Raw genomic sequence first — 143,645 nt, 5'->3', positions numbered from 1 at the left:
CTTTCTTTGCATCATAGCAACGCAACTGGCTGATTTTTGAAACAAGCACTTCTACACATTAAGAGCTCAGCAAAATTAATGAAGAAAAAAGTGAGATTGAAAATATTACTATTTTGGAAGACAGAATGAACACAATTTGACCTAGGCCTATCTGCTGCCTATTAGAATCATCCGAGGGGCTTAAAACACAGACATACACACACGCACACACAGAACTTTGGCCTCCCATACACACAACCTCAGCCCTATTCCAGAAATTAACCACTCGGCTCCATGTTCCAGAAACTGATCTGGAAGAGGACCCTGATATCAGTGGCTTCTAAAATCTTCCCAGGTGATTTTAACATGCAGCCATGATTGAGAACCACGGATCTGGACCATGATGAACAACAGCTGCTAAAACTACTAATAGGGAGCTTGACAGTGAAAAGATCAGGCTGACAACACTACACACTGAGCATCATTAACAGGGGGACAACTAGACACGAGGGTCCCTCTGATGTGACACAATGGAAAGTATGCAGTGCTGCCTGAAAAGAACTCTTGTCAACATAGTTAACTTGGAATTCAGTCAAACTTCTAGATACCAGTTTATAGAAAATACAGGAAACAAAGGCACGCTTTAAGGATGCATAGTAAAATCAGCAAAATTTGTAGGTGGAGCTCAGCTGGCTTACTATTCACAATGGTCCCCAGGTAAGCAAGCTAAGGATCACCTGAGAGACTGTTAGAAATGCAGCACCTTAGCTGCCACCCCAGACCTGCAGAATCTGAGTCTGTAGTTAAGGACTTTATATGCATGTTTGAGCAGCACTGTTCTCTGGGCCTAGTGACAAATATGTTTCAAAGGACTTTCTACTTTTATATTTCCATAATAAATTTTTAAAAATTGAATGGAAAACAAAGAAGGAGGAGGAGCCTGTAGAGTAAAGAGATTTAAGAGATATTTCAAACGAATGCAAAAGGCAGACATTTTTTATATTCTGATTCCAACACGATGACTATGAAAATATATAGACAAATGCTCGTCAACTTACAATGAGGTTATGTTACTGGAAAGGGGTCTGGATCCAGACCCCAAGAGAGGGTTCTTGGATCTTGCACAAGAAAGCATTCGGGGCGAGTCCACAGAGTAAAGTGAAAGCCAAGTTTATTAAGAAAGTAAAGGAATAAAAGAATGACTACTCTATAGACAGAACAACCCTAAGGGCTGCTGGTTGCCCATTTTATGGTTATTTCTTAATTATATGCTAAACAAGGGGTAGATTATTCATGCCTCCCGTTTTTAGACTATAGAGGGTGAACAAAGAGGTGAGCATTCTCAGAGGTCTCCTGAGATCTAAGGAACAGGTAGGTGAGAGGCTGCCAGGCTCAGAGCAGCAAGGAAGATATGCCTCTGACAGAGAAAGTCTAGACATCTGAGATTGTGGCCTATCTCAACCAGATGGGGCTAGGCAGAACAGCAAAGCTATGACGGCTAATTGTACATGTCCACTCAACTGGGCTAAGAGATGCTCAGAGAGTTGGTAAGATAATATTTCTGGGTGTTTCTATAAGGTTGTCTCTGGAAGATATTAGCATTTCAATCAGAAGACTGAGTGAGGAAAATCACCCCCACCAATTTGGGCCAGCATCATCCAATCAATCAAGGGCCCAGATAGAACAAAAGGATGGAGGAAGGATGAATTCGCTCTTTTTGCCTGAGCTGAAACATCCATCTTCTTCTGACTTCAGACATCAGTGCTCCTGTTTCTCAGGCTTTGGGACTTACACCATTTAGTCTCCTGATTATCGGGCCTTAGTACTTGGACTGAATTACACCACCAGCTTCCCTGGTTCTCTAGTCTGCAGATGGTGGATCTTGGAACTTCTCAGCCTCCATAACTGCGTGAGCCAATTCCTATAATAGATCTCCTGTTATATGTGTATATGTATCCTATTTGTTCTGTTTCTCTGGAGAACCCTGACTAATACACAAGCCATTGGATGGTATACAGAGCTGGGAACTGCTCTTCCCCTCTGTGGGAGGAGTTCATGGTGCTGTGGGTAGCTACAGCAGGACAAAAATGGGAGCTTTTAGTGTGCCTCTCAGGAAGAGGGGCAAATGCATGGAACCTCTGTGAGGTGGTGCTACAGCCAGAGAAATAGTATTGGGTTTGTGTCAACCTATTGTAGCCCATACTGAATGGCCTGGAAAATACTGATTACATGTTAGAGGCCTATCCCTCCCATCTCCCGCCACCCCTTCCGCCACCCCTGCTGCCTAGAATAGAAGCATCTCAATGATCATGTTCTTTGGGGTTTTTTCAGTGTCTAAAAATGCCTGACTCATTGGAGGTTCTCTATGGTTGAATGGTGTGTTTTCAGTTGGATGAGTGGATGGGTGAATAATGAACAATGTTGTTAATAACTTGGACTGTTTGGATAATAGAGTTCACCAAACCTCCTGAGCCAAGGGTCTCCCTATGTAAGGAAAGAAGGGAGGAAAAAAAGGAGACATGAATAGAATGTGTCATTCACTTATTGAACAACAATTTGTTCTGTGCCACTAAGAAACAATGCTAGGCACTAGAGGAATAATGGTAATCAAATCCAGAGTGATCCTTGCTCTCATGAAGTTGACAGCCTGGTGGCCTACTGTGTGTCAGTCTGAAGTCACATAATTGCATAATAACCAGGACCAGGGGCTGGCCCCCCACAGAACTCTACCTATCTCTGTTCCTTGTCTCTGCTCCTCTCTGTTCATTTTCTTGCACGTGGCAAATGGACATTGGAAGCCCCTAAGTTTTACATGTTAGAGCTGCAGTAACTGGAGAGAGATCTGGTTACATCTCTTGACCCCAATTCCAAAAATGCAGGACTAGCAGCTGATCACCTCAGCTGGGATCTAGAGCCTACTCCTTAGATACCCATTGCCTATGAAGAGACAGAGGAATAGTGTTACAGTGGAACATTGCAATTCCTGTGGGAACTTCTAGGATGGCAAAGGAAGAGGCATAGTTACCAGTTATTTCTTTTTCAGGGAGGTATGGACACAAGGGGAATCTTGGACAGACAAAATAACAAGTGCCCTCTGCAGAGATGGAGAGAAAGATGTGGTGGGGTAGGCTGCAGTGGCACACTGTGTCAGCTGGGGAAGAAAGGCTGAGAGGCACTGTGCCCTGAGGCTTCCCGAGGGCCATGGGCAGGCAGGGCCTGGTGCTTCCAGGCAAGTGTGTTGAGAAGTTCAACAGACAGATCTGGGTTTGAATCCTACCTGGCTCTTTATTTGCTAAGAAGTTGCTTCACCTTTGAACTTCACTTTCTCCATCTGGGAAATAGGAATGGTCATACTTACCCCCACAGGATTAATGTGAGCATTCAAAGGAAGAATATTCTCAAAGCACTGATCAAGTGACAGGCAAAGAGTAAGCACCCAATATATGACAGCTGTTGTTCTGATTTGGGACAAAGTCATCTCTACAGGGATGTTTATATCCCAAAATGATTACCTCTCCTTGTTGATAATTACGCTGGCCCAGATGACTGCATTTATGAACATTCTAGAAGGTGGATCAACCTTGATGATGATGTTCTTGATAAAGACCCTAGGTTGGAAAGATCATGTGGTGAGTTAGTTTGGGCATTGAGGAAATAAATTCTTACATTTTTGCCCACATGAATGTCTTTGAGGTGCCCCCAGCCAAATGGAGACTTTTCAGGAAATTAACTAAGATCCATAGTACATGTTATCTAATGTTTTTCTCACAACAGCTATGGTTTACTGAGCATTTGTTATGTAGAAGACACTGGATCAAGTAGACAACTTTGGAACCTCCACCCTGTCCACAGTGATGCCCCTCCTCTGAGAACTGCTCAGCCTCCCCCCACCTCCTGCATAGGGGTGGTGGGCTCCTGTCAGTCATGATTGTGATATATCAACCATACCCCAGCCAAGGTGGGCTTTCCAGGTCCATTGAGTCACCAATTGAAACTAAGTCCATCTTCATCCTAGGAAGTTGGCACTGAGACTTCGAGAAGCTTCATGTGTGACTGGAACTGAAGCACAATAACTCAGGGACTGTGGGACAGACATATTGTGTCACATGAAGGGAGGAAAAATTGATAAACAGAGTAAAACAAAACCAGTGGATAAAGAAAGGTGAGGAGATTGAAAGAGGGCACCAAGAAATGTAATTTCAGTACATCATTGCATGAAACTGGGAAGAGCCTTATGAATCAACTCTCCCTTGGATCTGGAAAGCATGTTGTTCATTATCTGCCAGCACCTATATATGAGAAATGAGTAGAACCTGCTCATTCATCAGTTGAATTGCTGTGCTACTTTCTCCAGGGTTTCTCTACAAGCCTAGTACTTACTCCCTAAACAGTGTTAGACAAAAGTGGGTGTGCATACCATCTGAATTGACTCCCTCCCCACCACCTGCCACTGCAGAGTTCTTATAGTCCAAGCATGCTCCAAACTCTGAGAAGAGCTATAGTATGATAGTTATATTGATTTTCATATCAGCCTTCTGATATGAATCTTTTAATCTTTTTCTTTTCCTTTTTTTCTTTTCTTTTCTTTTTTTTTTTTTTTTTTTTGAGACGAAGTTTTGCTCTGTCACCCAGGCTCCGATCTCGGCTCACTACAACCTCTGTCTCCCAGGTTCCAGCGATTCTCCTGTGTCAGCCTCCTGAGTAGCTGGGATTACAGGTGCCCAGCACCATGCCTAGCTAATTTTTTGTCTTTTTGGTAGAGATGGGGTTTCGCCATTTTGGCCAGGCTGGTCTTGAACTCCTGACCTCAAGTGATCTGCCCAGGTTGACCTACCGAAGTGCTGGGATTACAGGAGTGAGCCACCACACCCGGCCATTTTCTATTTAAAGGATAAAAACCTATCCCTTTTTGTAAGAAACACAAAAACACTTCACTCACATATAACATGTCATAACCTTGCAGTGGGATAATGTCTAGAGACAACCAAGGATTCCATCCACTGTAGCCCCACGCTATTTATCACATTTCCATCTACCCATTGTCTCTCCAAGTTAATTTTCCAGTTAATGATTGACATTGTACAGATTGTTAAAATTGATTCTAAGCAATGTCCACTCTGGAAAGGAAATATGTTATATATGGAGAAAGAGATGAATCACTTCGCAAATTCACAACTCATCGAATATCAGAGAAATGAAAATGCTGAGACTTTGGAGTTGCAAAAGCCTGGATTTTGAGCTTCAAAATGTGCAAAATATATTCCATGTTCTGATTATCTATTGTGGCATGAAACATTACACCAAAATTCAGTAGCTTAAAACAGTCATTTAAATTTGCACACAATTTCGTGGTTTGGGAATTGAGAAGGGGCTCAGCTGAGTGATTCTTGCCTCAGGTCTTTCATGAAGTGTCACTCAGATGTTGACTGGAACAGGAACAAGCCAAAGGCTCGTGTGGGCTGAGCATCCAAGAGGCTTCCTCATAGGCTGGCAATGGATGCTGCCTTTTGGCTAAGAGTTCAGCTGGAGCTCTTGACTAAAGTACTCATCTATGGCCTCTGGACATTGCTTGGGCTTCTCACAGCATGGTGGCTGGTTCCTGGAGGAAGCGCATGGAGAGTGAGTGTTTGGAGACCAAAGCAGAAGCTGCAAAGCTTCTTCTGATCTAGCTTCAAAAGTCACAAGGCGGTATTGTCATCATATGCTGTTGGTTTTAAGTAAGTCACCAAGGCCAGCCCAGACCCAAGGGGAGGGAATTATATCCCATCTCTCTTTAGGAGAAAGGCCAAAAAATTTACTGCTATTTCCAATCCTGCAAGTGCCAAAAACAAATGATTTAGAAGAATTGGTGAACCGTGTAGCTACCTTCTGGAAATGAGGTAGAGGAATAGAGTTACACCGGGAAGGAAGAGACTTTAGACACTCAAGTCGTGAGGAAAACCTTCTCTTTTCTCACATCAGCCTCGTCAAATTTTAGAGGAGGCAGATAAGACATGCCAGACTCCCAGTATAGTTTAGGGTATCTGAGACCATGGGAAACCTTGCATTACTTCTCGAAAACCCAGATGACTCACTAGCGTTAAGTAGAAATGCCTAGATGCTGCGCCTAGGCCGATAGGCTTCAGACAGCCTCAGAGCTCTCCTTGTTCCAGCAATGCACAGTTCCAAATGAAACAGACCTGGTGGTGGTAATGAAGTGGGTATTGCAGTCATCTGTAAAGACTATCACCTCGAGACTAGATGGGAATGAGAATGTCTTGGCAGGCTCCTGTGTGGACAGATGTCTGTTGAGGACAGGATAGGAACTTAGATGGAACCTTAGAAAAAATTGAGGGTGTGTGTTGGGGAAGAGACCCAACAGATTTAGTTGGGTTAAATTTGGTTTATGTTCCCTAATGAAATGGGACTCAAAATAGAAATGAAACTCAGTTTTAGAAATATAGTTGTGAACTGATTCATCTCTCTCTTCACATATAGCACAACATTTCGCTTTCAGAGTGGACATTGCTTAGAATAAATTTTAATAATCTGTAAAATATCAATTACCAAAAGAAAATAAACCACACAAGAAATGCATTTTTATCACAGGGAGCAGAGGGAATATAATCTTGTTTTGCATTCAAAAGTCTGTTCTTCACAACAAAATTCAGTTTTAGAAATATACAGTCTTTCACACTTGAATTTGCAAACTGATTCATCTCTCTCTCCATATATAACACAATGTTTCCTTGACAGAGTGGACATTGCTTATAATCAATTTTAACAATCTGTACAATATCAATTATAATAGAAAATATGCCACACAACAAATGCATTTATATTACAGGGAGCAGAGGGAATATTATCTTGTTTTGTATTCAAAAGTCTGTTCACAACAATTTCTGAGGCTCTGATAGACCTGAGTTTTAGAATCCCAGAAAGATGGTCTGAATAAGATTTATTCTGAAAAAGCAAGACTGGCAGTGTTTTAAGCTTTTCTAAATCTTAACTTCTAAATCCAAGTGTCTAGCTTTATTGTCTGGATTAAATATTTCAAGTCAAAATGTCCTGACTTTTGGGTGCTTTTATTGAGTGTTTATATCCTATAATAAAATGAAGCTAGGTAACGAGTGGGTCATCTTCAAAAAGATGTATTATCATTCTGATAATTTGAAGAACATACAATTATATAAAAGTACAAATCAAAAACTAAGTAATTTATATGAAACGACTTCAATTAACCATGTAACCAAAAAAGACCTATAAAGAATTCAAATAAGCCAAGTACAGTAGCTCAGGCCTGTAATCCCAGCACTTTGGGAGGCCAACGCTAGCCAATCACTTGAGCCCAGGACTTTGAGACCAGCCTGGCCAACATAGTGAAACCCTGTCTCTACAAAAAAATGCAAAAATTAGCCAGGTATGGTGGTGAGTGCCAGTAGTTCCAACTACTAGGGAGGCTGAGGGGGGAGGATCACTTGAGCACGGGAGGATCTCTTACGGCAGAGGCTGCAGTAAACCATGATCACACCACTGTACTCTAGCCTGAGTGTCAGAGTGAGACCCTAGCTCAAAAAAAAAGATTCAAATAAACTCAAAATGAAAATTCGTGAGAAACAGATTGCTGATTTATTTAGAAATATATTTTTCATAGTGTGTGTTCATATGTCTATTATTCTAAAAATAATTTATACATCTAGAATATAATGGTAAATCTCTAATCTATTCATTCAAATTAATATCTATTATTGATTTGAGGTAAGAGAATAATGAGAGTATTTAGCTATAACTGAATAAATAAGGTTAATTCATTTTAAATCATTTTAGTTGTGATTTTGGCTTTCATTTAAACTCTCGCTTTATTTTAAACTTAGGATAAATTGGAAATAATTCTCAGTATCTGTGACTTAAGTTTTAAGCATATAGTAAGCACATTCTAGAAAATTCCCTGCATTTTTAACAACTGAACTTATTTGCTTGAGATAAAGTGGTGACTTCCTCAGTCAAATGGCACCAAACAGAACTCCAAGCAATGGATATTAATAGAATATCATCTTGCACCAGCTTTCTCTAGCTCTTTCTTTCCTTTTGTAACTACTTCCAAATCTATCTTTTATTTAAGGGAAATTATTTTAAAAAAGACTCAATAGACCATGAACATCAATCATTTCCCTCTACCTATTTGCAGAAAAGGTGAGATAAGAAGCAATTACTGTGCATTTACCTTGTTCTAGCCAGAAGAACGTTAGCAGGCAGGCAAAGCTGCTAAGTAGGTAATTTCACAGCTTTCAAGTGTGCCTCTAAAGTAAAAAATCAAAGGCAGTAATTCCATCTTTAATGTGTGTAAGAACAAAAGGAATTAAATAGACCAGTAACTATATGCCTTTTAAAATTATGTTTATCCTCAGCCTAGGATTCTGGAAATGTATCTTCAGCCATCTTGGCATTATGCCTCCATTCTGCTTGGTCTACTCAAACTGGGTTTTAGTCATGTGGATTCTTGGGCAATTTCAGAGGAAGAATAAAGATTTTCCTTTCTATGAAAAAGTCAATTCAGTAAGCTAGCACACAGTACAAGCTCATGATTCCTTGAATATTGAATACATATTTTCTGGTTTATAGAAAATCTTTATGTCCTGCTTGTGATATAAAGTGAGATTTCTTTGCTCCCACGAAGATGTTGCCTTGGCACATACTGTTCTCACTTAGAAAGGTCTGCACTTCACTATCCTTGCAGGACATTGCTTGGCACTAGTAACTAAATTGTTACCAACAGTGGAAAATAAAGCTTTGTAAAATAATCAGAGATAGCTAGATAAGCAAAAAAGTTAGCTTATTTAAACTGTATTGAAAAAAATTAAGCAAAATCAATTCTTTCTTTAAGAAATCTCAGTGACATGTTACATATTAATCCAGCATTTAAAAATTGTGAACCTTAAAACATGGAACTTCGTAATTCAGTGCAATTCAGCCCTTAAGCGTTTGGTACGTGTTTTCTTCATGTATGTGTATGTGTGTGGACCATACGTTTAAGTGCAAACATGCATCCTTATACTGGAAGCTTCATTTTAAGAAAACTTAACATAAAAATACTAACTTATAAAACATGATATTAGAGGCAATTATCCACATTCACAGGTCTGCTTTTAGTTTTGAAATGATTTGATGAGTTTAAGGGGGATGCTCTTTGAGTATATTTAAATTGTTCTGTTAAAATGTTTTGATTGACATTTACTTTCTCTGTGAGCTGTACCTGGCAAATAGCAACCTCAGTTATAGTTATGAGTTAGTAGCTGCCCTGTTTATGTCAGCATAATTCATTTATTTTAGAAATTTTACCAACCTACTTATTGCTATGGTCTGAATGTTTGCGTCCCCCTAAAATTCATATGTTGAAACCTAATCTCCAAGGTGATGCCATTAAGAAGTAGGGCCTTTGGGAGGTGCCTAGGTTATGAGGACAGAGACCTCATGAATGGAATTAGTGCCCTTAGGGCCATTATAAATGAGGCCCAAGGGAGTTTGCTTGCCCCTTCTACCACGTGAGGACTGAGCAAAAAGGCATGGACTGATATGGTTTGGCTCTATGTTCCCACCCAAATCTCATCTTGAATCGTAATCCCCATGTGTCAAGGAAGGGAAGTGATCTGATCATGGGAAACAGTTTCCCCCATGCTATTCTCATGATAGTGAGTGAGTTCTCACCATATCTGATGGTTTTACAAATGTTTGGCATTTCTTCTGCTTGCAGTTCTCTCTCCTGCCACCATGTGAAGAAGGTCCTTGCTACCCTTTTGCCTTCTGCCGTAATTGTAAGTTTCCTGAGGCCTCCCCAGCCGTGTGAGACTGTGAATCAATTAAACCTCTTTCCTTTATAAATTACCCAGGCTTGGGCAGTATTTTTATAGCACTGTGAGAACAGACTAATACACCGTCTATGAAGAAACAGGCCCTCACCAGACACCAAATCTGCCTGAGCCTTGACCTCAGACTTCTCAGCATCCAGAACAGTGAGAAATAAATTTCTGTTGCTTATAAACACCTCAGTTTACGGCATTTTGTTCCAGCCACTGAATGGACTAAGATACTTATCCACTAGACTCCAGAAAAGTAATTTAATGTATTTTGGCAAATCCACACACTACGACTGATTTTCAGTTTTTTCTTCAGTCTTTTTTGGTACAGAAGCAGATGGATTTTTCCTCATAAGTTCCAGTTATGCTTTCAAATAGCTGTAGTGTGGAACCATACCTCCCAAAATACTGTGTCTTCTGGGCAAAATCTGTATGGAAGAGGGCCAGCCATTGGAAAACCATTTCACCTAGAATAAAATCCAAACTCCTTAACAGGACTTAACGGGAGTGAGTCATCTGCCACCTGCCACCCCCCTCCTCAAGCCATGTCCCTGCCCTCTACTTTTCAGCCAAGCCCTAGGGGCCTCCTTCGGCTTGGGGTACACAAAGACACTGAGCACTTTCTCTCTTCAAACCCATGAAAATGCTGGTTCCTTTGCCCCAGAACCTCCCTTCCATCTCTTTGCATGCCTAGTTTTCTCTCAATTTTTATGTTTCCCTTACCATTCATCTAAAGTAAAGCTCTCCCCAGCTACTCTCTATTATAGTCTGATAATAGCTGTGTCCCCACCCAAATCTCGAATCGTAGTTCCCATAATTCCCATGTGTCGTGGGAAGGACCCGGGGGGAGAGAACTGAATCACGGGAGCGTTTTTTCTCATACTGTTCTCATGGTAGTGAATACGTCTCACGAGATCTGATGGTTTTATAAATGGAAACCCCTTTCACTTGGTTCTCATTCTCTCTTGCCTGCCGTAGTGTAAGATGTGCCTTTAGCCTTCCTCCCTGATTGTGAGGCCTCCCCAGCCATGTGGAACTGTGAGTCTATTAAAACTTTTTCCTCTATAAACTATCCAGACTTGGGTATGTCTTTTAATTAGCAACCTGAGAACAATCTAATTCATAGTCCCTGCTTAATTTCCTTCACATCCCAATCATAGGCTATAATTACTGAGATATTTATCACTTTTTCTTTTTTGTTTGTAGTCTGTCTCCTCCCACTACAATGCGAATTCCTTGAGGTCAAAGGCCTTTGTCCCATCTTGTTCAGCACTGTATCTCTGTCCTACTGCAGCATTTTATAGATTAGAACTAAAAAAATTATTTGCTGAATCAGTGGATAAATGGAAAAGGCTGTTGCCAGTGATTCTGAAAACCTGGGTTCTAGGCTGATTCTACCATTGATCAGCTTTGTGACGTTAGATAAATTTCAACCTCTCTGAACCCCAGTGCTTTCATCTGTAAACTAAAGGGGAGCACTAGATGTGTTGAGTTTTGATGCTTGATTCTTCCTTCTTGGTTTCCTTACAATACCAGAACAACCAGTATTGAGGGCAGCCTTAGAAGAAAGCATGCACAGGTCTTGAGGTAGAACAATAGGATGAGGATGTATAATAACAGAATTTTAATCAGCTTCAGTGCATCCTCATCTCAGATGCATGAGTCCTGGCTTTCACCTACAATACCTAATAGCCACCTTCCTACTATGTGAGAGCTGCTTCTCCACCTCTACTGCCATCCTCTTCCATATCTTCCCCAATATTAGAATGACAAAACTGTCACTTCAGGATGTGGGGGCAGCATGGAAAGAAATACAGATTTAGAAAGACCCCTTGTTGGAATGTCCAGTATTTGTGAAGGTGTCATGATGCAGAAGACGTTGATACGGACTGGCAGAGAGCAGTGGGGAGAACATTTCAAGATAAGGAGTGGAGTGCAGTGAGTGGAATAGTGGCCACGCCATTTCAGAGATGCATCCAAGTTGCCCTGCTAAATGCTCTATTCACTTGTTCACTGCCCAACGTCAGCCTCGGGAATCTTTTCATAGCTTTCTTCACAGGGCTGTGCTATGGAGGCAGGAGGGCTGTCCTTAATTACGTGTTATTTATTTCAAGAAAATCCTGGCCTTTTGACATGAAGCAGGACTGGGTGGGATCCACGTGACAACATGTTGGCAAAGAAGAGATATAAATCATGAAACTAAGAAAAAATGAGCCACAAGAAAATCTGAGCAGTAGTGCTTGGCGAAGAGTGGGAGACTGCGGCAGAAAGTTGCTGATGGAAAGGGAAGTTGAGCTGGTATTTGCAGCATAGAAGTTAAAGATAGACTGAGAAAAGACCTTGAAACTCATAGAACTAAGATGATTAGTTCATTAATTCAGAAATTAAAATTCAAGACTTTGAGAGAGGAAGGAGAGCTAGAGTGTAGACTACTGAAGTTTTGGACGTGAAAAGAAAGAAGGAAATAGCAAAAGGGAAAACTAGCCAAGGATAAAGAATTTTAAAAATTTGCTGTGGAGTGTTTGTTGGTTTCTTCTGAGTGTGGGTGCATGGCTAAGAAGGTTAGGACAGTGGAGACCTGGGCCGGTTTCTAAGTAGAAGGAAGCCTTCCAAAGGACAGAGGCAGCTGAGGAGACCAGCTGGAGAGCAGAGGGATTGTACAGCATGCTTATCTACATGATAAATTTGTGATCGTTTATTTCCATCTATTAGTTTTATTACTGTATTAGGGGATATAATTGACACTTTAAAATATATGTGTATTTTATATAATGTATTATATACAATATATTATATATATATATATATGAAATATTGAGACCAGCCTAGCCAACATGGCAAAACTCCATCTCTACTAAAAATACAAAAAATTAGCTGGGTGTGGTGGTGGGCACCTGTAATCCCAGCTACTTGGGAGGCTGAGGCAGGAGAATCACTTGAACCTGGGAGAGGGAGGTTGCAGTGAGCTGAGATTGCACCATTGCACTACAGCCTGGGTGACAAGAGCGAGACACTGTCTCAAAAAAAAAAAAAAGTGTACAGAGTTAAGTGTACAACTGGAAACATTTTTCGGTTTTGTTTTCATTTTTGTTTTTGAGATGAGTCTCCCTCTGTCACCCCCAGGCTGGAATGCAGTGGCGTGACCTCAGCTCACTACAACCTCCACTTCCTGATTTCAAGTGATTCTCATGCCTCAGCCTCCCAAGTAGCTGGGACTACAGGAGTGTGCCACCACGCCCAGCTAATTTTTGTATTTTTAGTAGAAACGGGGTTTTGCCATGTTGGCCAGGCTGATCTTGAACTCCTGGCCTCAGGTGATACGTCTGCTTCGGCTTCCCAAAGTGCTAGGATTACAGGAGTGAGCCACCATGCCCAGCCTCAACTGGCTAAGTTTTAACATACACATACACCTATGAAACTATCATCATAATCATGATAATGAACTTATTCACATCCTCATGCCCTTTGGAAATCCCTTTCTCCTGCCTGGTCCCGTACCACTCATCTGCTTTTTGTCACAATGAGTTAGTTTGCATTTTCCAGAAGTTTATATAAATAGAAGCATACAGCAGGTATATTGTTTGTTTGGTGTCTTTCACGCAGCATAATTATTTTGAAATTCATCTATGCTTTTGTATGTACGCATTCCTTTTTTTTATTGCAAAGTAGTTGAATTCTTTTCCTGTGGCCACTGTAACAAATTACCACGAACTGGGTGGCTTAGACAGCAGAAATTATTCTTGCACAAGTCTAGTGGCTAAAAGTCCAGAATCCAGATGTCAGCAAAGCTGGTTCCTTCTTCTGGAAGCTCTAAGGGATAATCTGTTCCCGGCCTCTCTCCTGGTTTCTGGTGGCTGCCAGCAATCTTTGGTGTTTCTTGGCTTGTAGCTGCATCATTAGATTCTGCATCATAGAAATGGACAGTAGAAAAGGAAACAGAGAGACTCACGGATTAAGGTGAAGAGGATGAGGGAGTAAGAAAGAAAGACGAAATGGAATAAGTTGGAAGGGGTTAAAAGGAAGTGAGGTGAACTTTCCACTTCCGCCATTCAGTCAGCATTTTTTAAGTTGTTCTTTTGGCAGTTTACTCCAACTTGAATTTAAAATGTACGAGAAAAAAACCCTTTCTGTTCCAGCAAAGGGATTGCCCAACCTACTGTGTTAGTCTAACTCTGACTCCATGACTGAGCACCAGATGGCGCACTGCCCAGAGCCAAGGGACCTCCCTGGCGGCTATAAAGAGTTCAGTGCGCAGCCTCAGCCACTCTTAGGTGACTTTCCACAATTGCAAATGAAACTGAGCCCAGCCTACTCAACCTTCCCTTCCTCTTCTAGATCACTGAGGAAGTCTACTGTCCCAATCATATGCCCTTTTTCGGAGCAAACTTCTCAAAAAGGCTGTAGGTAGCTGGTATTTCCACTGCCTCATGTCCCATTTTCTCCTCAACCCACTCCAGTCAGGCTTGTGTCCCCATCTTCTCTCCTCAGGTCAGCAGTAGCCTCCGTGGTACCAAATTCAATGCCACTCTTCTGTCCTCTTGCCTATCTGTTGGCCTCATGATGCCAACAAGAAAGCCACACTTTCTTGGACTTCCTTCTACTTCACTGACCCCTCCTCCTCAGATGCCTTGGCTGGCTCCACCCAGCCTTCTCTTCTCCACCTGCTCTCTCCCCGGAGGCGATCTCCTTGGCCCTTCTCTATCTTCAGAGGTGTGACTTCCAATACTAGGTCATAAAAGACATTGTAGTTTCCCTCTTGCTTCCATACTCCAGAGAAAGTTAGCTGCCATGTCCTGGGGACATTCAAGCAGTCCTACAGAGAAGCAGACATGCCAAAGAAGTGAGATGTATTGCCAACTTTCAGAGAGGAACTGAGGCCTCTGCCAACAGCCATGTGAGTGAGCCATCTTGGAAAGAGATCCACTAGCCCCAGTCAAGCCCTCCGCTGACGCAGCCTTTGTTAGTGACTTGATTGCAACGTCCTGAGAAATGCTGATTCACCACCCAGCTAAGCTGCTCCCAGATTCCTGACCGTCAGAAACTGTGTGAGATAATAAATATTTGTTGCTTTAAGTCCCTAAACTTCGGGGTGAGTTGGTATACAACAATTGGTAACTAATACACCCATACTGGCCTCATCTTTCAATACTTCCTCACCATGCTCCCAAACACCAGTGTACCTAAAACACACCCAACTTGTTCCTGACTAACACCCTGTCTCATTGTTCCCTCTGACTAAGACCCTCTCACACTGGATCTTCTGGTTCCTGTCATTCAGGACTTAGTCTTTCCTGGCATTCTCTGTCCCTAAAACAATTCAGGGAACAAAGTAGGTGCTCTATAAATGTTTACTGAATAGAACTATGAATAAAATACTTTAAACAGTATTTATTGGAACCATAATCCTTGAGAAGATTTTGTCGGTTTCTGAGGTTAAAGTCGAAATTTTTTTTCTGCTAGGTATGCTTAGCTGCCCTGTTGACTTAGAATGTTGCAACTGTATTCAAAGGTTCAAAGGACAAATATATTGAAACAAAGCTGCTGAGTGAAGAGGGAAGGTGAGTAAAGATTGGAGAAATATAGGAGGCAAGGCAGAGCAAAGTCAACACAGACTAAATTTGTGCTGACTCACAGCTGCCTCATTTAAGCAGCTCTAATTGGCAGAATGTTGCTAAAACATGTTTGTTCTTCAAGAATATCCCAGAAAACTGGCAAGTTGATATACCTAATGGCTCAAATATTGACCCAGTTCCCCCAGTGCAGAGAAATTAAGATCCACTTCAATTACATACACACACACAGACATATATATAAACTCACTATGAAAATGGTGGATGGTGTAAATATTAAATACCAAATGTTAATTACTTCTTAACAAAAATCTTCATACTTTTATGTCACAGACTACCCAGGAATGATATTCATAATATTTAACATCTGGCATGGTAAATATATAAATCTGTATATATACCCAAAATTAAAAATAAATTTCCCTTTATTTTCTAACTACACTAAACTATATATAGCATAAAATGGATAACACTTTAGAGCAAATCAGTAATAAATTATCGTCATAATTTCCAGTCATTTATAAACTGTCCATGTCTTCAGGGCTACTTAAGTTGACAGTGGGTCTTTCTCTATGAAAGCTGTCAGCTCCTGTTGGTGCAGACTTTTCCTGCAGCTGTGACTCTCGTGACTCTCAGTGTTTTCCTAGATCCCTGTGCTGCTTTCTGCTCTTGTCTCCCAGGGGAAGTAGAGCCCCAGAGTGCTTCATCATCCCTTATGATGGCTTAACCCTTCCCCAGTTTGTAAATAGGTGATATGGTTTGGCTGTATCCCCACCCAAATCTCAGCTTGAATTGTAGTTCTCATAATCCCCATGTGTCATGGGAGGGACCATGTGGAGATAATTGAATCATGGGGGCAGTTTCCCCCATTCTGTTCTCATGATAGTGAGTGAGTTCTCGCAAGACCTGATGGTTTTATAAGGGGCTTCCCCATTCTCTGGGCATTCATTCTCTCCCCTGCCGCCCTGTAAAGAGGTGCCTTCCACCATGATTGTAAGTTTCCTGAGGTATCTCCAGCCACGTGAAACTGTGACTCAATTAAACCTCTTTCCTTTATAAATTACCCAGTCTTGGGTATTTCTCTATAGCAGCATGAGGACAGACTAATACAATAGTTATTTCATTAAACTCTCTTCAGCCACTCTTTTTGTTTGGTTGGTTGTTTTTTGTGTTTTTTTTTCTTGGGGTTTTTTTTTGAGATGGAGTCTGGCTCTGTCACCCATGCTGGAGTGCAATGGCACAATCTAGGTTCATTGCAACCTCTGTCTCCTGGGCTCAAGCGATTCTCTTGCCTCGGCCTCCAGAATAACTGGGACTAGAGGTGTGTGGCACCATGCTGGGTAATTTTTGTATTTTTAGTAGAGACAGGGTTTTGCCATGTTGGCCAGGCTGATCTCAAACTCCTAACCTCAACTTATCCACCTGCCTCAGCCTCCCAAGCTGCTGGGATTATAGGCATGAGCTACTGCACCCGGCCTCTTCAGCCACTCTTTTTGAGAGGTCATTTTGCCACCTGCAGGAACCTTCTTTAATATAAATTTACATATTGACTCGTAATACTTTATATGCAAATCTTTTTCCTTGGGGTTAATTATGCACCCCTCAAAGGCTAGGATTATTATACCTTATTCATCTTGTATTCCCAGCAGCAACCATTATGAGGTAAATCTTATAAAGTTCACTTCAGGATAATAATAATAAATTATAAAATATCTGTTGTAAACTGGGGAAGGCTGGGTATGATCAGGTTGAAAACTCTATTGCAGAGTGAGAGTACAAGAATCTACCGCTGGGATGTTTACCTGCTGAAGAGGAAGCAGGTAAATGTGTAAAGGGAACTGGGAACCTCTTAGGAAGATATCTTGGAATATCTTGGTTGGGTTGAATTGACCTAACCCTTAGTAGATGTAAAGGACATGAGCCATGAGTCCCACGTGTCTGTCTGCCCTAACACACCCAGTTGTGGCAAAGCTGACATTATGGAAATGTACAATCGGGACCTGTGCCCTGGGTCTAACCTCCTAGATCTTAGATTTTCTGGGGAAGCGTAAGTTATGGGCTTAGTACATGGCTGAAGCTAGAAATTGTTCCATCCTCATCTCTCCTGGACAGTGGCATGCCAGAGAAAAATGATTATATATCCACCTACATTTTGAGATCCCAGGCCTGAGGGATAGCAGGGAGGGAGACCTCCTCTTTCTTCCTGTGAAGGGCTAGAGAATGAAGATACTGGGACTCACATGGACAAATTGTGGCCAGTGTTTCAACCAAACCGCCTCAGATCATGAAGTCCATGGGACAACAGGAACTCCATGTGGCAGATAGCAGCAGAGACTGATAGAATTTTCTACTGATCTCAGGGCTACTTGACTCCTTGAATAGAATAAGCCCCTGTATTGTTGGATTTGATGTGGGTATTAATTAATTAGGAGGCCAGTAGGTTGAGATTTCCCCAGTGCTTTGAGTCTTACGTAAGCAAGCTAAAGCTCAACTCGGCATGAAGGTCATGTCCTAGGAAAACAAGAAACTTAAAATTAACCTATCAGAAACTGCCAACTAAATTCTAACTAGTGACTTTTCACCTTAACCAAGCAAATATTTTCTTTGTTTTGCTTCCATAAACACCTTTCCAAAATTTTCCACTCACACCCCCCTCAGTGAAGCCCAAATTTCTTGTGGTTTGGCACTGCCTGATTCATGAATGTCTGTCTGCTCAAAATAAACTCTTTAAAATTTTAATGTGCCTAAATTTATCTTTTAACATAGGAAAGAGACTCCCAGAGGGAAAGAATGTTCTTGCTATTCTAAGATGGATGCTTAAGTGACTGAAAATGAATATTTAAAAGCTGTGATTTTATTTTATGGATGCCAGTTTGGCAAAGCAAGGTATATACTTCCACAGCTCCCTCTTTTCTCAGGACAAAATCCAAACTTCTTGTCATGGCCTTCAAAGTCCTTAGGCCTGCAGGCCTTGTTCCCGGATCCTACCTCATCATCACTCCTGCTACCTTGCGCTTTAATGCTTCACTCAGACTGAGCGTCTTCTCTTTCTTTGAATACACCGTGCTCAGTCTCTTTCTTTTACACTATTAACCGTGCTGAGCCTCCATCAGGATTCCACCCTTGCTGCCCATCTATAGCTCTACCTCACATTAAATGTGTCCTTAGTATAATAAAAAAATCAGTTTCATACTCACATCAATGCCCTCTTTGTGTGGTTGGATGACAGTTTGAGTCGTGCATTCAGTTGCTTTGGATATATTGTGTCAACTCGATAATCAGAAAGAGACTCTTTATATGGGAACAAAGTAGGCCGGGCGCGGTGGCTCAAGCCTGTAATCCCAGCACTTTGGGAGGCCGAGACGGGCGGATCACGAGGTCAGGAGATCGAGACCATCCTGGCTAACACGGTGAAACCCCGTCTCTACTAAAAAATACAAAAATCTAGCAGGGCGAGGTGGCGGGCGCCTGTAGTCCCAGCTGCTCAGGAGGCTGAGGCAGGAGAATGGCGTAAACCCGGGAGGCGGAGCTTGCAGTGAGCTGAGATCCGGCCACTGCAGTCCAGCCTGGGCAACAGAGCAAGACTCCGTCTCAAAAAAAAAAAGTATTTTTTCTAGTGACCTAGATGAGATGGTGTGAGGCAGTGTAGAAAGATTTATAAGATCAGTGTTTACTTTGTTAAAGGTTCACCCTCGTGACTCAACAGCTTAATTTGAGGTCCTAATGTGGCTTATATACTACATGGTCATTTCAGTGGCTCCCTCCCATTGAAAGGAATAGAGTCAAGTTAAAAACAGCCACTCCCACACATTTCAGGGCCGCAGGACTGCCTACTAGATTCTGAGAAAAATGGCAAGTCATCCTCTTATCACAAGGTAACTGGTTAATATGTTCTTTTTCAAGGTTGGCAATAAAAGTTTAACCAAAAATTTCAGCAGATTTTGCTCTCTTTACAAGTCAGTGGAAACTGGCTTTTTGAAGACACTCACTTTTCGTGACTTGGATGTAAGGACTAAGGCAGATGAGAAATCTCTGCTGGGAGCATAGCTGGGAGGGTACGTCTGTGAAGGGCAGGCTGACGGCCCTCTGGAAGGCTTCTCTTACTGGGTTGCCACATAAAATACAGGGCACCCAGGTAAATGTGAATTCCAGGCAAAGGATCAGTCATTTTTAGTATAAGTGTGTCCCAAACACTGTAGGAAACATGTTTATACTAAAAAAGTATTGCTTGTTTATCTAAAATTCACATTTATTTTGCTGTTCTGTATCTTATCCGCCAAATCTGGCCGCCCTATTTTTGTGTTCTTTCCTCTCTGCATTGCTCAAATCACCCTTCCTGGCCTCTGGGCCTTTGCACATGGTATTTGTCCTGACTGGAATACTCTACTTTCAGCTCCCACTGTGTTTTCTCTCTTGTGTCTTTCCCTACATTAATTTGACAAGATGTATTCAATATCAGATTTCCCCTTAGACCTTGAGCTCCTGAGGGCAGAGCCTTCATCTTGTTTGAGTCCAGTCCTCATTGTCTGGGACAAAACATGGACATCGTAGGAGCTCCGGAAATAAGATAGTTTTAAAATGTACATGGAAAAATTCTAGCAAATCCAAAAGTAGAGGGAATAATATAACAAGCTTGAAGGTACCCATGACCTGGATGCATCAGTTTCCAGCAACATTTCTTCATCTCTACCAGGTAGTGGATTACATTATGTTGGCTCCCAAGAAAGAGAGGTCCGTGTCCAAATCCTTGGGTCCTGTAAATGTGACCTTAGTTGGAAAAAGCCTCTTTGCAGATGAAGTTAAGGAACTTGAGATGAGATCATCCTAGAATATCCAGATAGGCCCTGAATCCAATGACAAGCGTCCCTGCAACATAGAGAACGGAAGACACAGACACGCAGAGGGTGAGGTGCTGGAAGCCCCAGGCAGAAAGCAGAGTGATGTGGCCACGATCCGTGAAAGTCCAGAAATGCCAAGAGCCCCCAGAAGCTGTAGGAGGCAGGGAAGGATTGTTCCCTAGAGCTTCCAGGGGAATGTGGCCCTCACACCCTGACTTCAGACTTCTGGCCTTCAGAATTGTAAGAAAATGCATTTCTGTTGTTTCAAGCCACCCAGTTTGTAGGAATCTGTGACAGGAGCCACAAGAAAATGATGCAAACTCCCGCATACTCCCTCCACTACCATGGGATTCTATTCAAGCAAATCCCAGACAGTATATCATTTCATCTGTAAATACTAGTATTCATCTCTAGAAAGGAAGAACTTCTCTTCTAAACATAATGACACTGTGATGTTTAATATGATAATCTCTTATCATATTAAAATTCTATAATTCCCTAATTTCCCCAGAGCTTCAGCATTCTAGTTCATGAAAGTGTCCCATAAAAATTTCTTAGCAGTTTGTTTAATTTGGTCAGCATCCAAGCAAGGTCCTTACAAAGAGTTTGAGGGATATTAGTCTTTTTTTTTTAGAAATTGATGAATGAATAGAGACAGGTATAGTATGTGGGGGTTTGTGAGTTCTCAAAGCCCAGTCTCATATACCTGGGTTCTGGAGGTCCATAGAGTTGTGCATGGGTCTGTGCAGATGTTGGTGAAGAAGTACTGGGGACTCCGCAGGCCAAGCCCCACACCATGAGCTCACAGTACAGGGGAGCAGACACAGTGGCCCTCAGGTGTTACTAGAGGCTCCCTGGGGCTATGTGGAAGGCAGAGGACAGCCCAGCACTCCTGGGAAGCAATGAGGTGGTGTTAAGTGTGTCCACTGGGAAGAAGCTTGCCAGGCAGGGCTAGCACATGCACCCAGGCAGGAAGGCAAGAGGCCCCACCATGCTCAGAGGGTTGATTGGGCTGGAGATCAAGGAGTGAGGATGGGTGTGAGGATGTATTCTGTATGCAGTCAGGACTCACTGAAGAATTCTGTGATTTTTTTTTCTAATTTGCATTTTAGAACAACTACTCTGATTGTAAGTGAAGAGACTAGAGCAAAGTGAAGCTGCAGGTAGAAAGCCTGTGTGTCTGTCTGCTCCCTCAACCACGTCTGCCAACTGTGGGGAAGCTCACTCTAACAGGAGGAGAGCTCAAATTGCAGAAGTCCAGGTGTCCTGAGAGAGATTCACATTATAGGACCAGTATGTGGGCGGAGCTAGAAAGCACTCCTAATCGAAGCATTCTGGCACAGTGCCACACCAGGGAAAAATGATTTCACATATAGTTATTTGTATGTAATTCACGTATACCATCTGTATCTTGGTAGCCCAGGCCTGAGTGGCACTGAAGGAACTGAGGGAAGGCCTGGGGGCCCACGGAGCCTTAAGGAGCAGAGTGAGGATGAGCCAGGAGCACATCCACTGTAAGGGACAACAGGGTGGCCTGAGAGCAGAGGGTGGGTCTGTTTGCTCTTCACTATTTCCTCACCTCCTAGAAAACTGAGGAATCCGCAGCAGACAGAATCGTTATTTTACAAATGCATAAGAAAGAATGCTTTCATCAGAAATAAAATGACTGTCCAGGAAAAGAAGAAAATGTCTTTATGCCATTCCCCAGAATGGTAACTCTTCTCCTGCGCATACCTGAAAATGTCGGAAGCGCATTTCTACGTTGACATTTTAATAGATTGTATGAGAAATTGTTTGTTACAGGACAATTCTTGGAAAAGTCAAACAAACCACATAATTTATAGTTTCCTTTTTTACTGAATTTTTAATTCCAAGAAAATGGTTGGCTATGAGGAGATTGGAAATCTGAATTCACATCAGATCCTAATGAAAAGAAATCAATTTTAACTAAGTCGGCGAATAGGAGTTGTATTATTTAATTAACATATAATTGGAACGAGTTCATTAGCTTCACAACAGGCACAGTCAACACTTAGGTAAAGCACTTTATTGTTGCAAAACTTTAGAATATTGGTTTTGTATGTTCTTGGACTCCATGGCTGCTTTACTAAAACCTGAAAATCTTCCTTGATTCTTCTAAAGATTTTGCATTCATGGGAGGCTGCCTTGGGCTGCCAGGCTGTAGAAACTTCTTCACCGTGGGCAGGTTGCTGATTCTGGTTTTCAGGGCCTGTAATTCATAAAGCACAGCCTCAGAGTGAAGCCAAGGCCTGCCACCACCATTAACACGACCCAGGGAATCTGAGCCCCTCCTGCCAAAGACCAAGCGAGTCCCCTGATAAGAAGATATGAAGATAAGAGCAAGATATGTCCCCTGATATGAAGATAAGAGCAAGAACATGTAGCTCACTTTATTTTCCCCAAAGATGTCTTTAAGTTTTAATCAGTTCAGTCATCCCTATCTTGCTCCTTACATATTAATCCTGTAGATTAGTGACTCTCATATAAGACAAGAAAAAATAATGTGCCTGTGAGATATCAACACAGATCAGTCTCTAAGCAGAAGTAAAAATATGGGGAAATTAGTTGGGAAAGAGAATAGTTATAGAAAATATTAAAGACAAACCATGCGGCCACCTTTTCTCAGTGAGCGATACAGTGTGGGGGGCAGAGTGCTGGAGAGCTGTGCAGAGGAACACAATGTCTGACAGCAGGAGCTGGAGCCCAGGGAGAAAACCAGATGGAAAGGGCCCTGCTCAGACTGACTTAATGCGGGAAGACAAGGGCACATATGGGATAAAGGATGTCACAGAGAATTCAGAAACAGAAACCACATTGAAATAGAGGGATGGGGAGAGGTGCTGGGTCCTGGGTCCTTCCCATGATAAAAGGCAAAATACTCTTTGTGGGGTAGCATGCACCACAAATTTCCTTTCCATAACAAAAGTGTTTTCATTCCTCAACATTGGAGCCTGGAAGCTGATTTTGGAGACCCTGGGGCACTGAAGGCCTGGAGAAGGCTGGGGTCAAAACATGGTCAGTCCCAGGACCCAGATACAAGATCCCAAGATGGGAGATGTGGGGCTGCCTCTCTGGGCTGTGAAATGGGTCACCTTCAGCAGAGGGAAGCTGGAGATAAGGCTGGAGTCAAGTTCTTCCACGTAGTAGAGAAGTTCCACCAGGTGAATGTCAGCCCGGCTCAGCTTGTTGCCAACAAGGTAGTCTTGTCCATGGCTCTTTAAGACCTGGAGCATTGGAGGAATCAGATCAGGAACACATGCCCACCCAGGCTGGGACCCCTGCTTCTTTCAGAGCCTCTCCAGCCTGACTTTCCCCACCTCTGTTGCCTTACTGCATGGGTGCAGAAATCCAGAGCTTTCTCCACATTATCTGAATGAATGAGAGAGTAAGAAGTGTAACTCTGCTCACTCCTTGGCTGGAGCCCAGGCTCCCATTTTCTCTTCTCATCCACATCACTGTGGCATCTACACCACCCACCCAGCTTGCTGCTTCCACATGGGCCAGGGGCATAGCACCCGCCACCACATGTTCTGTCTGCCCCAGGCCCTACAATGTGGAGCCCTCACATTCAGGACATGGCTCTACATTCTGCTCTCTCCCTCTTCAATCTCCCTTGGGCAGAGACTCCACCTTCATGACAACACTCTTCCCCCAGAAGGAGACTATTTCAGAGTCCTCATTTCTCCTTGTCTGCTCTCCTCATTCCCCGCTATATCTCCCTGGGATCTGTAGTAAACCTGGGTGAACCTGAATTCATCATCTTTCTTACAGCATTGACTCTCACTCCTGACTGGCACTATGTTATAATCTGCAAGCTGAAGCGTTTACAAGTGAACTGCACTGATGTCTACAACTTACTATAAAATGCATTTCGCAAAATCTTCCTCTGCATCCCGCAATCACTCTCCTTTTAAAAATACCCATCTCTGAAACACTACAATATTCTCTGGTTGGGCAATTGGTCTCCTGTTTTCCTGCACATGGTACCAGAATGTTTTCTGATGGATCACTTTCATCATGTTCGTCTTCAATCAAAGTCCATGGGGTTCCATAGACTCAACAGCAACCTCTAGTGTGGTCAAGAGCCTTCCACAGCCCACATTCTACTTATGAACACGAGATTTTGTTGAACAGATAATTCCATGTTGTGGTTCAGTAAATTAAAATTTTACTGGAAAATTATAGCTTGGGTATAAGTGATACAATTGTTTCTCCAAGCCTATTTTCATAAAATGCCTTGAGAGTCAGAGCGCTGCACTGGTGTTCAGGAAGTCGCACTGAAAGTGAAGGTCAGTGTCCCAGGAAAGCCCAGCCACTATTTTTCTCCTGGCCTCTAAACTCAGTTCCCCAAACACTGAACAGTTTCACTTACTTTTTCAAAGGCAGGGAAATAGCGATTTTTTGTCTTCTCTTTGATCAAAGCAGTGTTGGCATCTTTATCCTCAGGTTGACAAAAGGGCAGAAGAAGGATCATTTCACCCAAATCTGCTATACCTTCTGTATACATATCAATCCTGAAAGACAAAAACAACGAAATGGTCAAATACCTTTCCTTAGATTTTATAGGTTTATAAAAATCTAAGAGAGTAGAGTAACAGGTGATGGCAAAATAATTCACCTCCAGTGAGTGCCTTTTATAGTCTAGTCATTATGCTCTGATTTTACAGGTATATTAACATTTATTTATTAAAACAACCTATCGAGGTAGATAGATCTCTAAATTTTGTTACACACATGACCTAATACAGGAAAAAAATCATTGGCGGTCACAGTCATGAGAGAAATTGGTGGAATCACTGCCAGTACCCACTGGTGCTGTGCTAGGATTGGTCATCTGAATTGTAGTTTGTTCTGTGCACGGACTTAGTGTGTGGCAAATGGTCAAAGATCTGCTTCGTAAGTAATCTTAAGAGAGTCCCTGGTACAGCCCTCTCATCCTTATTTCCTCGTTCTCTCTCATCATTTTACACCTCCCAGGGCTAATTCTATGTCCCATATTTGCAGTTCTTCCAATTACACTCATGAAACATGTTTCCACAGCCCTCTCCATGTGCTGTTGCCCAACTTTAGCCATGTGTGCCTTTCCTGAGACCCCACCTAAGAATCCCTTTCCTTGGTGAAATTCTCTATACTTTTTAAAACAAGAGCTTTATTCATGCATATTCACATACTATAATTGTCACATGTTATATTATACTATTGAGTGGCTTCTAGTGCATTCACAGAATTCTGCAAAAATAATCACAGTCTAATTCCAGAAGTATTTTTATCACACTGATAAGGACATCTGTACCATTAGCAGTATTCTTCATTTTTCCCCAAGTCCCACTCCTTTAGCCCCAGGCAACCACTAATCTACTTTCTACCTCTTTGGATTTGAGTATCTGGACATTTAGTATGAAAAGAATCCTATAATATGTGGCCTTCTGTGTCTTGTTTCTTTTATGTAACATGTCTTATGGTTTAATCATCTTGTAGCATGCATTGGTACTTCATTCCTTTTCATGACCAAATATCTTTCCATTGCATGGCTAAGGCGCATTTTTCTCCTCCATTTATTGATTGTTGATATTTGGGTTATTTTCACTTTTTGAATACTATGAACATTGTTATTTGCATTATTCATTTATGTGAAAGATATAGTGTGGATGTATTTTTGATTGTTTGGGGGTATACCTGTTAGAGTGTCATTGGAGTTTTTGAGGAGCTGCCAGCAGTTTCATTCAGGATTTATTTGGAATCATGCAGTCTGATCACAGCAGTAAGGAGACCCCTTGGCTTTGCTGGTATTGAATCAGTCTGGCTGTTTTTTCCTTCTATCCATGTGTCAAGGTAACCCCAGCATCCTTGGTGCCAGCCTCTACTAGCCCTGCTCAAGTATTCCAGTTGCTATAATTGGTTGGTAATTTAGGTTCCTGGTCATCATTCTCGGAATTACTGGGACCTAAGATTTGGCTTCTTTGCAGCTTTCCCTCTCCAGTCCTTCCTCTACAGACTCTCAAATATTCTATGCCTGTCCAAAGCTATTGGCCGGAGTCCAGACTCTGAAGGCCTGAGCACCTGGAATCATGCTTCCCCATCCTCCTGAGTTCATGGTTCATCAGTGTTTGGAAACCTCTGTCAGGGTGCTGGATCCATAGGCTGCATTGTCTTTTACAATCACACTTGCCTGAACCCTCCCCATGTTCACTGTTCCCTCATCTCCATGGGACTCTGCAATACTGGACCTCAGTGTACACATCCAAGGCCCAGCCTGCTGCTGGTCTCGATGCCCTGCCACGGTCCCACCCACTCAAGGAAGGACCTAAATCACTCTGTGTTCTCTGTGGATGGAAGAACAGAAAATATACCGTACAGGGCTCTCTCCTTTATGTCTTTCCCGTAGAGGTTGTATTTGCTGGCAATGTAGTTGAGAATGGCTCTGGTCTGCACCAGCTTCATCCCGTCAATCTCAACCATTGGCACTTGCTGGAACATCAAATATCCATCTTTAGAAGGAAGAAAAAAAAGGAAAGTGAAATGTCTATGAACTCCACCCTTTCCAGATGAAAAATAACGGCTGTGGAAGTGACTAAATTTGTAAAATGAAGAAGAAATTATTGCCTGGTAAGATTTCACTTGAAACAACTTATTATTATTATTATTATTATTATTTTTATTTTTATTTTTTGGCAGAGTATCATTCTGTCACCCAGGCTGGAGTGGAGTGGCATGATCTTGGCTCACTGTAACCTCTGCCTCCCAGGTTCAAGTGATTTTCCTACCTCAGCCTCCTGATAGCTGGGATTACAGGCATTCACCACTGCACATGGCTAATTTTTGTATTTTCAGAAGAGATGGGGTCTCACCATGTTGGCCATACTGGTCTCAAATTCCTGAACTGAAATGATCCACCTGCCTCAGCCTCCCAAAATGGGGGATTACAGGCGTGAGCCACTGCACCCAGCCCAAACAACATTTTAAAAAAGCTTTGTGTAGTTCTTCTTTTTCTTAAGAAGCTTCCTTTTACTTTTTACCCATTTGTTTCATGTGTATTTTTATTGCCCCTCCAGATACATAGTGGGACTCTGGTATTTTTTGGGTTGATTTACCTTCATGGATATTTTAGGAAGAGATTGGGACAAGTTACAATAGGACTGGCAACAAGATGTCATTTAAAACAGGAAGTTCCCAGAGTAAGTCTCATGGTGTTTGTGACATTTAAGGCAGGTTCTGAGAGGTTTTTATGTAACGGTCCCTTTCTCTGGTCTTCAAAGTCTGCAATAGTGCTGCAGTGTTATCTTGTCATGCCCTCCCATGAGAGAAAAAACTCAAGACATTGGCCACATCTATTTCTCTTCCTTTCGTCTAATGCATGTTCTTGCGTGTGCTTGGATGGGGCGGGCTGTATGGGATCCTGTGCTGATGACCACAGCTCATTCACGGTTCCCTAAGTATGAAAACAAAAAAGGGCTTTCTCAGGGTGCAGGAGATCATTCCTCTAACAAATACTCTGAGAGGTCTGGTCCTTTTAGCCTGGAGAGAGTTGCCAGACTTGATCAAGGAGCCACATCCCTTCCATCTTAACCACTTTCTCCCTCTGCACCATGTCCAAATACCACCCCTCACACACATAGGCATTACTGGCTGCTCAAGCCTCCCTCTGTACTTCCTACTAGATACACTCATCAGAGGCACTTAGAGATTGATCTTACCATTTCTTAACTTGTCCAAATCTTCTGCAGATTCTAGAAATTTCTCTTCAAACTGGAAGCAGACACAGTAAATGGGTTCTTGTTAGTTCATTCTATTATAGACTTGTGACCTTGAATGGCCCCTATCTGGTGCATAATTTGGAGAATATAAGACTTCTGAGTTTGGCAGGGTACCCAGAGGGGACTGGTCATGGCCATTTGGAAATTTAGACCTAATTCGCTGAGAGTAGTGCATGGGTCACAGCACGTAGCTGCTCAATCTTCTAGGTCACTTCACCTGCACCGTGATCTCATGGATGTCTATGATTAGGTCATGTTTTGAGAGGGCACGTCACTGGAGAAAAGGCACTGAGCAGTTCTCCGAGTTATGGTGTTGTCATATCTTAGGAAAGCCTGTGTCTCCAAGCGAGATCAGACCACAACCTTGTGTGTCCCCAGCATGGGGCGTGCCATGGGATAATGGCCATCAAATATTCTGCCACCAAGGAGTCTCTGCTGTAATTTGTATCGCCCCACTTCTCAGGAACCCTGCTAAGGGTGAAATAGGTCACCGCTGTTACACAGCTTTAACACTTGCAACTGTAATTTTCTCTTCTGAAGTTCATGAGACACAATAGGGTAAAATTCTCAATTTAACAAAGGAATGAGAGTCCCACACTAATATTATTTTTAATGAAAACTTCTAGTTTCTGATGTAGTTTTGTGGCACTGGGGAATGCTTGTGTATTCTAGAAGCCTGCCCCCCGATTTTAACCACGTGTTTATTTCTCTGCATCCTCACAGACATGTAGGCCGCCCCAGGGCAGGGACTGTGTCTGTCTTCTTCACTGTCTCCATGACCTAGTACAGAACCTGGAATTAGTAAGTGCTCAACCAAATAATTGCTGTGAATTTAGTCAATCTTCAATACGTAGTCTGTTACAATCCACTCCCTTCCGTCTTCATTTGTAGTTTGCGTTTTACCTCTAATTACAACCATTTAAAAATATTATACATTTTTATTTTTTATTGTCAAAATTATGAACATGAATAAATATAAACAGGAAAGCATAATGATTCTCCTTATACTTATCACCTAGAATCAATAATTAGCAATCAAAACCAATATGGTTTCATCTATAAGCCCACCTACTTCTCCTCTTGTAATAATTCCAAAGAAATCCCAGATCCGTATGATTAATCCTTAAATACTTCAATGTGTTTTCCTAAAACACATTAAGTATTCTAAAGATAGCCATAGTACATCATCACACATGAAATATTAACAATAATTCTTCCATGTCATCAAATATTCAATCAATATTCATGTTTCTAATTGTTGTGTAAATGCCATAAATTATTTTTTACACTTTGTTTAAATTCTAATCCACTTAAGTTCTACACTTTGTGATTAGTTTCTTAAATGTATTTTAATATGTATGCTTTTAGATGAGAAGAAATTTTAAGAATTACTAGGTCAAATCTGTTCATCTTTTTCTTAATTACAGTCCATTTTTATTTAAGGCACAATGCTTCAGTTAGTAATCATCTCATAGTTTCTGTGGGAAAAGTATGTGATAACACAATTTTAAATCCAACTTATGATGACCTAACTCAGAACCTACCTCTACTCCAGCTGCAGCCAGGAGCCACCGGGTGGACTCCATTCTGCCCCGTGCATTGTAGTAGTAGAGCTTGGGTTTCTCTGCCATGATAGCAGTCTTCTGGAGGTTTCTCTAAGTCTGAATGAATGAATGAATAATTGAAGCCATAGAATAAAAAAATGTACTTTAGCATATATGGTTGAAAACTACCAAAAATACTGAGGTAGAACCTGCCTTCTTCAAGACTGGGTTGGAGGAGTTCCTGGAATGTTTTCTTGGTTCAGATGGTTACCCAGCAGTGACCACCCTCAGATTCCAGCAAACCAGTCTCAAGTCTTCATTGGCTAACTGTGACTTTTCTTGGCAGCCTAAGAGGTGAGAGTATGTGGTAATAATACATGTATAGGAGTTAATGGGAAGAGGAAGAATTAAAGGACTAATATTTATTGAAAATTTCCTAATGATCCTTCCTCAATGCTAGTACCTTTCAATTTTTTTTTTTTTTTTTTTTTTTTTTTTTTTTTTGAGACATTCTCTCTCTGTCACCCAGCCTGGAGTGCAGTGGCGTGATCTCAGCTCACTGCAACCTCTGCCTCCTGGGTTCAAGCAATTCTCTGCCTCAGCCTCCCAAGGAACTGGGATTACAGGCAGCTGCCACCATGCCCAGCTGATTTTTTTTTTTTTTAAATAAAATAATATTTTATTTTTAGTAGAGATGGCATTTCACCATTTTGGTCAGGCTGGTCTTGAACTCCTGACCTTGTGATCCACCTGCCTCAGCCTCCCAAAGTGCTGGGATTACAGACTTGAGCTATCACGCCCGGCCCCTTTCAATATTTTAAATCTTTAACCCTCCTTATAGTCCCATGAAATGGTTGTTATCTCCATTTTTTAGTTAATGAAATGGAACACAATGAGAAATACAATGTTCACAGTCACACTCCAGTTGGTGATAGACATGAATATCTACACCAAGGACTAAAATGAAGGCACGCCTGGAGGCCAGCTGGGTGAAGGCTCTGGGAATCCATGAACTGGCTGTGAAACCAGAGGATGTCACTGATAGGGAGGACTGTCAGGGAGCTAAGTCACTGTTCAGCTCTTTGGCTATGAGACTGCATTTGATCAAAACCAGAAATTAGGCCTCAGACTTGTTTGACTGTAGCTAGAAGATCCAAATTATTTCAACAGACAAAGAATGCTAATCCCTTGTTTCTTTTGGAATTCTGTATTCTAATTCTGTGGGGGGCATTTTGTTTTATAACCTGGAAGAAGAGATGTTGCTGCATTAACTTTCTAGGATATGGAAGGAGCTAGCATTTGTTCAATGTCAGTCACACACTGGTCATTCTTCTAAACTTCTCTTCATTTTATCCTACAAAAATCACCTAAGGTGAATGCTGTTGTTACTCTCATTTTACATTTGAGGATACTAAGGTTTTTAAAGTGACTTGCCAGAGTATATTATCACACATGAAATATTAACAATAATTCTTCCATGTCATCAAATATTCAATCGATATTTGATGGATCCATCAAATTCCTTACTTTGCAAAGGTTAAACTATTGACTCCCATATTTTAAAATGTAGACATTTAAAAGATTTTGATGCCTAATTTTAGTCATACCTACTTTTTTAGAAATACATTAGTTGAGTCTGGTGGCAGTGGCTCATGCCTGTATGAATTCTTTGAAATCATACTGAATCAACTCACCTGTTTTGTAATTAGATATTTTGACATTGTACTTTCTATGATAACTCCAGGAGTAAATTCAGGTAACTTGGGAAATGGAAATAGCATAATTCAGCAGAATGAAAGGGAGAGTGAAGTTCACAGGAAAGCATGAGGTGTGCTTGTTTAACTGTTATGGACTAGAGTTCACAGTGTCGTAATTTCAATCCCCACACTAAACTCTCTTAGCCATTGATTGAGGATCATATTTCAAAAGGAAATGAAATTTTATCTTCATAATATTTTATCACAACACTCCTGCTGATAACTAACATACCACTTTCTCAATGTGAGGTTTCCAAGGGTCAGGCTAAGACTGGGACATAGGTTACCATTGAGCTATGTTGGGTCAACAGAAAATGAGAACCAGAGAACTCAAGGATTTGCCACGGGTCACACACACATGCTGCTCATTCACGGTCACTATTTAGGGAGTGTGTCTACCTTCTGCAACAACCCTGGGAAATGGCTCCTATTGTCCGAATTAAAGATGGGCACACTGAGTCTCAGAGCTAAAGCACCTGTCCCATGCTACACACTTGGTGAGTGCTGGGTCAGCCTGAACTTCTGATTGCAGGTCCAGAGCTTTTCCACTCCACCCCATAACCTGGCTCTCAGCTCCTGTCTGAAAAGTTGTTTTATATTTTCCTATTCAATGTATATTAGCCAACTAAATGTTGGAAGGAGAGGGCGAGAGGAGAACATCTAATTCCTGAGTTCCTCCTGTGAGCAACTTTTCAGGGGCTTGCTTGGAAGAAAAAATTAATAAAAGTGTGCCTTTCTCTTATTTTGACAACCTAAAAACCAGAGTGAGTTGAGGACTAGTATAACTGTATTTACATCAATTAAAAATGGGCTTGTTTTGAAAGGAATATAAGCTCTCATAATTCCAGGAGTAAATTAAAGGAGTTCCATCTCTGAGTTGGTCCCAATGATACTGTTTCTTATCAAAGAGAAGGGAGAATGAGATAAATCATGACTCCTCCCATTATGAGATTCATAAATGCAGTAGGTTGTTTAATCTCTGAGCCTCAATTTTCTCTCCTTAGAATAGAGGTAGTTATTTCTACTTTTGCGGCTTGTTGAGAAAGTTAAATGAGATAATGTACAAAAATTCATAGTAGGAACTCAGCAATGGGTTTTTGCTCTGGTCCCAGTGCTTGGAAGATGGGTGAGTCTCTGGACACATTGAGTAGCCCATGGATCCTCTTTCTTTGATCTATCTATCCATCAATTATTTTACCTATCAACAATCTATGTATATGTATCTATTTATAATCTCTGTCTACCCATCCATGTATGTATTGTTTTGTTCTATGTATCTATCTATCTGTAATCTGTCCCTTCATCATCTATTATCTATCTTGTATCCATTTTTCTGGTTCTCTATATTTTGTCCATAGAACTCTAGTAGGAATAAGATTTCATATGAATCCAGACTTATATGAAATCTGTTGTATGATGGCTCTCTGTTTCTCTGTCTCTCTCTTTGCTTTTTAGCTCCTGTACAGAGGTTAATGATATTCATTAATCAGTCCATGTGGATTAACAGGAAGTTTTCAGTGAACGTCCAAGCAGTGGGGCACATCAGTAACACAGCCTTGCTTAGCCCCATGAGGTCATGTAGTCCCATGGTTCTCAACCAGGGGGATTTGGCTCCTCTGCTCCAGAGGACATTGAGCAAAGTCTAGAGATATTTTGGGTTGTCACATCTGCAGGGAGGGAGAGAGGGCTACAGATCAGATAGGTAGAGGGCAGGGATGCCTAGAAACATCCTAAAGTGGGCAGGTCAGAGCTCCATACAAAGAATTACACCGTTCAAAGGGCAGCAACAGTCAGAGCCTCTTTCTTAACTATCCTCTAGATTGGCCAGAAGTTGGTAGGACTCCAGAAACAGAATATGACTTGTCGTCGAGCTAATTAGTGGCAAAGACTCAACTAGAATCTAGTTCCCGTGACATTCAAACTAATTTCCTCTAATTATAATAAACCTTAGTTTTAAATTTTCACACCAATATAGTATTACAGTGTCACAATTTACAATTGTGTGTTGATTATTTATACAGAGAAAGAAATTTTTGCATACATTGCCACTTCTTCCAGCACTGATTATTCTCAGATTGTTTAAAATGCTACCATTTCTTTTTTTCTCCTCATGTCATTGTTTCCCATACCATCAAATTCTGAGGCCCTGGTTTTCTAAATTCTTCATTTTTATACTTCTGTAAAGATGTATCCAACAGAAAAGAAATAAACAATTCTTGAACTGTCACCCAAACACACCAACATGGCACGATATGAGTAAAAACAGACTTTTCCTTGTGCTAAGGACTCACATGAGCATATTTTTCTAGGAGGCTAGAGAGGAGGGTCTGAGGCAATGTAGAGAGATTTATAAGATCAGTACTTACTTTGTTAAATGCTGTTACTGTCGTGGCTCAACAACTGAATTCCAGGTCCTAATGTATTTATAAGCTTGTTGTTCCTTTCAATAGTTCCCTCCCACTGAAAGAAGGGTCAAGTTATGGAAAAGCAACTCCCACACATTTCATGGCCAAGGGGCCACCTACTGGATTCTAAGATGTGAGGCAAGTGATCTGCTTATCAGAAGAAACTGGTTAATATGTTCCATTTCAAGGTTGGCAATTAAAATTTAAACAATACATTCCACCTAGATTTTGCTCTTTTTGCAAGTCAGCAGAAACTGGCTTTTAAAGACACTTGTTTTCATGAGTTGGATGCAAAGACTATGGCAACTGAAAAACCTCTATTGTGAGCATAGCTGGGGGGTTTGTCTGTGAAGGGCAAGCTGATGCCACCCTTTACTTACTGGGTTGACAAATAAAATATAGGACATCCATGTCAATGTGAATTTCAGGCAAACAATCAATAATTTTGTAGTTATAGCTATTTCCAAACATGGTATGAAACCTGATTATACGGAAATATTCTTTATTGCTTATCTGAAATTCACATTTAGGTGAGTGTCCTGTATTTTGTCTGCCAAATCCGGGAACCTTATTTGCATGTGCTTTTCTCTTTACGCCACTCGAATTGCCCATAACGTAACAAATCTAAAAGTATCCATCACCTGGATTCATCAATTGCAAATAATCTTTCTTCATCTGTAACACGCAGGGCGTTATGTTGGCCCCCAAGAAAGATAGGCCCATATAGAAATCCCTAGACCCTGTGAACTTGATCTAATTTGGAAAAAGGCTCTTTGCAGATGTAATGAAGTAAAAGAATTTGAGATGATATCGTGTTGGTATATCTGGAAAGGCCCCGAATCCACTGACAATTGTCCTCACCACAGACAGAAGAAAAGACACCAGACACAGAGGGTGATGTGCTGGAAGAGAGAGGCAGAAATTAGAGTGATGTGGTCATGACCCATGAAAGTCAAGAAAGACCAAGAGCCTCCAGAAGCTAGAAGACGCAGGAAAGGATTCCTGAAAATCACTTCTAATCCAAGCACATTGGCACAATGACACACCAGAGAAAAATGATGTTGCATATAGTTACTTATGTGTAATTCACATATACTATCTGTATCTTGGCAGCCCAGGCCTGAGTGGCACTGAGGGAACTGAGGGAAGGCTCATGCCTGGGGCCCCACGGAGCCTTGAGGAACAGAGTGAGGATGAGCCAGGAACACACGCCTGTAAGGGACAACAGGGTGGCCTGAGAGCAGAGGGTGGGTCTGTTTGCTCTTTAGAATTTCCTCACCTCCTAGAAAACTGAGGGATCCACAGCAGACAGAATGGTTGTTTAAAAATGCATAAGAAAAAGTGTTTTCATGAGAAATAAAATGTATGTCACGGAAAAAAAGAAAATTTCATTTTGCCATTCCCCAGAATAGTAATTGTTTTCTTGTGCAGAATGTCAGAAGTGAATTTCTACACCTGACCTTTTTATAGGTCATTTGACAAATGTTACAGGACAATTCTTGAACAAGTCAAACAACTCACATAGTCTACATTTTACTTTTTTACTAAATTTTTAATTCCAAGAAAATTTATGGGGAGAATGGAAATCTGATTTCATATCAGATACTAATGAAAATAAAGCAATTTTAACTAAATCTGGTCATGGATGTTTTACTATGTAATAGCATATAATTTTTAAAAAGTTTATTAACTTCACAACAGCCACCACCAACATTTAGATAAAGCAATTTATTGTTGCAAAATTTTAGAATATTCTTATTGCATGTTCTTGGCATCCATACCTGCTTTATCAAACGTTGAAAATCTTCTTTGCTGCTTCTAAGCCTTTTGCATCTATGGGAAACTTCCTCAGGCTGCCAGGCTGCAAAAACTTCTTCACTGTGGGGAGTTTGCTGATTCTGGTTTTCAGGGCCCGCAATGCACAAAGCACAGTCTTAGACTGAAGCCAAGGGCTGACACCACCATTAACACAACCCAGGAAATCTGAGTCCCTCCTACACAAAGACCGACTGAGTTCCCTCTATCAGCACCAGTATGGAGGCAGAAACAGCCACTAAGTGAGAGATGAAGATAAGAGGAAGAACATGCAGCTCATTAGCATTTTCCCAAACAATGTCTTTAAGACTTTATTCAGTTCAGTCTTCCTACCCTCTTTCTTACACTTGAATCTTGTATATTCATGACTCTTGTAGGAGACGAGAAAGAACAAAGTTCCTGTGAGATATCAGCACAGATCAGACTCTAAGCAGAAGAAGTGAAGATATGGGAAAATTGAGTTAGAAATGAAAATAAAAAATATGAAAGCAAACCATGGGGCCAGTTTTCCCATAGAGCGATATAGCGTTGGGGGGCAGCGTGTTGGGAGAGCTGTGCACAAGGAACACAATGATCTGGCAGCAGGAGCCAGAGCCCAATGAAGGAACCAGATGGAAAGGGCCCTGCTCAGACACGCTTGGTGTGGGAAGACAAGGGCATATTGGGATAAAGGGCATCACAGAGAACTCAGCAGCAAAAACCACAGTGAAATACAGGGATGAGGAGAGATGCTGGGCTCTGGGTCCTTGGCATTACATAAAGTGAAATGTTCTTCTTGGGGTAGCATGCCCATCAAATTTCCTTGGCATCACAAGGAGGCATTTCCATGCCTCAGAATCAGGACCTGGAAGCTCATTTTGGAGACATGGGAGGTCCTGAAGGCCTGGAGAAGGCTGGGATCAGAATGTGGCCAGTCCAGGTGCCCAGATACTAGATACCAAGGTGGGAGATGAGGAGCTGCCTCTTGAGGACTGGGAAATGGGTCACCTTCAGCAGAGGGAAGCTGGAGATAAGGCTGGAGTCAAACTCTTCCACATGGTAGAGAAGTGCCACCAGGTGAATATCAGCCCGGCACAGCTTGTTGCCAATGAGGTAGTCTTGTCCATGGCTCTTCAACACCTGAAGAATTGGAGGAATCAGGTCAGGAACACATGTGCAGTGAAGCTGGGGCCTCTGCTTCATCCCTGAATATGTCCAGCCTGGCTCTCCCTCTCCCACCTCTGCTTCCTTACTGGGCAGGTGCGAAGATCCAGATCTTTCTCCATGTTCCCTGATTCAGTGAGAGAGTAAGAAGCGTGGCTCCGCTCACTTCTTGGTTGGAGTCCAGGCTCCCATTTTCTCTTCTTATTCCACATCAGCTGTGGCATCCACAGCACCCACCCAGCTTGCATCTTCCACATGGGCCAGGGGCTTATGCCCTCTTGCAGCATGTTCTGTCTGCCCCAGGCCCTACAGCGTGCAGCCCTGGTGTTCAGTGGCTTTACACTCTATCTCTCTCCAGTCCCTCTTGGGTAGCGACTCCACCTTCATGACAGCACGCTTCTCCCAGGAGTAGACTCTTTCAGAATCCTCATTTCTCCTCATCTGCTCTCCTCATCTCCTGCTCTGGGATGTGAAATAAGCCTGGGTGAACTTTAATTCATCCTCTTTCTTGCAATGTTGGTTCTTACTGCTTTCCCTATGCTATCATCTGCATGCCACTGTGTCCCGGAGTGAACTGTGAAGATGTCTGCAACTTACTTTGAAATGCAAAAAAAAAAAAAAAAAATTGTTTGACTGAGGCAAACAGGGGTGTAGTGACTGACATGTGATACAGCAAAGATAAAATGTTAACTTTGCTATTTAGATCCTTGGTGTATGTAAGTTCATAAAACATTTCTTTGGACTACACTGGATGTATACATTTTTTAATAATAAAATTTTTGAGTGATATGTGATATTTATTAAAATATCTCAGCAGATTAACATCATAAATAATAAAAGGAGAAATCATATGGCACCATTGATTTAAGATAATATTTTGGCAAATATATTTTCAGACTATGTATACATACAAAAGTATGGATAATTACTCAGTGCACAAAGAAAACAACTTCAATGCTATATTGTAATATACATTGTTCAAATGCACATGTCATGGGCTCTTTGGTAGAACTGGTGGAATTCTTATTCACAGTCTATTTTTATACCATGCCTTGAGAGTCAGGAGCTCCATTAACATCAGGGAAGGCTTTTGGACGTGAAGGTCAGTGCCCCACCAATTCCCAGGCACTATTTTTCTGTTGCCTTATTTTATGGACTGAATGTTTATGTTTCCCAAAAATTCACACATTGAGATCCTGACTCCCATGTCTTTAGAAGAGATCCCTAAAAATATATATTCTTTCAAGCCATTAGTAGGTGGGGCTTTCAGGAGATGATCAAGTCATGGGGGTGGAGCTTTCATGAATGACATTAGTCCTCTTATAAAAGGGACCTTAGAGAACTACCTTGGCATGTTTGCCATGTGAGGACACAGCCAGAGATTGGATGTCTATGAATCAAGGAACAGGCGCTCCCCAGTTGTGAAATCTGCTGGCACATTGATCTTGTACTTCCCAGCCTACAGAGCTGTGAGACAGAAACATCTGTTCTTTACCTAGTCTATGGTATTTTGTTATAGCAGCCAAATTGCTAAGAAACCCTCTAAACTCTTAGCGCCCTTATAGACTAAACAGCTTCTATCATGACCTTTACAACAGTTAGTCAAATACACCAGCATTTGGTCAATAACTGCCAACTTCCCTAATTTTTGCCTCTATTTTCAATTTATGACCAACCACAGAAAGCAAAATATGAATCTCCAACCAATCACATAGAAATCCATGCTTCTAGTTAGCCAGCTTACAGCATCCCTAAGCCAGCAACCTGCAATCAGGGCATAACTTTTTCTACCATAAATCTCTCAGACTTTCCTGCCTACCTCTGAATCTCTGACAAATGCGACTGTTGGTGGCTGACTTCCTTTCTATAGCAAGCTCTGTATAAACACCCTTTGCTTATTCTCATTTGGATTGTCTTGGCTTCCACAGTTTTTCTGGAAGTTCCAACAAGGCATGGTCTATGTTACCCGTTGCCAAGGACCCCGGCCGTCAACCAGGTGCAGTATCCACAAAGGCTCCTCATGCCTTGTGGCAAGTCAGCACCTGGACTGAAATCTCTTCTCTTTGCAGTGAGCTCTTTGACTTTTTATTCTCAGGTTGGCCCTTGGTTTTGGTATTGGTTCTCATCTGCTTAGCCTCCTTTGTAGAATCAGGACTTTCTTTTGATTTCTTTTGTAGTCTTTCGTGTTACTGTTTTTTGTCGTGCAATCTAAAGGTGTTGTCATAAAAGAAGCAGCATAAGAGCAGAGGCCCAGAAGCCTGTTTTTCAAGATAGCCTCACAGTACATTAAGTTTGAGGTTCTCACTGGACCGCTTTCCATTCGTACAAACTTTGCTGTGGGTCACCCCTAAAACTGAATGAAGTTCTTCTCTCTTGATTTTTGGTTCTTGTTGTTTTACAAACTTGGCAGTGATCCAGACAGAAACATCACAGTTTCCACTTGGGGCAGAGTAGTGACTGTGACTTTAGGTTTACTTTATCCTTGTTAGGTGGCAGTCCATACTGCTCACTGAATAATTCTCTATTGTAGTTTTGAGGCTCAAATCATGTAGCCACTGAAAAGCTGAAGAAATGCCTAGGGCGAGATCAGGGGAAGTGGCATGGAGCTTCCATGCCTTCCCTGGACAGTCCACCCTCCAAGAAGTTCCATGTGTTCAGCTATCCAGAAGCTCCCAGGTACAGTTTCAAAGACAGGAAAATAATGGCTTGTTGTTCCCCCTTTGATCAGGTCAAGCTTTGTTTCTTTTTCCTCAGGTGTATGCGATGAGTAATGAAGAAGCTTTTCACTCAAACCTGCCCTACCTTCTATATACATATCCGACCCTGTAAGACGAAAATAACCAATAACCAAGGCTAAGTGCCTTCTGCCTTAGATTTTATGGTTTAAACACTTGAGACAATGGAGCATTAGGTGATAGCAAAGTAATTCAGCTCCATTGGGTGCCTTTCAAATGCCAGTCATTAGGCTATGATTTTTATAAATATATTTACATTTATTTCTCAGAACACTCTACTGTGGTAGATCTATATCTAAAATGTTTGTAATACACGTGACCAAATACAGGTACAAGAAACATCGGTGACCTGTCCAGTGTCACAGTCACGAGAAATTAGTGGAATCACTGCACATAACTACTGATGCTACAAATAAGGTTTGCTCACTCTGCTGTGGTTTGTTCTATACATAAGTTTAGCATGATTCATATGGCTGAAGACCTGCAATTTGACAGCCTCCCCAGCACAGCCACCTCGAACGTGTCCGTTTTCCTCTCTCCTCATACTACACATTCCAGGCTCATTTTTATGCCCAACACTAGAAGTTCTTAAAATAGAAAAAAATAAAATAAATAAATGAAAAACTAGGAAATAAGGTGTGTCTAAAAACTATATTATTTCAAGGAAATTAAAAAAAAAGAAATTCTCTCAATTATTTTCCATAAAACGTTGTTCCATTACCTTCTCCACATGATGTTGGCCAATTCGAGTCATGACTGTGTTTCAAGACCTCACCTAATATTCCCATGGTAACATGAGAAAATTGTTTACATGGTAAAATTGGTAAACATGGTAAAATTATTCATATAAAGCCAGTGCATCCTATAGGATATCTTCTTTCTTCTCATTTCAAACTGTGTTTCCTACAAAACTTTTATTTGTTTGGTTGGTTGGTTTTTGTTTTTGTTTTTGTTTTTTGAGACAGAGTCTCGCTCTGTCACCAGGCTAGAGTGCAGTGGGGCGATCTCAGTTCATTGCAACCTCTGCTTCCTAGGTCCAAGTGATTCTCCTGCCTCAGCCTCCCGAGTAGCTAGGATTATAGGTGCACGCCACCACACCCGGCTAATTTTTGTATTTTTAGTAGAGACTGGGTTTCACCACGATGGCCAGGATGGTCTTGATCTCTTGACCTCATGACCCACGTGCCTCGACCTCCCAAAGTGCTGGGATTACAGGCATGAGCCACTGTGCCTTGCCCTGTATTTTATTTTTCTTTGAGACAGAGTCTTGCTCTGTCGCCCAGGCTGGAGTGCAGTGGTACGATCTTGACTCACTGCAACCTCTGCCTCCCAGATTCAAGCTATTCTCCTGCCTCAGCCTCCCGAGTAGCTGGGATTACAGACACCTGCCACTACACCCAGCTAATTTTGGTATTCTGAGAAGAGATGGGGTTTCCCCATGTTGGCCAGGCTGGTCTTGAACTCCCGACCTCAGGTGATCTGCCTGCCTCGGCCTCCCAAAGTGCTGGGATTACAGGCATGAGTCACCATACCTGGCAAATACTTTTAAAATAACGGCTTTATTGACATGTATTCACATATCATAATTGCCACCCCTTTATAGAATATTATTGAATAATTTTTAGTACATTTACAGAATTCTGCATATACCATCACTGTCTAATTCCAGAACATTTTTATCACCTGGGAAGGCAGTAGCACATGCTTTGGCAGCCATTCCCCATTGTCCCCTTTCTCCAGCCCCTGTCAACAACTGATTTCCTTTCTGGACTCAAATGGTCTGGATGGTTCATACAAAAGCATTCATGTCACATGTGGCCTTTGGTGTCTGGTTTCTTTTACAGCACATGTTTTCAAGGCTTACCAACGTTGGAGCATGCATCAGTACTTCATCTCTTTTCATAGCCCAAGAATATTCCATTGTCTGCTACAGCACATCTTGTTCCTCCATTCTTCCATGGGTGGACATTTGGGTTGTTTGCACCTTTTGCATATGATGAATAATTCTCCTATGAACATTTCCATGCATGGATTAGTGAGGATGTGTTTTCCTTTCTCCTGGATGTAGACCTGGTAATGGAATTGCTAGGTCATTGGTAACTCTATATTGGACTTTCCAAGGAACTGCCAACAAGGGAGGAGACCCCTCCTCCCAGCTTTGCTGGTGCAAAATCAGTCTGGCTGCTTAGGTCTGTATCAAATGCTTCACTTTAGGTAAGTCTAGTATCTTGGGCACCAGCCTCTCTAACCTTAGTCAAGTTGACCAGTTCATATAATTGGCTGGAAACTTAGGTTCCTGGTCATTATTCTTGGAATTAGTGGAACCTGAGATTCAGCTCTTTTGCAGTCTTCCCTCCCAATTCCTTCATCTACAGACTCTCAAATGTTCTATGACTTGGCCTAAGCTGTTTGTTGGAGTCCAGCCTCTGAAGGCCTGAGCACCTGGAATCACGATTCCCCATCCTGCTAAGTTCACGGTTCGTCAGTGTGTGGAAACCTCTATAAGGGTACTGGATCCATGAACTGCGTCCTCTTCTAGAATCACCCTCACCTGAACCCTCCCCATGTTCACTGTTTCCTCATCTCCATGGGACTCTGCAATACTGGACCCAGCATACTCGCCCAAGGCCCAGCCTGCTGCTAGTCATGATGCTCCTTCCACGGTCCCACCCACTCATGGAAGGACTTAAATCGCTCCTGTGTTCTCTGCTGATGGAAGAACAGAAAATACACTATATGGGGCTCTCTCCTTTGTGTCTGTCTGATAGATGCTGTATTTGCTGGCAATGTAGTTGAGAATGGCTCTGGTCTGCACCAGCTTCATCCCGTCAATCTCAACCATTGGCACTTGTTGGAAAAACATACTCCTATCTTTACTAAATAGAAAAAAAAAAAGGCAGAGTGAAATTTCTAGGAATCCCACCCTTTCAGGATGAAAAAGTGTTGTGGAAATGACTAAATGTATAAAATGAAAAAAAAATATTGCCTAGCAACTGTTCAAATGAAATAGGAATTTGTTTTTAGCTTCTGGAAATGCTTTTTCTTATCAAGCTTTCTTTTGCTTTTTATCCTGTTATTTCATTTATGTTTTTATTCCCCATCCAGCTACAAAATAGTTCCCTTGTATTGCCTGTGTTGATTTATCTTCATGATATCTTAGGAAGAAGTTGGGAGAGACTGCAACAGGGCCACCAGCCAGATGCCATTTAACAGGGGAATTTCTCAAAGTAAGTCTCATGCCGTTGAAGACATTAAGTACAGTTCTGAGAGAAGTTTCTACATTGGCCCTTTGCGTGGTCTTCAATACCCCCATTAGACAGTGTGTGCAGGGCAGGCTCTGTGTTTCTTACCCCCTGGCTGCTACCCTGGCTCATGTCCCTCCTCACCCTCTGACCGGGACTTCCAACCAATTCAACACTGTCTCGTTATCTAAGCATACAACATTGCAAAGATATCACCTTGTCAAACTTATAAGGGAAACACATTCAAAGTGGACCTATTTCAACTCCTTTTGTCTAAAGCATGTCCTTGCGTGTCTTTGGATGGGGTAGGCTGTATGGGATCCTGAGCTGATGACCACAGCTCACTCTTGGTGCCAAAAGCAGGAAAGCAAGAAAAGGGCATCCGCAGGGTGCTGGAGATGGTTCTCCAGCAAATACAAATAGAAGTCTGGCCCTTTTTAGCCTGGAAAGCATTGCCAGACCTACTCTAGGAGCCCATCCTTTCCATTTTACGATTTTCTCCCTCTCCACCATCACCAACTACACCACTATACACGTAAGCATTGCCAGCTCTTCAAACCTCCCTGTGTACCTTCTACTAGATACCCTCCTCAGAGGCACATAGAGACTTGATTTTACTATTTCTTAATTTTTCCAAATCTTTTGCAGATTCCAGAAATTTCTCTTCAAACTAGAAGCAGAAACAGTAAATGGGCTCTTGTTAATTCATTCCATAGCACTGTAGACTTTTAACCTTGATGGCTTCTGTCTGGTACATAATTGGGAAAATGTAAGATTTCTGAGCTTGGTAGAGCACACAGAGGAGGCTGGTGGTGGCCGTTTTGAAATCCACACTAGATCATCAAGAAAAGGGCATGGATCACAGCACATAGTTGCTCAATCTTCTAGTTCACTTTACTTCCACCTTGATCACTCCCATGCCCCTGATTAAGTCATGATTTGAGAGGGGATGTCACTGGAGTTAAAGGATCATGCAGTTCTTCTAATTATGGTGTTGTCATATCTTAGGAAAGCGTGTGTCTGTGAGTGAGATCAGACCACAGCCTTTGTGTCCCCAGCATGGGTATGCCATGGGCCAATGGCCACCAAAGATTCTGCCACCAAGGGCCCTCTGCTGTAATTTACATCAGCTCAGTTTGTAGGAGTCCTGCTAAGGGTGAAATAGGTCATAGCTGTTGCACAATTATAACTCTTGCTATTACAATTTCTCCTCCTGGAGTATATGTGACACAATAGAATAGAATTCTCAGTTTTAGGAAGGAATTAAAGTCCCCACAGCAACATTATTATTTTTAATGAAAATCTCTGGCTTGCGACATGCCTGTGTGGGTTTAATATCACTGTTGTCATGTCCTGGCTTCTTGACTTTGGACACATTGTTGAATCTCTCTGTGTCTTAGTATCTAACCTATGAAGTGGGTATACTTATGGTACCTGTGTTATAGGTTGGTATGAAGATTAAATTACAAAGTCATGCAAAGCACTCAGAAAAGTAGCAAGTGTATAATAAGTGCTTATTAAATACACACTATTAAGATTCTCAGAGATGGCTGGTATTTCATATCATCATGAAAAAATTAAATCAATCTAATATTGATGAAAATATACTCTATTGTTGATCTAGATCCAGTGATTTAAACTTTGAAATAAATCACACCTTGTCCTGAGAGCAGTCACGTTGGTTGGAATGGCAGCCAGCAATAAGGCTGTCTCAATCTTATCAGCAGCTCTGTCTGAGTGGATGCAGGTATTTAATACAAATATGAAAACCAGTTATTGCATAACAATGCAGTTGACTTAATGGGCAGAATCTATAAAAATAAAAGTCAAAGTAGACACTTATCAAGATTTCCTGTATTTCACTGTTGATATGATCTGGTTCCAATCTTGACTCTGCCTCAAAATAGCTGTGTGATCTGGGAATCATCACTTAACATCTTTAAGCCTTAAACAGAATATTGTAATGTTTTCAAAATGCAAGATACAGGGCCTGACCCACATCCATCAAGTAATAAATGGTAGTGGTGTTTGCAGTGGTTACTTACAGTTTAATGGAGTTCTTTATGGTGATAGGTCAGGAATGTGGGGGTTTCTAGCTTGCTCCATGGAACAGAATTTGTTGTGGATCTATGATCACACAGGACCAGGATCTAAAGATCATGAGGGGTGTGTGCCAGCAATTAATAAAGCGTCCTGTTCAGGAAAAATCTAAGGAACGGCAGATGGTCCTGCCAGGAAGGTGGCCGAGGTGGGGTGGGATTGGCAAGTGGGATGTGCTTGTGAGGCTGAGGACTGGGTTGTGATCATCAACCTTAGGGCACTGAGACCCCAGAAACCTGAGCAAGGGCTGCAGTCAGCCCTGCCCCCGCCTTCAGTCAGGCTGGATGGAGACCAGGGAGCCTGGGTTCCTCCCAGCCTTGCCCCTCCCTCCCTCCTGCTGAACTCTTCCTGCCGGGGCTTTGAACACATCCCAGAGCTACAGAGCTGATGTCTGGGTGACAGTGAAACAGGGTGTTCATTTGTACAAAGAAAACAACCTGGAATGATAGTGTTCGGATCTTGGGGCTTATTTCTTCATAGGATTGAGAAAGGGTGAGGCTTAAGTCCCAAGCCTTCGTGAAGCAATGGAGAAAGTGCCGTTCCGAGGTTCAGGTCCACAACGGCGCTGTGAGGCTGAAGGGGCGCCCTAGAAGTTCCCTTCACAGGACGCCACCTCACCTGAAACCCTCCTTTTCAGCTGCCACCTGAGGGACAAGATCTCCTGAGTTTGTCCATGACTTACCCCCGAGGAAAACCCTCAGGCAGTTACTGAGGGACTCTGGTCTGGACTGGGAAGTGTTTTTCTCAGTGACACGTCTAGAGGGCAGCGCTTAGTGGAGTCCCACAGACACCTCCCAGCGTTTCCTGCTCAAACCCTGGAAGGATGACCTGGTAACACTGGGGATTGCTTGGGTGTTCTCCTGGAAGCTCCTGATTTTAATCACCTGTTTATTGTCTCCATTCTTATAGATATGTAGGCTACTCGAGAGCAGGAACTGAGTCTGTCTTGTTCACTGTCTACCCTCAGAACCTCACACAGCACCTGGCACTTAGTAGGTGCACAATAAAACAATCATGGAATTAATATACTCAGTCTTTAACGGGTTATTTATTATAACCCACTGTCTTCCACCTCTCATGTGTGGTACGCATTTTAACTTTACGTTCACTTTCTGATATACATTTTATCCCCTTATATAAATTTGTAACGTATACAATAACACAAAAGTATCACTACCTTCCTTGTATTCCTATCATAGAATCAGTAACTACCAATGTTAGTGAAAACAGTCAAACTGTAAAGTATTTGAAGATTTATTCTGAGCCAAATATGAGTGTCCAGTGCCTGTTGGGTCAGCCTGAACTCCTTCTGATTGCAGGTTCAGAGCTTTTCCACTCCACCCTGTAAGCTGGCTCTGCTTCTGTCTGAGAAATTGTTTCATGTTTTCCCATTCAGACTCCATTAACCAACTAAATTTGGAAGGGAAGGGTGAGAGGGGGCCATCTGAATCTTGAGTTCCTTTCTGTTAGCAACTTTTCAGGAGCTTGATTGGAGAAAATAATAATAATAAACGTGTTTCTTTCTCTACTTTGATAACCTAAAAACTTGAGTGAGTTGAGGACTAGTATAACTGTATTTTCCTCAACTAGAAAATGGGCTTGTTTTGAAAGGAATACAAATTGTGTAATTCCAGTAGTAAATTAGAGTTAATTTACTCTTGGTCCCTGGGTGGTCCTAATTACTGTTTCTTGTCAGAGAGAAGGGAGACTGAGATAAATCACAACTTCTGCCATTATGAGGTTCATAGACTCAGTGGGCTCTCTAAATTCTGAGCTCAAGTTTCTCCTTTCAAAATAGGGAGAGTTTTATCTATTTTTGAGGGCTGTTGAGAAAGTTAAATGAGATATTGTATATGAAATTTATAATAGGAACTGAATAATGAGAATGACCTCCTGCCCCACTTCTTGGGATGTGGATAAGTCTCTGGGAACACACTGAGTAGCACATGGATCTCCTCTCTCTCTTTTAACTCTTTCTCTCTTAACCCATCAAGCTCTGGTAAAAATAAGATTTTACGTAGATCAAGATTTCCTTTTGAATAAGGCATATAATGAGTCTCTTTTTTTAAAACTCCTGTAGAGAAGTTAATGATAGTCACTGATCCAGTCAACCTGAGTTAACAAAGTTTTCAGTGAAGGTTCAGGGAGGCCTGACCTGTCATTAACACAGCCTTGCTTAACTCCTAGATTGCAGCGGACCCTTGGTTCCCAGGTTGTTTTATAACCTGGAAAAAGAGATGTTTTATAACCCGGAAAAAGGCTGCCATGCCCTGCACCTGGTGGGCCTCTCTCCTCCGGCCAGGCCCAGCTCCCACCCACTCCCTGCTCTGAGCACTGTGAACTTATCCTGCTCCCAGGCCCACTTTGCATAAACTCCAGCGGTGTGAGAGCGAGCCCCACTGCTTCTCTCTCCAGCTATTCATAGCTCTTGGGCAGGGTGTCACTCTCAATACTAGATGAAAATGGTTGCTTCTCTACAGCATCCTGTTCCTTACCTGAAAATGCAGACATTTTGCTAATCTTTCTTCTATTACTTGTTTTCGGCATATTTTCTTCTTTTAAAAAGTTTCATTCAAACTGCCTAACATTCATTGAGCTGTTTCAGTGTCTCAAGCAATGATGACGGCTTATAGTAAAAAAAAAAAAAAATTGGTTGGATTTGGTCTCTGCCCTAAAGTGGTTTAGATCTAGTCAGAATAACAGGCCTCTGGCCAACTGACAGAGCAGAATGTGCTTAGCAGTGATTTCCCCTTAAAGGATTCCTAGCATTTTCAACCCAGGAATCATGATTCTGTTAACCAAGCAAATCAGAGAAAGGGGAGAAGGCTGCCAGGCTGAGAAAACTGAGGACTCTTGCCCTTCTGCCAAGTTGGGCTCCATCTTTCCAGGGTAGCATCTCAATCTGCAGGTTCAGTAGATTATGTACCTCCCAAATGTCTGCCTTCCTACCTTTCAAATTAGTATCAATCCTCATTCTTGTACAAACATTGCCTTGCAACATGCATTTCTTGTAATTTCAGTATCTTCTCACATGGGTGATGTATTAGTCCGTTCTCATGCTGCTATAGGGACCTACCTGAGACTGGTAATCAATAAAGAGAAGAGGTTTAATCAGCTCATGGTTCTGTAGGCTGTACAGGCTTCTGCTTCTGGGGAGGCTTCAGGAAAGTGACTATCATGGCGGAAGGTGAAGGAGAAACAAGCACATCTTCACATGGCTGACAGGAGAGAGACAATGGGGGGTGGCTGCTACATGCTTTCAAACAACCAGATCTCGTGAGAACGCTATCACAAGACAGCACTAGGGGAATGGTGCTAAACCATTGAAAACCACCCTCATTATACAATCAGCTCCCACCAGGCCCCACCTCCAACACTGGGGATCATAATTCAACATGAGATTTGGGTAGGGACATAGAGTTAAACAATATCATTCCACCCCGGCCCCTAACATTTCAAAACACAATCGTGCCCCAATAGTCTCCCAAAGTCTTAACTCATTTCAGCATTAACTCAAAAGTCTGAGTCCAAAGTCTCATCTGAGACTAGGTAAGTCCCTCCTGCCTATAAGCCTGTAAAATCAAGAACAAGTTAATTACTCGCAAGACACTATAGGAATACAGGCATTGGGTAAAGTCTCTCCTTTCAAAAGGGAGAAGTCAGTCAAAACAAAAGGGCTGCTGGCCTCATGCAAGTCCGAAACCCAGCAGGGAAGTCATTACATCTTAAAGCTTCACAATAATCCTCTTCAACTTGTTTGACTCTGTCTCACATCCAGGCTCCCTAGGCCTTGGGCAGCTCTGCACCGGTGACTCTGCAGGGTACATTTCCCAGGCTGCTTTCCCTGGCTGGTGTTGAGCACCTGCAGCTTTTCCAGATGCATTGCGCAGGCTGTTGATGGATCTACCATTCTGGGGTCTGGGGTACAATGGCCCTCTTCTCATAGTTCCACTAGGCAGTGCCGCAATGGAGCCTCTGTGTGGGGGCTCCAACTTTTCCCTTCCCCACTGCCCTAGTAGAAGTTCTACATGAGGGCTCCACTCCTGCAGCAGGTATCTGCCTGGTCATCCAGGTGTTTTCTTAAATCCTTGATATCTAGGCAAAGGCTCCCAAGCCTCAACTCTTGCTCTCTGTGCACATGTAGGCTTAACACACATGGAAGCTGCCAAGGCTTCTTACAGCTTGCATCCTCTGGAGCAGTGGCCTGAGACATATCTGGGGCCCTTTATAATCATGGTTGGAGCTGGAGCAGCTAGGACACAGGATGCCATGTCTCAAGGCTGCACAGAGCAGCAGGGCACTGGGTTTGGCTCACAAAACCATTTTCCTCTCCTAGGCCTCTAGGCTGTGATGGGAGGGGCTGTCACAAAGCCCTGGACATGCCCTGGAGACATTTTCCCCATTGTCTTTGCTTTTAACATTTGGCTACTTTTGCAAATTTCCAAACTTTTGCAAAAGGAGAAGTATGTTAATAACTAAGAGTTTTGCAAATTTCTGCTGCTGGCTTGATTTCATCCCCTGAAAATGGGATTTTCTTTTCTACCACATGATCAGGCTGCAAATTTTCCAAACTTTTATGCTCTGTTTCCCTTTTAATATAAGTTTCAATTTCAGATTGATTCATTCAGATTCAATGACAGATTTCAGATCATGTTTTTGTGAACACATATGAACATATGTTGTTAGAAACAGCCAGGCTAAATGTTGAATGCTTTGCAGCTTAGAAATGTCTTCTACCAGATACCCTAAATCATCTCTCAAGTTCAAAGTCTCACAGATCTCTAGAGCAGGGGCACAAAGCCACCAGTCTCTTTTCTAAGGCATCGCAAGAGCGACTTTCACTCCCATTCCCAAAGAGTTTCTCATCTCCATCTGAGACCTCAGCCTGGACTTCACTGTCCATCTCACTATCGGCATTTTGGTCACAACCATTCAACAAGTTTCTAGGAAGTTCCAAATTTACCCTCATTTTCCTGCCTTCTTATGAGCCCTCCAAACTGTACCAGCCTCTGCCTCTTATCCAATTTTAAGGCTGCTTCCACATTTTCAGGTATCTTCATAGCAATGTCCCACTTTTCTGGTACAAATTTCTTGTATCAGTCCATTCTCACACTGCTATAAAGACATACCTGAAACTGGGTAATTGATAAAGCAGGGAGGTTTAATCAGCTCACAGTTCTGCAGGCTGTACAGGCTTCTGCTTCTGGGGAGGCCTTAGGAAACTTACAATCATGGTGGAAAGTGAAGAAGAAGCAAGCACACGACTGGCAGGAGAGAGAGAGTGAACGGGAAGGTTCACTTTCAAACAACCAGATCTCATGAGAACTCTATCAGGAGACAGCACAAGAGGGATGCTACTAAACCATTAGATAATACCCCATGGTCGAATGACCTCCCACCAGGTCCCACCTCCAACACTGGGGATGACAATTCAACATGAGATTTGGGTGGGGACACAGAGCCAAACTATATCAAGTGTCATATTTTTTCTTCCTGTGTCTTATTTTATAGCCTAGACAGGTCTCACATCCAGATCCAAAAGGAGGACATCACTGAAGCTCCTAATCTTTCCTTTATATTTTTCCTCAATATTAAACATTTATTCCAGGACATTGTTGACTTATATTCTAATGGCACCATACACATTAGCTGTATTCCTTTAGGTGCACTTTAAAAACTAGTTATAAAGGCTGGGTATGGTCACTCACACCTGTAATCCCAGCACTTTGGGAGACAGTGGTGGGAGGATCACTTGAGCCAGGAGCTTGAGTGCAGCCTGAGCAACATAGAGAGACCATGTCTCTACAAAAATAACAAATTAGTCAGGTGCAATGGTGTGCACCTGTGAGCCCTGCTACCCAGTAGACTGAGCTGGGAGGACTGATTGAACCCAGGAGGTTGTGATTGCAGCGAGCCATGATTGTGCCACTGCCCTCCATCCTGGGCCATGGAGAAAGACCCTGTCTCTAAAACAAAGCAAAACAAAGCTAGTTATATGCTGCAGTAATTATTTAGTTACTCTATCAGGAATTCTGAATATTAACACTTGAGAAGTCATGTAGTCTACAGATACCAAACCAGAAAATATTTTCTCCCATACCCCAGAGGGCATTCAGCAATATCTGGAGTGATTTTTGGTTGTCACATCAGGACAGAAGGTGCTGGGTAGTGCTTCAACATAGGTAGGTGGAGGCCGATGATGCCTTGGAACATCCTATCATGAACAGGACAGCTCCTGCACCCACCTCAAGGGGTGCCAAGGGTAAGATGAGAGACTTTTCCTTAGCCATTTTCAAGGTTTGCTGTGAGTTGGTTAAACCCTAGATAGAGAATGTGACTTGTCATCTAGCTAATTAATGGGAAAGACTGAATCAGATTCTAGTTTTCCTGACATTCAGAAATCGATTTATTCCTATTATAAATTAACCTTAATTTTGAATTTTCACAGCTATAAAGTATTACAGTTGCTTATATACACATTGTGTCCCCACTAAATTGTGAGGTTCCCAAAGAGCAGAGAGGTCTCACAGTATGTTTTAGCACAGTGTTTTGCACATGATAGTATTACAATATCACTGGTACTTGGATAGATCACATAGCAATGCTAGACATTTTAGCGATCACAGAGATTTCTATAAATTTCATCTTTTGAACTTTCTTGATGAGAAAATCAAATAATATGGGAAAAATTAAATAATAGATTCAAGATAATGGATCAACCAATCCTGATTATCAGACTCAATTTTCTACAATTCAACCGAATTAATAAAGATATGCGTGTGGCTCACTGAGTAGACCCAGAAGGACTAAGGAAGAAGGAATTTGGAAAGAGCAAGGCTATCAGGCAAGTGTTTAATTAGGCAAAGGACAAGGATTAACAGGTAATTGTTGAATCGGGAATGTGAAAATTCACAAGAAGGGCATTATTGTTTTTAATTTTGTTAGTCCTTAATCTAAGTCATCTTGCTTTATAGAACTAAAAGTTCTAAAGACTTAGATTCACCTGTAAGTTCTAGATAATTGCTCTCAAAAGATTCTGCCTGCCTTTTGGAGCATAACCACCTTAAAGAAATATTGAAAAGCCAATGGCATCAACACTTGACAACAAATCACAAAGCACTTCCCGAAGGAAGCATTAATGTGTGATATCTACCATCAAGTTGTAAATTAGAATTCTGTTTGACAGGTGTTGGTGGCTCTTTTCTCAGCTGGAGATGGAGGTTTGGAGAAGCAACTGCAGACATGGAACTGTCCAGTTGTAGGCCACGTTTACCAGTCACTGGGAATTCCCGACTCTGTAATCTTGCCAAATGTAAGTTCACAATAATTGTGTGTTGATTACTTGTCTAGAGAATGTAACTTTAGCATAAACACCCACCTTTCCTCTGGCGATGATCATATTCTCAGATTATCTACAATGACATCGTGACTATTTTTTCCCCACATGGCATTAATTTTTCTACTATCATTAAATTCTCATAGTCTAGTTTTCTAAATTCTTCATTTTTGCATTTCTTTAACGATTGTGAGAGTTGTCAGAGTCAAAAGGAGTCAAAATGTTAGGAAAACTCTGACAAACAGAGCTGAAAAAGGCCATAAAGAGAATATTCTTACTCTTTTGTATCTGATAACAAAACAAACTAGGAAAAACACAACCTTGAACGAAGGCCATTGCAATCTTATAAAAGAATACTTCTGTTAGGACACTTGCCCATCAACTGCCTGTTTAAACTTGGCCTGGCATTACCCTTGTTATTGATATTTGTAGTGAATGATAAATATTTCAAAATGTTTATTTAATCCTCATTTTTTTCCTATAAAAACATTTGTCTTTCTTAACTTCCCTGAATACATACATAGCTTACTGTGATAAACATATACCCATTACAACGCTTAATTCTCAAATAAATATCTTTTATTTGAAAGGCTCTCTGTTCATTATTTAAGTTGAAACAATGTATCCAAAAGCAGGAGAATGCAGAACTTTTAAACTGTCATCCAAGCACACAGAGAAGGCATTAATATGAGTACAAACCAGATTTTTCTTGTGCCAAGGACACATTTTAAAGTATTTTTTAGTGACCTAGATGGGAGAACATGTGTAATATAGGGAGATTTCTAAGATCAGTATTTACTTTGTTAAAGGCTGTCACCCTTGTGGCTCAACAACTACTGTGAGGTCCTAATGTGGTTTATAAATTACATGTTCATTTCAATAGCTCCCTCCCATTGAAAGGAATAAAGTCAAGTTAAAAACAGCCACTCCCACACATTTCAGGGCCGCAGGACTGCCTACTAGATTCTGAGAAAAATGGCAAGTCATCCTCTTATCACAAGGTAACTGATTAATATGTTCCTTTTCAAGGTTGGCAATAAAAGTCTAACCAAAAATTTCAGCAGATTTTGCTCTCTGTACAGTAAGTCAGTAGAAACTGGCTTTTTGAAGATGATCACTATTAATGACTTCGATGTAAGGACTAAGGCAGATGAGAAATCTCTGCTGGGAGCATAGCTGGGAGGGTACGTCTGTGAAGGGCAGGCTGATGGCCCTCTGGAAGGCTTCTCTTACTGGGTTGCCACATAAAATACTGGGCACCCAGGTAAATGTGAATTCCAGGCAAAGGATCAGTCATTTTTGGTATAAATATGTTCCAAACACTGTAGGAAACATGTTTGTACTAAAAAAGTATTGATTGTTTATCTAAAAATTCACACTTATTTGGGTGTCCTGTATCTTATCCACCAAATCTGGCCACCCTATTTTTATGTTCTTTCCTCTCTGCATTGCTCAAATCACCCTTCCTGGCATCTGGGTCTTTGCACATGGTATTTGTCCTGACTGGAATACTCTACTTTCAGCTCCTACTGTATTTTCTCTATTGTGTCTTTCCCTACATTAATTTGACAAGATGTATTCAATATCCGATTTCCCCTTAACCTGGAGCTCCTGAGAGCAGAGCCTTCTTCTTATTTGAATCTAGTCCTTATTGTCTGGGACAAAGCCTGGACATTGTAGGAGCTCCTAAAATAAGATAGTTTTAAAATTTACATGGAAAAATTCTAGCAAATCCAAAAGTAGAGGGAATAATATAACAAGCTTGAAGGTACCCATGACCTGGATGCATCAGTTTCCAGCAACATTTCTTCATCTCTACCAGGTAGTGGATTACGTTATGTTGGCTCCCAAGAAAGAGAGGCCCATGTCCAAATCCTTGGGTCCTGTAAATGTGACCTTATTCGGAAAAAGCCTCTTTGCAGATGAAGTTAAGGAACTTGAGATGAGATCATCCTGGAATATCCAGATAGGCCCTGAATCCAATGACAAGTGTCCCTGCAACACAGAGAACAGAAGACACAGACACGCAGAGGGTGAGGTGCTGGAAGCCCCAGGCAGAAAGTAGAGTGATGTGGCCACGATCCGTGAAAGTCCAGAAATGCCAAGAGCCCCCAGAAGCTGTAGGAGGCAGGGAAGGATTGTTCCCTAGAGCTTCCAGGGGAATGTGGCCCTCACACCCTGACTTCAGACTTCTGGCCTTCAGAATTGTAAGAAAATGCATTTCTGTTGTTTCAAGCCACCCAGTTTGTAGGAATCTGTGACAGGAGCCACAAGAAAATGATGCAAACTCCCACATACTCCCTCCACTACCATGGGATTCTATTCAAGCAAATCCCAGACAGCATATCATTTCATCTGTAAATACTATTATTCATCTCTAGAAAAGAAGAAGTTCTTTTCTAAACACAATTTCACTGTGATTATGTTGCATATAATTTTATCATATTAAAATTCTATAATTCCCTAATTTCATCAAAGCTTCAGCATTCTAGTTCACGTAAGTGTACCATAAAAATTTCTTAGCAGTTTGTTTATTTTTGTCAGCATCCAAGCAAGATCTTAACAAAACATTTGAGGGATATGAGCCAATTTTTTTTTTTTTTAAGAAATTATGAATGAATAGAGACAGGTAGAGTGTGTGGCGGTTTGCGTGTTCTCAAAGCCCAGTCTCATATACCCGGGTTCTGGAGGTGCATAGAGCTGTGCATGGGTCTGTGCAGGTGTCACTGTCTGTTGGTGAAGAAGTACTGGGGACTCAGCAGGCCAAGCCCCACACCATGAGTTCACAGTACAGGGGAGCAGACACAGTGGCCCTCAGATGTTTAATTAGAGGCTCCCTGGGGCTATGTGGAGGGCAGAGGACAGCCCAGCACTTCTGGGAAGCAATGAGGTGGTGTTAAGTGTGTCCACTGGGAAGAAGCTTGCCAGGCAGGGCTAGCACATGCACCCAGGCAGGAAGGCAAGAGGCCCCACCATGCTCAGAGGGTTGATTGGGCTGGAGATCAAGGAGTGAGGACGGGCGTGAGGATGCATTCTATATGCAGTCAGGACTCACTGAAGAATTCTGTGATTTTTTTTCCGATTTGCATTTTAGAACCACTACTCTGGTTGTAAATGGAGAAGAGACTAGAGCAAAGTGAAGCTGCAGGTAGAAAGCCTGTGTGTCTGTCTGCTCCCTCAACCACGTCTGCCAACTGTGGGGAAGCTCACTCTAACAGGAGGAGAGCTCAAAATGCAGAAGTCCAGGTGTCCTGAGAGAGATTCACATTATAGGACCAGTATGTGGGCGGAGCTAGAAAGCACTCCTAATCGAAGCATTCTGGCACAGTGCCACACCAGGGAAAAATGATTTTGCATATATTTATTTGTATGTAATTCACATATACCATCTGTATCTTGGCAGCCCAGGCCTGAGTGGCACTGAGGGAACTGAGGGAAGGCTGATGCCTGGGACCCCACAAAGCCTTAAGAAGCAGAGTGAGGATAAGTCAGGAGCACATACACTGTAAGGGACAATAGGGTGGCCTGAGAGCAGAGGGTGGGTCTGTTTGCTCTTCACTATTTCCTCACCTCCTAGAAAACAGAGGAATCCGCAGCAGACAGAATCGTTATTTTGCAAATGCATAAGAAAGAACGCTTTCATCAGAAATAAAATGACTGTCCAGGAAAAGAAGAAAATGTCTTTATGCCATTCCCCAGAATGGTAACTCTTCTCCTGTGCACACCTGAAAATGTCGGAAGGGCATTTCTACATTGACATTTTAATAGATTGTATGAGAAATTGTTTGTTACAGGACAATTCTTGGAAAAGTCAAACAAATCACATAATCTATAGTTTCCTTTTTTACTGAATTTTTAATTCCAAGAAAGTGGTAGGTTAGGAGGAGATTGGAAATCTGAATTCACATCAGATCCTAATGAAAGCAAATCAATTTTAACTAAGTGGGCGAATAGGAGTTGTATTATTTCATCAGCATGTAATTGGAAAGAGTTCATTAGCTTCCCAACAGGCACAGTCAACACTTAGGTAAAGCACTTTATTGTTGCAAACTTTAGAATACTGGTCTTGCAAGTTCTTGGCCTCCATGGCTGCTTTACTAAAACCTGAAAATCTTCCTTGCTTCTTCTAAAGATTTTGCATCCATGGGAGGTTTCCTGGGGCTGCCAGGCTGCAGAAACTTCTTCACCGTGGGCAGGTTGCTGATTCTGGTTTTCAGGGCCTGTAATTCATAAAGCACAGCCTCAGAGTGAAGCCAAGGCCTGCCACCACCATTAACACGACCCCCCTGGGGTCGTCTTAGACCCTCCTGCCAAAAATCAAGCGAGTCCCCTCCATCATCACCAGCATGGAGGCAGAAACAGACACCCAGTGAGAAATGAAGATAAGAACAAGAACATGTAGCTCACTTTATTTTCCCCAAAGATGTCTTTAAGTTTTAATCAGTTCAGTCATCCCTATCTTTCTCCTTACGTATTAATCCTGTAGATTAGTGACTCTCATATAAGACAAGAAAAAATAATGTGCCTGTGAGATATCAACACAGATCAGTCTCTAAGCAGAAGTAAAAATACGGGGAAATTAGTTGGGAAAGGGAATAGCTATAGAAAATATAAAGACAAACCATGGGACCACCTTTTCTCAGTGAGCGATACAGTGTGGGGGGCAGAGTGCTGGAGAGCTGTGCAGAGAGGAACACAATGTCTGACAGCAGGAGCCGGAGCCCAGGGAGGAAACCAGATGGAAAGGGCCCTGCTCAGAGCGACTCACTGAGGGAAGACAAGTGCACGTGTGGGATAAAGGACGTCACAGAGAATTCAGAAACAGAAACCACATTGAAACAGAGGGATGGGGAGGATGCTGGGCCCTGGGTTCTTTCCAGAATAAAAGGCAAAATACTCTGTGGGGTAGCATGCACCACAAATTTCCTTTCCATAACAAAAGTGTTTTCATTCCTCAAAACTAGAGTCCTGAAGCTCATTTTGGAGACCTTGGGGCACTGAGGGCTGGAGAAGGCTGGCATCAAAACTTGGACAGTCCCAGGGCCCAGATACAAGATCCCAAGATGGGAGATGTGGGGCTGCCTCTCTGGGCTGCGAAATGGGTCACCTTCAGCAGAGGGAAGCTGGAGATAAGGCTGGAGTCAAGCTCTTCCACGTAGTAGAGAAGTTCCACCAGGTGAATGTCAGCCCGGCTCAGCTTGTTGCCAACAAGATAGTCTTGTCCATGGCTCTTTAAGACCTGGAGCATTGGAGGAATCAGATCAGGAACACATGCCCACCCGGGCTGGGACCCCTGCTTCTTTCAGAGCCTCTCCAGCCTGACTTTCCCCACCTCTGTTGCCTTACTCCATGGGTGCAGAAATCCAGGGCTTTCTCCACATTATCTGAATGAATGAGAGAGTAAGAAGTGTAACTCTGATCACTCCTCAGTTGGAGCTCAGGCTCCCATTTTCTCTTCTCATTCCACATCACTGTGGCATCTACACCACCCACCCAGCTTGCTGCTTCCACATGGGCCAGGGGCATAGCACCCGCCGCCACATGTTATGTCTGCCCCAGGCTCTACAGCATGGAGCCCTCACATTCAGGACGTGGCTCTACATTCTGCTCCCTCACTCTCCAACCTCCCTTGGACAGCAACTCCACCTTCATGACAACACTCTTCCCCCAGAAGGAGGCTATTTCAGAGTCCTCATTTCTCCTTGTCTGCTCTCCTCATTCCCCGCTATATCTCCCTGGGATCTGTAGTAAACCTGGGTGAACCTGAATTCATCATCTTTCTTACAGCATTGACTCTCACTCCTGACTGGCACTATATTATAATCTGCAAGCTGAAGCATTTACGGGTGAACTGCACTGATATCTACAACTTACTATATAATGCATTTTACAAAATCTTCCTCTGCATCCCACAATCACTCTCCTTTTAAAAATACCCATCTCTGAAACACTATAGTATTCTCTGGCTGGGCAATCGGTCTCCTGTCTTCCTGCACATGGTACCAGAATGTTTTCTGATGGATCACTTTCATCATGTTCGTCTTCAATCAAAGTCCATGGGGTTCCATAGACTCAACAGCAACCTCTAGTGTGGTCAAGAGCCTTCCACAGCCCACATTCTACTTATGAACATGAGATTTTGTTGAACAGATAATTCCATGTTGGGGTTCAGTAAATTAAAAGTTTACCGGAAAATTATAGTGTGGGTGTCAGTGATAAAATTGTTTCTCCAAGCCTATTTTCATAAAATGCCTTGAGAGTCAGAGCGCAGTGTTGGTGTTCAGGAAGTCTCACTGAAAGTGAAGGTCAGTAGCCCCAGGAATGCCCAGCCACTATTTTTCTACTGGCCTCTAAACTCAGTTCCCCAAAACACTGAACAGTTTCACTTACTTTTTCAAAGGCAGAGAAGTAGCGATTTTTTGTTTTCTCTTTGATCAAGGCAATCTTGGCATCTTTTTCCTCAGGTGGACATATGGGCAGAAGGAGGATCATTTCACCCAAATCTGCTATACCTTCTGTATACATATCAATCCTAAAAGACCAAAACAACCAAATGGTCAAATACTTTTTGCCTTAGATTTCATATGCTTATAAAAACCTAAAAGAGTAGAGTAACAGGTGATGGCAAAATAATTCACCTCCAGTCAGTGCTTTTCAGAGTCTAGTCATTATGCTCTGATTTTTACAGGTATATTAACATTTATTTATTAAAACAACCTATCGAGGTAGACAGATCTCTACATTTTGTTATGCACATGACCTAATACAGGAAAAAGAGCATCGGTGGTCACAGGCATGAGAGAAATCCGTGGAATCACTGCCAGTACCCACTGTTGCTGTGCCAAGATTTATCATCTCCGTTGTGGCTTGTTCTGTGCATGAACTTAGTGTGAGTCAAATGGCCAAAGACCTGCTTCCTAAGTAATCCTAAGAGAGTCCCTGACCATCTCAGCCAAATTCCTCATCCTCTCTCATCATTTTACATCTCCTAGAGCTCCTTCTATGCCCCATATTAACAGTTCTTCCAATTACACCCATGAAACACGTTTCCACAGCCCTCTCCATGTGCTGTTGCCCAACTCTAGCCATGTGTGCCTTTCTTGAGACCCCACCTAAGAATCCCCTTCCCTGGTGAAATTCTCTATACAGTTACAACCAGTGCAAACTTTTCTTCTTTTGTGTCAAACTGGTGTTTCACAATACTTTTTAAACAAGAGCTTTATTGATGCATATTCACATACTATAATTGCCACCAGTTATATTACACTATTGAGTGGTTTTTAGTGCATTCACAGAAATCTGTAAAAATAACCACAGTCTAATTCCAGAATTATTTTTATCACACTGATAAGGACATCTGTACTATTAGCAGTATTCTTCGTTTTTCTCCACGCCCCACTTCTTTAGCTCCAAGCAACCACTAATCTACTTTCTACCTCTATGGATTTGAATATCTGGACATTTCATATGAAAAGAATTCTATAGTACCTGGCCTTCTGTGTCTTGTTTGTTTTATGTAACATGTCTTATGGTTTAACCATCTTATAGCATGCATTGGTACTTCATTCCTTTTCATGACCAAATATCTTTCCATTGCATGGCTAAGGTGCATTTTCTCCTCCATTTATTGATTGATGAATATTTGGGTTGTTTCTACTTTTTGAATACTATGAATATTGTTATTTGCATTATTCATTTATGTAAAAGATGTATTTTTGATTGTTTGGGGATATACCTGTTAGAGGAATTGCTGGGTCATTGGTAATACTATATTAAAGTTTTTGAGGAGCTGCCAGCAGTTTCATTCAGGATTTATTTGGAATCATGCAGTCTGATCACAACAGCAAGGAGACCCCTTGACTTTGCTGGTATTGAATCAATCTGGCTGTTTCAGCCTTCTATCCATGTGTCAAGGTAACCCCAGCATCCTTGGTGGCAGCCTTTACTAGCTCTGCTCAAGTATTCCAGTTGCTATAATTGGTTGGTAATTTAGGTTCCTGGTCATCATTCTTGGAGTTACTGGGACCTAAGATTTGGTGTCTTTGCAGCTTTCCCTCCCCAGTCCTTCATCTACAGACTCTCAAATATTCTATGCCTGTCCTAAGCTGTTGGCTGGAGTCCAGCCTCTGAAGTCCTGAGCACCTGGAATTGTGATTCTCCATCCTCCTCAATTCATGTTTCATCCGTGTTTGGAAATCACCATAAGGTGCTGGATCTATGGACTGCATCCTCTTCTAGAATCACCCTTGCCTGAACCCACCCCATGTTCACTATTCCCTCATCTCCATGGACTCTTCAATACTCTTCAATACTGGACCCCAGTGTACACGCCCAAGGCCCAGCCAGGTGTTGGTCATGATGCCCTGCCATGGTCCTACCCACTCAAGGAAAGACCTAAATCATTCTGTGTTCTCTGTGGATGGAAGAACAGAAAATATACCGTACAGGGCTCTCTCCTTTATGTCTTTCCCATAGAGGTTGTATTTGCTGGCAATGTAGTTGAGAATGGCTCTGGTCTGCACCAGCTTCATCCCGTCAATCTCAACCATTGGCACTTGCTGGAACATCAAACTCCCATCTTTAGAAGTAAGAAGAAAAGGAGAGTGAAATGTCTATGAAACCCAGACTTTCAGGATGAAAAAAATGGTTGTGGAAATGACTAAATTCGTAAAATGGAAAAGAAATTATTGTCTAGTAAGACTTCACTTGAAACAGCTTTTATTATTATTATTTTTATTTTTTTGAGACAGAGTATCATTCTGTCGCCCAGGCTGGAGTGGGGTGGCATGATCTTAGCTCACTATAACCTCTGCCTCACAGGTTCAAGTGATTTTTGTGTTGATTTACCTTCATGAATATTTTAGGAAGAGGTTGGGACAAGTTACAATAGGACTGGCAACAAGATGCTATTTAAAACAGAAAGTTCCCAGAGTAAGTCTCATGGTGTTTGTGACATTTAAGGCAGGTTCTGAGAGCTTTTTATGTAAGGGTCCCTTTCTGTGCTCTTCAAAGTCTGCAATAGTGCTGCAGTGTTACCTTGTCATGCCCCCTCCGTGAGAGAAAAAACTCAAGACACTGGCCACATCTATTTCTCTTCCTTTGATCTAATGCATGTTCTTGCATGTGCTTGGATGGGGAGGGCTGTGTGGGATACTGTGCTGATGACCACAGCTCATTCCTGGTGCCCCAAGCACGAAAACAAAAAAGGGCTTTCTCAGGGTGCAGGAGATTGTTCCTGTAGCAAACACTTTGAGAGGTTTGGTCCTTTTAGTCTGGAGAGAGTTGCCAGACTTGATCAAAGAGCCACATCCCTTCCATCTTAACCATTTTCTCTCTCTGCACCATGTCCAAATATCACGCCCCATACACATAGACATTGCCGGCTGCTCAAACATCCCCTTGTATCTTCTACTAGATACCCTCATCAGAGGCACTTAGAGATTGATCTTACCATTTCTTAACTTGTCCAAATCTTCTGCAGATTTTAGATATATCTCTTCAAACTGGAAGCAGACACAGCAAATGGGGTTCTTGTTAGTTCATTCTGTTATAGACTTGTGACCTTGGATGGCCCCTATCTGTTGCATAATTTGGAGAATATAAGATTTCTGAGTTTGGCAGGGTACCCAGAGGGGACTGGTCATGGCCATTTGGAAATTTAGACCTAAATCATTGAGAGAAGTGCATGGGTCACAGCACATAGCTGCTTAATCTTCTAGGTCACTTCACCTTCACCCTGATCTCATGAATGTGTATGATTAGGTCATGTTTTGAGAGGGCACGTCACTGGAGAAAAGGCACTGAGCAGTTCTCCAAGTTATGGTGTTGTCATATCTTAGGAAAGCCTGTGTCTCCAAGCGAGATCAGACCACAACCTTGTGTGTCCCCAGCATGGGGCGTGCCATGGGATAATGGCCATCAAATATTCTGCCACCAAGGAGCCTCTGCTGTAATTTGTATCGCCCCACTTCTCAGGAACCCTGCTAAGGGTGAAATAGGTCACCGCTGTTACACAGCTTTAACACTTGCAACTATAATTTTCTCTTCTGAAGTTTGTGAGACACGATAGGGTAAAATTCTCAATTTAATAAAGGAATGAGAGTCCCACACTAATATTATTTTTAATGAAAACTTCTAGTTTCTGATGTAGTTTTGTGCCACTGGGGAATGCATGTGTATTCTAGAAGCTTCCCCACCTCGTTTTAACCACGTGTTTATTTCTCTGCATCCTCATAGACATGTAGGCCGCCCCAGGGCAGGGACCGTGTCTATCTTCTTCACTGTCTATTTCCATGACCTAGTACAGGACCTGGAATTAGTAAGTACTCAACCAAATAATTGCTGTGAATGTAGTCAATCTTTAATAGGTAATTTGTTACAATACACTCCCTTGCATCTCTCATGTGTAGTTTGCATTTTTACCTCTAATTACAACCTTTAATTACCTCTAAAATGTTATGCATTTTTATTTTTTATTGTTGAAATTATGAACATGAATAAATATAAATAGAAAAGCAGAATGATTCTCCTTATGCTTCTTACCTAAAATCAATAATTATCAATCAAAACCAATATGGCTTCATCTGTATGCCCACCTACTTCTCCTCTTGTAATAATTCCAAAGAAATCCCAGATCCGTATGATTAATCCTTAAATACTTCAATGTGTTTTCCTAAAACACATTAAGTATTCTAAAGATAGCCATAGTACATCATCACACATGAAATATTAACAATAATTCTTCCATGTCATCAAATATTCAATCAATATTCATGTTTCTAATTGTTGTGTAAATGCCATAAATTATTTTTTACACTTTGTTTAAATTCTAATCCACTTAAGTTCTACACTTTGTGATTAGTTTCTTAAATGTATTTTAATATGTATGCCTTTAGATGAGAAGAAATTTTAAGAATTACTAGGTCAAATCTGTTCATCTTTTTCTTAATTACAGTCCATTTTTATTTAAGGCACAATGCTTCGGTAAGTAATCATCTCATAGTTTCTGTGGGAAAAGTATGTGATAACGCAATTTTAAATCCAACTTACGATGACCTAACTCAGAACCTACCTCTACTCCAGCTGCAGCCAGGAGCCACCGGGTGGACTCCATTCTGCCCCGTGCATTGAAGTAGTGGAGCTTGGGTTTCTCTGCCATGATAGCAGTCTTCTGGAGGTTTCTCTAAGCTTGAATGAATGAATGAATAATTGAAGCCATAGAATAAAAAAATGTACTTTTGGTTGAAAACCACCCATAATACTGAGGTAGAACCTGCCTTCTTCATGACTTGGTTGGAGGAGTTCCTGGAATGTTTTTTTGCTTCAGATTGTTACCCAACAGTGGCCACCCTCAGATTCCAGCAAACCAGTCTCAAGTCTTCATTGGCTAACTGTGACTTTTCTTGGCAGCCTAAGAGGTGAGAGTATGTGGTAATAATACATGTATAGGAGTTAATGGGAAGAGGAGGAATTAAAGGACTAATATTTAATGAAAACTTCCTAATGATCCTTCCACCATGCTAGTCCCTTTTAATATTTTATATCTTTAACCCTCCTTATAGTCCCATGAAATGGTTGTTATCTCCATTTTTTAGTTAATGAAAGGGAACATCAGAGAAATACAATGTTCACAGTCACACTCGGGTTGGTGATAGACATGAATATCTACACCAAGGACTAAAATGAAGGCATGCCTGGAAGCCAGCTGGGCGAAGGCCCTGGGAATCCATGAATTGGCCGTGAAACCAGAGGATGTCACTGACGGAGGACCAGCAGGGAGCTAAGTCACTCTTCAGGTCTTTGACTGTGAGACTGCATTTGATCAAAACCAGAAATTAGCCCTCAGACTTGTTTAACTGTAGCTAGAATATCCAAATTATTTCAACAGATAACAAATGCTAATCCCTTGCTTCTTTTGGAATTCTGTATTCTAACTCTGTGGGAGGTATTTTGTTTTATAACCTGGAAGAAGAGATTTGCTGCATTAACTTTGTAGGATATGGAAGGAGCTAGCATTTGTTCAATGTCAGTCACACACTGGTCATTCTTCTAAACTTCTCTTCATTTTATCCTACAAAAATCACCTAAGGTGAATGCTGTTGTTATTCTCATTTTACATTTGAGGATACTGAGGTTTTTAAAGTAACTTGCTCAGAGTAAATGATGGATCTGGGATGCAGACTCACTGCTATTTAAAACCAAAGACTGCATCTTATTTTCTATGTTAGTGTTTCTCAAATATGTATGGTAATCTTTCAGCAGATTGTGAAACCGCATTACTTTAAAAAATAAAAAAGAAAAGAATATAATAGAAAATATCAGCGAGCATGACATGTTGAAGGGTAAGTAATATTTCATGAGTTGTTAGTTTCAGTTATCTGCATGTTGTGTGTATGGATGTTTGCATGTGTGCATGCTCACATGGTCATTGTAAATGGTTAGAGGTAAATTGACTGGACTCATCAGTGAAGTTTGATAGCCCTTGCTCTATCCCAGGCTGTTTGGGAGGTGGAACATAGCAGAGTATCAGAGAATGAAAACCAGTGGCTGCAGGGACAGATGCAACGAATTGTCTCATGAATGTGAATGGAAAGACACAGGACTCATTGAAAGCAGGAGTTCCAGTGCCAGGACTTAGGAACAGTTGCATTTTCTGTCCAAACTCCCAGCTCTGTTACTAAACATTAAGATTCTTCTTGCAAAGTTTTGTGGTTGCTGAGTGTGAAACAAAAATATACTTGCCTTTAACAACTAATGTATTTATTAATTAGTTTTTTTTTTTTTTTTTTTTTGAGATGGAGTTTCACTGTTTTTGCCCAGGCTGTAGTGCAACGGTGCGATCTTGGCTCACTGCAACCTCAGCTTCCCAGGTTCAAGTGATTCTTATGCCTCAGCCTCCTGAGTAGCTGGGATTAGAGGCACCTTCCACCGCACCCGGATAATTTTGTATTTTTAGTGGAGACAGGGTTTCAGCATGTTGGCCAGTCTGGTCTTGAATGCCAGACCTCAGGTGATCCACTCGCCTCTGCCTCCCAAAGTACTAGGATTACAGGAATGAGCCACCGCACCTGGCCTCAACTAATGTATTTGTAAAAAAGTATGTATGACTAAAATTAGGCATCAAAATCTTTTAAATGTCTACATTTTAAAATATGAGGTCAATAGTTCAACCTTTGAAAAGTAAAGAATTATTTGAAATCATACTGAATCAACTCACCTGTTTTGTAATTAGATATTTTGGCATTCTACTTTCTATGATAACTCCAGGAGTAAATTAAAGTAACTTGGGAAATGGAAATAGCATAATTCAGCAGAATGAAAGGGAGAGTGAAGTTCACAGGAAAGCGTGGGGTGTGCTTGTTTAATTGTTATGGACTAGAGTTCACAGTGTTGTAATTCCAATCCCCACACTAAACTCTCTTAGCCATTGATTGAGGATCATGTTTCAAAAGGAAATGAAATTTTATCTTCATAATATTTTATCACAACACTCCTGCTGATAACTAACATACCACTTTCTCAATGTGAGGTTTCCAAGGGTCAGGCTAAGACTGGGACATAGGTTACAATTGAGCTTTGTTGGGCCAACAGAAAATGAGAACCAGAGAGCTCAAGGATTTGCCACGGGTCACACACACATGCTGCTCATTCAGGGTCACTATCTAGGGAGTGTGTCTACCTTCTGCAACAACCCTGGGAAATGGCTCCTATTATCCGAATTAAAGATGGGCACACTGAGTCTCAGAGAGCTAAAGCACCTGTCCCATGCTGCACACTTGGTGAGTGTTGGGTCAGCCTGAACTTCTGATTGCAGGTCCAGAGCTTTTCCACTCCACCCTGTAACCTGGCTCTCAGCTCCTGTCTGAAAAGTTGTTTTATATTTTCCTATTCAATGTATATTAGCCAACTAAATGTTGGAAGGAGAGGGCGAGAGGAGAACATCTAATTCCTGAGTTCCTCCTGTGAGCAACTTTTCAGGGGCTTGCTTGGAAGAAAAAATTAATAAAAGTGTGCCTTTCTCTTATTTTGACAACCTAAAAACCAGAGTGATTTGAGGACTAGTATAACTGTATTTACGTCAATTAAAAAATGGGCTTGTTTTGAAAGGAATATAAGCTCTCATAATTCCAGGAGTAAATTAAAGGAGTTCCATCTCTGAGTTGGTCCCAATGATACTGTTTCTTATCAGAGAGAAGGGAGAATGATATAAATCACGACTCCTCCCATTATGAGATTCATAAACGCAGTAGGTTGTTTAATCTCTGAGCCTCAATTTTCTCTCCTTAGAATAGAGGTAGTTATTTCTACTTTTGTAGGTTGTTGAGAAAGTTAAATGAGATAATGTACAAAAATTCATAGTAGGAACTCAGCAATGGGTGTTTGCTCTGGTCCCAGTGCTTGGAAGATGGGTGAGTCTCTGGACACATTGAGTAGCCCATGGATTCTCTTTCTTTGATCTATCCATCCATCAATTATTTTACCTATCAAATATCTATGTATGTGTATCTATTCATAATCTCTGTCTATCCATCCATATATGTGTTATTTCATCTATCAGTTGTTCTACCTATCTATCTCTCTGTAATCTGTCTCATCATCATCTATCATCTATCTTGTATCCATTTCTCTGGTTCTCTATATTTTGTCCATAGAACTCTAGTAGGAATAAGATTGCATATGAATCCAGACTTATATGAAATCTGTCGTATGATGGCTCTCTGTTTCTCTCTCTCTCTCTCTTTGCTTTTTAGCTCCTGTACAGAGGTTAATGATATTCATTAATCAGTCCATGTGGATTAACAGGAAGTTTTCAGTGAATGTCCAAGCAGTGGGGCACATCAGTAACACGGCCTTGCTTAGCCCCATGAGGTCATGTAGTCCCATGGTTCTCAACCAGGGGGATTTGGCTCCTCTGCTCCAGAGGACATTGAGCAAGGTCTAGGGACATTTTGGGTTGTAACATCTGCAGGGAGGGAGAGGGGGCTACAAATCAGGTAGGTAGAGGGCAGGGATACCTAGAAACATCCTAGAGTGGGCAGGTCAGATCTCCATACAAAGAATTACACAGTTCAAAGGGCAGCAACAGTCGGAGTCTCTTTCTTAACTATCCTCTAGATTGGCCAGGAGTCGGTAGAACTCCAGGGACAGAACATGACTTGTCATGGAGCTAATTACTGGCAAAGGCTCTACTAGAATCTAGTTCCCCTGACATTCAAACTAATTTCCTCTAATTATAATAAACCTTAGTTTTAAATTTTCACAGCCAATATAGTATTACAGTGTCACAATTTACAATTGTGTGTTGACTACTTATACAGAGAAATTTTTGCATACATTGCCACTTCTTCCAGCACTGATTATTTTCAGATTGTTTAAATTACTATCATTTCTTTTTTTTCTTCATGTCATTGTTTCCCATATCATGAAATGCTGAGGCCCTGGTTTTCTAAATTCTTCATTTTTACATTTCTCTAAAGATGTATCCAACAGAAAAGAAATAAACAATTCTTGAACTGTCACCCAAACACACCAAGATAGCACGATATGGGTAAAAACAGACTTTTTCTTGTCTTAAGAACACATACTAGCATATTTTTCTAGGAGGCTAGAGAGGAGAGTGTGAGGCAATGTAGAGAGATTTATAAGATCAGTACTTACTTTGTTAAATGCTGTCACTGTCGTGGCTGGTCAACTGACTTCCAGGTCCTAATGTATTTATAAGCTTGTTGTTCCTTTCAATAGTTCCCTCCCACTGAAAGAAGAGTCAAGTTACGGAAAAGCAACTCCCACAAATTTCATGGCCAAGGGACCACCTACTGTATTCTAAGACATGAGTAAGTGATCTGCTTATCAGAAGAAACTGGTTAATATGTTCCATTTCAAGGTTGGCAATTAAAGTTTAAACAATGCATTTCACCTGGATTTTGCTCTTTTTGCAAGTCAGCAGAAACTGGCTTTTTAAAGACACTTGTTTTCATGAGTTGGATGCAAGGACTATGGCAACTGAAAAACTTCTATGGTGAGCATAGCTGGGGGGGATATCTGTGAATGGCAAGCTGATGCCACCCTTTACTTACTGGGTTGACAAATAAAATAAGGGCATCCATGTCGATGTGAATTTCAGGCAAACAATTAATAATTTTGTAGTTATAGCTATTTCCAAACATGGTATGAAACCTGATTATACTGAAATATTCTTTATTGCTTATCTGAAATTCACATTTAGGTGAGTGTCCTGTATTTTATCTGCCAAATCCGGGAACCCTATTTGCATGTGCTTTCCTCTTTATGCAACTCAAATCACCCATAATATAACAAATCTGAAAGTATCCATCACCTGGATTCATCAATTGCAAATAATGTTTCTTCATCTATAACATGTAGGGCGTTTTGTTGGCCCCCAAGAAAGATTGGCCCATATAGAAATCCCTAGACCCTGTGAACTTGATCTAATTTGGAAAAAGACTCTTTGTAGATGTAGTGAAGTAAAAGAATTTGAGATGAGCTCTTCTTGGCATATCTGGAAAGGCCCCGAATCCATTGACAATTGTCCTCACCACAGAGAGAAGAAAAGACTCAAGACACAGAGGGTGATGTGCTGGAAGAGAGAGGCAGAAATTAGAGTGATGTGGTCAGGATCCATGAAAGTCAAGAAAGACCAAGAGCCCCCAGAAGCTAGAAGACGCAGGAAAGGATTCCTGGAAATCACTTCTAATCCAAGCACGTTGGCACAATGACACACCAGAGAAAAATGATGTTGCATATAGTTACTTATGTGTAATTCACATATACCATCTGTATCTTGGCAGCCCAGGCCTGAGTGGCACTGAAGGAACTGAAGGAAGGCTCATGCCTGCGGCCCCACAGAGCCTTGAGGAGTAGAGTGAGGATGAGCCAGGAACACACGCCTGTAAGGGACAACAGAGTGGCCTGAGAGCAGAGGGTGGGTCTGTTTGCTCTTTAGAATTTCCTCACCTCCTAGAAAACTAAGGGATCCACAGCAGACAGAATGGTTGTTTAAAAATGCATAAGAAAAAGTGTTTTCATCAGAAATAAAACAGATGTCCAGGAAAAAAAGAAAATTTCATTTTGCCATTCCCCAGAATGGTAATTGTTTTCTTGTGCAGATTGTCAGGAGAAAATTTCTACCCCTGACTTTTTGACAGGCCATTTGACAAATGTTAGAGGACAATTCTTGAACAAGTCAAACAACTCACATAGTCTACATTTTACGTTTTTACTGAATTTTTAATTCCAAGAAAATTTGTGGGAAGATTGGAAATCTGATTTCATATCAGATACTAATGAAAATAAATCGATTTTAACTAAATCTGGTCATGGACGTTTTACTATGTAATTAGCATATAATTTTAAAAATGTTTATAAACCTCACAACAGCCACAACCAACATTTAGATAAAGCAATTTATTGTTGTAAACTTTAGAATATTTGTATTACATGTTCTTGGCATCCATACCTGCTTTATCGAACCTTGAAAATCTTTGTTGCTTCTTCTAAACCTTTTGCATCTATGGGAAACTTCCTCAGGCTGCCAGGCTGCAAAAACTTCTTCACTGTGGGGAGTTTGCTGATCCTGATTTTCAGGCCCGCAATGCACAAAGCACAGCTTTAGACTGAAGCCAAGGGCTGACACCACCATTAACACAACCCAGGGAATCTGAGTCCCTCCTACACAAAGACCGACTGAGTTCCCTCTATCAGCACCAGTATGGAGGCAGAAATGGCCACTGAGAGATGAAGATAAGAGGAAGAACATGCAGCTCACTAGCATTTTCCCAAACAATGTCTTTAAGACTTTATTCAGTTCAGTCTTCCTACCCTCTTTCTTACACTTGAATCTTGTATATTCATGGCTCTTGTAGAAGATGAGAAAGAACCATGTGCCTGTGAGATATCAGCACAGATCAGTCTCTAAGCAGAAGAAATGAAGATATGGGAAAATTGAGTTAGAAATGAAAATAGAAAATGTGAAAGCAAACCATGGGGCCAGTTTTCCCATAGAGAGATATAGCATTGGGGAGCAGCGTGTTGGGAGAGCTGTGCACAAGGAACACAATGATCTGGCAGCAGGAGCCAGAGCCCAAAGAAGGAACCAGATGGAAAGGGCCCTGCTCAGACACGCTTGGTGTGGGAAGACAAGGGCATATTGGGATAAAGGGCGTCACAGAGAACTCAGGAGGAAAAACCACAGTGAAATAGAGGGATGAGGAGAGATGCTGGGCCCTGGGTCCTTAGCATTATAAAAAGTGAAATGTTCTTCTTGGGGTAGCAGGCACATCAAATTTCCTTGGCATCACAAGAGGAATTTCTATGCCTCAGAATCAGGACCTGAAACCTCATTTTGGAGACATGGGGGGTCCTGAAGGCCTGTAGAAAGCTGGGGTCAGAATGTGGCCAGTCCAAGTGCCCAGATACTAGATACCAAGGTGGGAGATGAGGAGCTGCCTCTTGAGGACTGGGAAATGGGTCACCTTCAGCAGAGGGAAGCTGGAGGTGAGGCTGGAGTCAAAATCTTCCACATGGTAGAGAAGTGCCAGCAGGTGAATATCAGCCCGGCACAGCTTGTTGCCAATGAGGTAGTCTTGTCCATGGCTCTTCAACACCTGAAGAATTGGAGGAATCAGGTCAGGAATACATGTGCAGTGAAGCTGGGGCTTCTGCTTCATCCCTGAATATGTCCAGCCTGACTCTCCCTCTCCCACCTCTCTTTCCTTACTGTGCAGGTGCGAAGATCCAGACCTTTCCCCATGTTCCCTGATTTAGTGAGAGAGTAAGAAGCGTGGCTCCGCTCACTTCTTGGTTGGAGTCCAGGCTCCCATCTTCTTTTCTCATTCCACATCAGCTTGGCATCCACAGCACCCACCCAGCTTGCATCTTCCACATGGGCCAGGGGCTTATCCCATCTTGCAGCATGTTCTGTCTGCCCCAGGCCCTACAGCGTGCAGCCCTGGTGTTCAGTGGCTTTACACTCTCTCTCTCTCTCCAGTCCCTCTTGGGTAGCGACTCCACTTTCATGACAGCACGCTTCTCCCAGGAGTAGACTCTTTCAGAATCCTCATTTCTCCTCATCTGCTCTCCTCATCTCCTGCTCTGGGATGTGAAATAAGCCTGGGTGAACTTTAATTCATCCTCTTTCTTGCAATGTTGGTTCTTACTGCTTTCCCCATGCTATCATCTGCATGCCACTGTGTCCCGGAGTGAACTGTGAAGATGTCTGCAACTTACTTTGAAATGCAAAAAAAAAAAAAAAATTGTTTGACTGAGGCAAACAGGGGTGTAGTGACTGACATGTGATACAGCAAAGATAAAATGTTAACTTTGCTATTTAGATCCTTGGTTATGTAAATTCATAAAACATTTCTTTGGACTACACTGGATGTATACATTTTTTAATAATAAAATTTTTGAGTGATATGTGATATTTATTAAAATCTCAGCAGATTAACATCATAAATAATAAAAGGAGAAATCATATGACACCATTGATTTAAGATAATATTTTGGCAAATATATTTTCAGACTATGTATACATACAAAAGTATGGATAATTACTCGGTACACAAAGAAAACAACTTCAATGCTATATTGTAATATACATTGTTCAAATGCACATATCATGGGCTCTTTGGTAGAAGTGGTAGAATTCTTATTCACAGTCTATTTTTATACCATGCCTTGAGAGTCAGGAGCTCCATTAACATCAGGGAAGGCTTTTGGACGTGCAGGTCAGTGCCCCACCAATTCCCAGGCATTGTTTTTCTGTTGTTATGGACTGAATGTTTATGTTTCCCAAAAATTCATACATTGAGATCCTGACTCCCATGTCTTTAGAAGAGATCCCTAAAAATATATATTCTTTCAAGCTATTAGTAGGTGGGGCTTTCAGGAGATGATCAAGTCATGGGGGTGGAGCTCTCATGAATGACATTAGTCCCCTTATGAAAGGGACCTTAGAGAACTCCCTTGGCATGTTTGCCATGTGAGGACACAGCCAGAGATTGGTTGTCTATGAACCAAGGAACGAATATAACCAAACTGCTAAGTGCCTTCTGCCTTAGATTTTATGGTTTAAACACTTGAAACAATGGAGCGTTAGGTGATAGCAAAGTAATTCAGTGACACTGGGTGCCTTTTAAATGTCAGTCATTAGGCTATGATTGTTATAGTATATTTACATTTATTTCTCAGAACACTCTACTGTGGTAGATCTATATCTAAAATGTTTGTAATACACGTGACCAAATACAGGTACAAGAAACATCGGTGACCTGTCCAGCGTCACAGTCATGAGAGAAATTAGTGGAATTACTGCAAGTAACTACTGATGCTACAAATAAGGTTTGGGTTTGCTCACTCTGCTGTGGTTTGTTCTATACATAAGCTTAGCATGATTCATATGGCTAAAGACCTGCCATTTACATAATCCCAAGACAGCCTCCCCAGCAGAGCCATCTCCAACGTGTCCGTCTTCCTCTCTCCTCATACTACACATCCCAGGCTCCTTTTTTTTTTTTTTTTTGAGACGGAGTCTCGCTCTGTCTCGCAGGCTGGAGCAGTGGCCGGATCTCAGCTCACTGCAAGCTCCGCCTCCCGGGTTCACGCCATTCTCCTGCCTCAGCCTCCCAAGTAGCTGGGACTACAGGCGCCCGCCACCTCGCCCGGCTAGTTTTTTGTATTTTTTTAGTAGAGACGGGGTTTCACCGTGTTAGCCAGGATGGTCTCGATCTCCTGACCTCATGATCTGCCTGTCTTGGCCTCCCAAAGTGCTGGGATTACAGGCTTGAGCCACCGCGCCCGGCCCCTGAGGCTCCTTTTTATGCCCAATGTTAGAAGTTCTTAAAAAAGAAAAAAATAAAATAAATAAATGAAAAACTAGGAAATAAGGTATGCATTTAAAAGATATCCCTAAACAATATATTTATTCAAGCAAGCTAGTAATTTTCAAAAAAAAGAAGTTCTCTCAATTATTTTCCATAAAACATTGTTCCATTACCTTCTCCACATGATGTTGGCCAGTTCTAGTCATGATTGTGTTTCAAGACTTCACCATTGTTTACATGGTAAAATTAGTAAACATGGTAAAATTATTCATATATTTAAAGCCAATGCATACCATAGGACATCTTCTTTCTTCTCATTTCAAACTGTGTTTCCTACAAAACTTTTATTTATTTGTTTTGTTTGTTTGTTGTTGTTTATTTTATTTTATTTTTTTTTGATACACAGTCTCACTCTGTCACCAGGCTGGAGTGCAGTGGGGCTACCTTGGCTCACTGCAGCCTCTGCTTCTTGGGTTCAAGTGATTCTTCTGCCTCAGCCTCCTGAGTAGCTGGGACTATAGGTGCATGCCACCACACCTGGCTAATTTTTGTATTTTTAGTGGAGGCTGGGTTTCACCATGATGGCCAGGATGGTCTTGATCTCTTGACTTCGTGATCCACCCACCTCGGCTTCCCAAAGTGCTGGGATTACAGGCATGAGCCATTACGCCCAGTCCTGTATTCTACTTTTCTTTGAGACAGAATCTTGCTCTGTCATCCAGATTGGAGTGCAGTGGTGCGATCTTGGCTCACTGCAACCTCCACCTCCCAGATTCAAGCGATTCTCCAGCCTCAGCCTCCCGAGTAGCTGGGATTACAGACACCTACCACCACGCCTGGCTAATTTTTGTATTTTGAGTAGAGATGAGGTTTCCCCATGTTGACCAGGCTGGTCTTGAACTCCCGACCTCAGGTGATCTGCCTGCCTCGGCCTCCCAAAGTGCTGGGATTACAACGTGAGCCACCGTACCTGGCGAATACTTTTAAATAACAGCTTTATTGACATGTATTCACATACCATAATTGCCACCCCTTTATAGAATATTATTCAGTAATTTTTAGTACATTTACAGAATTCTGCAAATACTATCACTGTCTAATTCCAGAACATTTTTATCACCTGGGAAGGCAGTAGCACATGCTTTGGCAGCCATTCCCCATTGTCCCCTTTCTCCAGCCCCTGTCAACAACTGATTTCCTTTCTGGACTCAAATGGTCTGGATGGTTCATACAAAAGAATTCATGTCACATGTGGCCTTTGGTGTCTGGTTTCTTTTACAGCACATGTTTTCAAGGCTTACCAACGTTGGAGCATGCATCAGTACTTCATCTCTTTTCATAGCCCAAGAATATTCCATTGTCTGCTACAGCACATCTTGTTCCTCCATTCTTCCATGGGTGGACATTTGGGTTGTTTGCACCTTTTGCATATGATGAATAATTCTCCTATGAACATTTCTGTGCATGGATTAGTGCGGATGTGTTTTCCTTTCTCCTGGATGTAGACCTGGTAGTAGAATTGCTAGGTCATTGGTAGCTGTATATTGGACTTTTCAAGGAACCGCCAACAAGGGAGGAGACCCCTCCCCCCAGCTTTGCTGGTGCATAATCAGTCTGGCTGCTTAGGTCTGTATCATTTGATACCTGCTTCACTTAGGTAAGCCTAGTATCTAGAGCACCAGCCTCTCTAACCTTAGTCAAGTTGACCAGTTCATATAATTGGCTGGAAATTTAGGCTCCTGGTCATTATTCTTGGAATTACTGGAACCTGAGATTCAGCTCCTTTGCAGTCTTCCCTCCGCAGGCCTTCATCTACAGAGTCTCAAACATTCTATGCTTTTTCCTAAGCTATTGGTTGGAGTCCAGCCTCTGAAGTCCTGAGCACCTGGAATCATGGTTCCCCATCCTCCTGAGTTCACGGTTCATCAGTGTTTGGAAACCTCTGTCAGGGTGCTGGCTCTATAGACTGCATTGTCTTCTAGAATCACACTCGCCTGAATACTCCCCATATTCACTGTTTCCTCATCTCCATGGGACTCTGTAATACTTGACCCCAGCATACATGCCCAGGGCCCAGCCTGCGGCCAGTCATGATGCTCCTGCCATGGTCCCGCCCACACACAGAAGGACCTAAATCACTCCTGTGTTCTCTGTTGATGGAAGAACAGAAAATGTACTATATGGGGCTCTCTCCTTTGTGTCTGTCTGATAGATGCTGTATTTGCTGGCAATGTAGTTGAGAATGGCTCTGGTCTGCATCAGCTTCATCCTGTCAATCTCAACCACTGGCACTTGTTGGAAAAACAAACTCCCGTCTTTGGAAAATAGAAAAAAAAAAAAAAAAAAGCAGAGTGAAATTTCTATGAATCCCACCCTTTCAGGATGAAAAAGTGGTTGTAGAAATGACTAAATGTATAAAATGAAAAAAAAATATTGTCTGGCAACTGTTCAAATGAAATAGGAATTTGTTTTTAGCTTCTGGAAATGCTTTTTCTTATCAAGCTTTCTTTTGCTTTTTATCCTGTTATTTCATTTATGTTTTTATTCCCCATCCAGCTACAAAATAGTTCCCTTGTATTGCCTGTGTTGATTTATCTTCATGATATCTTAGGAAGAAGTTGGGAGAGACTGCAACAGGGCCACCAGCCAGATGCCATTTAACAGGGGAATTTCTCAAAGTAAGTCTCATGCCGTTGAAGACATTAAATACAGTTCTGAGAGAAGTTCCTATGTTGGCCCTTTGCGTGGTCTTCAATACCCCCATTAGACAGTGTGTGCAGGGCAGGCTCTGTGTTTCTTACCCCATGGCTGCTACTCTGGCTCATGTCCCTCCTCACCCTCTGACCGGGACTTCCAACCAATTCAACACTGTCTCATTATCTAAGCATACAACATTGCAAAGATATCACCTTGTCAAACTTATAAGAGAAACAAATTCAAAATGAACCTATTTCAACTCCTTTTGTTTAAAACATGTCCTTGCGTGTCTTTGGATGGGGTGGGCTGTATGGGATCCTGAGCTGATGACCACAGCTCACTCTTGGTGCCAAAAGCAGGAAAGCAAGAAAAGGGCATCCGCAGGGTGCTGGAGATGGTTCTCCAGCAAATACAAATAGAAGTCTGGCCCTTTTTAGCCTGGAAAGCATTGCCAGACCTACTCTAGGAGCCCATCCTTTCCATTTTACGATTTTCTCCCTCTCCACCATCACCAACTACACCCCTACACACGTAAGAATTCCCGGCTTTTCAAACCTCCCTGTGTACCTTCTACTAGATACCCTCCTCAGAGGCACATAGGGACTTGATCTTACTATTTCTTAATTTTTCCAAATCTTTTGCAGATTCCAGAAATTTCTCTTCAAACTAGAAGCAGAAACAGTAAATGGGCTCTTGTTAATTCATTCCATAGCACTGTAGACTTTTAACCTTGATGGCTTCTGTCTGGTACATAATTGGGAACATATAAGATTTCTGAGCTTGGTAGAGCACACAGAGGAGGCTGGTGGTGGCCATTTTGAAATCCACACTAGATCATCAAGAAAAGGGCATGGATCACAGCACATAGTTGCTCAATCTTCTAGTTCACTTTACTTCCACCTTGATCACTCCCATGCCCCTGATTAAGTCATGATTTGAGAGGGGATGTCACTGGAGTTAAAGGATCATGCAGTTCTTCTAATTATGGTGTTGTCATATCTTAGGAAAGCATGTGTCTCTGAGTGAGATCAGACCACAGCCTTTGTGTCCCCAGCATGGGTATGCTATGGGCCAATGGCCACCAAAGATTCTGCCAAGGGCCCTCTGCTGTAATTTATATCAGCTCAGTTTGTAGGAGCCCTGCTAAGGGTGAAACCTTAAGGTCATAGCTGTTGCACAGTTATAACTCTTGCTATTACAATTTCCCCTCTTGGAGTATATGGGACACAATAGAATAGAATTCTCAGTTTTAGGAAGGAATTAAAGTCCCCACAGTAACATTATTTTTAATGAAAATCTCTGGCTTGTGACATGCCTGTGTGCGTTTAATATCACTGTTGTCATGTCCTGGCTTCTTGACTTTGGACACATTGTTGAATCTCTCTGTGTCTTAGTATCTAACCTATGAAGTGGGTATACTTATGGTACCTGTGTTATAGGTTGGTATGAAGATTAAATTACAAAATCATGCAAAACACTCAGAAAAGTAGCAAGTGTATCATAAGTGCTCATTAAACATACACTATTAGGATTCTGAGAGTTGGCTGCTATTTCATATCATCATTAAAAAATTAAATCAATCTAATATTGATGAAAATATACTCTATTGTTGATCTAGATCCAGTGATGTAAACTTTGAAATAAATCACACCTTGTCTTGAGAGTAGTCACGATGGTTGGAATGGCAGCCAGCAATAAGACTGTCTCAATCTGATCAGAAGCTCTGAGTGGATGCAGGTATTTAATACAAATATGAAACCCAGTTATTGCATAACAATGCAGTTGACTTAAGGGGCAGAATCTATAAAAATAAAAGTCAAAGTAGACACTTAACAAGATTTCCTCTATTTCACTGTTGATATGATCTGGTACCAATCTTGACCTGCCTCAAAATACCTGTGTGATCTGGGAATCATCACTTAACATCTTGAAGCCTTAGTTTCCTCGTCTGCAAAATGGGAATAGAACATTTTCTTAAACAGAATATTGTAATGTTTCAAAATGCAAGATACAGGGCCTGACCCACATCCATCAAGTAATAAACGGTAGTGGTGTTTGCAGTGGTTACTTACAGTTTAATGGAGTTCTTTATGGTGACAGGTCAGGAATTTGGGGGTTTCTAGCTTGCTCCGTGGAACAGAGTTTGCTATGGATCTATGATCACACAGGACCAGGATCTAGAGATCTTGGGGGGGGGGGTTGTGCTAGACATTAATAAAGCGTCCAGTTCAGGAAAAATCTAAGGAAAGGTGGGTGGTCCTGGCAGGAGGGTGACCAAGGTGGGGTGGGGTTGGCAAGTGGGATGTTCTTGTGAGGCTGAGGACTGGGTTGTAATCATCAGCCTTAGGGCACTGACCCCAGAAGCCCAAGCAAGGGCTGCAGTCAGCCCTGCCCCCGCCTTCAGTCAGGCTGGATGGAGACCCGGGAGCCTGGGTTCCTCCCAGCCTTGTCCCTCCCTCCCTTCTGCTGAACTCTTCCTGCCCGGGCTTTGAACACATCCCAGAGCTACAGAGCTGATGTCTGGATGACAGTGAAACAGAGTATTCATTTGTACAAAGAAAACAACCTGCAATGGCAGTGTTTGGATTTCTTGTGTGCTTATTTCTTCATAGCATTGAGAAAGGGTGAGGCTAAAGTCTCAAGCTCACGTGAAGCAATGGAGAAAGTGCCGTCCCGAGGTTCAGGTCCACACTGTGCTGTGAGGCTGAAGGGGCGCGCTAGAAGTTCCCTTCACAGGATGCCACCTTGCCTGAAACCCTCCTTTTCGGCTGCTACCCGAGGGTCAAGATTTCCTGAGTTTGTCCATGACTTACCCCTGAGGAAAACCCTCAGGTAGAGACTCTGGTCTGGACTGGGAAGTGTTTTTCTCAGTGACACCTCTAGAGGGCAGCACTTAGCGGAGTCCCACAGACACCTCCCAGCATTTCCTGCTCAAACCCTGGAGGATGACCTGATAACACTGGGGATTGCTTGGGTGTTCTCCTGGAAGCTCCTGATTTTAATCACCTGTTTATTGTCTCCATTCTTATAGATATGTAGGCTACTCGAGAGCAGGAACTGAGTCTGTCTTGTTCACTGTCTACCCTCAGAACCTCACACAGCACCTGGCACTTAGTAGGTACACAATAAAATAATCATGGAATTAATATACTCAGTCTTTAATGGGTTATTTGTTATAATCCACTGTCTTCCACCTCTCATGTGTAGTATGCATTTTAACTTTACGTTCACTTTCTGATATACATTTTATCCCCCTTCTTATATAAACTTCTAACGTATACAATAACACAAAAGTATCACTACCTTCCTTGTATTCCTATCATAGAATCAGTAACTACCAACGTTAGTGAAAGGAGTCAAACTTTGTGAAATATTTGAAGATTTACTCTGAGCCAAATATGAGTGTCGAATACCTGAGACACAGCCCTCAGGAGATTCTGAGAATGTGTGGTCAAGATTGTGATTGTACAGCTTAATTTTACACATTATAGGGAGACATAAGTCATCAATCAAATATATATAGATGTATATTGGTTTGGTCTGAAAAGTGGGGACAACTAGAAGTGTGGGCTTCCAGGTTGTGTGTAGATTTAAAATTTATCTGATTGGCAATTTGTTGAAAGGGTTAAGTTACTATCTAACCACCTGGAATCAATAGAAAGGAATGTGTAGTTTAGGATAATAAGGGGTTGTAGAGAACAAAGTTCTCTACATCATGGAGATGAAGTCACCTAGTAGCAGGCTTCAGAGAAAATAGATTGTAAATGTTTCTTATCAGACTAAAAGTGTTTGTTCTGTTAGTAATTCCAAAAGAGAAGAGATATAATGAGACTTGTCCAACCCCCCAACTTCCCATCATGGCCTGAATTCATTTTTCAGGTTAGCTTTGGAATGGCCTTGCTGAGAAGAGAGGTCCATTCAGATGGTCAGAGTGAGGGAGGGGGCTTAGAATTTTATATATGGTTTACACCAACTAAAGCCAATATGTTTTCATATACATGCCCACCCACTTCCCCAATCTTGTAATAATGTGAGGAAATCCCAAATATCATATATTCCATCCTTAGATACTTCAAAGTGTTTCCCTAAAACATAAAAACTATGGTTCCAGCAAACCAGTCTTAGATTCCAGCAAACCAGTCTCTGTGCCCATTGGTTAAATGTGACCATTCTCGCCATGCTAAGAGGTGAGACTGTGTGGTAATAATGCATGTACGGAAGTTAGTGGGAAGAGGAAGAATTCAAGAACTAATATTTATTGAAAACTTTCGACTGATCCTTCCTTCCCCAATGCTAGTCTCTTTCAATATGTTATATTTTGACTCCTCCTTAGAGTCCCATTAAATGCTTGTTATTATCTCCATTCTTTAGTTAGTGAAATGGAACATCAGAAAAGTTAAATGCAGTATCCACTATCACACTCCACGTGGTGATGAACTTGAAAATCCACACCCAGTACGAAAATGAAGATAGGCCTGGAACCCACCCAGGTGAAGGCCCTGGGAATCCATGAAGTGGCTGTAAAACCAGAGGATATCACTGACAAGGAGGACCAGCTCTTTGGCTGTTAGGCTGAATTTGATGAAAAGCAGAAAGTAGGCCTCAGGCTTGCTTAACTGTAGCTAGAAGAACCAAATTCTTTCAACGGACAGAGGACCCTAATTTCTTGTGCCTTTTGGTTTTCTATATTCTACCTCTTTGGGGTGCATTTTGTTTTATAACCTGGAAATACATGTGTTGCTTCATCAACTTTGCAGGATAGAAAAGGAGATAGTATTTCTTCAGCATCAGTCACACACTGGCCATTCCTCCACGTTTATCTTCATTTTATCCTACAAAAATCACCTAAGTTGAATGTTATTATTATTCTCATTTTACAATTGGTGATACTGAGATTTTTAAAGCAACTTTCCCAGAGTAAGTGGTGGATCTAGGATTCAAACCCATTGCTATTCAAAACCAACGACTGAGCCTTATTTTCTAAGTTTGTGTTTCTCAAATATGCATGGTAATTTTTCAGCGAATTGTGAAATCCACATATTTTTTAAAGAAAATAGGAAACAATAAAAAATACCAGCGAGCATGACATGCTGGAGAGTAAGTAATGTTTCATGAGTTTTTAGTTCCAGTTACATGTATGTTATGTGTATGGATGTTTGCATGCGTTCACGCTCATTTGGCCATTGTAAATGGTTAGAGATGAATTCATTGCGGATCATCAAGGAAGTTTGACAGCCCTTGCTCTATCCCAGCCTGCTTGGGAGGTGGAACATAGCAGAGAACCAGAAAATGAAAACTGAGTGTACAGGGACAGGCCATAAATAATTGTATCATGAATGAGAGTGGAAACACACAGGACTCATTGAAAGCAGGAGTTCCAAGACTTAGAAACAGTGGCATTTTCTCTCCAAACCCCCAGCTGTAATATAACATATTAAGATTCTTCTTGCAAAGTTTTGTGGTCGTCAAGCTTGATACATTGGTACAAAAATATACTTGTCCTTACCAACAGATGTATTTCTAAAAAAGCATGTATGACTTGAATTTAGACATTAAAATCTGGAACTAAATAGTCTAACTTTTAGAAAGTAAATAATTCTTTGGAACATACTTAATCAACTCATCTGTCTTGTAATTAGAGACTTTGCACATTGCACTTTCCTCCCATTGGAAATGGAAATAGCATGATTCAGCAGAAGGAAAGGGAGAGTGAACCTCACAGAGAGTGGGGTGTGCTTTAATTGTTATGGACTAGAGTTCATAGAGTGATTCAAATCACACACTTGCACCCTTAGCCATTACTGAGGATCCTGTTTCAAAGGGAAACGAATTATTATCATCTGACATAACATTTTATCATAATGCTCTTGCTTATATGTAACATATCACCTTCACAATATGAGGTTTCCAAAGGCCAGGCCAACACTGAGGCAAAGGTTACCATTGAGCTTCATTGGGTCAACAGAAAACGAGAACCAGAGAGGCTCAAAGATTTGCCATGGGTCACACACACATGCTCCTCATTCATGGTCAATATCTAGGGAGTGTGTCTACCTTCTGCAACAACCCAGGGAAGTGGCTCCTAAGAGCCTAATGAAAGATGGGCACACTGAGGTTCAGAGAGTTAAAGCGACTGGCCCACGCTGCATACTTGGTGAGTGTTGGGCCAGCCCAAACTCCTTCTGATTGCAGGTCCAGAGCTTTTCCACTCCACCCTGTAAGCTGGCTCTGCTTCTGTATGAGAAATTGTTTCATGTTTTCCCATTCAGACTCCATTAACCAACTAAAGATTGGAAGGGAAGGGTGAGAGGGGGCCATCTGAATCTTGAGTTCCTTTCTGTTAGCAACCTTTCAGGAGCTTGATTGGAGAAAATAATAATAATAAACGTGTTTCTTTCTGTACTTTGACAACCTAAAAACTTGGGTGAGTTGAGGACTAGTATAACTGTATTTTCCTCAACCGGAAAATGGGCTTGTTTTGAAAGGAATACAAATGGTGAAATTCCAGTAGTAAATTAGAGTTAATATACTCTTGATCCCTGGGTACTCCTAATTACTGTTTCTTATCAGAGAGAAGGGAGACTGAGATAAATCACAACTCCTTCCATTATGAGGTTCATAGACTCAGTAGGCTCTTTAAATTCTGAGCTCAAGTTTCTCCTTTCAAAATCAGGAGAGTTATATCTATTTTTGAGGGCCATTGAGAAAGTTAAACGAGATAATGTATATAAAATTTATAATAAGAACTGAATAATGAGAGTGACCTCCTGCCCCCACTTCTTGGGATGTGGATGAGTCTCTCTAAACACACTGGGTAGCACATGGATCTCCTCTCTCTCTTTTAACTCTTTCTCTCTTAATCCATCAAGCTCTGACAAAAATATGATTTTATGTATATCTAGATTTCTTTCTGAATAAGGCATATTATAAGTCTGTTTTTTTAAAGCTCCTGTACAGAGGTTAATAACAGGCACTGATCCAGTCAACCTGGGTTAACAAAGTTTTCAGTGAAGGTTCAGGGAGGCCTGATCCATCATTAACACAGTCATGTTTAACATAGAGTTAAACAATACCATTTTACCCTGGCCCCTAACATTTCAAAACACAATCATGCCTTCCCAATACTCCCCCCAAATCTTAACTCATTCCAGCATTAACTAAAAAGTCCAAGTCCAAAGTCTCGTCTGAGACTAGGTAAGTCCCTTCTGCCTACAAGCCTGTAAAATCAAGAACAAGTTAATTACTTGAAAGATACTATAGGAGTACAGGCATTGGGTAAATGCTCTCATTTCAAAAGGGAGAAGTCAGTCAAAACAAAAGAGCTGCTGGCCTCATGCAAGTCCAAAATCCAGCAGGGAAATCATTACATCTTAAAGCTTCACAATAATCTTCTTTGACTTCTTTGACTCTTTGTCTCACATCTAGGCCATACTGATGCAAGGGGTGGGCTCCCAAGGCCTTGGACAGCTCTGCACCTGGGGCTCTGCAGGGTACATTCCCCAGGCTGCTTTCACTGACTGGTGTTGAGTACCGGCAGCTCTTCCAAATGCATTGCACAAGCTGTTGGTGGATCTACCATTCTGGGGTCTGGGGTACAATGGCCCTCTTCTCATAGCTCCATGAGGCAGTGCCTCAGTGGAGACTCTGTGTGGGGGCTCCAACTTTTCCCTTCCCCACTGCCCTAGTAGAAGTTCTACATGAGTGCTCCACTCCTGTAGCAGGCATCTGCCTGGCCATCCAGGTGTTTTCCTAAATCCTATGAAATCTAGGCAAAGGCTCCCAAGCCTCAACTCTTGCTCTCTGTGCACATGCAGGCTTAACACACATGGAAGCTGCCAAGGCTCCTTACAGCTTGCATCCTCTGGAGCAGTGGTCTGAGATGTATCCAGGCCCCTTTATAGTCATGGTTGGAGCTGGAGCAGCTAGGACACAGGATGCCATGTCTCAAGGCTGCACAGAGCAGCAGGGCCCTGGGTTTGGCTCACAAAACCATTTTCCTCTCCTAGGCCTCTAGGTCTGTGATGGGAGGGGTTGTCTCAAAGCCCTGGACATGCCCTGGAGACATTTTCCCCATTGTCTTTGCTTTTAACATTTGGCTACTTTTGCAAATTTCCAAACTTTTGCAAGAGGAGCAGTATGTTAATAACTAAGAGTTTTACAAATTTCTGCTGCTGGCTTGATTTCATCCCCTGAAAATGGGGTTTTCTTTTCTACCACATGATCAGGCTGCAAATTTTCCAAACTTTTATGCTCTGTTTCCCTTTTAAATATAAGTTTCAATTTCAGATTGATTTATTCGGATTCAATGACAGATTTCAGATCATGTCTTTGTGAGCACATATGAACATATGCTGTTAGAAACAGCCAGGCTAAATATGGAATGCTTTGCAGCTTAGAAATGTCTTCTACCAGATAGCCTAAATCATCTCTCAAGTTCAAAGTCTCACAGATCTCTAGAGTAGAGGCACAAAGCCACCAGTCTCTTTGCTAAGGCATTGCAAGAGTGACTTTCGTTCCCATTCCCAAAAAGTTTCTCATCTCAATCTGAGACCTCAGCCTGGACTTCACTGTTCATCTCACTATCGGCATTTTGGTCACAACCATTCAACTACTTTCTGGGAAGTTCCAAACTTACCTTCGTTTTCATGCCTTCTTCTGAGCCCTCCAAACTGTTCCAACCTCTGCCCCTTACCCAATTTTAAAGCTGCTTCCACATTTTCAGGTATCTTCATAGCAATGTTCCACTTTTCTGGAAGCAATTTCTTGCATTAGTCCATTTTCACACTGCTATGAAGACATACCTGAAATTGGGTAATTGATACAGAAAAAGGGTTTAATCAGCTCACAGCTCTGCAGGCTGTACAGGCTTCTGCTTCTGGGGAGGCCTTAGGAAACCTACAATCATGGTGGAAGGTGAAGCGGAAGCAAGCACATATTCACATGGCTGGCAGGAGACAGAGAGAGAACGGGAAGGTGCTACATGCTTTCAAACAACCATATCTCATGAGAACTCTATCAGAAGACAGCACTAGGGGAATCCAAGACAGCTAAACTATTAGAAAACACCCCATGGTGCAATCACCTCCCACCAGGCCCCACCTCCAACACTGGTGATGACAATTCAACATGGGATTTAGGTGCGCACAGAGAGCCAAACTATATCGGGTGTCATTTTATTTTCCTGTGACTTATAGCCTGGACAGGTCTCATATCTGGATCCAAAAGGAGGACATCACTGAAGCTCCTAATCTTTCCTTTATATTTTTCCCCAATATTAAACATTTATTGCAGGACACTGTTGACTTATATTCTAATGGCGCTATACATATTAGCTGGGTTCCTTTAGGTGCATTTAAAAACTAGTTATAAAGGCTGGGTATGGTCACTCACACCTGTAATCCCAGAACTTTGGGAGAGGGCAGTGGGAGGATCACTTGAGCCAGGAGCTTGAGTGCAGCATGAGCAACATAGCAAGACCACGTCTCTACAAAAATAAACAAATCAGTCAGGTGTAATGGCATGCACCTGTGGTCCCAGCTACTCAGTAGACTGAGCTGGGAGGATTGAGCCCAGGAGGCTGTGATTGCAGCAAGCCATGATTTTGCCTCTGCTCTCCAGGCTGGGCCATGGAGCAAGACCCTGTCTCTAAAACAAAGCAAAACAAAGCCAGTTATATGCTGCAGTAATTATTTTGTTATTCTATCAGGAATTCTGAATTTTAATACTTGAGAAGTCACGTAGTCTACAGATTCCAAGCCAGAAAATATTTTGCCCCCATACCCCAGAGGACATTCAACAATATCTGTAGTCATTCTTGGTTGCCACATCAGGACAGAAGGTGCTGGGTACTACTTCAACATAGGTAGGTGGAGGCCGGTGATGCCTTGGAACATCCTATCATGAACAGGACAGCTCCTGCACCCAAAGAATTACCTAGCTCAAGGCATGCCAAGGGTAAGATGAGAGACTTTTCCTTAGCCATTTTCAAGGTTTGCTGTGAGTTGGTTGAACCCTAGATAGAGAATGTGACTTGTCATCTAGCTAATTAATGGGAAAGACTGAATCAGATTCTAGTTTTCCTGACATTCAGAAACTGATTTATTCCTATTACAAGTAAACCTTAATTTTGAATTTTCACAGCTATAAAGTATTACAGTTGCTTATATACACATTGTGTCCCCACTAAATTGTGAGGTTCCCAAAGAGCAGAGAGGTCTCACAGTATGTTTTAGCACAGTGTATTGCACATGGTAGTATTACAATATCACTGATACTTGGATAGAGCACATAGTAATGCTAGACATTTTAGCAGTCGCAGAGATTTCTATAATTTCATCTTTTGAACTTCCTTGATGAGAAAATCAAATGATATAGAAAAAATTAAATAGAAAAATTAAATAACAGATTCAAGATAATGGATCAACCAATCCTGATTATCAGACTCAATTTTCTACAATTTAACAGAATTAATAAAGATATGGGTGTGGCTCACTGAGTAGACCCAGAAGGACTAAGGAAGAAGGAATTTGGAAAGAGCAAGGTTATCACGCAAGTGTTTAATTGGGCAAAAGACAAGGATTAACAGATAATTGTTGAAATGGGAATGTGAAAATTCACAAGAAGGGCATTATTGTTTTTAATTTTGTTAGTCCTTAATCTAGGTCATCTTGCTTTATAGGACTAAAAGTTCTAAAGACTTAGATTCACCTCTAAGTTCTAGAAAATTGTTCTCAAAGATTCTGCCTGCTGTTTGGAGCATAACAACCTTAAAGAAATATTGGAAAGCCAATGGCATCAACACTTGACAACAAATCACAAAGCACTTCCCGAAGGAAGCATTAATGTGTGATATCTACCATCAAGTTGTAAATTAGAATTCTGTTTGGCAGGTGTTGGTGGCTCTTTTCTCAGCTGGAGATGGAGGTTTGGAGAAGCAACTGCAGACATGGAACTGTCCAGTTGTATGCCGCTTTTACCAGTCACTAGGAATTCCCGACTGTAATCTTGCCAAATGTAAGTTCACAATAACTGTATGTTGATTACTTGTCTAGAGAATGTTACTTTAGCATAAACACCTACCTTTCCTCTGGTGATGATCATATTCTCAGATTACCTAAAATGACATCATCACTGTTTTTTCCCCTCATGGCATTAATTTTTCTACTATAATTAAATTAGCTTTCTAAATTCTTCATTTTTGCATTTCTTTAACAATTGTGAGAGTTGTCAGAGTCAAAAGGAGTCAAAATGTTAGGAAAACTCTGACAAACAGAGCTGAAAAAGGCCATAAAGAGAATATTCTTACTCTTTTGTATCTGATAACAAAACAAACTAGGAAAAACACAACCTTGAACGAAGGCCATTGCAATCTTATAAAAGAATACTTCTGTTAGGACACTTGCCCATCAACTGCCTGTTTAAACTTGGCCTGGCATTACCCTTGTTATTGATACTTGTAGTGAATGATAAATATTTCAAAATGTTTATTTAATCCTCATTTTTTTCCTATAAAAACATTTGTCTTTCTTAACTTCCCTGAATACATACATAGCTTACTGTGATAAACATATACCCATTACAACGCTTAATTCTCAAATAAATATCTTTTATTTGAAAGGCTCTCTGTTCATTATTTAAGTTGAAACAATGTATCCAAAAGCAGGAGAATGCAGAACTTTTAAACTGTCATCCAAGCACACAGAGAAGGCATTAATATGAGTACAAACCAGATTTTTCTTGTGCCAAGGACACATTTTAAAGTATTTTTTAGTGACCTAGATGGGAGAACATGTGTAATATAGGGAGATTTCTAAGATCAGTATTTACTTTGTTAAAGGCTGTCACCCTTGTGGCTCAACAACTACTGTGAGGTCCTAATGTGGTTTATAAATTACATGTTCATTTCAATAGCTCCCTCCCATTGAAAGGAATAAAGTCAAGTTAAAAACAGCCACTCCCACACATTTCAGGGCCGCAGGACTGCCTACTAGATTCTGAGAAAAATGGCAAGTCATCCTCTTATCACAAGGTAACTGATTAATATGTTCCTTTTCAAGGTTGGCAATAAAAGTCTAACCAAAAATTTCAGCAGATTTTGCTCTCTGTACAGTAAGTCAGTAGAAACTGGCTTTTTGAAGATGATCACTATTAATGACTTCGATGTAAGGACTAAGGCAGATGAGAAATCTCTGCTGGGAGCATAGCTGGGAGGGTACGTCTGTGAAGGGCAGGCTGATGGCCCTCTGGAAGGCTTCTCTTACTGGGTTGCCACATAAAATACTGGGCACCCAGGTAAATGTGAATTCCAGGCAAAGGATCAGTCATTTTTAGTATAAATATGTTCCAAACACTGTAGGAAACATGTTTGTACTAAAAAAGTATTGATTGTTTATCTAAAAATTCACACTTATTTGGGTGTCCTGTATCTTATCCACCAAATCTGGCCACCCTATTTTTATGTTCTTTCCTCTCTGCATTGCTCAAATCACCCTTCCTGGCATCTGGGTCTTTGCACATGGTATTTGTCCTGACTGGAATACTCTACTTTCAGCTCCTACTGTATTTTCTCTATTGTGTCTTTCCCTACATTAATTTGACAAGATGTATTCAATATCCGATTTCCCCTTAACCTGGAGCTCCTGAGAGCAGAGCCTTCTTCTTATTTGAATCTAGTCCTTATTGTCTGGGACAAAGCCTGGACATTGTAGGAGCTCCTAAAATAAGATAGTTTTAAAATTTACATGGAAAAATTCTAGCAAATCCAAAAGTAGAGGGAATAATATAACAAGCTTGAAGGTACCCATGACCTGGATGCATCAGTTTCCAGCAACATTTCTTCATCTCTACCAGGTAGTGGATTACATTATGTTGGCTCCCAAGAAAGAGAGGCCCATGTCCAAATCCTTGGGTCCTGTAAATGTGACCTTATTCGGAAAAAGCCTCTTTGCAGATGAAGTTAAGGAACTTGAGATGAGATCATCCTGGAATATCCAGATAGGCCCTAAATCCAATGACAAGTGTCCCTGCAACACAGAGAACAGAAGACACAGACACGCAGAGGGTGAGGTGCTGGAAGCCCCAGGCAGAAAGCAGAGTGATGTGGCCACGATCCGTGAAAGTCCAGAAATGCCAAGAGCCCCCAGAAGCTGTAGGAGGCAGGGAAGGATTGTTCCCTAGAGCTTCCAGGGGAATGTGGCCCTCACACCCTGACTTCAGACTTCTGGCCTTCAGAATTGTAAGAAAATGCATTTCTGTTGTTTCAAACCACCCAGTTTGTAGGAATCTGTGACAGGAGCCACAAGAAAATGATGCAAACTCCCACATACTCCCTCCACTACCATGGGATTCTATTCAAGCGAATCCCAGACAGCATATCATTTCATCTGTAAATACTAGTATTCATCTCTAGAAAGGAAGAACTTCCTTTCCAAACACAATCACACTATCATTATGTTTAATATGATAATCTCTTATCATATTAAAATTCTATAATTCCTTAATTTCATCAAAGCTTCAGCATTCTAGTTCACTTAAGTGTCCTATAAAAATTTCTTAGCAGTTTGTTTATTTTGGTCAGCATCCAAGCAAGGTCCTTACAAAGCATTTCAGGGATACGAGTCCATTTTTTAAAAAAATTAATGAATGAATAGAGACAGGTAGAGTGTGTGGCGGTTTGCATGTTCTCAAAGCCCAGTCTCATATACCCGGGTTCTGGAGGTGCATAGAGCTGTGCATGGGTCTGTGCAGGTGTCACTGTCCGTTGGTGAAGCAGCACTGGGGACACAGCAGGCCAAGCCCCACACCATGAGCTCACGGTACAGGGGAGCAGACACAGTGGCCCTCAGGTGTTACCAGAGGCTCCCTGGGGCTATGTGGAGGGCAGAGGACAGCCCAGCACTTCTGGGAAGCAGTGAGGTGGTGTTAAGTGTGTCCACTGGGAAGAAGCTTGCCAGGCAGGGCTAGCAGATGCACCCAGGCAGGAAGGCAAGAGGCCCCACCATGCCCAGAGGGTTGACTGGGCTGGAGATCAAGGAGTGAGGACGGGTGTGAGGATGCATTCTATATGCAGTCAGGACTCACTGAAGAATTCTGTGATTTTATTTTCCTATTTGCATTTTAGAACAACTACTCTGGTTGTAAATGGAGAAGAGACTAGAGCAAAGTGAAGCTGCAGGTAGAAAGCCTGTGTGTCTGTCTGCTCCCTCAACCAAGTCTGCCAACTGTGGGGAAGCTCACTCTAACAGGAGGAGAGCTCAAAATGCAGAAGTCCAGGTGTCCTGAGAGAGATTCACATTATAGGACCAGTATGTGGGCGGAGCTAGAAAGCACTCCTAATCTAAGCATTCTGGTACAATGACACACCAGGGAAAAATAATTTTGCATATTGTAATTTGTATGTAATTCACATATACCATCTGTATCTTGGCAGCCCAGGCCTGAGTGGCACTGAGGGAACTAAGAGAAGGCTTATGCCTGGGTCCCCACAGAGCCTTAAGGAGCAGAGTGAGGAAGAGCCAGGAGCACATGTCTGTAAGGGACAATAGGGTGGCCTGAGAGCAGAAGGTGGGTCTGCTGGCTCTTCAGTATTTCCTCATCTCCTAGAAAACTGAGGAATCCACAGTAGACAGAATCATTGTTTTGCAAATGCATCAGAAAGAACACTTTTATCAGAAATAAAATGACTGTCCAGGAAAAGAAGAAAATGTCTTTATGCCATTCCCCAGAATGGTAACTCTTCTCCTGTGCACACCTGAAAATGTCAGGAGCGCATTTCTACATTGACATTTTAATAGATAGTATGACAAATGTTATAAGACAATTCTTGGAAAGGTCAAACAAACCACATAATCTCTAGTTTCTTCTTCTTATCAAATTTTTAATTCCAAGGAAGTGGTAGGTTAGGAGGAGATTGGAAATCTGAATTCATATCAGATCCTAATGAAAACAGATCAATTTTAACTAAGTTGACAAATAAGAGTTATTTATTATTTAATTAGCATGTAATTGGAAAGAGTTTATTAGCTTTACAAGAGGCACAGTCCACACATAGGTAAAGCACTTCATTGTTGCAAACTTTGGAATATTGGTCTTGCATGTCCTTGGCCTCCATGGCTGCTTTATTACAACCTGAAAATCTTCCTTACTTTTTCTAAACTTTTCACATCCATGGGAGGTTTCCTGGGGCTGCCAGGTTGCAGAAACTTCTTCACCGTGGGCAGGTTGCTGATTCTGGTTTTCAGGGCCTGTAATTCACAAAGCACAGCCTCAGAGTGAAGCCAAGGCCTGCCACCACCATTAATACCTCCCAGGGAATCTGAGCCCCTCCTGCCAAAGACCAAGCGAGTCCCCTCCATCAGCGCCAGCATGGAGGCAGAAACAGACACCCAGTGAGAAATGAAGATAAGAGGAAGGACATGTAGCTCACTTTATTTTCCCCAAAGATATCGTTCAGATTTTAAGCAGCTCAGTCATCCCTTTCTCCTTACATATTAATCCTATAGATTAGTGACTCTTGTATAAGACAAGAAAAATCAATGTGCCTGTGAGATATCAACACAGATCAGTCTCTAAGCAGAAGTAAAAATATGGGGAAATGAATTGGAAAGGAAAATGTTATAGAAAATATTAAAGACAAACCATGGGACCACCTTTTCTCAGTGAGCGATACAGTGTGGGGGGCAGAGTGCTGGAGAGCTGTGCAGAGAGGAACACAATGTCTGACAGCAGGAGCTGGAGCCCAGGGAGAAAACCAGATGGAAAGGGCCCTGCTCAGACTGACTGAATGTGGGAAGACAAGGACACATATGGGATAAAGGAGGTCACAGAGAATTCAGGAACAGAAACCACATTGAAACAGAGGGATGGGGAGGATGCTGGGCCCTGGGTCCTTCCCATGATAAAAGGCAAAATACTTTTTGCGGGGTAGCATGCACCACAAATTTCCTTTCCATAACAAAAGTGTTTTCATTCCTCAACATTGGAGCCTGGAAGCTGATTTTGGAGACCCTGGGGCACTGAAGGCCTGGAGAAGGCTGGGGTCAAAACATGGTCAGTCCCAGGACCCAGATACAAGATCCCAAGATGGGAGATGTGGGGCTGCCTCTCTGGGCTGTGAAATGGGTCACCTTCAGCAGAGGGAAGCTGGAGATAAGGCTGGAGTCAAGCTCTTCCACGTAGTAGAGAAGTTCCACCAGGTGAATGTCAGCCCGGCTCAGCTTGTTGCCAACAAGGTAGTCTTGTCCATGACTCTTTAAGACCTGGAGAATTGGAGGAATCAGATCAGGAACACATGCCCACCCAGGCTGGGACCCCTGCTTCTTTCAGAGCCTCTCCAGCCTGACTTTCCCCACCTCTGTTGCCTTACTGCATGGGTGCAGAAATCCAGAGCTTTCTCCACATTATCTGAATGAATGAGAGAGTAAGAAATGTGACTCTACTCACTCCTCAGTTGGAGCTCAGGCTCCCATTTTCTCTTCTCATTCCACATCGCTGTGGCATCTACACCACCCACCCAGCTTGCTGCTTCCACATGGGCCAGGAGCATAGCACCCGCCGCCACATGTTCTGTCTGCCCCAGGCCCTACAATGTGGAGCCCTCACATTCAGGACATGGCTCTACATTCTGCTCTCTCCCTCTTCAATCTCCCTTGGGCAGAGACTCCACCTTCATGACAACACTCTTCCCCCAGAAGGAGGCTATTTCAGAGTCCTCATTTCTCCTTGTCTGCTCTCCTCATTCCCCGCTATATCTCCCTGGGATCTGTAGTAAACCTGGGTGAACCTGAATTCATCATCTTTCTTACAGCATTGACTCTCACTCCTGACTGGCACTATGTTATAATCTGCAAGCTGAAGCATTTACAGGTGAACTGCACTGATGTCTACAACTTACTATAAAATGCATTTTGCAAAATCTTCCTCTGCATCCCACAATCACTCTCCTTTTTAAAAATACCCATCTCTGAAACACTACAGTATTCTCTGGTTGGGCAATTGGTCTCCTGTCTTCCTGCACATGGTACCAGAATGTTTTCTGATGGATCACTTTCATCATGTTCGTCTTCAATCAAAGTCCATGGGGTTCCATAGACTCAACAGCAACCTCTAGTGTGGTCAAGAGCCTTCCACAGCCCATATTCTACTTATGAACACGAGATTTTGTTGAACAGATAATTTAATGTTGGGGTCCGTAAATTAACATTTTACTGGAAAATTATGGCTTGGGTATAAGTGATACAATTGCTTCTCCAAGCCTATTTTCATAAAATGCCTAGAGAGCCAGAGCGCTGCATTGGTGTTCAGGAAGTCTCACTGAAAGTGAAGGTCAGTGCCCCAGGAATGCCCAGCCACTATTTTTCTACTGGCCTCTAAACTCAGTTCCCCAAACACTGAACAGTTTCACTTACTTTTTCAAAGGCAGGGAAATAGCGGTTTTGAATTTTCTCTTTGACCAAGGCAGTCTTGGCATCTCTTTCCTCAGGTTGACACGTGATCAGAAGAAGGACCATTTCAGTCAAATCTACTATACCTTCTGTATACATATCAATCCTGAAAGACAAGCAAACGGTCAAATGCCTTTTGCCTTAGATTTTATAGGTTTATAAAAACCTAAGAAAATAGAGGGTCAGATGGTGGCAAAGTAATTCACCTCCAGTGAGTGCCTTTTATAGTCTAGTAATTATGCTCTGATTTTTACAGGTATATTAACATTTATGTCTTAAAACAACCTATCAAGGTAGATAGATCTCTAAATTTTGTTACACACATGACCTAAAACAGGAAAAAGAGCATCGGTGGTCACAGTCATGAAAGAAATTGGTGGAATCACTGCCAGTACCCACTGGTGCTGTGCCAAGATTTATCAACTCCATTGTGGTTTGTTCTGTGCATGAACTTAGTGTGAGTCAGATGGCCAAAGACCTGCCCCCTAAGTAATCCTAAGAGAGTCCCTGGCACAACCTTCTCAGCCGTATTTCTTGTCCTGTCTCATCATTTTACAGCTCCCAGGGCTCCTATGCCCCAGATTATCAGTTCTTCCAATTACACCCATGAAACGTGTTTCCACAGCCCTCTCCATGTGCTATTGCCCAACTTTAGCCAGGTGTGACTTTCTGGAGACCCCACCTAAGAATCCCCTTCCCTGGTGAAATTCTCTATTCAGTTACAACCAGTGCAAACTTTTCTTCTTTTGTGTCAAACTGGAGTTTCACAATACTTTTTAAAACAAGAGCTTTATTGATGTATGTGCACATACTATAATTGCAATCTGTTAAATTATACTACTGAGTGGTTTTTGGTGCATTCACAGAATTCTGTAAAAATCATCACAGTCTAATTCCAGAATTATTCTTATCACCCTGATAAGGACATCTGTACCATTAGCAGTATTCATTTTTCCTCAAGCCCCACTTCTTTAGCTCCAGGCAACCACTAATCTACTTTCTACCTCTATGGATTTGAATATCTGGACATTTCATACAAAAAGAATTCTATAATGCATGGCCTTCTGTATCTCATTTCTTTTATGTAACATGTCTTTATGGTTTAACCATCTTGTAGCATGCATCAGTACTTCATTACTTTTCATGACCAAACATCATTCCATGGCATGGCTAAGGCACATTTTTCTCCTCCATTTATTGATTGATGGATATTTGAGTTGTTTCCACTTTTTGAATACTATGAGTATTGTTATTTGCATTGTTCATTTATGTAAGAGATGTAGTGTGGATGTATTTTTGATTGTTTGGGGATGTACCTACTAGAGCGACTGCTGGGTCATTGGTAATACTATGCTAAAGTTTTTGAGAAGCTGCCAACAGTTCCATTCAGGATTTATTTGGAATCATGCGGTCTCCTCACAACAGAGAGGAGACCCCAGGGTTTTGCTGGTATTGAATCAATCTGGCTGTTTCAGCCTTCTATCCATTTGTCAAGGTAACCGCAGCATCCTGGGCGCCAGCCTCTACTAGCCCTGCTCAAGTATTCCAGTCCATATAATTGGTTGGTAATTTAGGCTCCTGGTCATAATTCTTGGAATTACTGGGATCTGAGATTCAGCTCATTTGCAGCTTTCCCTCCCCAGTCCTTCATCTACAGACTCTCAAACATTCTGTGCCTTGCCCTACACTATTGGCTAGAGTCTAGCCTCTGAAGCTCTGAGTACCTGAATCACGATTCCCTATCCTCCTCAGTTCATAGGGTTTATGAGTGTTTGGAAACCTTTGTCAGGGTGCTGGATCCATGGACTGCATCCTCTTCTAGAATCACCCTCACCTGAACCCTCCCCATGTTCACTGTTCCCTCATCTCCATGGGACTCTGCAATACTGGACCTCAGTATGTACGCCCAAGGCCCAGCTTGCTGCTGGTCATGATGCCCTGCCACGGTCCCACCCACTCAGGGAAGGACCTAAATCACTCTGTGTTCTCTGTGGATGGAATAACAGAAAATATACCGTACAGGGCTCTCTCCTTTATGTCTTTCCCGTAGAGGTTGTATTTGCTGGCAATGTAGTTGAGAATGGCTCTGGTCTGCACCAGCTTCATCCCATCAATCTCAACCATTGGTACTTGCTGGAACAGCAAACTCCCATCTTTAGAAAGAAGGGAAAAAAAGGAGCATTAAATGTCTATGAAACCCACCCTTTCAGGATGAAAAAAATGGTTTTGGAAATGACTAAATTTGTGAAAGGAAAAAGAAATTATTGCCTGGTAAGATTTCATCTGAAACGACCTTTTTCCTTGTTTTGTTTTTTGAGACAGAGTCTTACTCTGTCACCCAGGCTGGAGTGCAGTGGGACGATCTCAGCTCACTGTAACCTCCTCCTCCTGGGTTCAAGCAATTCTCCTACCTCAGCCTCCTGAGTAGTCGGGATTACAGGCATGCACCAACGTACCTGGCTAATTTTTGTATTTTTAGTAGAGATGGGGTCTCATCATGTTGGCCAAACAGTTCTCGAACTCCTGACCTCAAATGATCCGCGCGCCTCAGCCTCCCAAAGAGCCGGGATTACAGGCCTGAGCCACCACACCAGGCCCAAACAACATTTTTTAAAAGCTTCCTGTGGTTCTTCTTTTTCTTAAGAAGCTTCCTTTTACTTTTTAATCTTGTTATTTCATTTTTGTTTTTATTTCCCCTCCAGATACATAGTGAGACTCTTGTATTTTTTGTGTTGATTTATCTTCATGGATATTTTAGGAAGAGGTTGGGACAAGTTACAATAGGACTGGCAACAAGATGCCATTTAAAACGGGAAGTTCGCAGGGTAAGTTTCATGGTGTTTGTAACATTTAAGGCAGGTTCTGAGAGGTTTTTATGTAAGGGTCCCTTTCTCTGCTCTTCAAAGCCTGCAATAGTGCTGCAGTGTTACTTTGTCACACCCCGCCCCAAGAAAGAAAAACCTCAAGGCAATGGCCACATCGATTTCTCCTCCTTTCGACTAGCACGTGTTCTTGCATGTGCTTGGATGGGGAGGGCTGTATGGGATCCTCTACTGATGACCACAGCTCATTCACGGTGTCCCAAGCATGAAAACAAAGAAAGGACTTTCTCTGGGGGTGGGAGATCATTCCTCTAACAAATAGTCTGAGAGGTCTGGTCCTTTCAGCCTGGAGAGAGTTGCCAGACCTGTTCAAGTGGCCATATCCTTTCCACTTTAACCACTTTCTCTCTCTGCACCATGTCCAAATACCACTGCCTACACACATAGGCATTCCCGGCTTCTCAAGCCTCCCTCTGTACTTCCTACTAGATACACTCATCAGAGGCACTTAGAGATTGATCTTACCATTTCTTAACTTGTCCAAATCTTCTGCAGATTCTAGAAATTTCTCTTCAAACTGGAAGCAGAAACAGTAAATGGATTCTTGTTAGTTCATTCTATTATAGACTTGTGACCTTGATGGCCCCATCTGGTGCATGATTTGGAGAATATAAGATTTCTGAGTTTGGCAGGCCACACAGAGGGGTCTGGTCATGGTCATTTGGAAATTTAGACCTAGTTCATTGAGAAAAGTGCATGGGTCACAGCACGTAGCTGCCCAATCTTCTAGTTCACTTCACCTCTACCCTGACCTCATGAATGTGTATGATTAGGTCATGTTTTGAGAGGGGACGTCACTGGAGAAAAGGCACTGAGCAGTTCTTCTAGTTATGGTGTTGTCATATCTTAGGAAAGCCTGTGTCTCCAGGTGAGATTAGACCACAGCCTTGTTTGTCCCCAGTATGGGGTATACCATGGGCTAATGGCCATCAAATATTCTGCCACCAAGGAGCCTCTGCTGTAATTTATATCACCCCACTTCTTGGGAACCCTGCTAAGGGTGAAATAGGTCGCCGCTGTTGCACAGCTTTAACACTTGTAATTCTAACTTTCTCTTCTCAAGTACATGGAACCCAATAGGTTAAATTATCAATTTAATAAAGGAATTAGAGTACCACACTAACATTATTTTTAATGAAAGCCTCTGGTTTCTGATGTGGTTTTGTGGGTTCAATATCACCATTTTCATGTACTGGCTTCTTGACTTTGGACATGTACCAAATCTGTGTCTGAGTATGCTAATCTATGAAATGGGTATACTTACGGTACCTATGGTATAGGATGATATCAAGATTAAATTGTAAGGTCACACAAAGCACTTAGAAAAGTAGCAGGTGTATAGTAGCTGCTCATTAAATATAAGTTATCTTTAGAATTTTGAAACTATACTTAGTTCTTTATCTACATCCAGTAACTTAAACCTGGGAGTAAATTCCACCTTGTCCTGGACAAGTCACTTTGGTAGAAATGGCAGCCAGCAACAAGACTGTCTCAATCTGACCAGAAGCTATGGGTGGATGCAGGTATTTAATACAGATATGAAATTCAGTTATTACATGATGATGCAGTTGACTTAAGTAGGCAGAATATGTCAAACCAAAAGTCTAAGCAAAAGTTCTCATGGTTTTTTGGACTTCAATGTTGTTATGATCTGGTTCCAATCTTGACTCTGCCTCAAAATAGCTGTGTGATCTAGGAATTATTACTTTAAATCTTCAAGCCTTACATTCTTCATCTGCAATATTTTCTTAAATGGAATTTTGTAATGTTTTCAAAATGCAAGATACAGGGCCTGACCCACATACATCAAGTAATAAACAGTAGTGACGTTTGCAGTGGCTAATTATACTTTAGGGAGTTCTTTATGGTGAAATGTCAGGAATTTGGGGGTTTCTAGCTTGCTCCATGGAACAGAGTTTGTTGTGGATCTATGATAACACAGGACCAGGATCTAGAGGTCATGGAGGTGCGTGCCAACAATTAACAAAGCGTCCAGTTCAGGACAAACCTAAGGAATGGTGGGTGGTTCAGGCAGGAGGGTGGCCGAGGTGCGGTGGGGTTGGCAAGTGGGATGTGCTTGTGAGGTTGAGGACTAGGTTATGATCATCAGCCCTAGGGCCCTGAGACTCCAGAAGCCTGAGCAAGGTCTGCATTCAGGCGGGATGGAGACCAGGGAGCCTGGGTTCCTCTCAGCCTTGCCCCTCCCTCCCTCCCTCCTGCTGAACTCTTCCTGCCCAGGCTCTGACCACATCCCTGAGCTGCAGAGCTGATGTCTGGGTGACTGTGAAACAGGGTGTTCATTTGTACAAAGGAAACAACCTGGAATGATAGTGTTTGGATTTCTTGTGTGATTATTTCTTCATAAGATTGAGAAAGGGTGAGGCTTAAGTCCCAAGCCTTCGTGAAGCAATGGAGAAAGTGCCATCCCGAGGTTCAGGTCCACACGGCGCTGTGAGGCTGAAGGGGCGCGCTAGAAGTTCCCTTCACAGGACGCCACCTCACCTGAAACCCTCCTTTTCAGCTGCCACCTGAGGGACAAGATCTCCTGAGTTTGTCCATGACTTACCCCCGAGGAAAACCCTCAGGCAGTTACTGAGGGACTCTGGTCTGGACTGGGAAGTGTTTTTCTCAGTGACACGTCTAGAGGGCAGCGCTTAGTGGAGTCCCACAGACACCTCCCAGCGTTTCCTGCTCAAACATCCAGGAAGATGGCCTGGTAACACTGGGGAATGCTTGGGTGTTCTAGAAGCCTCCACCCCTCATTTTAACCACGTGTTTACTTGTCTACATCCTCATAGACATGTAGGCCGCCCCAGGGCAGGGACTGTGTCTGTCTTCTTCACTGTCTATCTCCATGACCTAGTATGGAACCTGGAATTAATAAGTGCTCAACCAAATAATTGCTGTGAATGTAGTCAATCTTTAATAGGTAATTTGTTACAATCCACTTCCTTCCGCCTCTCATTTGTAGTTTACATTTTACATTTTACCTCTGACTACAACCTTCTTTTAATATTATGTATTTTTATTGTTTTATTGTGGAAATTATGAACAAGAATAAAAATAAACAGAAAAGCGTAATAATTCTGCTTATACTTCTCACCTAGAATAAATAATTATCAACCAAAACCAATGTGATATTATATATAGGTGGGCATAAATAAATATATTTATGGTAAATAAATAAATATATTTATGCCCACCTACTTCTCCTCTTGTAATAATTCCAAGGAAATCCCAGATCCATATGATTAATCCTTAAATACTTCAATGTGTTTTCCTAAAACACATAAACTATTCTAAAGGCAGCCATAGTACATTATCACACATTAAATATTAATAATAATTCTTTCATGTCATCAAATAGTCAATATTCATGTTTCTAATTGTATGAATGCCATAAATTATTTTTTACACTTTGTTTAAATTCTAATCCACTTAAGTTCTACACTTTGTGATTAGTTTCTTAATTATATTTTAATATGTATGCTCTTAGATGAGAAGAAATTTTAACAATTGTTAGGTCAAATCTGTTCATCTTTTTCTTAATTACAGTCCATTTTTATTTAAGGCACAATGCTTCAGTAAGTAATCATTGCATAGTTTCTGTGGGAAAAGCATGTGATAATGCAATTTTAAATCCAACTTAAGATGACGTAACTCAGAACCTACCTCTACTCCAGCTGCAGCCAGGAGCCACCGGATGGGCTCCATTCTGCCCCGTGTATTGAGGTAGTGGAGCTTGGGTTTCTCTGCCATGATAGCAGTCTCCTGGAGGTTTCTCTAAGCCTGAATGAATGAATGAATAATTGAAGCCATAGAATCAAAATGTACTTTAGGATGTGTGGTTGAGAACCACCAACAATGCTAAAGAACAAGCTGCCTTCTTCAAGACTGGGTTGGAGGAGTTCCTGGAATGTTTTCTTGGCCCAAATTGTTACCCAGCAGTGACCACCCTCAGATTCCAGGAAACCAGTCTCAAGTCTTCATTGGCTAACTGTGACTTTTCTTGGCAGCCTAAGAGGTGAGAGTATGTGGTAATAATACATGTATAGGAGTTAATGGGAAGAGGAAGAATTCAAGAACTAGTATTTATTGAAAACTTCCTAATGATCCTTCCTCAATGCTAGTCCCTTTTAATATTTTATATCTTTAACCCTCCTTATAGTACCATGAAATGGTTGTTATCTCCATTTTTTAGTTAATGAAATGGAACATCAGAGAAATGCAATGTTCACAGTCACACTCCAGTTGGTGATGGACATGAATATCTACACCAAGGACTAAAATGAAGGCATGCCTGGAAGCCAGCTGGGTGAATGCCCTGGGAACCCATGAACTGGTTGTGAACCCAGAGGATGTCACTGACAGGGAGGACCAGCAGGGAGCTAAGTCACCCTTCAGCTCTTTGGCTGTGAGACTGCATTTGATCAAAACCAGAAATTAGGCTTCAGACTTAACTATAGCTAGAATATCCAAATTATTTCAACAGACAGAGAATGCTAATCCCTTGCTTCTTTTGGCATTCTATATTCTAACTCTGTGGGGGAGCATTTTGTTTTATAATCTGGCAAAAGAGATGCTGCTGCATTAACTTTGCAAGATATGGAAGGAGCTAGCATTTATTCAATGTCAGTCACTCACTGGTCATTCTTCTAAACTTCTCTTCATTTTATCCTACAAAAATCACCTAAGGTGAATGCTGTAGCTATTCTCATTTTACAGTTAAGGATACTGAGGTTTTTAAAATAACTTGCCCAGATTAAGTGGTGGATCTGGGATTCAGACTCACTGCTATTAAAAACCAAGCACTGAGTCTTATTTTCTATGTTAGTGTTTCTCAAATATGCATGGTAATCTTTCAGTAGATTGTGAAATCCCACTACTTTTTAAAATAAAATAGAAAAGAATAGAAAATATCAGTGAGTCTGACATGTGGAAGGGTAAGTAATGTTTCATGAGTTGTTAGTTTCAGTTATCTGTATGTTGTGTGTATGGATGTTTGCATGTGTGCATGCTGACTTGGTCATTGTAAATGGTTAGAGATAAATTGAGTGGGCTCATCAGTGAAGTTTGATAGCCCTTGCTCTATCCCAGGCTGTTTGGGAGGTGGAACACAGCAGAGTATCAGAGAATGAAAACCAGTGACTGCAGGGACAGATGCAACTAATTGTCTCATGAATGTGAGTGGAAAGACACAGGACTCATTGAAAGCAGGAGTTCCAGTGCCAGGACTTAGGAACAGTTGCATTTTCTCTCCAAACCCCTAGCTCTGATATTAAACATTAAGATTCTTCTTGCAATGTTTTGTGGTTGTTGAGTTTAGGAGAAAAATATACTTGCCTTTAACAAATAATGTATTTCTTTCTTTCTTTTCTTTTCTTTTCTTTTCTTTCTTTTCTTTTTCTTTTTTTGAGACGGAGTTTCACTGTTTTTTCCCAGGCTGGAGTACAATGACGTGATCTCAGCTCATGCAACCTCAGCCTCCCAGTTTCAAGTGATTCTCCTGCCTCAGCCTTCCAAGTAGCTTGGACTACCAGCACATGCCACCACACCCAGCTAATTTTGTATTTTTAGTAGAGACAGGGTTTCAGCATGTTGGCCAGGCTGGTCTCGAATGCCCGACCTCAGATGATCTGCTTGCCTCAACCTTCCAAAGTGCTGGAATTACAGGCGTGAGCCACTGCACCTGCCCTCAACCAATGTACTTCTAAAAATGTATGTATGACTTAAATTTAGACATCGAAATCTTTTTTATATACTTTAAATTCTGGGGTACATGTGCAGAATATGCAGGTTTGTTACATATGTATGCATGTGCCATGCTGGTTTGCTGCACCTATCAACCAGTCATCTACATTAGGTATTTCTCCTAATGCTATCCCTCCCCAACTCCCCCACCCCACTATAGGTCCCGGTGTGTGATGTTCCCCTCCCTGTGTCCATGTGTTCTCCTTGTTCAACTCCCACTTATGAGTAGGAACATGCAGTGTTTTGTTTTCTGTTCTTGTGTTAGTTTACTGAGAATGATGGTTTCCAACATCATCCATGTCCCTGCAAAGGATATGAACTCATCCTTTTTTTATGGCTGCATAGTATTCCTTGGTGTATATGTGCCACATTTTCTTTATCCATTCTATCACTGATGGGCATTTAGGTTGGTTCCAAGTCTTTGCTATTGTGAACAGTGCCGCAAGAAACATAAGTGTGCATGAGTCTTTATAGTAGAATGATTTATAATCCTTTGAGTATATACCCAGTAATGGGATTGCTGGGTCAAATGGTATTTCTAGTTCTAGATCCTTGAGGAAGCACCACACTATCTTCCACAATGGTTGAACTAATTTACACTCCTACCAACAGTATAAAAGCATTCCTATTTCTCCACATCCTCTCCAGCATCTGTTGTTTCCTGACTTTTTAAGGATCGCCATTCTGACTAGCATAAGATGGTATCTCATTGTGATTTTGATTTGTATTTCTCTAATGACCAGTGATCATGAGCTTTTTTTCATATGTTAGTTGGATGCATAAATAGAAATCAAAATCTTTTAAATGTCTACATTTTAAAAAGTGGGAGTCAATAGTTTAGCCTTTGAAAAGTAAATAATTCTTTGAAATCATACTGAATCAACTCACCTGTTTTGTACCTAGATATTTTGACATTGTTTTCCTAACTTGGGAAATGGAAATAGCGTTATTCAGCAGAAAGGAAGGGAGAGTGAAATTCACACGAAAGTGTGGGGTGTAGTTGTTTAATTGTTATGGATTAGTTCACAGTGTTGTAACTCTAATCCCCACACTAAGCTCCCTTAGCCATTGATTGAGGATCATGTTTCAACAGGAAATGAATTTTTATCTTACATAATATTTTATCACAATTCTCCTGCTGATAACTAACATTTCACCTTCTCAATATGAGGTTTCCAAGGGTCAGGTTAAGACTAGGACAAAGGTTACCGTTGAGCTTTGCTGGGTCAACAGAAAATGAGAACCAGAGAGCTCAAGGATTTGCCATGGGTCACATACACATGCTGCTCATTCACGGTCAATATCTAGGGAGTGTGTCTACCTTCTGCAACAACCCTGGGAAATGGCTCCTATTATCCGAATTAAAGATGGGCACACTGAGTCTCAGAGAGCTAAAGCACCTGTCCCATGCTGCACACTTGGTGAGTGTTGGGTCAGCCTGAACTTCTGATTGCAAGTCCAGAGCTTTTCCACTCCACCCCGTAACCTGGCTCTCAGCTCCTCTCTGAGAAGTTGTTTTATATTTTCCTATTCAGAGTATATTAGCCAACTAAATGTTGGAAGGAGAGGGTGAGACGGGAACATCTAATTCCTGAGTTCCTCCTGTGAGCAACTTTTCAGGGGCTTGCTTGGAAGAAAAAATTAATAAAAGTGTGCCTTTTTCTACTTTGACAACCTAAAATCCAGAGTGAGTTGAAGACTAGTATAACTGTATTTACATCAATTAAAAATGGGCTTGTTTTAACGGAATGTAAGCTCTCATAATTCCAGGAGTTAATTAAAAGAGTTACTTATATCTCTGAGTTTGTCCCAATGACACTGTTTCTTATCAGAGAGAAGGGAGAATGAGATAAATCACGACTCCTCCCATTATGAGGTTCATAAAAGCTGTAGGTTGTTTAATCTCTTTAATTCTTAGAATAGAGGTAGTTATTTCTACTTTTGGGGGTTGTTGAGAAAGTTAAATGAGATAATGTACCAAAAATTCATAGTAGGAACTCAGCAATGGGTGTTTGCTCTTGTCCCGATGCTTAGAAGATGGGTGAGTCTCTGGACACACTGAGTAGCCCATGGATCCTTTTTCTTTGATCTATATATCCATCAATTATTTTACCTATCAGTAATCTATGTATATGTATCTATTTATAATCCCTATCTGTCTACCCATCCACATATGTATTATTTTATCTATCATTCTATGCATCTATCTATCTGTAATCTGTCTCTTCATCATCTATTATCTATCTTGTATCCATCTCTCTATATCTCTGTATTTTGGCCATAGAACTCTAATAGGAATACATTTTTATATGAATCCAGACTTATATGAAATCTGTCATATGATGGCTCTGTTTCTCTCTCTCTCTTTCCTTTTTAGCTCCTGTACAGAGGTTAATGATATTCATTAATCAGTCCATGGGGATTAACAGGAAGTTTTCAGTGAACGTCCAAGCAGTGGGGCGCATCAGTAACACAGCCTTGCTTAGTCCCATGAGGTCATGTGGTCCCATGGTTCTCAACCAGGGGGGATTTGGCTCCTCTGCTCCAGAGGACATTGAGCAAGGTCTAGAGATATTTTGGATTGTCACATCTGCAGGGAGGGAGAGGGGGCTACAAATCAGGTAGGTAGAGGGCAGGGATACCTAGAAACATCCTAGAGTGGGCAGGTCACTTCTCCATACAAAGAATTACACAGTTCAAAGGGCAGCAACAGTCGGAGTCTCTTTCTTAACTATCCTCTAGATTGGCCAGGAGTCGGTAGAACTCCAGGGACAAAATATGACTTGTCATGGAGCTAATTAGTGGCAAAGGCTCAACTAGAATCTAGTTCCCCTGACATTCAAACTAATTTCCTCTAATTATAATAAACCTTAGTTTTAAATTTTCACAGCCAATATAGTATTACAGTATCACAATTTACAGCAATTGTGTGTTGACTACTTACATAGAGAAAGAAATTTTTGCATACATTGCCACTTCTTCCAGCACTGATTATTCTCAGATTGTTTAAATTACTACCATTTCTTTTTTCGCCTCATGTCATTGTTTCCCAAACCATTAAATGCTGAGGCCCTGGTTTTCTAAATTCTTCATTTTTACGTTTCTCTAAAGATACATCCAACAGAAAAGAAATAAACAATTATTGAACTGTCACCCAAACACACAAAGATGGCACGATATGAGTAAAAACAGACTTTTTCTTGTCTTAAGGACACATACTAGCATATTTTTCTAGGAGGCTAGAGAGGAGAGTGTGAGGCAATGTAGAGAGATTTATAAGATCAGTACTTACTTTGTTAAACGCTGTCACTGTCGTGGCTCGACAACTGAGTTCCAGGTCCTAATGTATTTATAAGGTCATTGTTCCTTTCAATAGTTCCCTCCCACTGAAAGGAGAAGGGTGAAGTTAGGGAGAAGCCACTCCCACACATTTCATGGCCAAGGGACCACCTACTGGATTGTAAGACATGAGTAAGTGATCTGCTTATCAGAAGAAACTGGTTAAACATGTTCCTTTTCAAGGTTGGCAATTAAAGTTCAAATAATACATGTCACCTGGATTTTGCTCTCTCTACAAGTCAGCAGAAATTGGCTTTTTAAAGATGCTTTTTTTCATGAGTTGGATGCAAGGACTAGGGCAACTGAAAAATCTCTATTGTGAGCATAGCTGGGGGGGATGTCTGTGGAGGGCAAGCTGATGGCACTCTTTTCTTACCGAGTTGCCAAATAAAGTATAGAACATCCATGTCAACGTGAATTTCAGGCAAATAATTAATAATTTTGTAGTTATAGCTATTTCCAAACATGGCATGAAACATGATTATACTGAAATATTCTTTATTGTTTATCTGAAATTCACATTTAGGTGGGTGTCCTGTATTTTATCTGCCAAATCCAGGAACCCTGTTTGCATGTGCTTTCCTCTTTGCGTCACTCGAATTGCCCATAATATAACAAATCTGAAAGTATCCATCACCTGGATTCATCAATTGCAAATAATCTTTCTTCATCTGTCCCATCTAGGTGGTTATGTTGGCCCCCAAGAAAGATAGGTCCATACGGAAATCCCTAGACCCTGTGAATGTGATCTTGTTTGGAAAAAGGCTCTTTGCCGATGTAATGAAGTAAAAGAATTTGAGATGAGATCATCTTGGTATATCTGGATAGGCCCTGAATCCAATGACAATTATCGTCACAGCAGAGTGAAAAGAAGACACAACATGGCGAGGGTGAGGTGCAGGAAGACAGAGGCAGAAATTAGAGCAATGTGGCCACTATCCATGAAAGTCCAGAAAGGCCAAGAGCCCCCAGAAGCTAGAAGATGCAGGGAAAGATTCCTGGAAAGCACTCCTAATCCAGGCACTCTGGCACAATGACACACAGGGAAAAAATGATTTTGCATATAGTTATTTGTATGTAATTCACATATACCATCTGTATCTTGGCAGCCCTGGCCTGAGTAGAACTGAGCGAACTGAGGGAAGGCTCACGACTGGGGCCCCACAGAGCCTTAAGGAGCAGAGTGAGGATGAGCCAGGAGCACCCGCCTGTAAGGGACAACAGGGTGGCCTGAGAGAAGAGGGTGGGTCTGTTTGCTCTTCAATATTTCCTCACCTCCTAGAAAACTGAGGAATCCGCAGCAGAAAGAATGGTTATTTTGCAAATGGTTGAGGAAGAACACTTTTATCAGAAATAAAATGACTGCAGGAAAAGAAGAAAATGTCTTTATGCCATTACCCAGAATGGTAACTCTTCTCCTGTGCATACCTGAAAATGTCAGGAGCGCATTTCTACATTGACATTTTAATAGACTGTATGACAAATGTTACAGGACAATTCTTGGAAAAGTAAACAAACCACGTAATCTACAGTATTTTTTTTACTGAACTTTTAATTTCACGAAAGTGGTAGGTTAGGAGGAGACTGGAAATCTGAATTCATATCAGATCCTAATGAAAAGAAATTAATTTTAACCAAATCAACAAATAGGAGATTTATTATTTAATTAGCATGTGATTGGAAAGAGTTCATTAGCTTTACAACAGGAACAATCGATACTTAGGTAAAGTACTTTATTGCTGCAAAACTTTAGAATATGGGTCTTGCATGTTCTTGGCCTCCATGTGTGCTTTATTAAAACCTTAAAGTCTTCCTGGCTTCTTCTAAAGTTATCACATCCATGGGAGGCTTCCTTGGGTTGCCAGGCTGTAGAAACTTCTTCACTGTGGGCAAGTTGCTGATTCTTGTTTTCAGGCCTGTAATTCACAAAGCACAGCCTCAGAGTGAAGCCAAGGCCTGCCACCACCATTTATACTGCCCAGGGAATCTGAGACCCTTCTACACAAAGACCAAGCAAGTCTGCGCCATCAGCACCAGCATGGAGGCAGAAACAGACATTGAGTGAGAAATAAAGAGAAAAGGAAAAAGAAAATACAAGAGCTCACTTGTATTTTCCCCAAAGATGTCGTTCAGTCAGATTTTAATCCACTCAGTCATCCCCATGTTTCTTCTTACATATTAATCCTATAGATTAGTGACTCTTGTATAAGACAAGAAAAATCAATGTGTCTGTGAGATATCAACACAGATCAGTCTCTAAGCAGAAGTAAAAATATGGGGAAATGAGTTGGAAAGGAAAATGTTATAGAAAATATTAAAGACAAACCGTGGGACCACCTTTTCTCAGTGAGAGATACAGTGTTGGGGGCAGAGTGCTGGAGAGCTGTGCACAGAGGAACACAATGTCAGAAAGCAGAAGGCAGAGCCCAGGGAGGAAACCAGATGGAAAGGGCCCTGCTCAGACACACTTGGTGCGGGAAGACAAGGGGACATGTGGGATAAAGGACATCACAGAGAACTCAGGAACAGAAACCACACTGAAATAGAGGCATGGGGAGAGATGCTGGGCCCTGGGTCGTTTCCATGATAAAAGGCAAATGCTCTTCATGAGGTAGCATGCACCACACATTTCATGAACGTAATAAGAATCTTTCCCTGCTTGTGAGGAACAAGACATAACAAGAATCTTTCCCTGATTGTGAGGAATCAGGGCCTGGAAGCTCACTTTGGAGACGTGAGGTCACTGAAGGCCTGGAGAAGGCTGGGTCAGAATGTGGCCAGTCCCAGGGCCCAGATATGAGATCCCAAGATGGGAGATGTGGGGCTGCCTCTCTGGGCTGTGAAATGGGTCACCTTCAGCAGATGAAAGCTGGAGATAAGGCTGGAGTCAAGCTCTTCCACGTAGTAGAGAAGTTCCACCAGGTGAATGTCAGCCCTACTCAGCTCGTTGCCAACAAGGTAATCTTGTCCGTGGCTCTTTCATACCTGGATAACTGGAGGAATCAGATCAGGAACACATGCACAATCAGGCTGGGGCCCCTGCTTCTTCCTGAGTTTCTCCAGCCTGACTCTCCCACCTCTGCTGCCTCACTGCATGGGTGGAGAGAACCGGAGTTTTCTCCATGTTCCCTGACTCATTGAGAGTAAGAAGTGTAGCTCTGCTAATTCCTTGGTTGGAGCTCAGGCTCTCATTTTCTCTTCTCATTCCACCTCACTGCAGCATCCACACCACCCACTTGGCTTGCATCTTCCACATGGGCCAGGGGCTCAGCACCTGCTACAACATGTTCTGGGTTCCCCAGACCCTACAGCATGCAGCCCTGACTTTCAGGGCATGATTCTACACTCTGCTATCTCTCTCCAATATCTCTTGGGCAGTGACTCCTCCTTCCCCCAGGAGGAGACTATATCAGAGTCCTCATTTCTCCTTGTATGCTCTCCTTATTTCCTGCTCTAGGATCTGAAGTAAACCTGGGTGAACTTGAATTCATCCCCTTTCTTGAAACATTGGCGCTTACTGATTTCACTGTGTTATAATCTGCATGCCACAGTATCCAGGGTGAACTGCATTGATGTCTGCAACTTACTTTGAAATGCAAAAAAAAAAAATTGTGTTTGACTGAGGGAGACAGGGGTGGAGTGACTGCCCCATGTGATAAAGCCCAGATGAGGAGATGTTAATTTTGCTGTCTAGGTGGTTGGTGTATATATGGTCTTAAAATATTTCTTTCAACTATTGTGAATATATAAAATGTTTCATAACAAAATTTTTAGTGATATGTGATATTTATTAAAATATTTCAGCACATTCACATCATAAATAATAAAATGAGAAAACATACAACATCACTGATTTAAGGTAACATTTTGGCAAATACCCTTTCAGACTGTGTATATATATCTAAGTGTAAATAATTACTTGATACATAAAGAAAATGCAACATCAAATGCTATATTGTAGCATACATAGTTCAGAGTCATGTATCATGGGACTCTTTGGTAGAACCTGTGAAATACTTCCTGACAGTCTATTTTCATACCATGCCTTGAGAGTCAAGTGTTCAATTAACATCAAGGAAGGCTTTTTGGACATGAAGGTCAATGTCCCACAAATGCACAGGCACTATTTCTCTGTTGCCTTATGTTATTGACTGAATGTTTATGTTTCCCCAAAATTCATATGTTGGGATCCTGACCCCCGATGTGATGCTGTTAGTAGGTGGGGCCTTCAGGAGTCATGGGGTGGAGCTCTCATGAATGACATTAGTCCCCTTATGAAAGGGACCTTAGAGAACTCCCTTGGCATGTTTGCCATGTGAGGACACAGTCAGAGATTGGTTGTCTATGAACCAAGGAACAGGCGCTCCCCAGATGTGGAATCTGCTGGCACATTGATCTTGTACTTCCCAGCCTACAGAGCTGTGAGATAGAAACATATGTTCTTTACCCAGTCTATGGTATTTTGTTATAGCAGCCAAACTGCTAAGACACCCTCTACCTCTTAGTGCCCTTATAGACTAAACAGCTTCCATCATGACCTTTGCAACACTCAAATATGCCAGCATTTGGTCAATAACTGCCAACTTTCCTAATTTTTGCCTCCACTATCAGTTTATGACCAAACACAGAAAGTAAATCTGACCAATCACATAGAAATTAATGCTTCTAGTTAGCCAGCTTATAGCATCTTCATGCCAACAACCTGCAATCAGGACATATGTTTTTTCACCATAAATCTCTCAGACTTTCCCGACTGCCTCTGAATCTCTGGCAAATGCAAGTGATGGTGTCTGACTTCCTTACTATAGCAAGCTCAAAATAAACACCTTTTGCTTATTCTCATTTGGGTTGTCTTCATTCACTTTCACAGTTTTTCTGGAGGTTGTGACAAAACATGGTCTATGTTGCCCATTGCCATGGACCCCAGCCTTCAACCAGGTGCAGTATCCACAAAGGCTCCTTGTGCCTTGTGGCAAGTCTGCACCTGGGCTGAACTCTTTTCTCTTTGCTTTGAGCTCTTTCACTTTTTATTCTCAGTTTGGACCTTGGTTTTTTATTGGTTCCCATCTGCTTACCATCCTTAATAGAACCAGGCCTTTTTTGCCTGTTTGTTTCTTTTCAGTCTTTTGTGGTACTGCTTTGTGTCATGCTATCAAGAACGGGCGCGGTGGCTCAAGCCTGTAATCCCAGCACTTTGGGAGGCCGAGACGGGCGGATCACGAGGTCAGGAGATCGAGACCATCCTGGCTAACACGGTGAAACCCCGTCTCTACTAAAAATACAAAAAAACTAGCCGGGCGAGGTGGCGGGCGCCTGTAGTCCCAGCTACTCAGGAGGCTGAGGCAGGAGAATGGCGCAAACCCGGGAGGCGGAGCTTGCAGTGAGCTGAGATCCGGCCACTGCACTCCAGCCCGGGCTACAGAGCAAGACTCTGTCTCAAAAAAAAAAAAAAAAAAAAAAAAGAAGTGTTGTTTGTCATTTTAAAAAAAAAAAAAAAGAGGCAGCACATAGGCATAGGCCCAGAAGCCTGTTTTTCAAGACAATCTCACCGTACACTGAGTTTGAGGTTCTCACTGGACCTCTGTCCATGTGTACAAACTCTTCTGTGGGTCATCCGTGAAACTAAAAGAAGTTCTTCACTCTTGGCTTTTGTTCTTGTCATTCTTTGAAATTGGCAGTGATCCAGGCAGAAGATTACAGTTTCTACTTGGGGCAGAGTACTGACTGTGACTTTAGGTTTTCTTTATTCCCATTAGGTGTTAATCCATACGGTTGGGTGAAAAAATCTCTTTTGTAGTTTGGAGGCTCAAATCATGTAGCCACTGAAAAGATAAAGACATGCCTAGGGCGAGAGATGGGACTCTGGAATACTGCACCTCAGTATACATGCCCAAGGCCCAGCCTGTTGCTGACCATAATGCCCCTGCCACGGTCCCACCCACTCAAAGAAGGACCTAAATCGCTCTGTGTTCTCTGTGGATGGAAGAACAGAAAATGTACTGTACAGGGCTCTCTCCTTTATGTCTTTCCCATAGAGGTTGTATTTGCTGGCAATGTAGTTGAGAATGGCTCTGGTCTGCACCAGCTTCATCCCATCAATCTCAACTATTGGCACTTGCTGGAACATCAAACTTCCATCTTTAGAAAGAAGGAAAAAAAAGGAGAGTGAGATGTCTATGAATCCCAGTCTTTCAGCATGAAGAAATGTTCACTGAAATGACTAAATTTATAAAACAGAAAAGAAATTATTGCCTGGTATAACCTCTCAAAGGAAATAGAATTTGTTTTTAGCTTCCTGTAGTCCTTCTTTTTCTTATTAATCTTCCTCTTGCCTTCTAACGTGTTATTTCATTTATGTTTTTATTCCTCTTCCAGATACATAATAGGTCCCTTGTATTTTTTGTGTTGGTGTATCTTCATGGATATTTTAGGAAGAAGTTGGGAGAGGTTGCTGCAAGCCCACCAGTCAGACGCCATTTAACATGGGAATTTTTCAAAGTAAATCTCATGTTGTAAAGACATTAAACACAGTTCTGAGAGAAGTTTCTATGTAGGCCCTTTGTGTGCTCTTTAATACCCCCACTGGACAGTGTGCGCAGGGTGGGTGCTGTGTTCCTCACCCTACTGCTGCTGCCCTGGCTCATGTCCCTCCTCACCCTCTGACCTGGACTTCCAACCAATTCAACACTGTCTCATCATCTAAGCCTACAATGTTGCAAGAATATCACCTTGTCAAATTAATAAGAGAAATGAATTCAAGATGGACCTGTTTCAATTCCTTTCCTCCAATGCACGTCCGTGCGTGTCCTTAGATGGGGAGGGGTATGTGGGATCCTGAACCAACCACAGCTCATTCACAGTGTCGAAAGCATGAAAGCAAGGAGAGGCCATTCTCAACTCGCTGGGGATGGCTCCTCTAGCAAATACTCTAAGGGGTTTGGCCCTTTTAACCTGGAGAGAGTTGACAGACCTGCTCAAGGAGCCCCACCCTTTCTACTTTAACCACTTTTTTCCCTCTCCACCACCCCAACTACCACCTTTCACACACATAGACACTGCCTGGTATTAAAACCTTCAAGTGTACTTTCTACTAGATACCTTCGTCAGAGACATGTAGAGACTTGGTCTTACCATTTCTTAACTTTTCCGGATCTTCTGCTGACTCTAGAAATTTCTCTTCAAACCAAAAGCAGAGTCAGTAAATGGGCTCCTGATAGGTCATTCCATAGCATTATAGACTTTTAACTTTGAATGGCTAATGTCTGGTAAACAATTTGGAGGCTATAAGATTTCTGAGTTTGGCAGTGCACACAGAGGGGTCTGGTCATGGCCATTGGGAAATTTAGACTAGATTCATCAAGAAAAAGGCATGGATCACAGCACATAGCCACTCAATCTTTTAGTTCACTTCATGTACACCCTGATCGCTCCCATGTCCGTGATTAGGTCATGATTTGAGAGAGGATGTCACTGGAGTTAAGGGATCAGGCAGTTCTTCTAGTTTCGGTGTTGTCATATCATAGGAAACCATGTGTCTCCGGGTGAGATCAGACCACAGCCTTTGTGTCCTCAGTGTGGGCTATGCAATGGGCTAACAACTATCAAAGATTCTGCCACCAAGGAACCTCTGTTGTAGTTTATATCACCCCACTTGTTAGGAGCCCTACTAAGCATGAGATAGGTCCTGCTGTTGCACAACTTTAACTCTTGCAACGATAATTTCCCCTCCTGGAGTAAATGGAACACAATAGAGTAGAATTCTCAATTTGAGGAAGGAATTAGGGTCCCCACAGTAATGTTATTTTTAATGAAAATCTCTGGTTTATGATATGGCTATGTGGGTTTAATATCACTATTTTCATGTCCTGGCTTCTTGATTTTGGACACATTGTTGAATCTCTCTGTGTCTCAGTATCCTAACCTATGAAATGGATATACTTATGATGGTTTTGTTAAAGATTGGTATGAAAATTAAATTACAAAGTCATGCAAAGCACTTGGAAAAGTAGCAGGTATATAATAAATGCTCATTAAATACACGTTTTGGAACTCTGAGAGATGGCTGCTATTTCATAGCACCCTTTTCAAAAAATTTAAATCAAAGATCACTGAATATATACTCTCTTGTTGACCTGTGTCCAGTAATTTAAACTTTGAAATAAATTACACTTTCTCCTGAGAGTAGCTGGAATGGCAGCCAGCAAGGTTGTCTAAATCTGATCAGAAACTCTGAGTGGATGCAGGTATTTAATATAAATATGAAAATCAGTTGTTACATAATGATGCAGTTGACTTAATAGGCAGAATCTATAAAAATAAAAGTTAAAGCAGATACTTACAAAGATTTTCAGGATTTCACTGTTAATATGATCTGGTTCCAATCTTGGCTCTGCCTCATAATAGCTGTGTGATCTGGGAATCAGCACTTAACATCTTTAAGCGTTAGTTCCCTCATCTGCAAAATGGGCATAGAACGTTTTCTTAACAGAATGTTTTAATGTTTTCAAAATGTATCATACAGGGCCGGACCCACATACATCAAGTAATAAACAGTAGTGGTGTTTGAAATGGCTAATTATGCCTTAATAGACTTCTTTATGGTGAAATGTCAGGAATTTGGGGGTTTCTAGCTTGCTCCGTGGAACAGAGTTGGTTGTGGATCTGTGATCACACAGGACCAGGATCTAGAGGTCATGGTGGGGCGGGGCGGGGCGGGCCGGGGCGGGGTGGGGGTGGGGGGTAGGCGGGGGCAGAAAGGGTGTGCCAGCAATTAATCCAGCGTCCAGTTCAGGAAAAACCTTAGGAATGGTGGGTGGTCCTGGCAGGAGGGTGACAGAGGTGGGGTGGGGTTGGCAAGTGGGATGTGCTTGTGAGGCTGAGGACTGGGTTGTGATCATCAGCCTTAGGGCACTGAGACCCCAGAAGCCTGAGCAAGGGCTGCAGTGAGCCCTGCCCCCGTCTTCAAGTCAGACTGGAAGGAGACCAGGGAGCCTGGGTTCCTCCTTGCCTTGCCCCTCCCTCCCTCCTGCTGAACTCTTCCTGCCCGGGCTCTGAACGTATCCCTGAGCTGCAGAGCTGACGTCTGGGTAACAGTGAAACGAGGTATTCATTTGTACAAAAGAAAAAAGAAAAAAAAAAACAAACTTGACAGTGTGTGGATTTTTTGTGTGCTTGTTTATTCGTAGGATTGAGAAAGGGTGAGGCTAAAGTCCCAAGCCTTCGTGAAGCAATGGAGAAAGTGCCGTCCCGAGGTTCAGGTCCACACGGCGCTGTAAGGCTGAAGGGGCTCACTGGAAGTTCCCCTCACAGGACACCACCTCACCTGAAACCCTCTTTTTCTGCTACCATCCAGGGGACAAGATCTCCTGAGTTTGTCCAAGACTCACTCCGGAAAACCCTCAGGCAGTTACTGAGGGACTCTGGTCCGGACTGGGAAGTGTTTTTCTCAGTGACACCTCTAGAGGGCAGCACTCAACGGAATCCCAGAGACACCTCCCTGCGTTTCCTCCTCAGAAGCTGGCTGGATGATCTGGTAACACTGAGGAATGCTTGGGTGTTCTCCTGGAAGCTCCTGATTTTAATCACCTGTTTACTTGTCTCCATTCTTATAGATATATAGGCTACTCGAGGGCAGAGACTGAGTTTGTCTTGTTCACTTTCTACCTCCAGAACCTCACACAGAATCTGGCACTTAGTAGGTGCACAACAACGTAATCATTGAATTAATATTCTGAGTCTTTATCAGGTGAGTATGCAGTTTCACTTTACATTCACTTTCTAATTTTATGCCTTTTTATCCTCTTATTGTATAAATTTCTAACGTATAAAAATAACACAAAAGTATAATGACCTTTCTTATACTCCTCACATAGAATCAATGATTATCAATGTTAGGGAAAAGAGTGAAACGCTGTAAAATATTTGAAGAGATTTATTCTGAGCCAAATATGAGTGACCAATGGCCCGTGATACAGTCCTCAGGAGATTCTGGGAACGTGTACTCAAGGTGATTGGGATATAGCTTAATTTTAGGGAGACATGAGACATCATTCAATTATAGAGATGTACGTTGGTTCAGTCCAGAAAGGCAGGACAACTGAAAGTGTGGGCTTCCAGGCTTTGTGTAGATTTAAAAATTTTCCAATTGGCAGTTGATTGAAAGAGTTATGATCTAAAGACCTGGGATCAATAGAAAGGAATATCTGGGTTAGGATAATACGGGGGTGTGAAGACCAGTTTTATCATGCAGATGAAGCATCCCGGTAGCAGGCTTCAGAGAAAATAAATTGTGTCAGGTTGGTCCAAAAGTAATTACGGTTTTTACCATTGAAAGTTATGTTTCTTATCAGACTTAGAGTCTGTTCTATCAGTAATTCCAAAAGAGAGGAGGGCATGTCCAATTCCCCACTTCCCATCATGGCCTAAACTGGTTTTTCAGGTTAGCTTAGTAATGCCCTTGCTGAGAAGAGGGTCCATTCAGATGGCTGCGTCTGGGGAAGAGGCTTAGAATTTTATATTTGGTTTACACCAACTAAAGCCAATGTGTTTTCACCTACGTGCCCACCCACTTTCTCCTTGTAATGATGTGAGGAAATCCCAGATACCATATATTTTGTTCTTAGATACCTCAATGTGTTTCTCTAAAACAGAAGAATGGTTTTAAGTATAGCCGTAGTACATTATCACACATGAAACATTAACAATAATTTTTTCATGACATCAAATATTCAATCGATATTTATGTTTCTGTTATATAAATGCCATAATTTTTTTTATAGTTTGTTTAAATCCAAGTTCAGTTAAGGTTCACACATTTTGATTAGTTTCTTAAATGTATCTTAATGGTTATGCTCTTAGATGAAAAGATATTTTAACAATTTATTAGATCAAATTCATCATCTTTTTCTTAATAACTGCCAATTTTCATTTAAGGTACAGCACTTGACAAGTCATTTAGTAAGAAACATCTCATCGTTTCTGAGGGAAAAGTATCTGGTAAGGTCAATTTTAGATCCAATTTAAGATGACCTCTCAGAACCTACCTGTACTCCAGCTGCAGCTAGGCACCACCGGATGGACTATATTCTGCCCCGTCCATTGTGGTAGTAGAGCTTGGGTTTCCCACCATGATAGCAGACTCCTGGAGGTTTCTCTAAGCATGAATGAATGAATGAATGAATGAATGAATGAAGCCATAGAATAAAAAATGTTCATTAGGATGTATGGTTGAAAACCACCAACAACACTGAAGATGAACCTGCCTTCTTCATGACTGGGTTGGAGGAATTCCTGGAATGTTTTCTTGGCCCAAATTGTTACCCATCGGTGGCCACCCTCAGATTCTAGCAAACCAGTCTCACGTGCCCATTGGTTAAATGTAGCCATTCTCGTCATGCTAAGAGGTGAGAGCTTGTGGTAATAATGCATATATGGAAGGTAGCGGGAAGAGGAAGAATTCAAGAAGTAATATTTATTAAAAACATCCTGGTGATACTTCCCCAATGCTAGTCCCTTTTAATATGTTATATCTTTAATCCTCCTAAGTCCCATGAAATACCTATTAGTATCTCCATTTTTTGGTTAATGAAATGGAACATCAGAGAAGTGAAATGCAATGTCCACAATCACACTCTAGGTGGTGATAAACATGAAAATCCACACCCACTTCACTAAAATGAAGGCAGATCTGGAACCCACCTAGGTGAAGGCCCTGGGAACCCAGTAAGTGACGAAGAAACCAGAGGATATCATGACAAGGAGGACCAGGAAGGAGCAAAGTCACTCTTCAGCTCTTTGGCTGTTAGGCTACTGATTTGGTTTGGCTCTGTGTCCCCACCTAAATCTCATCTCAAATTGTAATCCCCATAATCCCCACATGTTGAGGGATGGACCTGGTGGGAGGTGATTGGATCATGGAGGCGGTTTCCCCCATGCTGTTCTCCTGAGAGTGAGTTCTCACGAGATCTCTTGGTTTTATAAAGGGCAGTTCCCCCTTCTCTCTCTCTCTCTCTCTCTCTCTCTCTCTGCTGCTGCCTTGGGAAGAGATGCCTGCTTCCGCTTCACCTTCCACCATGCCTGTAAGTTTCCTGAAACCTCCCCAGCTGTGTGGAACTGTGAGTCAGTTAAAATTCTTTCATTTATAAATTACTCAGGCTCAGGGAAGTTCTTTATAGCAGTGTAAAAATGGACTAATACAGCTACGTTTGATCAAAGGGAGAAATAGGGCCTCAGACTTGCTTAACTGTAACTATGAGATCCAAATTCTTAACAGACAGAGAATCATAATTTTCTTGATTCTCTTAGAATTCTATTTTCTACCTCTATAGGGTGCATTTTGTTTTATAACCTGGAAAAAGAGATGCTGCATTAATTTTGCAGGGAAAGGAAGGAGCTGGCATTTGTTCAATGTCAGTCACACACTGGCCATTCTTACAAATTTATCTTCATTTTATTCTACAAAAATCACCTAAGGTGAGTGCTGTTGTTAATGTCATTTTACAGTTGAGAGTACTGAGATTTTTTGAGTAACTTGCCCAAAGTAAGTGGTGGATCTGGGATTCAAATCCATTGCTATTCAAAACCAAAGACTGGCTGGGTGCAGTGGCTCACACCTCTAATCCCAACACTTTGGGAGGCCAAGGTGGGTGGATCACCTGAAGTCAGGAGTTCGAGACCAGCCTGGCCACATTGGTGAAACCTTGTCTCCATTAAAAATACCAAAAAATTATCCAGGCATGGTGGCGCGTGCCTGTAATTCCAGCTACTAAGGAGGCTGAGGCACAAGAACCGCTTGAACCCAGGAGGTAGAGGCTGCTGTAATCCAGCTTGGGCAACAGAGTGAGACTCTGTCTCAAAAAAGAAAAAAAAAAAAAGATTGGGACTTATTTTTTGTGTTAATGTCTCTCAAATACACATGGTAATCTTTCAGCAGACTGTGAAACCCAATACTTTAAAAGTAAGATATAAAAGAATAAAAAATACCAGAGAGCATGACATGTTGAAGAGTAAGTAATGTTTCATGAGTTTTTAGTTTCAGTTATATATATGTTATGTGTATGGATGTTTGCATGCGTGCAGCTCATTTTGGCCATTGCAAATGGTTAGAGATAAATTTATCGGGGCTTGTCAAGGAAGTTTGATAGCCTTTGCTCTCTCCTAGCCTGCTTGGGAGGTGGAACATAGCAGAGTATCAGAGAGTGAAAACCGAGTCTACCGGGACAGACCATAAATAATTTTATCATGAGTTTGAATGGAAACACCCAAGACTCATTGAAAGCAGGCATTCCAGTGCCAGGACTTAGGAACAGTGGGATTTTCTCTCCAAACCCCCAGCTCTGTAATAAAATATTAAGATTCTTCCTGCAAATTTTTGTGGTCGTCAAGGTTGGTATATTGGTACAAAAATATACTTGTCTTTACCAACAGATGTATTTCTAAAAAAGTATGTATGACTTGAATTTGGAAATCAAAATCTCTTAAATATCTACATTTTAAAATGTGGAACTCACTCTAACTTTTAGAAAGTAAAGAACTCTTTGAACATACTTAATCAACTCATCTGTCTTGTAATTAGAGACTTTGCACATTGCACTTCCCTCTCATTGGAAATGCAAATAGCATGATTCAGCAGAAGGAAAGGGAGAGTGAACCTCACCCAGAGAGTGGGTGTGTCTGTTTAATTGTTATCAACTAGAGTTCACAGAGTGACTCAAGTCGCACCCTTGTACCCTTAGCCATTACTGAGGATCATGTTTCAAAGGGAAATGAATTGTTATCTTACATAGCATTTTATCATAATGCTCTTGCTTATAAGTAACATATCACCTTCCCAATATGAGGTTTCCAAAAGCCAGACCAAGACTGGGACAAACTTGACGCAGAGCTTGGCTGGGTGAACAGAATTTGAGAACCAGAGAGGCTCAAAGGTTTGCCATGAGTCACACACACGTGCTCCTCATTCATGGTCAATACCTAGGGAGTGTGTCTACCTTCTGCAACAACCCTGGGAAATGGCTCCTAATATCCTAATGAAAGATGGGCACACTGAGGTTCAAGAGCTAAAGCGACTGGCCCACGCTGCACACGTGGTGCCTGTTGGGTCAGCCTGAACTCCTTCTAATTGCAGGTCCAGAGCTTTTCCACTCCACCCTATAAGCTGGCTCTGCTTCTGTCTGAGAAATTGTTTCATATTTTCCCATTCAGACTCCATTAGCCAGCTAAAGGTTTAAAGGCGAGGGCAAGAGACAAACATCTGAATCTTGAGTTCCTTTCTGTTAGCAACTTTTCAGGAGCTTGATTAGAACAAAAAATTAATGAAACTGTGCCTTTCCCTGATATGACAACCTAAAAACCTGAGTGAGTTGAGGACTAGTGTATTTACCTCAATTAGAAAATGAGCTTGTATTGAAAGAAATATAACCTATGATAATCCCAGTAGTAAATTAAAAGAGTTAGGTCTCTGGGTGGTCCTAATTACACTGTTTCTTGTCAGAGAGAAGGTAGACTGAGATAAACCACAACTCCTTCCATTATGGGGTTCATAAACTCAGCAGGCTCTCTGAATTCTGAGTTTAATTTTCTTTTTTCAAAATAGGGATTGTTGGCCAGGTGTGGTGGTTCACGCCTGTACTCCCAACACTTTGGGAGGCCGAGATGGGCAGATCATTTAAGATCAGGAGTTGGAGACCAGCCAGGCTAACATGGTGAAACCCCATCTCTACTAAAAATAAAAAAATTAGCCAGGTGTGGTGGCGGGCGCCTGTAGTCCCAGCTGCTAGGGAGGCTGAGGCAGGAGAATTTCTTGAACCCGGGAGATGGAGGTACAGTGAGCTGAGATTGCACCACTGCACTCCAGCCTGGGTGACACAGAGAGATTCTTTCTAAAATAAACAAACAAAACATAGGGATTTCCATACCTATTTTTGAGGGCTGTTGAGAAAGTTAAATGAAATAATTGATCTGGTTTGGCTCTGTGTCCCCACCCAAATCTCATCTCAAATTGTAATCTCTATAATCCCCTCATGTTGAGGAAGAGACCTGGTGGAGGTGATTGGATCTTGGGGGCGGTTTCCCCCATGCTGATCTCACAATATTGAGTTCTCGTGAGATCTGATGGTTTTATAAGCGGTGGTTTCTCCTGCTCTCTCCTTTTCCTGCTGCATTGTGAAGAAGGTACTTCCTTCTCCTTCACCTTCCACCATGATTGTTAAGTTTCCTTAGGCCTCCCCAGCCATGCAGAATTGTGAGTCAATTAAACCACTTTTCTTTATAAATTACCCAGTTTGGGGTATTTTTTATAGCAGTGTGAAAACAGACTAATAAAATAATGTGCATAAAATTCATAATGGGAACCGAGTAATGACAGTGTCCTCCGACCCCCACTTCTTGGGATGTGGATGAGTCTCTCTGAACACATTGGGTAGTACCGGGGTCTCCCCTCTCTCTCTCTGTCTCTCTTAACCCATCAATCTCTGGTAAAAAAAAAAGATTTTATGTATATCCAGATTTTTTTCCAAAGAAGTCATACAATGGGTCTTTTCTATAAAGCTCCTGTACAGAGGTTAATGATATTCACTAATCCAGTCAACCTGGGTGATATGGTTTGGCTGTGTCTCCATCCAGATCTCATCTTGAATTGTAGCTCTCATGATTCCCGCGTGTCACGGGAGGAACCCAGAGAGAGATAATTGACTCATGGGGGTGGGTCTTTCCATGCTGTTCTGATAGTGAGTAAGCCTCGCGAGATCTGTAGATTTTATAAAGGGGAGCTCCCCTGTACACACTCTCTTGCCTGCTGCCATGTAAGAGGTCCCTTTACTCTTCCTTCGTCTTCTGCCATGATTGTGAGGCCTCCCACCCACGTGAAACTATGAGTCCATTAGACCTTTTTACTTTATAAGTGACTCAGTCTCAGGTATGTCTTTATTAGCAGCATGAGAACAGACTAATACACTGGATTAACAGGAAGTTTTCAGTGAAGGTTCAAGGAGGCCTGACCCGTCGTTAACACAGTCTTGCTTAACTCCTAGACTGCAGCAGACCCCTGGTTCCCAGGTTGTTTTTTATGAAAAAGAGATAATTTATATCCCAGAAAAAGACTCCCATACCCTGCACCTGGTGGGCCTCTCTCCTCAGACTAGGCCCAGTTACCACTCACCCCCTGCTCAGGGCAGTCTGAGCCTTTCCTACTGCCAGGCCCCCTTTGCATGAACTCCAGCCATGCATGTGGGAGCCCCACTGCCTCTCTCCAGCTATTCATAGCTCTTGAGCAGGTTCTCACTCTTAATACTTGATGAAAACAGTCACTTCTCTACCCCATCCTGTTACTTACCTGAAATGCAGACATTTTGCTGATCCTTTCTCAATTCCTTGTTTCTGGAGTATTCGCCTCTTTTAAAAACAGTTTCAGTGTCTCAAGCAATGATGATGGCTTGTAGCAAAAAATATTTGGTCTGATTTGGTCCTTACTCTAAAGGGTTTAAATCTAGTCAGAAAAATAGCTTTGTGGGGCCAGGTGTGGTGGCTCTTGCCTCTAATTGCAGCACTTTCAGAGGCCGAGACAGGTGATCACTTGAGCCCAGGAGTTCGAGACCAGCCTGCGCAACATGGTGAAACCTCACCTCTACCAAAAATGCCAAAAAAAAAATTGCCTGGCATGGTGGCATGTGCCTGTAGTCCCAGCTACTAGGGAGGGTGAAGTGGGAGAATCACTTGAATCCAGGAGGTGGAGGTTGCAGTGAGCCTAGATCATGCCACTGTACCCCACCGTGGGTGACAGAGCAAGACTGTCTCAAAAAAAAAAAAAAAAAAGAGAGAAAAGAAAAAAGAAAAACAGGCTTGTGGACAACTAACAGAACAGAATGTGCTTAGCAGTGACTTCATTTTAATGGGTTCCTGAAAATTCCAACCCAAGAATCATAATTCTCTTAGCCAAGCAAATCAGAGCAAGGGGAAAATGCTGCCAGACTCAGAAAAAGCTGAGGACCCAGTCTCTTCTGCCCAGGTGGGCTCCTTTTTTCCACAGTAGCATCTCAATCTGCAGGTTCAGTGGATTTTGTACCTCCCAGATGTCTGCTTTCCTACCCTTCAAAGTAGGATCACTCATCTGTATTTACACATTGCTCTCTGTAACCTCTTGCAACTCTCATTTCAGCATCTTCTCACATGGGTGCTGTATTTCTTTCCTGTGAATTATTTTATAGCTTGCATAGCTCTCAAATCTGGATCCAAAAAGAGGATCTCACTGAAACTCCTGGTCTTCCTTTTATAACATCTCCTGCCCCTCAATATTAAACATTTATTCCAGGCCGTCGTCGACTCTTGTACTCTAATGACATCATACATTCTAGTCAGATGCCTTTTGGCACTTCTTAGAAACTAGTTGTACGCTCGAATGACTATGTAGTTCTCCTATCAGGACTTCTGACTTTTAACACTTTGAAAAGTCATGCAGTCAAGTGATTCTAAACGAGGAGAGATTTTACTCCCCTATCCCATTCAGCAATGTCTGCAGACATTTTTGGTTGTCACAACTTGGGGGTACGTAGTGCTACAAGATCAGGTAGGTAGAGGCCAGTGATGCCTTGAAATGTCCTCTCATGCACAAGGCAGCTCTTGCACACAAATAATTACCCAACCCAAGGGATGCCAAGGGTGAGAGACTTTTTCTTAGCTATTTTCTAGGTTTGTCATGAGTTGGTTGAACCCCAGAGAGAGAATGTGACTTGTCATCCCATTAATTAGTAGCAAAGACTAAATTAGATTCTAGTTTTCCTGACATTCAGAGACTAATTTATTCTAATAGGAATAGCACTGCTATACATTTTAGTGGTCACAGAGATTTCTCCAATTTCCACTTTCAAGCTTGCTTGATGTGAAAATTAAATAATATAGAAAAAATTAAATAGAAAAATCAAATAATAGAATCATGAAAATGGGTCAACCAATCCTGATTGTCAGACTCAATTTTCTGCAGTTCAAGCAGAATTACTAAAGAAATGGGATTGTTCCACTAAGTAGGCACAGAAGGAGTAAGGAAGGAGGAATTTGGAAAGAGCAGGGTTTTCGGACAAATGTTCAACTGGGCAAAGGACAAGGATTAACAAATAATCATTGAATCAGGATGTAAAAATTCACAAGAAGGGCATTCTTGTTCTTAATTTTTTTCATCATAAATCTAGGTCATCTTGCTTTATAAAACTAAACGTTCTACAGACTTAGATTAACCTGCAAGTTCTACACAGTGCCTCACAGAAGATTTTGCCTGCCCTTTGGAGCATAACAACCTTAAAGTAATATTGAAAAGTCAGTGGCGTCAACACTTGGCAACAAATCACAAAGCACTTCCGGAAGCAAGCACGAATGTGTGTGATATCTACCATCAAGTTGTAAATTACAATTGTGTTTGGTAGGTATTGGTGGCTCTTTCCTCAGCAGGAGATGGAGATTTGGAGAAACAACTGCAGACGTGGCACTGTGCAGATACATGTCTCTTTCACTGGTCATTGGGAGTCCCAGGTCTGTGATCTTGCCAAATTTTCATTCGCAACAATGGTGTATTGACTGCTTGTCTAGAGAAAGCAACTTTGGCACAAACACCTGTGTTTCTTCTGGCACTGCTCATATTCTCAGATTATCTAAAATGGCGCCATCACTTTTTTTTTTTTTACCTTAGATCATTAACTTTTTTCCTGTTATTATATACTCATGCCCTAGTTTTATAAATTTTTCATTTTTACATTTCTGTAATGATCGTGAACATTATCAGAAACAAAATGAAGTTACTAATGTTAAGAAAACCTTGACAAACAGAGCTGAAAAAGCCATGAAGAGAAGGTTTTCATTCTTTTATGTCAGATAAGAAAAAAAGTTACAAAAAACATAATCTTGCACAAAGGTTATCACAGCATTATACAAAAAACTTCTGCAAGGACATCTGACCAGCAACTGCCAGTTCAAACTTGGCCTGACGTCACCCTTGTTATTGACGTTTGTAGTGAATGATAAGTATTTTATAAATTTATTTAATCCTTTTCATTGTTTTCTTAAAAAACCTTTGTCTTCCTTTATCTCCCTAAGTATATGCGTGGTTTACTATGTAATTTACTCATTACAAAACTTTATTCCCAAATAAATATCTTTTATTTTAGAGTCTCTTTCTGTTTATTGAGTTGACACAATGTATCCAAAAGCAGCTGAATGCACAACTCGAACTCTCATCCAAGCACACAAAGAAGGCACTGATGTGAGTATTAAACAGATTTGTTTTTATTGTGTGAAGGATACATTTAAAAGTATTTTTCTGGTGACCTAGATGAGAGGATATGAGGCAGTGTGAGAAGATTTACAAGATCAGTGCTTAGTTTGTTAAAGGCTGTCACGCTCATAGTTCAACAGCTTAATTTAAGGTCCTAATGCGTTTATAAGCTACATGTTCCTTTCTATAGCTCCCTCCCATTGAAAGAGATACAGTCAATTTAGCAAAAAGCCACTCCCACAAGTTTCAGGGTCACAGGACTGCCTACTAGATTCTAAGAAAAATGGCAAGTCATCCTCTTATCACAAGGTAACTGGTTAATATGTTCCTTTTCAGGGTTGGCAATAAAAGTTTAACAAAACATTTCAGCAGATTTTGCTCTCTTTACAAGTCAGCAGAAACTGGCTTTTTGCAGATGCTCACTTTTCATGACTTGAATGTAAGGACTAAGGCAGATGAGAAATCTCTGCTGGGAGCATAGCTGGGAAGGGATGTCTGTGAAGGGCAGGTTGATGGCCCTCTGGAAGGCTTCTCTTACTGGGTTGCCACATAAAATGCAGGGAACCCAGGAAAATGTGCAATTCAGGCAAATAATCAATATCTTTTTACTATAAGTATGTCCCAAGCACTGTAGGTAATATGATTATACAAAAATAGTATTGATTGTTCATCTGAATTTCATATTTACTTCGGTGTCTTGTATTTTATCTGCCAAATCTAGCCACCCTATTTGCATACTCTTTCCTCTCTGCATCACTCAGGTCATCCTTCCTGACCTCTGGGCCTTTGCACACGGTAATTGTCCTGACTGGAATGCACTACTTTCACCTACTACGGTATTTTCTCTACTGTGTCTTCTTACCCTATGCTGTTTTCACATGACGTATTCAATATCAGCTTCCTCACTAGACCCTGAGCTCCTGAGGGAAAAGCCTTCTTCCCCTTGTTTAATTCCATTCCTCATTGTCTGGCACAAAACCTGGTCATTGTAGGAGCTCCTAAAATACGAAAGTTTTTTAATTTACATGGAAAAATTCTAGCAAATACAAAAGTAGACAGAATAACATAACAAAGTTGAAAGTACCCATGACCTGGATTCACCAATTGACAAAAACCTTTCTTCATCTACACCATGCAGTGGGTTATGTTGGCCCCCACAGAAGATAGGTCCATATCCAAACCCCTGGGTCCTGTAAATATGACCGTATTTGGAAAAAGGCTCTTTGCAGATGAAGTTAAGGAACTTGAGATGAGACCATCCCGATATATCTAAATAGGCCCTAAATCCAATAAGAAGTGTACCCACAACAGAGAAGACAGACACGCAGAGGGTGAGGTGCTGGAAGCCCCAGGCAGAAAGTAGAGTGATGTGGCCAAGATCCAAGAAAGTCCAGAAATGTCAACAGCCCCCAGAAGCTGTAGGAGGCAGGGAAGGATTGTTCGCTAGAGCTTCCAGAAGAATGTGGCCCTCACACCCTGACTTCAGATTTCTTGGCCTTCAGAATTTCTGTTGTTTCAAGCCACCTTGTTTGTAGGAATCTGTGACAAGAGCCACAAGAAAACAGTACAAACTTCCCACTACCAAGGGATTCTTTTGAAGCAATTTCCAGACAGCATATCATTTCTTTGGTAAATACTAGTATTTATCTCTAGAAAGGAAGAACTACTTGTTGAAACATGATCACACAATTCTCTCATCATATTAAAATTCTATAATTTCCTAGATTCATCAAAGCTTCAGCATTCTAGTTCATGTAAGTGTCCCATACCTGCGCTCACAGTACAAGGGAGCAGACACAGTGGCCCTCAGGTGTTGTTAGAGACTCAATGGGGCTGTGAGGAGGGCACAGAGAACAGCCCAGTGCTCCTGAAAAGCAACAGGGTAGACTTAATTGTGGCCACTGGGAAGGAGCTTGCCAGGCAGGGCTAGCAAATGCACCCAGGCAGGAGGGCAGGAGGCCCCACCATGCTCAGAGGGTTGATTGGGCTGAAGATCAGGGAGTGAGGATGGGTGTGAGGATGCATTCTACATGCAGTCAGGACTCACTGAAGAATTCTGTGATATTCAGATTTGCATTTCAGAAAAACTACTCTGGTTGTAAGTGGAGAAGAGACTAGAGCAAAGTGAAGCTGCCGGTAGGAAGCCTGTGTGTCTGTCTGCTCTCTCACCCACCTCTGCCAACTGTGGGGAAGCTCACTCTAACAGGAGAACTCAAATTGCAGAGCCCAGGTGTCCTGGGAGAGAGTAACATTATAGGCCCAGTAGGGGCTGAAACTAGAAAGCACTCCTAATCGAAGCATTCTGGCACAATGACACACTAGGGAAAAATGATTTTGCATATAGTTATTTGTATGTAATTCACATATACCATCTGTATCTTGGCAGCCCAGGTCTGAGTAGCATTGAGGGAACTGAGGGAAGGTTCATGCTTGGGTCCCCACAGAGCCTTAAGAAGCAGTGTGAGGATGAGCCAGGAGCACACACACTGTAAGGGACAACAGGGTGGCCTGAGAGCAGAGGATGGGTCTGTTTGCTCTTCAATATTTCCTCACCTCCTAGAAAACAGGAATCCACAGCAGACAGAATCGTTGTTTTGAAAATGCAGGAGAAAGAACGCTTTTATCAGAAATAAAATGACTGTCCAGGAAAAGAAGAAAATGTCTTTATGCCATTCCCCAGAATGGTAACTCTTCTCCTGTGCATACCTGAAAATGTCAGGAGCGCATTTCTACATTGACATTTTAATAGATTGTATGACAAATGTTACAGGATAATTCTTGGTAAAAGTCAAACAAATCATATAACCTACATTTCACATTTTTACTAAATTTTTAATTTCAAGAAAGAGACAGGTTAGGAGGAGATTAGAAATCTGAATTCATATCAGATCCTAATGAAAAGGTTTAAATTTTAACTAAGTTGGCAAATAGGAGTTTTTATTATTTAATTAGTATGTAATTGGAAAGGGTTCATTAGCTTTACAAGAGGCACAGTCAACACTTAAGTAAAGCACTTCATTGTTGCAAACTTTAGAATACTGGTCTTGCATGTTCTTGGCCTCCATGGCTGCTTTATTAAAATCTGAAAATCTTTCTGGCTTCTTCTAAAGCTTTTGCATCTGGGGGAGGTTTCCTTGGGCTGCCAGGCTGTAGAAACTTCTTCACCGTGGGCATGTTGCTGATTCTGGTTTTCAGGGCCTGTAATTCACAAAGCACAGCCTCAGAGTGAAGCCAGGGCCTGCCATTACCGTTTATACCGCCCAGGGAATCTGACCCCTCCTGCCAAAGACCAAGCAAGTCCCCTCCATCAGCACCAGCATGGAGGCAGAAACAGACACCCAGTGAGAAATGAAGATAAGAGGGAGGACATGTAGCTCACTTTATTTTCCCCAAAGATGTCTTAAGCTTTTAATCAGTTCAGTCATCCCTATCTTTCTCCTTAAATATTAATCCTGTAGATTAGTGAATCTCGTATAAGACAAGAAAAAATAATGTGCCCAAGAGATATCAACACAGATCAGTCTCTAAGCAGAAGTGAAAATACAGAGAAATTAGTTAGAAGGTAAAATGTTATAGAAAATATTAAAGTCAAACCATGGGACCACCTTTTCTCAGTGATAGATACAGGGTTGGGGGCAGTGTGGTTGGTGAGCTGTGCACAGAGGAACACAATTATCTGACAGCTCCTGCTGGCCACCCTGGCCAGAGCCTAAGGAAGGAACCAGATGGAAAGGGCCCTCTCAGACTAACTCAGTGTGGGAACACAAGGACAGTCTTGGGATAAAGGGCATCACAGAAAACTCAGGAACAGACCACAGAGGAATGGGGGAGGGAGGAAGATGCTGGGCCCTGGGTCCTTTCCATGATAAAAGGCAAAATACTTTTCATGGGGTAGCATGCACCACGAATTTCCTTTCCATAACAGGAGTCTTTCATGCCTCAAAATTGGAATCTGGAAGCTCATTTTGGAGACCTGGGGGTAGTGAAGGCCTGAAAAAGGCTGGGGTCAGAACATGGCCAGTCCAAGGACCCAGTTACTAGACCCCAAGATGGGACATGTGGAGCTGCCTCTCTGAAGGCTGTGAAATGGGTCACCTTCAGCAGTGGGAAGCTGGAGATAAGGCTGGAGTCAAGCTCTTCCACATAGTAGAGAAGTTCCACCAGGCTAATGTCAGCCCGGCTCAGCTTGTTGCCAACAAGGTAATCTTGTCCATGGCTCTGTAACACCTGGAGAATTTGAGACATCAGATCAGAAACACATGCCCACCCAGGCTGGGACCCCTGCTTCTCCCTGAGTCTTTCCAGCCTGACATTCCCACCTGTGTGGCCTAACTGGATGGTGTGAAGGTCCAGGCCTTTATGTTCCCTGATTGAATGAGGGAGCAAGAATGTGGCTCTAGCTCACTCCTGGGTTGGAGCCCAGGCTCCATTTTCTCTTCTCATTCCGCATCACTGTGGCATCCACACCACCCACCCTGCTTGCATTTTCCACATGGGCCAGGGTTTTAGCATCTGCTGCTGCATGTTCTGTCTGCCCCAGGCCCTACAGTGTGTAGCCCTGACATTCAGGATGTGGCTCTACACTCTGCTCTCTCCCTCTCCAATCTGTCTTGGGCAATGACTCCACCTTCATGACAGCACTCTTCCTCCAGGAGTAGACTATTTCAGAGTCTTCATTTCTCCATATGTTCCATAGACTCAACAGCAACCTCTATGTGATTCAGAGCCTTCCACAGCCCACGTTCTACTTACAAACAAAATTTTGTTGAATACAGAATTCTATACTGGAGTCTAGTAAATTGAAATTTTGCTGGAAAATTATAACTTGGAGATAAGTGGTATCTTTGCTCCTCTAAGTCAATTTTCATAAAATGCCTTGAGAGTCAGAGAGCTGCATTGGTGTTCAGGAAGTCTCACTGAAAGTAAAGGTCAGTGCCCCAGGAATGCCCAGCCACTATTTTTCTACTGGCCTCTAAACTCAGTGCCCCAAAATGCTGAACAGCTTCACTTACTTTTTCGAAGGCAGGGAAGTAGCGATTTTTTGTTTTCTCTTTGATCAAGGCAATCTTGGCATCTTTTTCCTCAGGTCGACATAAGGGCAGAAGAAGGATCATTTCATTCAAATCTGCCATACCTTCCGTATACATATCAATTCTGAAAGACAAAAACAGCCAAAGCATCAAATGCCTCTTGCCTTAGATTTTGTAGGTTTATAAAAACCTAAGAGAATAGAGGGTCAGATGGTGGCAAAGTAATTCATCTCCAGTGGGTGCCTTTTATATTCTAGTCAGTATGCTCTGATTTTTGCATGTATATTGACATTTCCTTCCTTCTTTCTCTCTTTCTTTTTTTTTTTTGAGATGGAGTTTCCCTTGTTCTCCAAGCCGGAGTGAAGTTACACAATCTTGGCTTCTGCAACCTTCGCCTCCAGGGTTCAAGGGATTCTCCTGCCTCAGCCTCCTGAGTAGCTAAGCTTACAGATGCCTGCCAATATGCCCAGATAATTTTTGTATTTTTAGTAGAGAGAGGGTTTCGCCATGTTGGCCAGGCTGGTCACGAACTCCTGACCTCATGTGATCCACCCGCCTTGGCCTCCCAAAGTGCTAGGATTACAGGCATGAGCCACCATGCCCGGCTGCCATTTATTTCTTAAAACAACTTATCGAGGTAGATATATCTCTAAAATCTTTGCTATGCACATGACCAAATACAGGTACAAAGAGCATCGGTGACCTGTCTACAGTCACAGTCATGAGAGAAATTGGTGGAATCACTGCCAGTACCCACCAATGCTGTGCCAGGATAGATCATCTTTATTATGGTTTGTTCTGTGCATAAATTTAGTGTGAGTCAAATTGTCAAAGACCTGCCTACTGAGTAATCCCAAGAGAGTCCCTGGCACAGCCATCTCTGTCATGTTCCTCATCCTGTCTCATCATTTTACATCTCCCAGGCCCACTTCTGTGCCCAATATTACCAGTTTTTCCCGTAACTCCCATGAAACATAATTCTACAGCCCTCTCCATGTGCTGTTGCCTGACTCTAGCCACATGTGCATTACTTGAGACCCCACCTAAAAGATCCCCTTCTTTGGTGAAATTCTTTACACAGTTACAACCAGGACATATTTTAGGAGACCTTTTTTTTTTTGTGTTTAACTGGGTTTTCTACAGTACTTTTTAAAACAACAGTTTTATTGATGTGGAGTTACATATTATAGTTGTCACCCATTAAATTATACTATTCAGTCACTTTTAGTACATTTACAGAATTCTGCAAATACCATCACACTCTAATTCTAGAATATTTTTATCACCCTGATAAGGACATGTGTACCCATTGAGTATTCATTTTCCCTAAACCCCAAACCCTTTAGCTTCAGGCAACCACTCGTCTACTTGCTGCCTCTACGGGTTTGAATATTCTAGACATTTCATACACACAATCCTACAATATGTGGCCTTCTGTGTCTAATTTCTTTCATGTAACGTGTCTTTAAGGCTCAACTTTCTTGTAGCATGCATCAGTACTTCATTTCTTTTCATGACTAAATATTGTTCCATTGCATGGAAAGTGGGCTAAGGCACACTTTGTTCCTCCGTTTATTGGTTGATAGACATTTGGGTTGTTTCTACTTTTTGAATACCATGAAAAGTGCTGTTATTTGCACTGTATGTTTATGTACAAGATTTGGTACGGACGTATTTTGATTCTTTTGGTATATACCTAGTAGAGGAGCTGCTGGGTCATTGGTAACTTTACATTAAACTTTTTGAAGTTTCACATAGGATGTTATTTAGCATCAGGCAGCCCTATGGCAACAGTGAGAAGACCCCATGGCTTTGCTGGTATTCTATAAATCTAGCTGCTTCAGCCTTGAATCAATGTGTCAGGGTAACCCCAGAGTTCTGGGTGCCAGCCTCTACTAGCCCTGCTCAAGTTTACCAGTCCATATAATTGGCTGGTAACTTGGGTTCCTGGTCATCATTCTTGGAATAACTGGGACCTGATATTCAGCTTCTTTGCAATCTTCCCTCCCCAGGCCTTCATCTACAGACTCTCAAACATTCTATGCCTGTCCTAAGCTGTTGACTGGAGTCCAGCCTCTGAAGGCCTGACCACCTGGAATCATGATTCCCCATCCCCCTCAGTTCATAGGGTTTATGAGTGTTTGGAAACCTTTGTCAGGGTGCTGGATCCATGGTCTGCATCATCTTCTAGAATCACCCTTGCCTGAACCCTCCCCATGTCCACTGTTCCCTCATCTCCATGGGACTCTGCAATACTGGACCTTAGTATGTATGCCCAAGGCCCAGCCTCCTGCTAGTCATGATGCCCTGCCATGGTCCCACCCACTCAGGGAAGGACCTAAATCACTCTGTGTTCTCTGTGGATGGAAGAACAGAAAATATACCGTACAGGGCTCTCTCCTTTATGTCTTTCCCGTAGAGGTTGTATTTGCTGGCAATGTAGTTGAGAATGGCTCTGGTCTGCACCAGCTTCATCCCATCAATCTCAACCATTGGTACTTGCTGGAACATCAAACTCCCATCTTTAGAAAGAAGGAAAAAAAAAGGAGCATGAAATTTCTATGAATCCCACTATTTCAGAAATAGAAGACGATAGTTGAAATGACTGAGGTTATAAAATGAAAAAGAAATTATTGCCTATTAACCTCCAAAATGAAATAGTATTTTGATTTTAGCTGCCTGTAGTTCTTTTTCCGATCTGATTCCTTTTACCTCTTAGCCTGTTATTACATCTATGCTTTTATTCCCCATCCAGGTACATAGTAGGTCCCTTGTATTTTTCTTGCGTTGATTTATCTTCATGATATTTTAGGAAAAAGTTGAGACAGGTTACAATGGGAGTGCCAGGAAGATGTCATTTAAAATGAGAACTTCCCAGGGTAAGTCTCACAGTATCCATGGCCTTTAAAGTAGGTTCTGAGACACGATTTTATGTAGAGGTCCCTTTCTGTGTTGTTCCAAGCCTACAATATTACTACAATATGACCTTGTCACATGACCCATGAAAGAAAACAACTCAAGGTAATGGCCACATCTATTTCTATTCTTTTCGTCTTATTAATGTTCTTGTGTGTCCTTGGATGGGGAAGTCTGTGTGGGATCCTGAGCTGATGACCACAGCTCATTCACGGTGCCCCAAGCATGAAAACAAGGAAAGGGCATTCTCAGGGCACTGGGGGTGGTTCCTCTAGCAAACACTCTGAGAGGTCTGGCCTTTTAGCCTGGAGAGAGTTACCAGATCTGTTCAGGGAGCCACATCCCTTCCACTTTAACCACTTTCTCCCTCTCCACCAACGCAACTACCACCCTACACACACATAGGCATCACCTGGTGTTAAAATCTTCAACTATGGCCAGGCGCAGTGGCTCACGCCTGTAATCCCAGCACTTTGGGAGGCCAAGGCAGGCAGATCACGAGGTCAGGAGATAGAGACCATCCTGGCTAACACGGTGGAACCCTGTCTCTACTAAAAAAAATAAAAAATAATAAAAAATTAAAAATAAAAAACTAGCCTGGCATGGTGTCGGGCGCCTGTAGTCCCAGTTACTCGGGAGGCTGAGGCAGGAGAATGGCATGAACCCGGGAGGCAGAGCTTGCAGTGAGCCGAGATCGCGCCACTGCACTCCAGCCTGGGCAACAGAGCCAGTCTCTGTCTCAAACAAACAAACAAAAAAATCTTCAACTGTACCTTCTCTACTAGATACCAGATACCCTCATCAGAGGCACTTAGAGACTTGATCTTACCATTTCTTAACTTTTCCAAATCTTCTGCAGATTCTATAAATTTCTCTTCAAACTGGAAGCAGAAACAGTAAATGGGTTCTTGTTAGTTCGTTCCATAGCATTATAGACTTGTGACCTTGAATGGCCCCCATCTGGTACATAATTTGGAGAACATAAGATGTCTGAGTTCGGCAGGGGATACAGAAGTAGTTCGTCATGGCTGCTTGGAAATTTAGATTAGATCCCTCAAGAAACAGGCATGAGTCAGACCATATAACTGCTCAATCTTCTTTTTCATTTATTTATTTATTTTGAGACCAAGTCTTACTTTGTCGCCCAGGCTTGAGTACAGTGGTGTGATCACGGCTCATTGCAGCCTTGATCTACCAGGCCCAAGTGACCCTCCCACCTCAGCCACCTGAGTAGCTGGTACGATATTTATGCACCATCACATCCAGCTAATTTTTTATTTCTATTTTGTAGTGCTGGGGTCTCACTATGGGGTCTAGACTCATTTTGAACTCCTGGGTTCAAGCAATCCTCCCCCATCGGCCTCCCAAAGTGCTGGGATTAAAGGTGTGACCCACTGCTCCTGGCCTGCTCCGTCTTTTAGTTCACTTCACCTCCCCACGGTCTCACAAATGTCCATGATTAGGGAGGGAACATCACTGGAGAAAAGGCACTGAGCTGCAGAACTGATGTTTGGGTGACAGTGAAACAGCGTATTCATTTGTACAAAGAAAACAACCTGGAATGGCAGTGTTTGGATTTCTTATGTGCTTGTTTCCTCATCGGATTGAGAAAGGGTGAGGCTAAAATTTGAGGCCCTCGTGAAGCAATGGAGAAAGCGCCATCCCAAGGTTCAGGTCCACGTGGCGCTGTGAAGCTGAAGGGGTGTGCTAGAAGTTCCACCTCACCTGAAACCCTCCTTTTCTGCTGACACCCGAGGGACAAGATCTTCTGAGTTTTTCCATTACTTTCTCTGGAGGAAAACCCTCAGGCAGTTACTGAGGGACTCTTGTCTGGACTGGGAAGTGTTTTTCTCAGTGACACCTCTAGAGGGCAGCACTTAGCGGAGTCCCACAGACACCTCCCAGCATTTCCTGCTCAAACACTGGAAGGATGGCCTGGTAGCACTGGGGAATGCTTGGGTGTTCTAGAAGCCCTCACTCCTGATTTTAATCACCTGTTTACTTATCTGAGTCCTTGTAAACATGTATGTGGTATGCCTCAGGGCAGGAATTGTGTCTGCCTTTTTCACTGTCAGTCCTCAAGACAGAACTTGGCACTTAGTAGGTGCACAACAAAATAACTGCTGACTGAATATGCTCAGTCTTTAACAGGCAGTTTGTTACAATCCACTCCCTCCCTGCCTTTATTGTGATTTATAGTTTATGTTTAATGACACTTAGTTTCTTATGTGCTTACCATTTTATTGTATAAATTTCTCATATGTATATAAAATACACATAAAATACAACAGTCCTCTTTGTTTCAATCATCTAGCTGCAATAATCCCCAACCCAAGCCAGTCTTTCATTTGTATGCCCAGCTTCTCTCCTCCTCTAGTCATAATATGAAACAAATCTGAGGCATCATATTACCTCATCCTAAATACTTTAGTGTGTATCTCTGAAACATAACAGAAACATCATACCTAACATCACAAAATCACACTAAAAATTTGACAATAATTCTTTAATATTATCTAATATTCAATCAATATTCAGGTTCCTGATTGTTATGTGTCATAAGTTATATTTTATAGTTTGTTTAAACCCTAATGCAAATAAGGTCCACTCATTGTGATTAGTTGATGATTCTTTTCAAAATATATTTTCATTGTTCATGTCTTCTTTTTCATGTGCTCTTTGATGGACAGATTTTTAAAATTTCATTTGGTAAAATTTGTCCATTTAAAAAAATATAACTGGGGATGTTTTTATTGGAGGCCAAAATATTCACAGGTCACTAGTATGGAAGTCTCTTGGCTTACTAAAACATTTTGATACAATCAATTAGGTCCAACTTAAGATGACCTAACTCAGAACATACCTCCACTCCAGCTGCAGCCAAGAGCCACCGGATGGGCTCCATTCTGCCCCGTCCATTGAAGTAGTGAAGCTTGGGCTTCCCCGCCATGGTAACAGTCTCTTGGTTTCTCTAAAATGAATGAATGAACGCATGAATGGATGAATGAATGAGTCTAGAGAAGCAAAATGCATGCTAGTATAGTATATATATGGTGGAACAACAGGAGTGTCTTCCTTCTTCTTAGCAGGATTGTTTTCACCTGTGAATTCCGTTTGCACTAGACAGGTCCAACACCAATGTGACTTCACAGGGTCCCTCTGAGATTCTGAGGCTTTCCTGTGTAAGACCTTTGTTTTCATTTATTTATTTTTATGTTGGTAATTATTCCAGGCACTACTAACTTGTATTATGTTCCAACCTGTTTGGTGACTTCATGTGCCTTATAAAAACTGTATGTTCTATTGATATATCTAGCTCTCCCCTCAAGACTTCCCAAATTATAGAGATAGAAGGGATCTAGCTAGCCCTTCCTCCAGGTTTGTGCAATTTGCCAACTAGCTAGTTAGTGTTAAAGTCTGGATTAGAACCTAGGTCTTCTGACATTCAGACTAGTTTCTTCCTGTTATGACTTATGATTGAATATTTACAGCCTGCGGAAGTTACCATTTTTGTGTCCCCCACCCCTCAAACTGTGAGCTCCTGGGAAGCAGAGAAGTTGTCATCGTCTTTAAGCACAGTGTAGCGCATTGCTCAAAGTTCAGTCCGTGCTTCATAGGATATAACATGGCTAGATATCTCAAGAGCAATCCTTTTTTTTTTTTTTTCGCATTTGCCTCATAGGGGTCGCTGTTTTAGAATACAGTGTATAGAGTAATTAAAAAACAAACCAGGGCTGGGCATGGTGGCCCAAACTTATAATCCCAGCACTTCGGAAGGCTGAGGAAGGAAGATTGCTTGAGCTCAGGAGTTCAGGACTGGCCTGGGCAATTAAATAAAGTCTCTATTTAAAACAAAAAAATTAGCCAGGATTGGTGTTCCACACCTGTAGTCCCAGATACTCAGGAGGCTGAGGCAGGAAGATCACTTGAGCCCAAGATGTTAAGGCTGCAGTGAACCATGGTCACATCACTGCACTCCACTCTGGGTGACAGAACGAGACTGTCTCAAAATTGACAAACAAAAAGTGTGGGGAAAAAAAAAACAAAAACAAGCTAGGATTATGGCAATAAAATAACCAATCCTGATTATGAAACCCACCAATCTGCTGTTTAAAAAGAATGATCAAAGCAACCAAACTCTCCCACATAGTAGAAACATCATGACTACACAAAAAGTTACTTTAAAAAATTGAGTAAGTGCTTTGGCAGGGTAGCCCAGGGTAATATTTAATTTGGCAGATAGGAAGAACTTGCACATAGAAGGACTTTACATATTCTGTTGGACAGGGAATATAACAGCTTAAGAGGGGGTTATTACTGTTCTTAGATCCACTTGCCTACTACCCTAAAAGTCCTATATATTTAGATTCACTTGCAATTTTGAGACTTTAAACCCTGTTTGCCCTTTGGTCCCAGATATGCTGAACAAGAAGGAGGAGGATGTGGAAGAAGAAGAGGCGGCAGAGGAAAAAGAGGGGGAGGAAGAAGAAAGAGGGCAAAGAGAACAAAGAGAAGGAGGGAAGAAGGAGGAGAAGAAGAAGGAAAAATAGCATGCTACTTGGTGCTCAGTCACAAAGTCACTTGTATGAGCAATAAACTAATCTGTGTAAAATCAATGATGGAAGTGTAAATTTAGATTCTGATTGGCAAGCATTGATGATTGGTTACCCATTTGGAAGTACCAGTTCTAGAGGAATACAACCATCCAGATGTATTTTCTTTTCACTGATCAAGTGGTGCTCCCTCATGTGTGACCCTGCCAACTTTAAATCTAGTATAATTGTGTGTTGACTCCTGTATGAATCACATGAATACATGTTTTTAATAAACAACTTTACCATAAGCAAGCTGCAGCATGTCGCCTGTCACCGATGTGGTTGTATCTTCAGATTGCCCACAATGATACCATTCTCACTTTTCTCATATCATCAAATTCTTTGCCCTTGTTTTCTAATCATTGAATATTATTTTTCTTTACCGACATGTCCTTCAGGAGCTAACAAACAATGCTTAAGTTGTCTCCTAAGCACACACAAAAGCAGCAAGGACATAAAGTACTCACACAAACTAACACATTTAAAATTGTTTTTCCTTAGTGAAGTAGACATGAGAACATTTATGAAGAGTTTTAAGGTCAATACTAACCTGATTAAAGTCCAGCTGGTCTCCGCTCAGCTTCTCAAGGCCACCTCCTGATGTGTATGTTAGCGGTTTTAATACTATGACAACTGCCTTCTGAAGAGGGTGGAGTCTAGTTGGGAGCGGCCACACCCACACCACTTTAGTCTCCAGAGTTCCAAGCTCTGCTAGGAAGAAAATGACAGCAATTAATTTCAAGGCTATCCATAAAAGCACAACAAGATTTCAGATCTATTTGGCTGCCTCAGAAGGTCACTGGGGACCAGTATCCTGTAAACACTGCTTAAGGAGGATCTGGTTAAATAGGCTGCAGCTTTATGACAGATGATTAAACATTGTGGAGAGAGGAGGAAAGTGTCATAAGAGGGTGATGACAGGAAAGAGGATAGGGAGATTTGATAAAGAGCATAGAGAGATTGCCTTCTAAATTTGTTTAAAAAGACTAAATTACAAATAATGTCACAAAGTTTTATAGGCCCAAAGAATCTGGCTGAGTTGTCCTTGCCCTGGGCAGACAAAAGACCTCAGCTGCATTCCCTGAGGTCATTTTCAGATTTTTCTCTATGAAGTACAAGCTAGCCTTTCTCCCTGGCCCAAGGCTCTGCATGCTGTTTCTTCTGTTTGGCTCACTCTTTTCTCGCCTGCTCCCAGGCATCCTGTGCTTCCTCTATCACATCACTCTTTCTGCACTCCCTGCGTGTCATGTCTGCTTTCCCTCTGTTGACTGTGAGCTCCTTGAGGCAGGGCCTCAAGTCCTGGTTGTTAGCCAAGTCCCCATGGCTAACCACAGTGCCTGGCATATAGAAAGGGCTTAATACATGTATATGTAATTTCTATTTTTCTAAAGGAAATTGTCTGACATACATAAATCTAGAAAGAACACTACAAAGCCTTGATGTACCCATCACCTTGCTTCAACAATTATTGACAATATTTGAAGCAAATATCAGACTTAGTTTTTTCCTCCATAATCTAATGTGTATCTTTTAGACTTTTGTGGGGGGGAGTTGTTTATGTAGCAGAAAAATTGCAAAACTAGTACAAGTTTCCCAAATACCCCTCACCCAGCATCCTCTAATGTTACCATCTTATGTAACCATAGTACAATGATCGAAACCAGGAATTTAACATTGATGCACTATTGACTAAACTCCAGGCCTTACTTGAATTTCACCAGTTTTCCAATCAGTATCTTTTTTCTAGCCCAGGATCCCATCCAGGACCCCAGCACTGCATTTCATTGTCACATCTCCAATGTTACCTCCAATCTACGGCAGTTCCTCAGTCTTTTCTTGTCTTTCATGATGGCGGCACTTTTGAAGAGTAATGGTCAATTATTTCGTGGAATGTACCTCAATTTGGGTCTATCTGATGTTTTCTCATGACTCAATTGACGACACACAGTTTTTGCAAAATGTCACAGCAGTTGTTCCAGTCTCAGCTTATCATTTCCACACATAATTTCATATCCAAGACATAGTATGTCTTACTCATTGTGATCTTAGCCTTAATCCCTTGATTAAAGTAGTGTCTGCCAGGTTCATCAACTGTAATATTACTATTTATCCCTTTGGAATTCATAAATATCTTGTGGAAGATACTTTGTGACTATAAAAATATTCAGTTTCAAAATAAGCTTCTGCTCACTAACTTGAGCATCCATTATGGATCTTGCATGCAGCCAATATTACTATAATGTGTATCTGATAGTGACTTTCTATTTCCCTCTTTCCACCTACATTTAATAATTGGAATTCTTCTGTAAAGAAAAGTTGTCTCTTCTCCTTTATTTATCCTTCCATTCATTCAATTATTTTCTTAGTACAGATTTATAGATATTTTATTCTAAAGGTTATAATCTAATACCATCAATATCTATTTTATTGCTCAAATAAAGCTTTAGCCTGTAGGAGCTCCTTCAGATTGGCTTCTGTGTCTTTTATGACAAATCTCCTCTCTTATTGTGAGTATTTCCAGATACTTTCTGTGCCAAAGATGTTCCAGGCTTATCTTGTATTGTCTGTGCCCCAGCCTTGAAGTCAGCCAAAGATCCTTGTTTCCTTTTACTGGGGAAGGTATTTCAAAACTAGGATCTCGGAACTATGTGTACTCATTGCTTCTGGGTTTTCAATGCTTCTAGGCTCTCCCCAGTGGGAAATATATGCATGTATATTAACCCACACATACATACACTTCTGTAGGTATTTATATATCTACCTGTATAAATATGATTTAAAAATGAGTTCATACTGATACCTACTATTTCAGTTCAATAGATTCATTTAGCCATCTCCTTTCCTTATTTATAACTTCTCTGACAAGTGAGAAACCTGGCTATGATTATCTAAAATATACAATATTTGCATATTCGTTTAATCCTAGTACACATAAAATAGCTGCAGAATTGCCAATGCATACCTCTGTGAAAAACAAATCTACTAACAAGAATACAGTATTTTTCTTTCTTTCTGTTTTTTTTTTTTTTTTTTTTTTGGTCTTGAGCCTTACAATATCCAGTCAAAATGCTGTTTTCTATGGTTATTTAGGTCAGTACTTTCCCCCTCCCACCTCCTTCAGTTTGGTTATCTATTCATTTGAAATGCTGTTAGGTTGTTAGTGTTTGTATATTCCACTTTGGGGTTTCCTTACATCCTGGTTGGTTTCAATTAATTACTTAGTTTTCCGGTATGCAGAACTTCACCATGATTCTAAGAGCCAGAGTTAAATGAAAAACTGTCTTTGGAGACACTGTCCCTCTCTGTCCCTAATTCCCCATTCCTAGTCCCTCTTTTTCCCACCCTTTTCTCACTCATCCCCCTGTAGATAACCAATCTCACTAATTTCTAACTTTCCCCTTTTGTTTTTCTTTTGCTCAAGTACATATTTTCTTATAACCCTTTCTTTCTTACATAAAGGGCAGCATACTATAATACTCTTTCACACCTTGTTTTGTGTGGTTGTTGCCTCTCCCTCCACACACACACACACACACACTTAATGATAAATTCTGGAAATCACCTCCATCTAAGTTCATAGATGTCTTCGTTTATTTTTCTACAGTTGCAAAAGACTCCACTATATGAATACATCATAGTTTATGCAAGCACTCTTTATTTATTTACTCATTTTTTTGAGACGGAGTCTTGCTCTGTAGCCCAGGCTGGAGTCCAGTGGCATGATCTCCGCTGTCCGCAACCTCCGCCTCCCAGGTTCAGGCAATTCTTCTGCCTCAGCATTCCAAGTAGCTGGGACTACAGGTGCACACCACCATGTCTGGCTAATTTTTGTATTTTTATTAGAGATAGGGTTTCGCCATATTGGCCAGGCTGGTCTCGAACTCCTGACCTCACGATCCGCCCACCTCAGCCTCCCAAAGTGCTGGGATTACAGGTGTGAGTCACCATGCCTGGCCTGCAAGCACTCTTATATGTGTGGACATTTAGGTTGTTTCTAATGTTTTGGAATTACAAACAATGCTGCAATGAAGAACACCGTGCATATGCATTTTAGTATTGCTGGAGGTACACTTTAGTATGTTTCTTTAAAATGTAAGTGCTTATTTTCTAGACGTCATAATTTTATTCTACTATAACACTAAAAATTTATATTTTTTAATTTTGTCAAATAACTGCATGCAAATTTCCTCAATTGTCTCATAAAAATTTCTTTGCCATTGGTTTATTTTTGTCAGGACCCATGCAAGGTCCATACATAGCATTTGAGGGACACAAGTCAGTATGTTTTGTAGAAATGGGTGAGATGCAGAGTAGGGCAGAGGGTGTGGGGATTTGTGAGGTCTCAAAGCCCAGTCTTATATCCTCAGTTCCTCTAAATATGTGTGGAGCTGTGCAGCTGTTATTGTTCTTTGGTGGTGCAGGAATGGGGACCCAGCAGGCCATGCCACAAACCCTGAGGTCACAGGAAAATTGTGTAGACACAGTGTCCCTCAGGTGTTAGTAGAGGCTCACCAGGACTCTGCGGAGGGCACAGAGGAGAGGCCAAAGCTCCCAGAAAGCAATGAGATAGGAGTTAGATGTGGCCAGTGGGACGGAGCTTGCCAGGCATGGCTAGCAAATGCACCCAGGCAGGGAGAAAGGAGGCCCTGCTGTTCTCAAGGGGCTTATTGAGCTGGAGATGAGAGTGAGGAGTGTGGTAAGGATGCATCTTGCGTGGCATGGAGACTCACTGAAGAATTTGAAGAAAGACGATGATATTCAAATTTGTGTTTGAGCAAACCTACTCTGGTTGTAAGTGAAGAAGAGACTAGAGCAAAGCAAAGCTGCTGGCAGGGAGATCCACTGGGAGGACCCTGGAGTGGTGGAGATGAGAAACCATGAGGCTTTGACCCACAACGTGGAAGGGGATAGGAGAAGGAAAGAGATATGTGAGGTAGTTAGGAGGTAGAGTTGCCACGGCTTGGGTCCCATTCTGTTGGGGGTTGGGGGTTGGCAAGGAGAGAGAGTGGAGAGTGTGTCCTGGTCACTGGTTAGGACTCCTATAACACAGGCACATCACACTCATGGAGTGAGACAGATTGGTGTCAACTTCCACACCTGGAGCTAGCCCTGGGAAGAGCCACTCAGATCTGTTTTCCCCTGGGACAGCAATCCCTCCCACGTCTCTAAGGTAGAGAAAGGTCTGGGCAACTCTAGTTGGGCACATCAACTTCATTAGATGTGGCCGGAAGAGTTTAGTGAAATCAGCAACTGAACTGCAAGGCAGGTTTCTGGGAAGACACTCTGCCCAAACCTTTTTCCTGGGCATCAGACCCCCTATCCTGTACATCTGCCTTCTGGGCATGTTCACCTACCCACCTCTCAGGCAACTCCAACTGACCCTGTCCCAAACTGAAGTCAAGTTCCAATCTTAGAGATTAAAGATCCACACTGTTGGTCCACCCAGTTGCCCAGGCTGGAAATCCGCCGTCCACCCTAACTCCCCCATCTCCCTATGTGTCTTGCCATTTCCTTCTCAGTCTCTGTCCAGTCAGCAGGTTGCCCTCACTTCTGGCCCCATTGCTGCAGTGTCCTGCACACTGGACTCGGTGTTCTTGGGCCCTCTACATCATTTTCTGGCTCAAAACCCTCAGTGAGTCATTAATGCCCTCACGGTGAAATCCAAACTCAACAGAGTTTACAAAGCCCTGCATAACCCACCTTCTTTATTTGCCCAGCCTCATGTTGGCCACTCTTCCTCCCTAACCTAGCCATGCTCACCTTCAGACTTTCCTGCCCTCTTGCCCTCACTGCCTTTGCACAGGCTGTTGAGTGTTAGAACATACTCCTTGCATGTCTTCATTTCCACCTCCTCTCTTGGCTACCTCCTTCTAAACTTCTAGGCCACAGAAAGGCCACTGCCTGCTGGAAGCTTTCCCTGACATACCCACACATCCAGGCCTGGGTGAGGGTGTAGCTTCATGTCAGTGTAGTTCGCAAGCCAGTCTTGGAGCCAAACTGCCTGGGTTCAAAGCATGGCACAAGGCCAGGTGTGGTGGTTCAAGCCTGTAATCCCAGCACTTTGGGAGGTCGAGGCGGGTGGATCACTTGAGGTCAGGAGTTCGAGACCAGCCTGGCCAACGTGGTGAAATCCCGTCTCTACTAAAAACACAAAAATTAGCCAGGCATAGTGGCAGGCACCTGTAATCCCAGCTACTTGGGAAGCTGGGGCAGGAGAATCTCTTGAACCTGGGAGGTGGAGGTTGCAATGAGCCAAGATCATACCATTGCACTCCAGCTTGGGCAACAAGAGCAAAACTCCATCCCCCAAAAAATAAATAAACAAATCATGGCACTGGCACTTGATACTGTGTGGCTTGGGATGAATTACTTGGGATGAATCAGTTTCCCCATATATACAATGGGGTGATAATAATACCTACTTCATAAGGTTGTTGTTAAGGATTAAACATTAAGTGCTTAGCTCAGGGCCTGATAGTATAAAAGCACGATCTGTAAGTCTTAATCATTACATATCTGCATCAATCATAGTGCTTCCTAAATGCCAAACTTTAATCCCACTAGATTGTAGATTCTGTATAGAAAAATAGAGATGCATACACATTTTCATAATTAACAATAGTTATCTTTGGCTCGTGGAATTAGAGGTGATGTGTGCGTGCATGAGCTCTTAAGTGCATGTGTGCATTTAGGTTTGGGGTTTTTTTGTGTGTGCAAGTTTTGTGCAGTAAGCTTGTACTACGTTTGACATTTAGAAAAAAGGTAATATTTTAAATAGGCAAGTAATAAAAAGAATCAGAATACTCAGTTGTTTCTACACTATGATT

At 41.8% G+C, this 143,645-nt stretch overlaps 5 protein-coding genes and 2 long non-coding RNA genes across 11 annotated transcripts; 2 read left to right on the top strand and 5 right to left on the bottom strand.

The window, feature by feature from the left end:
• Nucleotides 1–6,417: 6,417 nt before the first annotated feature.
• Nucleotides 6,418–18,977, bottom strand: LOC114677589 (uncharacterized). The gene is made up of 2 exons (XR_003728946.2): nucleotides 18,580–18,977; nucleotides 6,418–10,279 (listed from the first exon to the last, which is right to left on the bottom strand). It is a non-coding gene; the product is annotated as an uncharacterized LOC114677589 (long non-coding RNA).
• A 3,275-nt stretch (nucleotides 18,978–22,252) lies between these two features.
• Nucleotides 22,253–33,828, bottom strand: GSTA2 (glutathione S-transferase alpha 2). 2 transcript variants are annotated; one of them, XM_077998664.1, is made up of 8 exons: nucleotides 33,663–33,828; nucleotides 29,753–29,886; nucleotides 29,540–29,656; nucleotides 27,936–27,987; nucleotides 26,597–26,729; nucleotides 24,614–24,755; nucleotides 23,334–23,465; nucleotides 22,253–22,450 (listed from the first exon to the last, which is right to left on the bottom strand). In XM_077998664.1, exons 3-8 carry the CDS (start codon nucleotides 29,624–29,626, stop codon nucleotides 22,328–22,330), a joined length of 669 nt encoding a protein of 222 aa, XP_077854790.1. In that variant the 5' UTR covers nucleotides 29,627–29,656; nucleotides 29,753–29,886; nucleotides 33,663–33,828; the 3' UTR covers nucleotides 22,253–22,327.
• A 22,267-nt stretch (nucleotides 33,829–56,095) lies between these two features.
• On the bottom strand, nucleotides 56,096–105,050 carry GSTA1 (glutathione S-transferase alpha 1). Of its 2 annotated transcripts, none has more exons than XM_077998665.1 (7): nucleotides 104,976–105,050; nucleotides 63,144–63,259; nucleotides 61,524–61,575; nucleotides 60,518–60,650; nucleotides 58,463–58,604; nucleotides 57,180–57,311; nucleotides 56,096–56,292 (listed from the first exon to the last, which is right to left on the bottom strand). In XM_077998665.1, the coding sequence occupies exons 2-7, from the start codon at nucleotides 63,228–63,230 to the stop codon at nucleotides 56,170–56,172; spliced, it is 669 nt and encodes a 222-aa protein (XP_077854791.1). In that variant the 5' UTR covers nucleotides 63,231–63,259; nucleotides 104,976–105,050; the 3' UTR covers nucleotides 56,096–56,169.
• LOC709417 (glutathione S-transferase A5) lies at nucleotides 90,464–105,113 on the bottom strand. 2 transcript variants are annotated; one of them, XM_001108174.5, is made up of 7 exons: nucleotides 104,976–105,113; nucleotides 99,605–99,721; nucleotides 96,398–96,449; nucleotides 95,071–95,203; nucleotides 93,015–93,156; nucleotides 91,734–91,865; nucleotides 90,464–90,851 (listed from the first exon to the last, which is right to left on the bottom strand). In XM_001108174.5, exons 2-7 carry the CDS (start codon nucleotides 99,689–99,691, stop codon nucleotides 90,729–90,731), a joined length of 669 nt encoding a protein of 222 aa, XP_001108174.3. In that variant the 5' UTR covers nucleotides 99,692–99,721; nucleotides 104,976–105,113; the 3' UTR covers nucleotides 90,464–90,728.
• Nucleotides 102,979–111,579, top strand: LOC144340339 (uncharacterized). Its single transcript, XR_013416338.1, has 2 exons — nucleotides 102,979–103,104; nucleotides 111,398–111,579. It is a non-coding gene; the product is annotated as an uncharacterized LOC144340339 (long non-coding RNA).
• A 4,590-nt stretch (nucleotides 111,580–116,169) lies between these two features.
• Nucleotides 116,170–137,000, top strand: LOC114677588 (uncharacterized). The gene is made up of 4 exons (XM_077999817.1): nucleotides 116,170–117,099; nucleotides 117,401–117,493; nucleotides 124,171–124,265; nucleotides 136,640–137,000. The coding sequence occupies exons 1-4, from the start codon at nucleotides 117,067–117,069 to the stop codon at nucleotides 136,851–136,853; spliced, it is 435 nt and encodes a 144-aa protein (XP_077855943.1). The 5' UTR covers nucleotides 116,170–117,066; the 3' UTR covers nucleotides 136,854–137,000.
• On the bottom strand, nucleotides 127,004–137,629 carry GSTA3 (glutathione S-transferase alpha 3). Of its 2 annotated transcripts, XM_028846776.2 has the most exons (7): nucleotides 137,369–137,553; nucleotides 135,087–135,194; nucleotides 133,053–133,104; nucleotides 131,697–131,829; nucleotides 129,290–129,431; nucleotides 128,373–128,504; nucleotides 127,004–127,475 (listed from the first exon to the last, which is right to left on the bottom strand). In XM_028846776.2, the coding sequence occupies exons 2-7, from the start codon at nucleotides 135,171–135,173 to the stop codon at nucleotides 127,353–127,355; spliced, it is 669 nt and encodes a 222-aa protein (XP_028702609.1). In that variant the 5' UTR covers nucleotides 135,174–135,194; nucleotides 137,369–137,553; the 3' UTR covers nucleotides 127,004–127,352. The 2 variants fall into 2 exon arrangements, with proteins under 2 accessions (XP_028702609.1, XP_077855942.1); XM_077999816.1 differs by lacking the exon at nucleotides 133,053–133,104 and having other exon boundaries at nucleotides 137,369–137,629.
• Nucleotides 137,630–143,645: the final 6,016 nt, after the last annotated feature.

The sequence above is a fragment of the Macaca mulatta genome, chromosome 4, assembly GCF_049350105.2.
Source record: "Macaca mulatta isolate MMU2019108-1 chromosome 4, T2T-MMU8v2.0, whole genome shotgun sequence".
NCBI lineage: Eukaryota > Metazoa > Chordata > Mammalia > Primates > Cercopithecidae > Macaca > Macaca mulatta.
The sequence above is the reverse complement of the archived record's forward strand: the minus strand, read 5'-3'. Positions and strand labels throughout refer to the sequence as shown.

What these genes read in the sequence shown, in the direction of transcription:
- GSTA1 (XM_077998665.1), bottom strand. Translation starts at nt 63,230, where the DNA reads ATGGCAGAGAAACCCAAGCTCCACTACTTCAATGCACGGGGCAGAATG. An exon ending in TGGCTGCAGCTGGAGTAGAG is followed by an intron (nt 61,576 to 63,143) that starts GTAGGTTCTGAG and finishes GTCTGCTTCCAG; the next exon opens with TTTGAAGAGATATATCTAAA. An exon ending in GACATAAAGGAGAGAGCCCT is followed by an intron (nt 58,605 to 60,517) that starts GTACGGTATATT and finishes TTGGTCTTTTAG; the next exon opens with GATTGATATGTATACAGAAG.
- LOC709417 (XM_001108174.5), bottom strand. Translation starts at nt 99,691, where the DNA reads ATGGCAGAGAAACCCAAGCTCCACTACCTCAATACACGGGGCAGAATG. An exon ending in GACATAAAGGAGAGAGCCCT is followed by an intron (nt 93,157 to 95,070) that starts GTACGGTATATT and finishes CTTGTCTTTCAG; the next exon opens with GATTGATATGTATACAGAAG. An exon ending in CCAGCTTCCCTCTGCTGAAG is followed by an intron (nt 90,852 to 91,733) that starts GTGACCCATTTC and finishes TGTGAATTACAG; the next exon opens with GCCCTGAAAACCAGAATCAG.
- LOC114677588 (XM_077999817.1), top strand. Translation starts at nt 117,067, where the DNA reads ATGCCTGCTTCCGCTTCACCTTCCACCATGCCT. An exon ending in CTTCACCTTCCACCATGCCT is followed by an intron (nt 117,100 to 117,400) that starts GTAAGTTTCCTG and finishes TTAATTTTGCAG; the next exon opens with GGAAAGGAAGGAGCTGGCAT. An exon ending in CACACAAAGAAGGCACTGAT is followed by an intron (nt 124,266 to 136,639) that starts GTGAGTATTAAA and finishes CTTTGGTCCCAG; the next exon opens with ATATGCTGAACAAGAAGGAG.
- GSTA3 (XM_028846776.2), bottom strand. Translation starts at nt 135,173, where the DNA reads ATGGCGGGGAAGCCCAAGCTTCACTACTTCAATGGACGGGGCAGAATG. An exon ending in GACATAAAGGAGAGAGCCCT is followed by an intron (nt 129,432 to 131,696) that starts GTACGGTATATT and finishes TTTGTCTTTCAG; the next exon opens with AATTGATATGTATACGGAAG. An exon ending in ACTTCCCTGCCTTCGAAAAA is followed by an intron (nt 128,505 to 129,289) that starts GTAAGTGAAGCT and finishes CAAATTCTCCAG; the next exon opens with GTGTTACAGAGCCATGGACA.
- GSTA2 (XM_077998664.1), bottom strand. Translation starts at nt 29,626, where the DNA reads ATGGCAGAGAAACCCAAGCTCTACTACTACAATGCACGGGGCAGAATG. An exon ending in GACATAAAGGAGAGAGCCCT is followed by an intron (nt 24,756 to 26,596) that starts GTACGGTATATT and finishes TTTGTCTTTCAG; the next exon opens with GATTGATATGTATACAGAAG. An exon ending in ATTTCCCTGCCTTTGAAAAA is followed by an intron (nt 23,466 to 24,613) that starts GTAAGTGAAACT and finishes CCAATGCTCCAG; the next exon opens with GTCTTAAAGAGCCATGGACA.